The sequence below is a fragment of the Astatotilapia calliptera genome, chromosome 19, assembly GCF_964374335.1.
Source record: "Astatotilapia calliptera chromosome 19, fAstCal68.1, whole genome shotgun sequence".
In the NCBI taxonomy this organism is placed as follows: domain Eukaryota; kingdom Metazoa; phylum Chordata; class Actinopteri; order Cichliformes; family Cichlidae; genus Astatotilapia; species Astatotilapia calliptera.
Window position 1 is genome coordinate 8,866,159 of NC_137440.1, and position 113,690 is coordinate 8,979,848.

General features: G+C 41.8%; 1 protein-coding gene and 1 long non-coding RNA gene across 2 annotated transcripts; one reads left to right on the forward strand and one right to left on the reverse strand.

The window, feature by feature from the left end:
- Window positions 1-363: 363 nt before the first annotated feature.
- LOC145422385 (uncharacterized) lies at window positions 364-109,136 on the reverse strand. Its single transcript, XR_013903670.1, has 3 exons — window positions 107,786-109,136; window positions 104,896-105,022; window positions 364-3,109 (listed from the first exon to the last, which is right to left on the reverse strand). It is a non-coding gene; the product is annotated as an uncharacterized LOC145422385 (long non-coding RNA).
- On the forward strand, window positions 1,439-4,012 carry LOC113012281 (serine/threonine-protein kinase pim-2-like). Its single transcript, XM_026152384.2, has 9 exons — window positions 1,439-1,572; window positions 1,961-2,197; window positions 2,323-2,448; window positions 2,572-2,666; window positions 2,805-2,852; window positions 2,937-3,155; window positions 3,245-3,425; window positions 3,512-3,682; window positions 3,772-4,012. Exons 1-9 carry the CDS (start codon window positions 1,512-1,514, stop codon window positions 3,861-3,863), a joined length of 1,230 nt encoding a protein of 409 aa, XP_026008169.1. The 5' UTR covers window positions 1,439-1,511; the 3' UTR covers window positions 3,864-4,012.
- Window positions 109,137-113,690: the final 4,554 nt, after the last annotated feature.

Below are 113,690 nucleotides of genomic sequence, written 5' to 3' on the forward strand. Positions count from 1 at the left end.
TTTGAGAAAATTAAAGGATTTTAAGTGTGCCTTATAGTGTGGAAAATACGTTATACAGAAGAAAAGAATATATCGTGATGTATATCGTTACCGCACGTGCTTCAAATTATATCGGGATATGAATTTTAGGCCATATCGCCCAGCCCTACTTAACAGAAACCTTTACTGGGAGCTTGTGACAAAACATCATTTGTTGTCCTTTATAAAAACTTGTTATATTTGATAGTACACACACTCTGTTTTTATCCCTTTATCTTTCATTGGTCTGTCGTTTGATATAATAAGAAAGTTAATGTCATGGCTGCTCTGGCAGATGTGTGGAGTGAAGAGAGATAGGACCCAAATGCAGAGGCTGACGAGGACTTAAACTGAAAATATGCCTTTTATTGAGGCAGCACAAAACAACAAACAAAAATGCAGGAATACAAAGACTAAACTAACAAAGACTAAACAGGGAGGCAACTAGAAGCAAGTATAAAGAAACTAAAGATCTGAGACATGGAACACAACAAATGATAACCTGGAACATGGGAAATGTCATGGATGATACACAGACAACCCAACAGCAAACAGAGGAAGGCAATGGGCTTAAATACACAGAGGGATAAATGAGGGAATAAGACACAGGATGAGAGCACAGCTGCGAGAAATCACAAACAACAAGACCATGGGGAAGGAAAACTGAAAACACTAACATAGTCTAAGGAGCTTAGAAAGAGACTTCTTTCTTTCCAAACTCCTTAGACTACGATGACCTGGATGACTGAGAACCTTCACAGACATGAAAACACTAACATAGCACACAAGACTATCAAAGTAAAACAGCAAACAAGAGACTTTTACAAAGACACAGAGTTGACACAGAGACATGACTAACTGGGGAGAAATTGGGGAACATGGAAACAAGAATGACTAGACGTGACACGTGGGACACAGGGGTAAGGCAAAGTAACAGAAACCTAAAGCCTAAGAATATAACACAAGAAGAAAACAATAAAGAGAACCAAAAACATACATAAGAATAATCAATGAATATAAATTAACAAACACAAAACACTGGGTCACAGACTCCGTACCATGACAGTTAAATGTACAATAATAAATACTTTAAATCAGATGACAATGTAGCTGACACTGTGTTTATTAGTGTGTGGTCAACCACAAATCTTCATACTGTCATCCATACATGAGGTCTTTATACAAACGATGAAAGATAATGAAAGAAACTGTTTAATTGATATGAAATGATTGAATTATATGAAATATTATGGCTTTGTCTGCCAGAGTGTTTTTCTGTAAACTACTTTGAACTACTGGCAGTCAGTGAAGTCACTGAAAGGCAAGATTCTATGTTGTGTTGCTGTAGTTTCCAGAGTTTACTTATAAAGCTCACTTACAGAATTCAGTTAGAAAAGTCAAGCATTTGAAGGGCGCACATTTGAAGGAATATTAACTCAATATTAACTCACTACGGTTTACATTTTCAATTTTAAAAGTTCTCCGAAATTACAATGAAAAAGGAAACAAGAAAAATTACCACTCCAGCCGATAAGAAAGATTCAGGAGATCAAGGTAAGTAAAATAATAAAATAAAATCCTGGTAAAATACAAATCCTAGAAATGTTGACACTGTGTGAATCATTTTTAGAGCAATTGAATCATATGTTTGATTGAAAATAGCTTTAATACAAGATGTCTAATCAAAGAAAGGTTACCGGTCTTTTGGTAAAATAATGTAATAAGTTTACTCTTGGACTCAACAGTAAAAACAGACCAACAAGTGTCATCAAGATCTAAGACTTAGTAAACCTAGTATCAATTCGCACTGGTCAGTTTTTTTATCCCAAGAATAAACTTGTAATAATTTAAGCAAAAGCAATTTCAAATTCTTTGCCATCAAAATGCTTCCAGTCCTGATGTCGGGGACTCTTTTTCACCACTGTGTTGTTGTCGTTTATAGATTGTAAGAGCAGGACTGCTAAAAGAAAGGCCAGTCCTGAAAAGAAGACCCCAATAAAAAGGAGGAGGGTCGCTGAGCAGGCTGGTCCTTCCACCAGCTCAGATGTGGTCAAAGGAGTAAAGCGCAAGGTTGTGCAAGATGGAGAGGGCACAACAAAGAAAGCAAAGAGGGCTAAACTGCTTGATCATATGAGCGGTGACAAGGAGCAAGCATCCTCCTCGTTGGACTCTGGTAAAGGTAGGCTAATTAGTTGAATAAGGGGGTAGATTAAGTGTGGTTGCTAGGTTTAAGATATTGGTGTTTAGTGTTTGTGTCTATCATCCAGTGAGCTGATGTGCTTTTGGTGTTTTCCACATCTCCAGACTTGAACAACAAACAGGTGTGCGCAAAAAATGGCAAAAGAAAGGCCACGGGAGACAACAGAGAGTCACCCAAGAAAAAAAAAAGGAATGTGGACCAGGACAAAAAATCAGTGGCAGACCAAAAACGTAAGTAGCAAGCAGCTTGGGTTTTATATTCAGCGGAAGGGCAAAAGGAACATTTATGCTACAGAGGAGAGTAATTTGTGTCACAGCTGTAATAAAATAAGATTTGCTGTTTTGTCTGTTCAGGTGAATTCCAAGCCAGATATGTGGAGGAGCACCAGCTCGGAGAAGGAGGCTGCGGAGCAGTGTTTTCTGGCTACCGGATAGAAGATCGTTTTCCAGTAAGTGTTCAGATGATGGTAGTAAGACAGGCAGTAACGCAGATAATGGATAATATTGTAAACTGAGACGTCTGCTGTGTTTCCACCTTTCATTATGTCATACTGAGGAAATGCTCACCAATGCTCTGTGTCTTTTAGGTTGCCATCAAACACATTCCCAAAAATAAAGTCTACTGCAAAGTGGCGGTAAGCGTCCAACACTTGAATCAGTTTTACATTACTGGATTGAATGCGGCGTTCCTCATCATCCACTTTGTTGTAATATTTCAGGATGAAAGCGGGAAGAAGCTCTCAGTGGAAGTGGCCATTATGGTTAAACTTGCAGGTGAAGCAGAAGGGTCAGTGGGAATATCAGCACCTGTGTCCTTGCTGGAGTGGTTCGACCTTGGCAAAGAGCTGATCCTGGTGCTGGAGAGACCTGTCCCCGCTGTGGACCTGCAAAACTACAAAGCAGAAAATGGAAGAACTTTAACAGAAGACAAGGCCAAGGTAGGTTGACTGGGAGAACCTTAGACTGTACAGCATTCAATCAAGGCAGAAAAGCATTAACTCATTATTGTGTTTTTCATCTTTTTCAGGTCATTCTGAAGCAACTAGTTGATGCTGTAAAGGAACTTGAGGATAAACGCATCTTTCATCGGGACATCAAGGGAGAAAACATTCTGATTGAGACCGGCTCAGATGTGCCTCGTGTTCGCATCATTGACTTTGGACTGAGCTGCTTTCTTAAGCAGCGATCTCTGTATCGCATCTTCTATGGTAACATATTCTGCTCCTGCTTTTCACAGATGTAACAATTTGTGTCTTTTGTTTTAGAAGAAATTGTAATTGGGTCTGTTTGTTAGGCACACCTCTTCACACCCCTCCCGAGTGGTACAGGAGGAGCTGCTACAGGTGTGGACCCACCACGGTGTGGCAAATGGGAGTGGTGTTGTATGAAGCGCTTCATGCACGGGACTTTAATACAGAGAGGTTCCTCACAAAGAAACTGAGCATCAAAAAGCGTCTGTCCACAGGTAAGAAAACTTCACACTTCCAGATTCACTGATGCCTTGGATCACTAGAACTATCATCTTCATCTTTTTGATCTTTTCTTTCTTTCAAGAATGCCGCATTTTCTTGGACGCATGTTTAACTACAGTCCCGGAGAAGCGCCCAACACTGGAGGAGCTCCAGCTTCACCCTTGGCTAAGATAACACACACAAACGCACAATTCACACCTTATCATATATGTATGATACATTGTAGTAACTTCCTTTCTTTTTTCTGTTGGACAGGAATAGATAGAATGGCTCAATCTTAAAAAGTAAATAAAAATTTAGCTTGTTTTGGAGTTCCTGTAACCCCCCCCCCCCCCCCCCCCCCCCCCCCAGCCATCCCAGGAAAGGGGATCTCTCTTTGAATGGGCTTTCCCGAGGTTTCTTCCCATCGATCTGGCCCCCTGGGGAGTTTTTCCTCGTCTTCATAGAGAGCTTGGGCTGGGTCAGGAGCTCCATCAAAACTGTCTTTATTTGATGATTTTAATGTCATCAAATAAAGATGTGTTTTACTTAAAGTAAAATTTGATCAAAATAAAACTTGTTTAATTCATCTTTGCTGAGGATTCTCCTTCATTACTATTTCAAAGATTGTTTTGTTTTGGGGTTTTTTTTTTTACCCATGGTGCATTTTGACAAGTAAGAAAACTGAATCAGGTTAAAGTGTGCACAAAGACAGTCACAGAGGTTTTTTCCTTCAAGAAGGGAGTTTTTCCTTCCCACTGTTGTTTGCTCATAGTGGGCTGTCTGATTTTAAAATTAAAAAAATTAATGAGAGGCATTCATAGCAGAGTTATCACAAAGGGAACTATATAGCTTAAATAATTTCTACAGGACGAATTATAACTTCACTATGTATAAAAGCTCCTGTGGATAATTAGGGCCCGAGCACTGAGAGCGCGAAGGCCCTATTGTATCTGCTCCGTTTCTTATTATTAGGGCCCGAGCACTGAGAGTGCGAAGGCCCTATTGTATCTGCTCCGTTTCTTATTAGGGCCCGAGCACTGAGAGTGCGAAGGCCCTATTGTATCTGCTCCGTTTCTTATTATTATTATTATTATTATTATTATTATTATTCACCCCAAACAAGGGCCTTTTTGAGGGCCTAAACATGCTCAAAAACTCATGAAATTTTGCACACATGCCAGGTCTGGTGAAAAATTTTGTATTTTAATGGTTTTACATATGAGCACTGGGAAATGGCTCTACAGCGCCACCTATGCCTTGTAAAATGCAGCCCTACGACCACATCGTTTGGGCTACATGTATGAAATTTGGCACACATGTGTATCATGCCAAGACAAACAAAAAAGTCAGTGGGCCCATTGACGCAAACCCAACAGGAAGTCCGCCATTTGGACGTGAAGGTGACATTTTGGCCCTAATTTTGCCGTTTCCATGCCTCGAACTTTAACGAACTCCTCCTTGGGATTTGGTCCTATAAGCTTCAAATTTGGACAGTGTCAACTACACCCTTGTGCCATGTTAAATTGCGGAGCTTTTGAGTTTTCACAATAGTATGAGGCCGTGGCGCCATGGCGAATTTTGATGACTCGCCATGAAAATCTTATTGCCTCTCATTCTGTCATACATGTTCCGATCTGGACCAAAGAGCACACATATGATAAGGCTCCACCCCTGAACATATTTCAACTGCCATATTTGACATCAAGGACAGCGCCACCTAGTGGGAACAGGAAATGTCATGTTTTACACTTTGGGGTACAGTATTGTGATGGGTGACATCTGCAGCCTCAAATTTCTCCAGGAAAGCCTTAAGGAGTTGGTCTTGGGTTACAGTGAAAACTGTGACTTTTCACGAAAGGGTGTGACCCCAGCAGCATGGCGAACTTTGATGTCACGCCATGAAGAAACAAATTAGTATAACTCAATGAAATCCAGTCTGATCAGTACCAGACTTTACAGGCATGATGTCAGACCCGCCCTGAACAGATTGATATGCCCATTGTCAGAAATACGGACAGCGCCACCTAGTGGCAACAGGAAATGTCATGGCTTTAACTTTGTTGTACTGATTTTCACAGGTTGATCGTGGCCACCTCAAAAGCGGTGAATATCACCATCAGTCCCTCGTGATGCTTCAGTGCAAAAATTGTGACTTTAAACTGAACGGCGCACCCTGGTGGCAACGCGGTTCATCATGAAAGATGAAGTGGCTTTTGAGGGGCTTGGAAAGTTTATAGAGGCTTGAAATTTGGCACACACCTCCAAATGGATGAAGGCATTGTTGTTATGTAACCATTTTCCTTGAATAGCGCAAAATGGCTCCACAGCGCCCCCTACAATATTTCAAAACATCAGCCCCAGCTCTGTGTTTTATCTATGAGTCTGAAACTTGGTAAGCTCATGGAAGATATCAAGATGTACAAAAAAGTCTCTTGGAGCAATATCCCAAATCCAACAGGAAGTCAGCCATTTTAAAATTCATGTGTAATTTTTGTGACATTTTCCCCTCTTTTCAGGCTTCATACTTTGACGAACTCCTCCAAGGGATTTCATCATATTGAACCAATCTCCAGTGTGTGGAATCTAAAGACCTTTGTGATGTTAAATTGCGAAGGTTTTTACGTTGAGGGAAACGGGGTGGTCATGGCGGCACATGGAGTTTCAGTCACTCGCCAAAAAGCAGTAATCTGCTGTCACTCAAAATCAAAATGTCCAATATGTCCCAAAGGTCGCAGGCGTGATGAGACTCGAGCTCGGAAATGTTTGTTATGCCATTTGTCAGTAATGGTTAGAGCGCCACCTAGTGGGACGACTATAATGATGATTGAATGAGATGAAATGTTAGCTGGTGGTTGAATGCATGAATTTCATCAATGTGACATCAGATCGGAGGTGCTGGTTTTAGGTGTTGGGCGTAGCTCGACGCGATGGGGTGCGAGGGCCCTCATAACGCTGCTTGCAGCTTTAATTATTATTATTATTATTATTATTATTATTCACCCCAAACAAGGGCCTTTTTGAGGGCCTAAACATGCTCAAAAACTCATGAAATTTTGCACACATGCCAGGTCTGGTGAAAAATTTTGTATTTTAATGGTTTTACATATGAGCACTGGGAAATGGCTCTACAGCGCCACCTATGCCTTGTTAAATGCAGCCCTACGACCACATGGTTTGAGCTACATGTATGAAATTTGGCACACATGTGTATCATGCCAAGACGAACAAAAAAGTCTGTGGGCCCATTGACGCAAACCCAACAGGAAGTCCGCCATTTGGAAGAGAAGGTGACATTTTGGCTCTAATTTTGCCATTTCCATGCCTCGAACTTTTGCGAACTCCTCCTTGGGGTTTCATTTCATAACCTTCAAATTTGGACAGTGTCAACTACACCCTTGTGCCATGTTAAATTGCGGAGCTTTTGAGTTTTCACAATACTATGAGGCCGTGGCGCCATGGCGAATTTCGATGACTCGCCATGAAAATCTTATTGCCTCTCATTTTGTCATACATTTTCTGACCTTGACCAAAGTGAACACATATGATAAGGCTCCACCCCTGAACATATTTCAACTGCCATATTTGACACCAGGGACAGCGCCACCTAGTGGGAACAGGAAATGTCATGTTTTACACTTTGGGGTACAGTATTGTGATGGGTGACATCTGCAGCCTCAAATTTCTCCAGGAAAGCCTTAAGGAGTTGGTCTTGGGTTACAGTGAAAACTGTGACTTTTCACGAAAGGGTGTGACCCCAGCAGCATGGCGAACTTGGATGTCACGCCATGAAGAAACAAATTAGTATAACTCAATGAAATCCAGTCTGATCAGTACCAGACTTTACAGGCATGATGTCAGACCCGCCCTGAACAGATTGATGTGCCCATTGTCGGAAATACGGACAGCGCCACCTAGTGGCAACAGGAAATGTCATGGCTTTAATTTTGTTGTACTGATTTTCACAGGTTCATCGTGGCCACCTCAAAAGCGGTGAATATCAACATCAGTCCCTCGTGATGCTTCAGTGCAAAAATTGTGACTTTAAACTGAACGGCGCACCCTGGTGGCAACGCTGTTCAACATGAAAGATGAAGTGGCTTTTGAGGGTCTTGGCAAGTTTATAGAGGCTGGAAATTTGGCACACATCTCCAAATGGATGAAGGCTTTGTTGTTATGTGATCATTTTCATTGAATAGCGCGAAATGGCTCCACAGCGCCCCCTACGAAATTTCAAAACCACAGCCCCAGCTCTGTGTTTTATGTATGAGTCTGAAACCTGGTAAGCTTATAGGAGATATCAAGATGTACAAAAAAGTCTCTTGGAGCAATATCCCAAATCCAACAGGAAGTCAGCCATTTTAAAATTAATGTGTAATTTTGGCGACATTTTCCCCTCTTTTCAGGCTTCATACTTTGACGAACTCCTCCAAGGGATTTCATCATATTGAACCATTCTCCAGTGTGTGGAATCCAAAGACCTTTGTGATGTTAAATTGCGAAGCTTTTTACGTCCAGGGAAACGGGGTGGTTATGGCGGCACTTAGAGTTTGAATCACTCGCCAAAAAGCAGTAATCTGCTGTCACTCAAAAACACAATATCCAATCTCTCCCAAAGGTCGCAGGTGTGATGAGACTCGAGCTTGGAAGTGTTTGTTATGCCATTTGTCAGTAATGGTTATAGCGCCACCTAGTGGGACAACTATAATCATGATTGAATGAGATGAATTGTTAGCTGGTGGTTAAATGCATGAATTCCATCAATGTGACATCAGATCGGAGGTGCTGGTTTTAGGTGTTGGGCGTGGTTCGACGCGCCGGGGGTGCGAGGGCCCTCATAACGCTGCTTGCAGCTTTAATTATTATTATTATTATTATTATTATTATTATTCACCCCAAACAAGGGCCTTTTTGAGGGCCTAAACATGCTCAAAAACTCATGAAATTTTGCACACATGCCAGGTCTGGTGAAAAATTTTGTATTTTAATGGTTTTACATATGAGCACTGGGAAATGGCTCTAGAGCGCCACCTATGCCTTGTTAAATGCAGCCCTACGACCACATGGTTTGAGCTACATGTATGAAATTTGGCACACATGTGTATCATGCCAAGACGAACAAAAAAGTCTGTGGGCCCATTGACGCAAACCCAACAGGAAGTCCGCCATTTGGAAGAGAAGGTGACATTTTGGCTCTAATTTTGCCATTTCCATGCCTCGAACTTTTGCGAACTCCTCCTTGGGGTTTCATTTCATAACCTTCAAATTTGGACAGTGTCAACTACACCCTTGTGCCATGTTAAATTGCGGAGCTTTTGAGTTTTCACAATACTATGAGGCCGTGGCGCCATGGCGAATTTCGATGACTCGCCATGAAAATCTTATTGCCTCTCATTTTGTCATACATTTTCTGACCTTGACCAAAGTGAACACATATGATAAGGCTCCACCCCTAAACATATTTCAACTGCCATATTTGACATGAAGGACAGCGCCACCTAGTGGGAACAGGAAATGTCATGTTTTACACTTTGGGGTACAGTATAGTGATGGGTGACATCTGCAGCCTCAAATTTCTCCAGAAAAGCCTTAAGGAGTTGGTCTTGGGTTACAGTGAAAACTGTGACTTTTCGCAAAAGGGTGTGACCCCAGCAGCATGGCGAACTTTGATGTCACGCCATGAAGAAACAAATTAGTATAACTCCATGAAATCCAGTCTGATCAGTACCAGACTTTACAGGCATGAAGTCAGACCCGCCCTGAACAGATTGATGTGCCCATTGTCGGGAATACGGACAGCGCCACCTAGTGGGAACAGGAAATGTCATGGCTTTAATTTTGTTGTACTGATTTTCACAGGTTCATCGTGGCCACCTCAAAAGCGGTGAATATCACCATCAGTCCCTTGTGATGCTTCAGTGCAAAAATTGTGACTTTAAACTGAACGCCGCACCCTGGTGGCAACGCAGTTCACCATGAAAGATGAAGTGGCTTTTGAGGGGCTTGGAAAGTTTAAAAAGTCTTGAAATTTGGCGCACACCTCCAATGTGGTTAAGGCTTTGTTGTTATGTGATCATTTTCATTGAATATCCCAAAATGGCTCCACAGCGCCCCCTACAAAATTTCAAAATCACAGCCCCTGCTCTGTGTTTTATGTATGAGTCTGAAACCTGGTAAGCTTATAGGAGATATCAAGATGTACAAAAAAGTCTCTTGGAGCAATATCCCAAATCCAACAGGAAGTCAGCCATTTTAAAATTAATGTGCAATTTTGGCAACATTTTCCCCTCTTTTCAGGCATCGTTCTTTGACGAACTCCTCCAAGGGATTTCATCATATTGCACTATTCTTCAGTGTGTGGAATCCAAAGACCTTTGTGTTGTTAAATTGCGAAGCTTTTTACGTTCAGGGAAACGGGGTGGTTATGGCGGCACGTAGACTCTCAATCACTCGCCAAAACGCAGTAATCTGCTGTTACTCAAAAACACAATGTCCAATCTCACCCAAAGGTCGCAGGCATAATGAGACTCGAGTTCGGAAATGTTTGTTATGCCATTTGTACATAATGGTTAGAGTGCCACCTAGTGGAACGACTAGCTAATCATGAATGAATGAGTTGAAATGTTAGCTGGTGGTTAAATGCATGAATTCCATCAATGTGACATCGATCGGACGTGCTGGTTTTAGGTGTTGGGCGTGGCTCGACGCGCCGGGGGTGCGAGGGCCCTCATAACGCTGCTTGCAGCTTTAATTATTATTATTATTATTATTCACCCCAAACAAGGGCCTTTTTGAGGGCCTAAACATGCTCAAAAACTCATGAAATTTTGTACACATGCCAGGTCTGGTGAAAAATTTTGTATTTTAATGGTTTTACATATGAGCACTGGGAAATGGCTCTACAGCGCCACCTATGCCTTGTTAAATGCAGCCCTACGACCACATGGTTTGAGCTACATGTATGAAATTTGGCACACATGTGTATCATGCCAAGACGAACAAAAAAGTCTGTGGGCCCATTGACGCAAACCCAACAGGAAGTCCGCCATTTGGAAGAGAAGGTGACATTTTGGCTCTAATTTTGCCATTTCCATGCCTCGAACTTTTGCGAACTCCTCCTTGGGGTTTCATTTCATAACCTTCAAATTTGGACAGTGTCAACTACACCCTTGTGCCATGTTAAATTGCGGAGCTTTTGAGTTTTCACAATACTATGAGGCCGTGGCGCCAAGGCGAATTTCGATGACTCGCCATGAAAATCTTATTGCCTCTCATTTTGTCATACATGTTCCGATCTGGACCAAAGAGCACACATATGATAAGGCTCCACCCCTGAACATATTTCAACTGCCATATTTGACATCAAGGACAGCGCCACCTAGTGGAAACAGGAAATGTCATGTTTTACACTTTGGGGTACAGTATAGTGATGGGTGACATCTGCAGCCTCAAATTTCTCCAGGAAAGCCTTAAGGAGTTGGTCTTGGGTTACAGTGAAAACTGTGACTTTTTGCAAAAGGGTGTGACCCCAGCAGCATGGCGAACTTTGATGTCACGCCATGAAGAAACAAATTAGTATAACTCAATGAAATCCAGTCTGATCAGTACCAGACTTTACAGGCATGATGTCACACCCGCCCTGAACAGATTGATGTGCCCATTGTCGGAAATACGGACAGCGCCACCTAGTGGCAACAGGAAATGTCATGGCTTTAATTTTGTTGTACTGATTTTCACAGGTTCATCTTGGCCACCTCAAAAGCGGTGAATATCACCATCAGTCCCTCGTGATGCTTCAGTGCAAAAATTGTGAGTTTAAACTGAACGGCGCACCCTGGTGGCAACGCTGTTCACCATGAAAAATGAAGTGGCTTTTAAGGGGCTTGGAAAGTTTAAAAAGTCTTGAAATTTGGCGCACACCTCCAATGTGCATAAGGCTTTGTTGTTATGTGATCATTTTCATTGAATAGCGCGAAATGGCTCCACAGCGCCCCCTACAAAATTTCAAAACATCAGCCCCAGCTCTGTGTTTTATGTATGAGTCTGAAACCTGGTAAGCTTATAGGAGATATCAAGATGTACAAAAAAGTCTCTTGGAGCAATATCCCAAATCCAACAGGAAGTCAGCCATTTTAAAATTAATGTGCAATTTTGGCGACATTTTCCCCGCTTTCCAGGCATTGTTCTTTGACGAACTCCTCCAAGGGATTTCATCATATTGAACCAATCTCCAGTGTGTGGAATCTAAAGACCTTTGTGATGTTAAATTGCGAAGCTTTTTAAGTCCAGGGAAACAGGGTGGTTATGGCGGCACTTAGAGTTTGAATCACTCGCCAAAAAGCAGTAATCTGCTGTCACTCAAAAACACAATATCCAATCTCTCCCAAAGGTCTCAGGTGTGATGAGACTCGAGCTCGGAAGTGTTTGTTATGCCATTTGTACATAACGGTTAGAGCGCCACCTAGTGGAACGACTAACTAATCATGAATGAATGAGTTGAAATGTTAGCTGGTGGTTAAATGCATGAATTCCATCAATGTGACATCAGATCGGACGTGCTGGTTTTAGGTGTTGGGCGTGGCTCGACGCGCCGGGGGTGCGAGGGCCCTCATAACGCTGCTTGCAGCTTTAATTATTATTATTATTATTCACCCCAAACAAGGGCCTTTTTGAGGGCCTAAACATGCTCAAAAACTCATGAAATTTTGCACACATGCCAGGTTTGGTGAAAAATTTTGTATTTTAATGGTTTTACATATGAGCACTGGGAAATGGCTCTACAGCGCCACCTATGCCTTGTTAAATGCAGCCCTACGACCACATCGTTTGAGCTACATGTATGAAATTTGGCACACATGTGTATCATGCCAAGACAAACAAAAAAGTCTGGGCGCCCATTGACGCAAACCCAACAGGAAGTCCGCCATTTGGAAGAGAAGTTGACATTTTGGCTCTAATTTTGCCATTTCCATGCCTCGAACTTTAACGAACTCCTCCTTGGGATTTGGTCCTATAAGCTTCAAATTTGGACAGTGTCAACTACACCCTTGTGCCATGTTAAATTGCGGAGCTTTTGAGTTTTCACAATACCATGAGGCCGTGGCGCCATGGCGAATTTCGATGACTCGCCAAGAAAATCTTATTGCCTCTCATTTTGTCATACATTTTCTGACCTTGACCAAAGAGCACACATATGATAAGGCTCCACCCCTGAACATATTTCAAGTGCCATATTTGACATAAGGGCCAGCGCCACCTAGTGGGAACAGGAAATGTCATGTTTTACACTTTGGGGTACAGTATTGTGATGGGTGACATCTGCAGCCTCATATTTCTCCAGGAAAGCCTTAAGGAGTTGGTCTTGGGTTACAGTGAAAACTGTGAGTTTTCGCGAAAGGGTGTGACCCCAGCAGCATGGCGAACTTTGATGTCTCGCCATGAAGAAACAAATTAGTATAACTCAATGAAATCCAGTCTGATCAGTACCAGACTTTACAGGCATGATGTCAGACGCGCCCTGAACAGATTGATGTGCCCATTGTCGGAAATACGGACAGCGCCACCTAGTGGCAACAGGAAATGTCATGGCTTTAATTTTGTTGTACTGATTTTCACAGGTTCATCGTGGCCACCTCAAAAGCGGTGAATATCACCATCAGTCCCTCGTGATGCTTCAGTGCAAAAATTGTGACTTTAAACTGAACGGCGCACCCTGGTGGCAACGCTGTTCACCATGAAAGATGAAGTGGCTTTTGAGGGTCTTGGCAAGTTTATAGAGGCTTGAAATTTGGCACACACCTCCAATGTGACGAAGGCTTTGTTGTTATGTGATCATTTTCATTGAATATCCCAAAATGGCTCCACAGCGCCCCCTACAAAATTTCAAAACCACAGCCCCAGCTCTGTGTTTTATGTATGAATCTGAAACCTGGTAAGCTTATAGGAGATATCAAGATGTACAAAAAAGTCTCTTGGAGCAATATCCCAAATCCAACAGGAAGTCAGCCATTTTAAAATTAATGTGCAATTTTGGCGACATTTTCTCCTCTTTTCAGGCTTCATACTTTGACGAACTCCTCCAAGGGATTTCATCATATTGAACCATTCTCCAGTGTGTGGAATCTAAAGACCTTTGTGATGTTAAATTGCGAAGCTTTTTACGTCCAGGGAAACGGGGTGGTTATGGCGGCACTTGGAGTTTGAATCACTCGCCAAAAAGCAGTAATCTGCTGTCACTGAAAAACACAATGTCCAATCTCTCCCAAAGCTCATAGGCGTGATGAGACTTGAGCTCGGAAATGTTTGTTATGCCATTTGTACATAATGGTTAGAGCGCCACCTAGTGGAACGACTAACTAATCATGAATGAATGAGTTGAAATGTTAGCTGGTGGTTAAATGCATGAATTCCATCAATGTGACATCAGATCGGACGTGCTGGTTTCAGGTGTTGGGCGTGGCTCGACACGCCGGGGGTGCGAGGGCCCTCATAACGCTGCTTGCAGCTTTAATTATTATTATTATTATTATTATTAGGGCCCGAGCACCGAGAGTGCGAAGGCCCTATTGTATCTGCTCCGTTTCTTATTATTATTATTATTATTAGGGCCCGAGCACCGAGAGTGCGAAGGCCCTATTGTATCTGCTCCGTTTCTTATTATTATTATTATTATTATTATTATTATTATTAGGGCCCGAGCACTGAGAGTGCGAAGGCCCTATTGTATCTGCTCCGTTTCTTATTATTATTATTATTATTATTATTATTATTATTATTATTATTATTAGGGCCCGAGCACTGACAGTGCGAAGGCCCTATTGTAATTGCTCTGTTTATTATTATTATTATTATTATTATTATTATTCCGGCAAATGAATTGGCCGTTTGAGGGCCTAAACATGCTCGAAAACTCATGAAATTTTGCACACGCGTCAGGTCTGGTGAAAATTTACGTATTTTAATGTTCCCAGACATGGCCAGGGAAAATTAGCTCAGTAGCGCCACCTAGAAAAATTAAAAACGCGAGCCCCCGGTATGGGTATGACCTACACGTTTGAAAGTCGGTACACCTATATAACGTTCAGAGTCGAACAAAAAAGTCTGTTATGGCAATGTCCTAAACCCAACAGGAAGTCCGCCATTTTGGATTGAAGGTGACATTTTGGGTCTGATTTTACCGTTTCCATGCCTTGTACTTTAACGAACTCCTCCTTGGGATTTGGTCCTATAAACTTCAAATTTGGACAGTGTCAACTACACCCTTGTGCCATGTTAAATTGCGGAGCTTTTGAGTTTTCACAATACTATGAGGCCGTGGCGCCATGGCGAATTTCGATGACTCGCCATGAAAATCTTATTGCCTCTCATTCTGTCATACATGTTCCGATCTGGACCAAAGAGCACACATATGATAAGGCTCCACCCCTGAACATATTTCAACTGCCATATTTGACATCAAGGACAGCGCCACCTAGTGGAAACAGGAAATGTCATGTTTTACACTTTGGGGTACAGTATAGTGATGGGTGACATCTGCAGCCTCAAATTTCTCCAGGAAAGCCTTAAGGAGTTGGTCATGGGTTACAGTGAAAACTGTGACTTTTTGCAAAAGGGTGTGACCCCAGCAGCATGGCGAACTTTGATGTCACGCCATGAAGAAACAAATTAGTATAACTCAATGAAATCCAGTCTGATCAGTACCAGACTTTACAGGCATGATGTCACACCCGCCCTGAACAGATTGATGTGCCCATTGTCGGAAATACGGACAGCGCCACCTAGTGGCAACAGGAAATGTCATGGCTTTCATTTTGTTGTACTGATTTTCACAGGTTCATCTTGGCCACCTCAAAAGCGGTGAATATCACCATCAGTCCCTCGTGATGCTTCAGTGCAAAAATTGTGAGTTTAAACTGAACGGCGCACCCTGGTGGCAACGCTGTTCAACATGAAAGATGAAGTGGCTTTTGAGGGTCTTGGCAAGTTTATAGAGGCTTGAAATTTGGCACACACCTCCAAATGGATGAACGCTTTGTTGGCATGTGATCATTTTCATTGAATAGCGCGAAGTGGCTCCACAGCGCCCCCTACAAAATTTCAAAACCACAGCCCCTGCTCTGTGTTCTATGTATGATTCTGAAACCTGGTAAGCTTATAGGAGATATCAAGATGTACAAAAAAGTCTCTTGGTGCAATATCCCAAATCCAACAGGAAGTCAGCCATTTTAAAATTAATGTGTAATTTTGGCAACATTTTCCCCTCTTTCCAGGCACCGTTCTTTGACGAACTCCTCCAAGGGATTTCATCATATTGAACCAATCTCCAGTGTGTGGAATCTAAAGACCTTTGTGATGTTAAATTGCGAAGCTTTTTACGTTCAGTGAAACGGGGTGGTTATGGTGGCACTTAGAGTTTGAATCACTCGCCAAAAAGCAGTAATCTGCTGTCACTCAAAAACACAATGTCCAATCTCTCCCAAACGTCTCAGGTGTGATGAGACTCGAGCTCGGAAGTGATTGTTATGCCATTTGTACATAATGGTTAGAGCGCCACCTAGTGGAACGACTAACTAATCATGAATGAATGAGTTGAAATGTTAGCTGGTGGTTAAATGCATGAATTCCATCAATGTGACATCAGATCGGAGGTGCTGGTTTTAGGTGTTGGGCTTGGCTCGACGCGCCGGGGGTGCGAGGGCCCTCGTAACGCTGCTTGCAGCTTTAATTAGGGCCCGAGCACCGAGAGTGCGAAGGCCCTATTGTATCTGCTCCGTTTCTTATTATTATTATTATTATTATTATTATTATTATTCACCCCAAACAAGGGCCTTTTTGAGGGCCTAAACATGCTCAAAAACTCATGAAATTTTGCACACATGCCAGGTCTGGTGAAAAATTTTGTATTTTAATGGTTTTACATATGAGCACTGGGAAATGGCTCTACAGCGCCACCTATGCCTTGTTAAATGCAGCCCTACGACCACATCGTTTGAGCTACATGTATGAAATTTGGCACACATGTGTATCATGCCAAGACGAACAAAAAAGTCTGTGGGCCCATTGACGCAAACCCAACAGGAAGTCCGCCATTTGGAAGAGAAGGTGACATTTTGGCTCTAATTTTGCCATTTCCATGCCTCGAACTTTTGCGAACTCCTCCTTGGGGTTTCATTTCATAACCTTCAAATTTGGACAGTGTCAACTACACCCTTGTGCCATGTTAAATTGCGGAGCTTTTGAGTTTTCACAATACTATGAGGCCGTGGCGCCATGGCGAATTTCAATGACTCGCCATGAAAATCTTATTGCCTCTCATTTTGTCATACATTTTCTGACCTTGACCAAAGTGAACACATATGATAAGGCTCCACCCCTAAACATATTTCAACTGCCATATTTGACATCAAGGACAGCGCCACCTAGTGGGAACAGGAAATGTCATGTTTTACACTTTGGGGTACAGTATAGTGATGGGTGACATCTGCAGCCTCAAATTTCTCCAGAAAACCCTTAAGGAGTTGGTCTTGGGTTACAGTGAAAACTGTGACTTTTCGCAAAAGGGTGTGACCCCAGCAGCATGGCGAACTTTGATGTCACGCCATGAAGAAACAAATTAGTATAACTCAATGAAATCCAGTCTGATCAGTACCAGACTTTACAGGCATGATGTCAGACCCGCCCTGAACAGATTGATGTGCCCATTGTCGGGAATACGGACAGCGCCACCTAGTGGGAACAGGAAATGTCATGGCTTTAATTTTGTTGTACTGATTTTCACAGGTTCATCGTGGCCACCTCAAAAGCGGTGAATATCACCATCAGTCCCTTGTGATGCTTCAGTGCAAAAATTGTGACTTTAAACTGAACGCCGCACCCTGGTGGCAACGCGGTTCACCATGAAAGATGAAGTGGCTTTTGAGGGGCTTGGAAAGTTTAAAAAGTCTTGAAATTTGGCGCACACCTCCAATGTGGTTAAGGCTTTGTTGTTATGTGATCATTTTCATTGAATATCCCAAAATGGCTCCACAGCGCCCCCTACAAAATTTCAAAATCACAGCCCCTGCTCTGTGTTTTATGTATGAGTCTGAAACCTGGTAAGCTTATAGGAGATATCAAGATGTACAAAAAAGTCTCTTGGAGCAATATCCCAAATCCAACAGGAAGTCAGCCATTTTAAAATTAATGTGCAATTTTGGCAACATTTTCCCCTCTTTTCAGGCATCGTTCTTTGACGAACTCCTCCAAGGGATTTCATCATATTGCACTATTCTTCAGTGTGTGGAATCCAAAGACCTTTGTGTTGTTAAATTGCGAAGCTTTTTACGTTCAGGGAAACGGGGTGGTTATGGCGGCACGTAGACTCTCAATCACTCGCCAAAACGCAGTAATCTGCTGTTACTCAAAAACACAATGTCCAATCTCGCCCAAAGGTCGCAGGCATAATGAGACTCGAGTTCGGAAATGTTTGTTATGCCATTTGTACATAATGGTTAGAGTGCCACCTAGTGGAACGAATAGCTAATCATGAATGAATGAGTTGAAATGTTAGCTGGTGGTTAAATGCATGAATTCCATCAATGTGACATCGATCGGACGTGCTGGTTTTAGGTGTTGGGCGTGGCTCGACGCGCCGGGGGTGCGAGGGCCCTCATAACGCTGCTTGCAGCTTTAATTATTATTATTATTATTATTCACCCCAAACAAGGGCCTTTTTGAGGGCCTAAACATGCTCAAAAACTCATGAAATTTTGCACACATGCCAGGTCTGGTGAAAAATTTTGTATTTTAATGGTTTTACATATGAGCACTGGGAAATGGCTCTACAGCGCCACCTATGCCTTGTTAAATGCAGCCCTACGACCACATCGTTTGAGCTACATGTATGAAATTTGGCACACATGTGTATCATGCCAAGACGAACAAAAAAGTCTGTGGGCCCATTGACGCAAACCCAACAGGAAGTCCGCCATTTGGAAGAGAAGGTGACATTTTGGCTCTAATTTTGCCATTTCCATGCCTCGAACTTTTGCGAACTCCTCCTTGGGGTTTCATTTCATAACCTTCAAATTTGGACAGTGTCAACTACACCCTTGTGCCATGTTAAATTGCGGAGCTTTTGAGTTTTCACAATACTATGAGGCCGTGGCGCCATGGCGAATTTCGATGACTCGCCATGAAAATCTTATTGCCTCTCATTTTGTCATACATTTTCTGACCTTGACCAAAGTGAACACATATGATAAGGCTCCACCCCTGAACATATTTCAACTGCCATATTTGACACCAGGGACAGTGCCACCTAGTGGGAACAGGAAATGTCATGTTTTACACTTTGGGGTACAGTATAGTGATGGGTGACATCTGCAGCCTCAAATTTCTCCAGGAAAGCCTTAAGGAGTTGGTCTTGGGTTACAGTGAAAACTGTGACTTTTCACGCAAGGGTGTGACCCCAGCAGCATGACGAACTTTGATGTCACGCCATGAAGAAACAAATTAGTATAACTCAATGAAATCCAGTCTGATCAGTACCAGACTTTACAGGCATGATGTCAGACCCGCCCTGAACAGATTGATGTGCCCATTGTCGGAAATACGGACAGCGCCACCTAGTGGCAACAGGAAATGTCATGGCTTTAACTTTGTTGTACTGATTTTCACAGGTTGATCGTGGCCACCTCAAAAGCGGTGAATATCACCATCAGTCCCTCGTGATGCTTCAGTGCAAAAATTGTGACTTTAAACTGAACGGCGCACCCTGGTGGCAACGCGGTTCATCATGAAAGATGAAGTGGCTTTTGAGGGGCTTGGAAAGTTTATAGAGGCTTGAAATTTGGCACACACCTCCAAATGGATGAAGGCATTGTTGTCATGTAACCATTTTCCTTGAATAGCGCAAAATGGCTCCACAGCGCCCCCTACAATATTTCAAAACATCAGCCCCTGCTCTGTGTTTCATCTATGAGTCTGACACTTGGTAAGCTTGTGTAAGACATCAAGATGTACAAAAAAGTCTCTTGGAGCAATATCCCAAATCCAACAGGAAGTCAGCCATTTTAAAATTAATGTGCAATTTTGGCAACATTTTCCCCTCTTTTCAGGCATCGTTCTTTGACGAACTCCTCCAAGGGATTTCATCATATTGCACTATTCTTCAGTGTGTGGAATCCAAAGACCTTTGTGTTGTTAAATTGCGAAGCTTTTTACGTTCAGGGAAACGGGGTGGTTATGGTGGCACGTAGACTCTCAATCACTCGCCAAAACGCAGTAATCTGCTGTTACTCAAAAACACAATGTCCAATCTCGCCCAAAGGTCGCAGGCATAATGAGACTCGAGTTCGGAAATGTTTGTTATGCCATTTGTACATAATGGTTAGAGTGCCACCTAGTGGAACGACTAGCTAATCATGAATGAATGAGTTGAAATGTTAGCTGGTGGTTAAATGCATGAATTCCATCAATGTGACATCGATCGGACGTGCTGGTTTTAGGTGTTGGGCGTGGCTCGACGCGCCGGGGGTGCGAGGGCCCTCATAACGCTGCTTGCAGCTTTAATTAGGGCCCGAGCACTGACAGTGCGAAGGCCCTATTGTAATTGCTCCGTTTATTATTATTATTATTATTATTATTTCGGCAAATGAATCGGCCGTTTGAGGACCTAAACATGCTCGAAAACTCATGAAATTTTGCACACGCGTCAGGTCTGGTGAAAATTTACGTATTTTAATGTTCTCAGACATGGCCAGGGAAAATTAGCTCAGTAGCGCCACCTAGAAAAATGAAAAATGCGAGCCCCCGGTATGGGTATGACCTACACGTTTGAAAGTCGGTACACCTATATAACGTTCAGAGTCGAACAAAAAAGTCTATTATGGCAATGTCCTAAACCCAACAGGAAGTCCGCCATTTTGGATTGAATGTGACATTTTGGCTCTGATTTTACCGTTTCCATGCCTCGAACTTTAACGAACTCCTCCTTGGGGGTTGATTTCATAACCTTCATATTTGGTCAATGCCAACTACACCCTTATGCCATGTTAAATTGCGGAGCTTTTGAGTTTTCACAATACTATGAGGCCGTGGCGCCACGGCGAATTTCGATTACTCGCCATGAAAATCTTATTGCCTCTCATTCTGTCATACATTTTCTGACCTTGACCAAAGTGAACACATATGATAAGGCTCCAACCCTGAACATATTACAACTGCCATATTTTACATCAGGGACAGCGCCACCTAGTGGGAACAGGAAATGTCATGTTTTACACTTTGGGGTACAGTATAGTGATGGGTGACATCTGCAGCCTCAAATTTCTCCAGGAAAGCCTTAAGGAGTTGGTCTTGGGTTACAGTGAAAACTGTGAGTTTTCGCGAAAGGGTGTGACCCCAGCAGCATGGCGAACTTTGATGTCACGCCATGAAGAAAGAAATTAGTATAACTCAATGAAATCCAGTCTGATCAGTACCAGACTTTACATGCATGATGTCAGACCCACCCTGAACAGATTGATGTGCCCATTGTCGGAAATACGGACAGCGCCACCTAGTGGCAACAGGAAATGTCATGGCTTTAATTTTGTTGTACTGATTTTCACAGGTTCATCGTGGCCACCTCAAAAGCGGTGAATATCAACATCAGTCCCTCGTGATGCTTCAGTGCAAAAATTGTGACTTTAAACTGAACGGCGCACTCTGGTGGTAACGCGGTTCACCATGAAAGATGAAGTGGCTTTTGAGGGGCTTGGAAAGTTTATAGAGGCTTGGAATTTGGCACACACCTCCAAATGGATGAAGGCATTGTTGTCATGTGATCATTTTCATTGAATAGCGCGAAATTGCTCCACAGCGCCCCCTACAAAATTTCAAAACAACAGCCCCTGCTCTGTGTTTCATCTATGAGTCTGAAACCTGGTAAGCTTATGGAAAATAGCAAGATGTACAAAAAAGTCTCTTGGAGCAATATCCCAAATCCAACAGGAAGTCAGCCATTTTAAAATTAATGTGTAATTTTGGCAACATTTTCCCCTCTTTTCAGGCTTCATACTTTGACGAACTCCTCCAAGGGATTTCATCATATTGAACCATTCTCCAGTGTGTGGAATCTAAAGACCTTTGTGATGTTAAATTGCGAAGCTTTTTACGTTCAGGGAAACGGGGTGGTCATGGCGGCACGTAGAGTTTGAATCACTCGCCAAAAAGCAGTAATCTGCTGTCACTCAAAAACACAATGTCCAATCTCTCCCAAACGTCTCAGGTGTGATGAGACTCGAGCTCGGAAGTGATTGTTATGCCATTTGTACATAATGGTTAGAGCGCCACCTAGTGGAACGACTAACTAATCATGAATGAATGACTTGAAATGTTAGCTGGTGGTTAAATGCATGAATTCCATCAATGTGACATCAGATCGGAGGTGCTGGTTTTAGGTGTTGGGCTTGGCTCGACGCGCCGGGGGTGCGAGGGCCCTCGTAACGCTGCTTGCAGCTTTAATTATTATTATTATTATTATTCAGGCAAAACAAGGGCCTTTTTGAGGGCCTAAACATGCTCAAAAACTCATGAAATTTTGCACACATGCCAGGTCTGGTGAAAAATTTTGTATTTTAATGGTTTTACATATGAGCACTGGGAAATGGCTCTACAGCGCCACCTATGCCTTGTTAAATGCAGCCCTACGACCACATCGTTTCAGCTACATGTATGAAATTTGGCACACATGTGTATCATGCCAAGACGAACAAAAAAGTCAGTGGGCCCATTGACGCAAACCCAACAGGAAGTCCGCCATTTGGAAGAGAAGGTGACATTTTGGCTCTAATTTTGCCATTTCCATGCCTCGAACTTTTGCGAACTCCTCCTTGGGATTTGGTTGTATAACCTTCATATTTGGTCAGTGTCAACTACACCCTTGTGCCATGTTAAATTGCGGAGCTTTTGAGTTTTCACAATACTATGAGGCCGTGGCGCCATGGCGAATTTCGATGACTCGCCATGAAAATCTTATTGCCTCTCATTTTGTCATACATTTTCTGACCTTGACCAAAGTGAACACATATGATAAGGCTCCACCCCTAAACATATTTCACCTGCCATATTTGACATGAAGGACAGCGCCACCTAGTGGGAACAGGAAATGTCATGTTTTACACTTTGGGGTACAGTATAGTGATGGGTGACATCTGCAGCCTCAAATTTCTCCAGAAAACCCTTAAGGAGTTGGTCTTGGGTTACAGTGAAAACTGTGACTTTTCGCAAAAGGGTGTGACCCCAGCAGCATGGCGAACTTTGATGTCACGCCATGAAGAAACAAATTAGTATAACTCAATGAAATCCAGTCTGATCAGTACCAGACTTTACAGGCATGATGTCAGACCCGCCCTGAACAGATTGATATGCCCATTGTCGGAAATACGGACAGCGCCACCTAGTGGCAACAGGAAATGTCATGGCTTTAATTTTGTTGTACTGATTTTCACAGGTTCATCGTGGCCACCTCAAAAGCGGTGAATATCAACATCAGTCCCTCGTGATGCTTCAGTGCAAAAATTGTGACTTTAAACTGAACGGCGCACCCTGGTGGTAACGCGGTTCACCATGAAAGATGAAGTGGCTTTTGAGGGGCTTGGAAAGTTTATAGAGGCTTGAAATTTGGCACACACCTCCAAATGGATGAACGCTTTGTTGGCATGTGATCATTTTCATTGAATAGCGCGAAATGGCTCCACAGCGCCCCCTACAATATTTCAAAACATCAGCCCCTGCTCTGTGTTTCATCTATGAGTCTGACACTTGGTAAGCTTGTGTAAGATATCAAGATGTACAAAAAAGTCTCTTGGAGCAATATCCCAAATCCAACAGGAAGTCAGCCATTTTAAAATTAATGTGTAATTTTGATGACATTTTCCCCCCTTTTCAGGCCTCATACTTTGACGAACTCCTCCAAGGGATTTCATCATATTGAAGCATTCTTCAGTGTGTAGAATCTAAAGACCTTTGTGATGTTAAATTGCGAAGCTTTTTCCGTTCAGGGAAACGGGGTGGTCATGGCGGCACGTAGAGTTTCAATCACTCGCAAAAAGCAGTAATCTGCTGTCACTAAAAAAAACAATGTCCAATCTCTCCCAAAGGTCGCAGGTGTGATGAGACTCGAGCTTGGAAATGTTTGTTATGCTATTTGTCAATAATGGTTAGAGCGCCACCTAGTGGCATGACTATAATCCTGGTTGAATAAGATGAAATGTTAGCTGGTGATTAAAAGCATGAAATCCATCAATGTGACATCATATCGGACGTGCCGGTTTGAGGTGTTGGCAGTGGCTCGACGTGCCGGGGGTGCGAGGGCCCTCATAACGCTGCTTGCAGCTTTAATTAGGGCCCGAGCACTGAGAGTGCGAAGGCCCTATTGTATCTGCTCCGTTTCTTATTAGGGCCCGAGCACTGAGAGTGCGAAGGCCCTATTGTATCTGCTCCGTTTCTTATTATTATTATTATTATTATTATTCACCCCAAACAAGGGCCTTTTTGAGGGCCTAAACATGCTCAAAAACTCATGAAATTTTGCACACATGCCAGGTCTGGTGAAAAATTTTGTATTTTAATGGTTTTACTTATGAGCACTGGGAAATGGCTCTACAGCGCCACCTATGCCTTGTTAAATGCAGCCCTACGACCACATCGTTTCAGCTACATGTATGAAATTTGGCACACATGTGTATCATGCCAAGACGAACAAAAAAGTCTGTGGGCCCATTGACGCAAACCCAACAGGAAGTCCGCCATTTGGAAGAGAAGGTGACATTTTGGCTCTAATTTTGCCATTTCCATGCCTCGAACTTTAACGAACTCCTCCTTGGGATTTGGTCCTATAAACTTCAAATTTGGACAGTGTCAACTACACCCTTGTGCCATGTTAAATTGCGGAGCTTTTGAGTTTTCACAATACTATGAGGCCGTGGCGCCATGGCGAATTTCGATGACTCGCCATGAAAATCTTATTGCCTCTCATTTTGTCATACATGTTCTGATCTGGACCAAAGAGCACACATATGATAAGGCTCCACCCCTGAACATATTTCAACTGCCATATTTGACATCAAGGACAGCGCCACCTAGTGGGAACAGGAAATGTCATGTTTTACACTTTGGGGTACAGTATAGTGATGGGTGACATCTGCAGCCTCAAATTTCTCCAGGAAAGCCTTAAGGAGTTGGTCTTGGGTTACAGTGAAAACTGTGAGTTTTCGCGAAAGGGTGTGACCCCAGCAGCATGGCGAACTTTGATGTCACGCCATGAAGAAACAAATTAGTATAACTCAATGAAATCCAGTCTGATCAGTACCAGACTTTACAGGCATGATGTCAGACCCGCCCTGAACAGATTGATGTGCCCATTGTCGGAAATACGGACAGCGCCACCTAGTGGCAACAGGAAATGTCATGGCTTTAATTTTGTTGTACTGATTTTCACAGGTTCATCGTGGCCACCTCAAAAGCGGTGAATATCACCATCAGTCCCTCGTGATGCTTCAGTGCAAAAATTGTGACTTTAAACTGAACGGCGCACCCTGGTGGCAACGCGGTTCATCATGAAAGATGAAGTGGCTTTTGAGGGGCTTGGAAAGTATATAGAGGCTTGAAATTTGGCACACACCTCCAAATGGATGAAGGCTTTGTTGTCATGTGATCATTTTCATTGAATATCCCAAAATGGCTCCACAGCGCCCCCTACAAAATTTCAAAATCACAGCCCCAGCTCTGTGTTTCATCTATGAGTCTGAAACCTGGTAAGCTTATAGGAGATATAGAGATGTACAAAAAAGTCTCTTGGAGCAATATCCCAAATCCAACAGGAAGTCAGCCATTTTAAAATTAATGTGCAATTTTGGCAACATTTTCCCCTCTTTTCAGGCATCGTTCTTTGACGAACTCCTCCAAGGGATTTCATCAGATTGCACTATTCTTCAGTGTGTGGAATCCAAAGACCTTTGTGTTGTTAAATTGCGAAGCTTTTTACGTTCAGGGAAACGGGGTGGTTATGGCGGCACGTAGACTCTCAATCACTCGCCAAAACGCAGTAATCTGCTGTTACTCAAAAACACAATGTCCAATCTTACCCAAAGGTCGCAGGCATAATGAGAATCGAGTTCGGAAATGTTTGTTATGCCATTTGTACATAATGGTTAGAGCGCCACCTAGTGGAACGACTAACTAATCATGAATGAATGAGTTGAAATGTTAGCTGGTGGTTAAATGCATGAATTCCATCAATGTGACATCAGATCGGACGTGCTGGTTTCAGGTGTTGGGCATGGCTCGACACTGGGGGTGCGAGGGCCCTCATAACGCTGCTTGCAGCTTTAATTATTATTATTATTCAGGCGAAACAAGGGCCTTTTTGAGGGCCTAAACATGCTCAAAAACTCATGAAATTTTGCACACATGCCAGGTCTGGTGAAAAATTTTGTATTTTAATGGTTTTATATATGAGCACTGGGAAATGGCTCTAGAGCGCCACCTATGCCTTGTTAAATGCAGCCCTACGACCACATCGTTTGAGCTACATGTATGAAATTTGGCACACATATGTATCATGCCAAGACGAACAAAAAAGTCTGTGGGCCCATTGACGCAAACCCAACAGGAAGTCCGCCATTTGGAAGAGAAGGTGACATTTTGGCTCTAATTTTGCCATTTCCATGCCTCGAACTTTTGCGAACTCCTCCTTGGGGTTTGATTTCATAACCTTCATATTTGGTCAGTGTCAACTACACCCTTGTGCCATGTTAAATTGCGGAGCTTTTGAGTTTTCACAATACTATGAGGCCGTGGCGCCATGGCGAATTTCGATGACTCGCCATGAAAATCTTATTGCCTCTCATTTTGTCATACATTTTCTGACCTTGACCAAAGTGAACACATATGATAAGGCTCCACCCCTGAACATATTTCAACTGCCATATTTGACATCAGCGACAGCGCCACCCAGTGGGAACAGGAAATGTCATGTTTTACACTTTGGGGTACAGTATAGTGATGGGTGACATCTGCAGCCTCAAATTTCTCCAGGAAAGCCTTAAGGAGTTGGTCTTGGGTTACAGTGAAAACTGTGAGTTTTCGCGAAAGGGTGTGACCCCAGCAGCATGGCGAACTTTGATGTCACGCCATGAAGAAACAAATTAGTATAACTCAATGAAATCCAGTCTGTTCAGTACCAGACTTTACAGGCATGATGTCAGACCCGCCCTGAACAGATTGATGTGCCCATTGTCAGGAATATGAAGAGCGCCACCTAGTGGGAACAGGAAATGTCATGTCTTACACTTTGTTGTACTGATTTTCACAGGTTCATTGTGGACACCTCAAAAGCGGTGAATATCACCGTGAGTCCTTCATGATGCTGCAGTGCGAATATTGTGACTTTATACTGAACGGCGCACCCTGGTGGCAACGCTGTTCACCATGAAAAATGAAGTGGCTTTTGAGGGTCTTGGCAAGTATATAGAGGCCTTAAATTTAGCACACACCTCCAAACGGATGAAGGCTTTGTTGTCATGTGATCATTTTCATTGAATAGCGCGAAATGGCTCCACAGCGCCCCCTACAAAATTTCAAAACCACAGCCCCAGCTCTGTGTTTTATGTATGAGTCTGAAACCTGGTAAGCTTATAGGAGATACCAAGATGTACAAAAAAGTCTCTTGGAGCAATATCCCAAATCCAACAGGAAGTCAGCCATTTTAAAATTAATGTGTAATTTTGGCGACATTTTCCCCTCTTTCCAGGCACAGTTCTTTGACGAACTCCTCCAAGGGATCTCATCAGATTGGACCGATCTGAAGTTTGTGGAATCTAAAGACCTTTGTGATGTTAAATTGCGAAGCTTTTTACATTCAGGGAAACGGGGTGGTCATGGCGGAACGTAGAGTTTCAATCACTCGCCAAAAAGCAGTAATCTGCTGTCACTCCAAAACAAAATGTCCAATCTCTCCCAAACATCGCAGGCATGAGTCGAGAGTCAAGCTCAGAAATTTTTGATATGCCATTTATCAGTAATGTTAGAGCGCCACCTAGTGGGACAAAAATAATGATTGTTGAATGAGATTAAATGTTAGCTAGTTGTTTGGCCATGGTGCCACAGTGAGTTTTGATATATTGCCATAAAAATTATCTGATTTCCTATTTTATTCATGTTTTATGGTCAGTGTCATGGATCAATGCAAACATTTTTGCATGTTTTTGACTTTAAAATGTGATTCTTGCAGCATTCTGTTTCATATTTTAGGCCTTGTAATTTCCCTCATGTAACATCCTAACACATATACAAAATTGTGTTAGAAATGTGCCCTCAACCAGAATTTAGTGTTCCATTTGGAATTTTTTTGGTCATTATGACATATTTTTGCAATTTCCAGATTGTATACTTTTGTACTCATTGTAGAGGTCTGCGAGTCACATGGAGTTCCTTTCCCTTTCAGCTGTGGCTTCTACAAGAATTGGGTGAAAAACATAAAAACAAATAAAAAACAAATTAATTAATAGCCTTGAAACATAATATAATCTGTGCCACAGGTTCAATGTGGTAGAGAAGACAAGGACAACCTCTCTTTGTGTGGTGTTTGCACATTAGTGAGTGAGAGTTTGAAGTTAAAGTTTACAGAGAGTGACAAAAAGAAAAGTTACTGTAGAGTTTCTCAAGAGCCCGTTTTGGGTGAAATATTAGTGTTCAGCTGTATATTGTGTTCACTGCCTCCACAGGAATAAAGTTCTGCTGGTGCATTCTTACGTCATCCCTCTCCATCTGTCTGCTAAGGTTTCGCAATTCGATGATATGGGCGATTTATTTATTTGCCCATAAGTAAGTTTGCTAACAATGATGGAGCTAATAGAAGCAGTTAACAGGATAGAAATTACAGCACTGTTTGAACACCACCTTTTTTGCACTCTCCTCAGAGTGTGCCGAAGTGCAGCGATTCAATTACTGAAATTCAAAACAGACACAAAGAAAGGCACGAGCCTATGTTAGAAAAAATGTTTGGATGGTGGACACATACATGCTCATGCAAGTTAGTCGTGTTTGATTCCTTTGCTTGCATTATACATCTGCACAAGTAGCACACTGTTTTGGTAGTCAAATAAAATCCTAAATTGGTGACTTTATTTTTTATGGCAATTAGTTTGGACTTCTTTGTTGTAAACGTTCAAATCAGTCTGTGCATGATTACATTGCCCCGCCCATCAAAAAGTATGCACATGCATGTATATATATCTTATATTGTTGATTGTTGGACTTAAAATTGTTGGTTGGCAAATTTTTACATATCACTTAACCCTACTTTACACTTTGCTATTAGACTTTATTTGCCCAGACCAGAAAGCTAATTACAAGCTACAAACCAAACTCGAAGCACTAATCATCAATCAGAAGCACCCTCGATATAGATGTAACTGGATTGACATGGTTGTTTATTACTTTAATGTAAATGTAATGGTCAATAGCATGTATTAGTCCGTTATAGCCATAAGCAAGGACACCACAGGGAGTCGAACCCTATCCCAGTAAACCAGGAGTACCATTACCAGTGTCTTTTTGCTTTTTAAGGCTAAGTGGATAAAGCAAAACCTGCATTAACAACATGTGAGCATGACTACTCTGTTTGATAGCACAACTGTACTATGTGCTATTTAAAAGTGAATACTTACTGCTATCTTTAGCAAATTGTACATTTTATTTTTCTATGTGTGATGCATACATTGTATCTGAAAGATGAATGAAAAAACAGTTACAGTTATTTAGAAGTCTATGGACAGAATTTCCTCATGTGCACAAGAACCCAGTAAATTATTGTGAAATACCCAAAGATATCTACAAAAAACTTTAAAATATTGCGTTTATTAATTAATGGTAAAGTCACTTAATGCAGGAAAAAAAAACCACTGTAATAGCAATTGGCTGAGGTTAGTCATTAAGAATGAGTGTGCACAGAATTGGGCTGACTAACATATAAAGCATAGCTAGAAGTGAGGTGTAACCTTTCCACTTCCCTCCCTTACTCAGCCATTGTGATTCAGTTAAAGGACTAGATATTACAGTCCCTGATAATGCATTGCTTTAGGATAGGAGAGAGCAGAGAGGAGAGCTAGAAGGGGGGCTGCACCAAGACACCAGACGTTCAACCTCCCTCCTGTAGGCAGACTCGTCCCCGTCCGAGATGAGTCCAATAACGGTGGTGTCATCTGCAAACTTGATTAGCTTGACAGACTGGTGGGTGGAGGTGCAGCAGTTGGTGTACAGGGAGAAGAGCAGAGGAGAAAGAACACAGCCCTGAGGGGAGCCGGTGCTGATGGTCCGGGAGTCCGAGACATTCTTTCCCAGCCTCACATGCTGCTTCCTGTCCGTCAGGAAGTCAGTGATCCACCGGCAGATGGGATCAGGCACATTCATCTGGGAAAGCTTGTCTCGGAGATGGTCTGGAAGGATGGTGTTGAAGGCAGAGCTGAAGTCCACAAACAGGATCCTGGCGTAGGTTCCTGGGGAGTCCAGATGCTGCAGGATGAAGTGTAGGGCCATGTTGATGGCGTCGTCTACAGACCTGTTGGCTCTATATGCAAACTGCAGGGGGTCCAGGAGGGGGGCCGTGAGGGTCTTGAGATGGGAGAGAACTAGGCGCTCAAATGACTTCATGACCACAGATGTCAGAGCCACGGGTCTGTAGTCATTTAGTCCAGTGATCCTAGGTTTCTTGGGGACAGGGATTATGGTAGAGGACTTGAAGCAGGCAGGCACATGACATGCCTGCAGTGAGGAGTTGAAGATGCCATGAGTCCACAGAGGTGATGGGGGTGTCAGTCAGGATGATGGGTGGGAGTGGGGCTGTGTGCTTCCTGAAGTCCACAATAATCTCCACTGTCTTCTGGGCATTGAGCACCAGGTTGTTGTGGCTGCACCAAGACACCAGACGTTCAACCTCCCTCCTGTAGGCAGACTCGTCCCCGTCCGAGATGAGTCCAATAACGGTGGTGTCATCTGCAAACTTGATTAGCTTGACAGACTGGTGGGTGGTGGTGTCATCTGCAAACTTGATTAGCTTGACAGACTGGTGGGTGGAGGTGCAGCAGTTGGTGTACAGGGAGAAGAGCAGAGGAGAAAGAACACAGCCCTGAGGGGAGCCGGTGCTGATGGTCCGGGAGTCCGAGACATTCTTTCCCAGCCTCACATGCTGCTTCCTGTCCGTCAGGAAGTCAGTGATCCACCGGCAGATGGGATCAGGCACATTCATCTGGGAAAGCTTGTCTCGGAGATGGTCTGGAAGGATGGTGTTGAAGGCAGAGCTGAAGTCCACAAACAGGATCCTGGCGTAGGTTCCTGGGGAGTCCAGATGCTGCAGGATGAAGTGTAGGGCCATGTTGATGGCGTCGTCTACAGACCTGTTGGCTCTATATGCAAACTGCAGGGGGTCCAGGAGGGGGGCCGTGAGGGTCTTGAGATGGGAGAGAACTAGGCGCTCAAATGACTTCATGACCACAGATGTCAGAGCCACGGGTCTGTAGTCATTTAGTCCAGTGATCCTAGGTTTCTTGGGGACAGGGATTATGGTAGAGGACTTGAAGCAGGCAGGCACATGACATGCCTGCAGTGAGGAGTTGAAGATGCCATGAGTCCACAGAGGTGATGGGGGTGTCAGTCAGGATGATGGGGGGGAGTGGGGCTGTGTGCTTCCTGAAGTCCACAATAATCTCCACTGTCTTCTGGGCATTGAGCACCAGGTTGTTGTGGCTGCACCAAGACACCAGACGTTCAACCTCCCTCCTGTAGGCAGACTCGTCCCCGTCCGAGATGAGTCCAATAACGGTGGTGTCATCTGCAAACTTGATTAGCTTGACAGACTGGTGGGTGGTGGTGTCATCTGCAAACTTGATTAGCTTGACAGACTGGTGGGTGGAGGTGCAGCAGTTGGTGTACAGGGAGAAGAGCAGAGGAGAAAGAACACAGCCCTGAGGGGAGCCGGTGCTGATGGTCCGGGAGTCCGAGACATTCTTTCCCAGCCTCACATGCTGCTTCCTGTCCGTCAGGAAGTCAGTGATCCACCGGCAGATGGGATCAGGCACATTCATCTGGGAAAGCTTGTCTCGGAGATGGTCTGGAAGGATGGTGTTGAAGGCAGAGCTGAAGTCCACAAACAGGATCCTGGCGTAGGTTCCTGGGGAGTCCAGATGCTGCAGGATGAAGTGTAGGGCCATGTTGATGGCGTCGTCTACAGACCTGTTGGCTCTATATGCAAACTGCAGGGGGTCCAGGAGGGGGGCCGTGAGGGTCTTGAGATGGGAGAGAACTAGGCGCTCAAATGACTTCATGACCACAGATGTCAGAGCCACGGGTCTGTAGTCATTTAGTCCAGTGATCCTAGGTTTCTTGGGGACAGGGATTATGGTAGAGGACTTGAAGCAGGCAGGCACATGACATGCCTGCAGTGAGGAGTTGAAGATGCCAGAAAACACTGGGGCCAGCTCGTTTGCACAGTGTCTGAGGGTGGCAGGAGACACACCGTCTGGGCCGGGAGCTTTCCGAGCATTCAGACTCTTAAACTGCTTCCTCACATTTGCTTCATGATTTACGGAGGATAACTTCTTCAACGGGATAGAATAGGTGATAGAGAGAAGTAAGACAAAAGGGACAAGATAGGAGAGAGCAGAGAGGAGAGCTAGAAGGGGGGCGCCTGGTCTGGCTTCCCACACCTCCCCGCCGGTTTAGGCTGTACGCTCTACCTCCCCACTGCGTTCCAGAAAAGGGAAGAAGAGAAGAGAGGAGAAGAGCGGAATATTTCTTTTCTCTCATGGTTAGCTGTGCTTTTTGTACTTTTAGGTCATTATTTACATAAATTTACACACACACACACACACACTGCTGCTCACTGCCCTTTTGTCATGTAGGAGTCTTGGATTTAAACGTACAAAAAATCCCTTCATGGTCACTAAAATATGTTGGAAAGACTACAGCTTTTACATTATAATGTGTTGTTTTAACATACACATGATCAATTAATGTGCCCTTCTCTGTGGTGGGCTGTGTTACATGTTGAATGAATCCTTTGTCTGTGACAAACTTGCAAATACTTGAAGATTTTAGAACATTGTCATTAAAATCTCCCATTACTACTACTGTATTACTTTTTTTATCTAGCCAATCAAGTAACTTTCCTAGGTTTTGTTTAAACAGTGCCATGGTATAAGAAGGAGGCCGATAAATAACTGCTATTAAAATGTTCCATGTACAATAGTTGCAAAGTAAACATTCTAAATTGGCATCTGGTATAGCTATAATTTCAGATGTCAAACTGTCTGCAGTATACATGCCAACGCCACCATGCTGTTGGCTTTGTATTTCAATAAATGTTGGGTTACTTCTAGTGTAAGATGCACTTCGTGGATTATGCTGAAACCCATAACCGTCAATTTTTACAGTGTCTAATGAAGAATCGGCAGACATCCATGTCTCTGTAACAGCAATACAGTTAGGCTGCAAATGCTGTGTGCACAATACCAGATCAGCTACATGTAGAGTTAAATTCTGCACATTCATTAACACTACTGTGAAATCGTGTGTCTTAGTACATGCTGTATTTTCAGACAAAAATTGGGGCATTCTTTCGATTACATCCTTTACACCACCTTTAGAGTAAATAGCTTTTTCATTGAAATCTTGAATTATTAAACCTGACAAACTCCTAACACGACTTAAGGCAACATATGCCTGTCCTGGAGCAAACACATTTTTAAGAGACACTACTGCATCATCAACAGTAACTCCTTGTACCTTATGTACTGTACAAGCCCATGCAAGTTTCAGTGGAAACTGCCGCCGCAATCCACCTTTCTCAGTTACCTTTTCTTCTTCTGCTTCAATACCTGTAGAGCCTATTTCAAGTGCTGGGTAATACACACAGTTTTTCCTCCTTTGTGCACCTATATGATTGTCATCGAATTTTACGTAAATGGTTTTGGGAAGCTTCTTGTCCTCAGTAAGATAAACTATGTGTGTTACCGTACCACATACACCATTAACAAGACCATCCATTACATCTACATTTTTACACAACATTACGCGGGCACCTTTCCCCAAGAGAAGCTTTTCATTCAAACATGTGTTATATGTTTTGGCATGATGTCCAGTTTTTAACTCCAGTTTCCCTGTTTTCCTACTATTGACAAAATCCTGAGCAGGTATCTCAACATAATCAGGACACATCTTAAACAACTGCTGCATATTATGCTCATTTACTTGTTTGTTTGTTGGAAAAATGTGTAAAGCTGAGCTAACTTCACCAGTTTCACAATGCTTCAAGCTTTTAATGTCCTTTTCTAATAATGGAGCCCCTTTAATGTGAGTTCTTAACCTGTTTAATAATTCTGCAAACCCAACATCGCTCTGCCTTACTATTTTATTTAGTTCAACAACCCTAAATAGACTAGACCACAAGTTCATACCAACATCCTCAACATACAGGGGTTTTCCTTTTACTGGAGGCAACTGAAAAAAGTCTCCAACAGTAATAACACTAACATTTCCAAAAGGCGAAAAATCTCCAATTTGTTTAATCTGTCTTAATCTACCATGGATGTAAGCCATTAGTCTCTGATCAACCATGGAGATTTCATCAATTATCAGGATCTGCAGATCACAATATTTAGCACGTAGGCAATTTAACTTTTCCTCACCCAGAGGGGTGTAAGGTAAGCGGACATCTTTACCAATGCTAAATGTGTTGTGGATTGTTGTTGCATGTAAGTTATATGCAGCAATCCCAGTAGGCGCAGTTAATAAAACACAAACATTTTCAGGATGACGACACATTGGTGACAATAACCTTGCTGCTTCATAGTGAATTGCTTTAATCAAATGGCTTTTCCCTGTTCCTGCACCTCCAGTAATAAATACATGCAATGGATCTGGGTTTTTGCCTACTGTCTTATCCAAGCACCACTGCCTAATCTGATAAAAGACTGAAAGCTGTGTCTCATTTAGAGATCTAATTAAAGCCAAACCGTCTCTTCTGGGCATAATGTCATTTCTCTTTTCTAAATGTGAAACCTGTTGGCTGCACACAGCTAAATCTGGAATATTCTCATTGTCTTCTTCCCCTATTTGCTCTTTATCTTTCCATTCCTGCTCACACTCTAAACGCTCCAACTCCTGTTCTGGACAAAGCTCACACCAGGCATCTTCTGTTACACCATCCAAATCAATTGTATTTTGAACATTATCCAGTTTATCTGCGTTTATTTCAAACTTACGTCTATTTGCATCAACAACTGATTTCACTGAATGCAGAAATCCATCGCTAAACTTCACAACACCATTCTTGTAAAACTGTTCAAATGTTGTATAGTTTGAAGGCTTTAGTTCCTGATCTACACGATATGGCAAAAACAACTGCATAATACTCTGATAAAACAATTCAGTATTTTTAGTCTCTGAAAATCGTGCATAACGAACAACTGCAGGTTGTGACCGTGTTCTCTTAGTAACAAAACCACATCTATTGTTCAACTGTATTGGCTTAGTGGATTTTTCATTTTTACTCAAAACACGATATTCGGAGGCAAATGTGGCCATACACATATCATTAAAATCACTGCTTTTTGGTCTATTTGTATACCGGTCTACAATACTAGTCATCCACATGTCCTCTGCTGTTAAATCCTGTGATGTTGCTTTTTGTCTTAACACTTTTAAGGGCAAACTCATTTTAACTACATTGTCCCCTGTTGGCACAAACACAACTTTCCTAGAACATTCTTTTAGATGCATATTTGTTAGCCTATACACAGCCTCCTGAGCACTAACATCTCTGTTATGAAGGTATACGCTGCCTAATGACTTCAAAGCCTCCCTTGCACTAACATTTCCATCTTTATATGCTTCCTTCTGAGCATTACCTAACAACAAACCCATCTCTTTTTCAGATTTTGACATGTAAGAAATTATGTAAACACAGCAGGCATAAGCATCAATTACAAATTGAATATCCAAATTAGCATTGTAACATTTCAACAGTGGCTTACTGTATTGATTTATCCAAACCTCGTTTACCTGCCTTTTCAACACAACATGTGTATTTCGACTAAAGCATTTGTATGCCTCCTCAAAAGTTGCCTGATTCATACCTAAACTCTGAAACAAATGCTCCACACTTTCAAAACTCCTACTCTCATCTGAAAGAGCTTTCTTGATTGTTGTTAAGATATCACTTGCCTGCTTTCTTCTCATCTTAAAAGAGTCTTGCTGACGCTGACTTTCACAGGCACATTGTTGTAAATCATCTTCTCTCTTATCCACTTGACACTTGCATATTTGCTCGGAAATATCACTTTTCCTATGACATATAAATGTTCGACTGGATGGTGGCCTGGGAAAATTAAACCGGCAAACTGTGTTTTTTTTTTTGCAAGTTTTAGAATGCCGCTTTGAATGCTGTTGTACAGATGAGACAATGTCCAATAAAGTCTCATCTTGTGAAGGCAATTCACAAGTTACATATTCATCAATAAACTGAATCACCTCTTCATCTGTATTTTTATCAATCTGTGGAGCATTCTCAATCCAAAACAGACAGTGCACATGAGGTGAACCTCGCTGTTGAAATTCCACTCTGTAAAAGTAATCCTTAATTTTACCAATCGGATGCAATGGAGACATGAGTACCTCCTTCAAAAAACAATGCCACCGAAAGTCAAACATCCTTGCTGCAGTCACAGGATTTCGACGCAGCAGATCACACCTGTCTGCCCACTCTAACTGTTCAACTGTTTCTGTTCTACCTTGCTGTTTCAAAATACTATAAAGAAGATTTGTCCATCGCATGTCAGCTGACGAAAATGAACAAAACCAAGTGGGTATACCAAGCTGACGAACACAAGCTAAGAGGTCACGCTGTGCTGCCTGCCAAAAAGCTGGAGTACCTCTAATAGGTTTAAGAAAACGGTACCCATCATCAAACTCCAACAACTTCTTCAAAGACTCTTCATCTTTCAACAACTCATGGCTAACATTCTGATATGTACAATCACCTTTTCCTTTTCGCAATGCTATTGACACATTAGAGATAACCTGTTCAATCTCAGACATATACTGAGCAAAAAAGATATATTCAACATTTTGTGCAAACCTGCCATCAGCATGTAAAATCCGGTTATTAAAATAACGGGACAGTGTCAAACGCTTCTCTCTGTTTTCATGATATGTATTCACCCCCTTTGGAAATAACACTGGGAAACATTTGGCTTCATTTGCATGATCAGAAAGTAATTTTACAGGATTATTCCCTTCTGCTGGAGCTAGATTTAATATGTTAGTAAAATATTGATCTAGTGCTTCCTGACCAATATCAACAGGCATGAGACATGTGTCCTGAAACATACAGTGCTGCTGTCTGTCATGTAAAAGCTCGTCATCAACATTTGAAGATATAACACCGCTTACTGCATTTTTATCACTCTCCTCTTCCACAGCTTCCTCTTGATGCATACAAAACTGATTTTGCCAACTTTCATTGAATTCTACATCTTTATAATGCACATTTGACTCTTTTAAATATTGTAAAGCCTGTCTTATGTGGATAGTGTCAACAAACTGGTATTGATAGTGGCCTTTGTAAGTTAACTTGCGCTTTAGCTTTACTGGTAATAAAGATCCTTCCATGCTAGAACGGGGTAAGACATTGGTGGTTTCCACAATGTTTGCTGGTACACATGTCACTGGTCCATGTACTCCATTTTGTCCACCCTTAGGTAAGGCTAGCATTTTCATAAATGGTATATGTAAAGCTATTAAATGTTGTTCTAAGCTATTTAAACATGCCAATTCAGGTGGAATGGGATGAACTTCTAAATGGTTTTTTACAGACTCTGGAGGAACTTCATTTTTATTAATTTTATAATGGCATGTATAACAGATCCATAGTTTAGCTTTAACTGTCTCCAACCAGTGACATGGATTTGTACAATCTTTATTACATTTGTGTAAATAGTCTTCAGTTAAACATTTTTCTGCAATCAGTGCTGCAGTTTTAGTTTTGTTATAATAGTTTTTTTGACAATGTAACACCTGATGTCTAAATAACAACCTATGGCAGACACAGCAAACAAAATCTGGTCCATCTTTTATTTTATCTAAAAAATTTGTCATCACAAAATCAAACTGCTCTCCCTTTTCTTTCCTTTGCTGCCTTTTCAAGCTGACACCAGCAATAGCACGCCTTTTATATTCTAGATTTCCATGATACTTTTTAAAACTTACTGCTTTTAAATTTTGCCTATGCAACTCATTTAATTTGTATTTCCTTATACTGATTTCTTTAACCTTTTCTCTATGAGATACATTTTGCTTGTATTTCCTGATGCTCATTTCTTTAACCTTTTCTTTATGAGATACATTTTGCTTGTATTTCCTGATGCTCATTTCTTTAACCTTTTCTTTATGAGATACATTTTGCTTGTATTTCCAGGTGCTTATTTCTTTTACCTTTTGCCTATGCAACAAATCTTTTTGATATTTTTTTATGCTCCTTGCCTTCACCTTTTCCTTATGTAATGCATTTACTTGGTATGCAATTTGATTTTTAAAATACTTTTTCTTTTTTGAATGCTTAGAAACCATATGTTTAGTTGATGAACTACATATATTTAATGTATCCTTCATTGCTTCTTTTGTTTTTCCTCTACACATGTGCTGTGGTGTAGATAAATTAGTCGCTCTGCATAAACCAAAACAACCCTCCTTATTAAAATGTTGCACACAAATTACTGGCACAAAATGACTATTTTCACATTTCAAGTATATCCCTTCATTTGTGGTATCTGTACTTGTGCAGCTATACTTGTGCCATTTATCTCCATTAAACATAAATATGTCCAATCCAAAAGCATTTGCTGCAGCCTGAAATTCTGTGTCAGTAGCAGGATTCCCAACATACTTCATTTGTGACTTTGAAATATACTCAGATATTGAAACATAATCTTTTACCACGAACTTCATGTGCTCTTCACCATTGTTTTCCATATACTTCAAAACAGCAAGCCTTATTTTTCTATGACTTTTCTCAGAACCACTGATTACTTCAGATAAAGCCCTAAAGAAACTATTGCTGTCCTCTATAACCTTATTTGTTTTACAAACAACACCTAAATGACCATAAACAGTGTGAACTTTGTTATCCTGCTTCTGAAAGTCAACATTAAATTTATAGCATAAACTTTGTGCAACTCCATTGGAAATGGGACTGAAGCTAAACTGACTTGCGTCATTCAAAACCTCACCATCAGCATGTGTATCTAACACTACTTCATCTGCACAAAATGTGTGATCCTGTGTTTTGTCAAAAAAAAAACTATCCTTACTCTTTAACCTAGTGCTGTATCCTTTGATAACAGATGCACTGATTTTGCAGTAGCCATAACAGGTCTGCAGTTGAGGCTTATGAACACAGACCACCGTCTCATAATGATTCCCATGACGATTTTCTAAATAGATTCCCTTTTCTGACAAAAGCTTGCCATTACAGCCATATTTTAGCCAACGCTCATCATGAAATGTAAATACATCAACTCCTAAACAATTAGCAGTTGCTTGGATTTCAACTTCTGTAGCCCAGCTGTTAACATTTCTCATTTTAGATTTCTGAATGTAGTCTGCAACTGTTGAATACTCTGATCTTAAAATATTTCTATATATTGCAGCATTCCTCTCCAACTCTTTCACAATGGCAAGTCTTATCTTGCGATGGTGCTTTTGTGTGCCAGTCACAACCTGAGAAATAGCTCTGAAGAAACAGTTCCCATCAGCCACTATACTTTCATTTTTGCATGGAACACCTAACAAACCAACACATGTAGACGCTGGTACACTAATTTTTTCAAACTCCACATTTAACTGTGTGCACAAAGCCTGACAAACCCACTCAGAAATGGGACTAAACACCAGCTTGTTGTTTGTCACTTCACTAACAAATTCAACATCTGAATTCACCTGAGACACATCATACTGTTTTAACTTCTTAGCTTCACTGTGACCCACTGAAATCTTGCGCTTTCTTGTTGCATCATTACATAATAACCCCAAATTATACTCAGAACAACTCAAGGTCTTTCCAGACATTTTGCAACTCTCTGCCTCTATTAAAGACTCCACGATGATAACATCACTGATGTTTGGTTCATTCTGGATTGAATCACAACTTGATTCTGGTGTAAAGGTTTTGCACGTTTTTTCACAACTGTCTTTGGGTGTGGCACTATCAGACACCATAAGGTACCTAACACAAACACCAGCTACTTCAAAAGGCTTTTGCTTCTGACTCAGGCCCGTTGCCAGCTGGCAGATGTGTATGACCACATCTTCAAGTGACCTGAAGCACAAAACAACACTTCTTCCCTGCTCACTGACCAAACCCACAGCACTGCGTGCATGAGAATCAACTAGTGCATATTGTCCATTCTCAGAAATGACTGCACATGTACTGCCACACAATGTCAGAAGACATGTATTATACATGGCACAGATCTTTTGCAGCCCAGTCTGCAGGGTAGTGTAGACACCATTCTCAATGAGTTCCCCTTCAAGCACATCAACATCCCCACTGACAAAATCTCCATACTCAAACTCAAAGTTTTGCCCATCAATACAATACTTTTTAGGCAAATCAGGGACACACAACACACTGGATGAGTTGCTTATCATGTTGCCGTCTCTCAAATTGGTGTACAAAAGGTCACCTAAAACTACAACTCTGTCAAGAACTTTTGTCTCCCATGAAAAGACGCTATCAACTTTATGTTTTGCCAGGCTAACCAGACCTATAGCCATACACTGAACTCCTCCATATTTAAATCGATCATCAGCCTGGTGAAATGATCCTCTCACACTCTTTATAATGCAACAGCTATCCTCTGCTCCAACTCCCGTGACAGCATTAACAGTTTCAAGGTTGACAGAAGTGTTATCAACTTTAGCTGTAAGATTCGTGTCAACATCCCTGTCCACAAACACTGCACTGCTCTCCACGTCAACATCAACTTGACCTGCCTGCACAGAAATGCTGCTAACAGCATACCATTGTGCATCTAAAGACGTCTGTAAATTTCTGATGTGAAGCATCAGGTCGTCAAGGCATGTGTTAAAAACAGCCACAGCTGTGCCAATCTCAGATGCCAGCCCAGCTGCATTACGTGTGCCACAATCAACAACAACAAAATAATTCTTGTGATGAATGATGACACTAACTGCAGTGTGAAGATCCAACAGACACATGCCATCCCTCAACAGATGTTCCTGCAGCTTTTCATACAACACAGCTTCCCCTTCCGACAGCCCAAAATCTATGTAAACTGGCGGGCCAATATCAACTTTCCATCTTTGGCCAAACACAGTGTGCTGCCCAATCAGCCTGCAAACGCTATGCTTGCTGCCAATGTCCTGTCTTGCCTTAGCTATATACCTACCTAACTGGCACCCCTCTACACATATATCATCAACATCCTCTGGTTTCCATGTACACACTGGAGCTATCATATGCTTGATTGCAGCCACAACACTGCAGGCAATTAAGGCATTCACATCTGAAGTGGATGGTGCACATTGAACAGCAGTCCCAGCAACAATGGATGCTTGCAACTTCTCTGCACAAATGCAAACATTTGGGTTAGCATTGGACTTACCAGAGGTGATTCTTGGTGTGCGCCGCATGCGAAAACCCTTTTTTCTTGGCATCTACAATAAAAAGAGAAAAAATATATATTAAACAAACATCCACACTCCAGCTCACATGTTAGTTTGCTCCAAGCATTTACACAAAGGTCAGTGTTTTGTAGTAGCTAATATGTCATTCTTCATAACAGAATTGTTGATATAGGTTACAAGCAAGTCTGGCGCTGAACAGAAATTGTCGCGCTATGCGCCTGTGTTTATTGTGCATAAATACTGAATTGTCCTGACACAATATTGCGTTTCGTTTCTTTTATTACCATGGTACATTAACAAAAACATATACTTTTATTCACAGGATAAAACTTTTTTTTTGTATCACTAATTGCGCAGTACGATTACAGCATACAATATTATTGTCACTGCTACATTTCTGTAATGAACCAGAAAATATTTCCACTACTAATTAATTACCGTTGAGCTTAAAGGTCCTATTAATAAATGGTTAACGAATGTGTATTTATGAAGACGATTTGTGAGACTGGTAAACTTATGATAGGTACGATGGTCTTTCATTCTACACGGTGCATTTCAAGGTCCTGTACCCATCTGTCGGTAAACTAGACCTGGGCTTGTTAAAGTGACCTGAAGTTACTAAAAACTTCATGAGTGTATGCACTCACTCCAAGAACCGTATGATTATCAATTTGAGCGTGGTGAAAGTTGGGCTCTCGCTAACTCTTTTGTCCACTCTGTGTGCTCGTAAGGGTCTAACCCTTTCACTCTTTTGATTTTTTTCCTCGTATCTTTTCTTTGACTTTTCATCAAGTTTGTCTTTGTACGGAGCGGTATTGTTCTCCTTCGTTTTTGTACATACCTCTTTTGGGGGGCAAAGTAAAAGCAAGAAGGTATTAGAACCGGAGAATGAACGTTTTGCGGTGCTGCAAATGCTTGCATTTGATGCATTGCTTTAATTGTTTTGCCACTAGTGCCCGGCATGCAATGCATGAAAGTCATGTGGTCTGTCAATCTCTATTATGACTACGAACACTAAAGTAAGGGGGTGGAACATGACCTTCCAGTCATGTTCAAATCAAACCTGACCATTTTAAAACTTAAGACACTCATAAATATTGTCATTTACATTTGATTGCCTAAAGGCTTTATGAGATTCTCCACACTATTAACTTATACAAGTGATGTGGGGGGGGGGGGGTGAGTGCATTGAGATTAGAATCTCACCCCCCCTGCCATTGACTGAACAAACGACTGAATAGCCCACTGAACGACTACTTAACGACCCACTGAACAATACTGGAGAACATTTTTTAAACCTTCTCTTTCCACTTTTTGCTCTTAACAGGAAGCATCAAAAAACGTCAAAAAACCCTTGTTAAAACCTCAAGCATGTAAGGCTATAGTCAGCATTTTTAATAACTTACCTTGGTTCACACCAAATCCAGCTGTTCTGCTGAAAGTTCACAGCAAGCCTTCTGAAGTATCTGTACGTGATGTCCCTTAGGAAGTTTGATCTCCTAACACAAAAAAGATATTGTACAATTAAACATTATTGACATAAGATCAGAAAAAGGTCATTTTCAGACTGAAACAGAAATAAAGAAACCTTAACCCTAGCAATTAAAATTGTGACAAAGACAAAACCCCACCCATAAATGGCATGGTTTTTTGGATGACCAGTTATGCTCAGGTTAAAATCTATACCTGTGCACCTACCAAAAATAATTAAACATCAGATTCACAAGGCTAAAATAAATGTGAGACAATAACAAAATTTTCTCAATACCTGCATAATTAGCATGATGCAAATTTAACAACTCACAATGAACGCACAACAAATCACAGCTATGTGAAAAATTACAATTATCCTCTTACGCTCTATAGCCACCAGTACTGTGGCTCAAGAGTTATGCAAAAACCTCCATGTATCACACCTTTCATGCAAATATCACGTAGTATCCACAGAAGCCTTATAATTTTAGCTAAATGGTCATATAAACCATTTCTAAAACTACCAAAGACAGCAGAAACAAGCATGATTGAAATAGCAGTTACTAAACTGCTTAAAATCTGCTAAACACACATAAACCAGCCAAAAATGTTCCACACTTCATGTATTTCATTATATTCATGTTGTGCTTTACTTGTAATAAGAAATCAGTGGCTAATTACCCGGCCTAGCTTTCACAGATTTCAGTCTTTCAAAAAAAGACCACAAAATGGCTTAATGGCCCAAATTCACTAAAACAGAAAACCAAACCAAAGACTTTTCACCGGTAACCCTCCCACAAACAATAAAAAAATAACTTAAATACAAAGTAAATTCTGTTACTGAAATTTAAAATGTGGTTTTACACCAAAAATAAAATTCAATTTACAACAAATAAAACTTACCAAGAATTGCACAAGGGCAGGGTTTTTCAAAAATAATCTCTTGTGATGTTTGTTATAGTGGTCTAAAATAATGTCCTCGAATCCTCAGAATGTTAAAATCCAAAGCTCTCCTCTTCTCGTTTGCTAAAAGCAAAGTGGCTTACAAACCAGTGGCACAGGTATTTATTGAAATCATGAGGGACATTCAAAAAACTTCAAATGATCCAATCACAGAAGCCAACAGGGGAGGGACTGTCACAAAGTAACCAGTGAAGTTACAATGCAATAAACAGTACTCAACACCTTTTTTCCCTTGAGTAGTTAAAACCTTTATTCAGCAGTACACTAATTTTCATAGCTGTTGTCCACACCCTTGGCTTTGCCAAAAGACACAATTCAATCTTTTGTCTCAGTCTAACCTTTTCAACAGTGTCACTTGCCCCCCCCCCCCCCCCCCCCCCTTGCTTGCCCTTCACACATGAAAACAAAAGACATCAGTTGATAGTCTCTGCCACTAACTGTCTCACCACACCTAATTCTGAATTAACAATTACCCAAAGTGACCTATCACTTTGGGTCACTTTAGGTCACAGTCCCAGTGACTGACCGAATGGAGAATGTGTGGAGGGAGGGTGAAACTACATACACTGACATTAGACACAAACTTACAAAGTAAAACGGTAAACATGGAGATTAGGCATGACATGAACTAAACATAACCACGCAGACTTGACACATGAACTAGGGACACTGAGTACAGGGGGAGATGACACAAACAACTAAGAAACAGGACTAAACAGCAATCTAGAAATTAACTTGGTGAACTAAGCTAAGGCACAAATGAATACAAAAGATACAAAAAACTCAAACACTGGGTCACTCGACCCAGGACCATGACAGCATATAAAAGTAAGAAAGCTTAGCAAGTACCTGATGCTGTCAAATCATAAGAAATTAGCAGAAATATCGTAAAACCAAAACAGTCAAATGAAAAAGCTGCATAAGCCTAAGTTCCTTCAGAAGTACAGTATCAGAGAATGGTGAAAGTAAGGGGGTGGAACATGACCTTCCAGTCATGTTCAAATCAAACCTGACCATTTTAAAACTTAAGACACTCATAAATATTGTCATTTACATTTGATTGCCTAAAGGCTTTATGAGATTCTCCACACTATTAACTTATACAAGTGATGTGGGGGGGGTGAGTGCATTGAGATTAGAATCTCACCCCCCCTGCCATTGACTGAACAAACGACTGAATAGCCCACTGAACGACTACTTAACGACCCACTGAACAATACTGGAGAACATTTTTTAAACCTTCTCTTTCCACTTTTTGCTCTTAACAGGAAGCATCAAAAAACGTCAAAAAACCCTTGTTAAAACCTCAAGCATGTAAGGCTATAATCAGCATTTTTAATAACTTACCTTGGTTCACACCAAATCCAGCTGTTCTGCTGAAAGTTCACAGCAAGCCTTCTGAAGTATCTGTCCCTTAGGAAGTTTGATCTCCTAATACAAAAAAGATATTGTACAATTAAACATTATTGACATAAGATCAGAAAAAGGTCATTTTCAGACTGAAACAGAAATAAAGAAACCTTAACCCTAGCAATTAAAATTGTGACAAAGACAAAACCCCACCCATAAATGGCATGGTTTTTTTAATGACCAGTTATGCTCAGGTTAAAATCTATACCTGTGCACCTACCAAAAATAATTAAACATCAGATTCACAAGGCTAAAATAAATGTGAGACAATAACAAAATTTTCTCAATACCTGCATAATTAGCATGATGCAAATTTAACAACTCACAATGAACGCACAACAAATCACAGCTATGTGAAAAATTACAATTATCCTCTTACGCTCTATAGCCACCAGTACTGTGGCTCAAGAGTTATGCAAAAACCTCCATGTATCACACCTTTCATGCAAATATCACGTAGTATCCACAGAAGCCTTATAATTTTAGCTAAATGGTCATATAAACCATTTCTAAAACTACCAAAGACAGCAGAAACAAGCATGATTGAAATAGCAGTTACTAAACTGCTTAAAATCTGCTAAACACACATAAACCAGCCAAAAATGTTCCACACTTCATGTATTTCATTATATTCATGTTGTGCTTTACTTGTAATAAGAAATCAGTGGCTAATTACCCGGCCTAGCTTTCACAGATTTCAGTCTTTCAAAAAAGACCACAAAATGGCTTAATGGCCCAAATTCACTAAAACAGAAAACCAAACCAAAGACTTTTCACCGGTAACCCTCCCACAAACAATAAAAAAATAACTTAAATACAAAGTAAATTCTGTTACTGAAATTTAAAATGTGGTTTTACACCAAAAATAAAATTCAATTTACAACAAATAAAACTTACCAAGAATTGCACAAGGGCAGGGTTTTTCAAAAATAATCTCTTGTGATGTTTGTTATAGTGGTCTAAAATAATGTCCTCGAATCCTCAGAATGTTAAAATCCAAAGCTCTCCTCTTCTCGTTTGCTAAAAGCAAAGTGGCTTACAAACCAGTGGCACAGGTATTTATTGAAATCATGAGGGACATTCAAAAAACTTCAAATGATCCAATCACAGAAGCCAACAGGGGAGGGACTGTCACAAAGTAACCAGTGAAGTTACAATGCAATAAACAGTACTCAACACCTTTTTTCCCTTGAGTAGTTAAAACCTTTATTCAGCAGTACACTAATTTCCATAGCTGTTGTCACCTTGGTTTCACAGCCTTACAACTTATTCATTTCAACAGTGTGACCTCAAGTTTGCCCCCCCCCCCCCCCCCCCCCCCCCGCGCTTCCCCTTCACACATGAAAACAAAAGACAGGCATTGATAGTCTCTGCCACTAACTGTCTCACCACACCTATTTCTGAATTAAAAATTACCCAAAGTGACCTAAAACATGCCACTTTGGGTCAAATGTGAAAAAATATATTAATCTAAGAAAACTTAGCATTATTATAAAACATCTGTCACAAGTCTTCGTCTGTCTGAGTGGTGGCCTCTGTCACATCTGAACAAAACAAAAACAAATAATATTTTTTGACAGTTAGTATTTATAAACAACTTTAACAAATATACATGGGTAAAACAGACATTTGCATATATCTAATCCTTATAAAATCACAAATGAAGAAAACAAAACATGATACTAATCATGGATTTAATATTTTCTCCAAATGATTTATCATAAACTAAAATAAATAATTCGCATTCATGTTTATTTGTATGTAGACAGTCGTTCAATAGTAATTCATAGAGTATTTTTTCTAAGTCCCATTTCTTAAAATAAGACACTGAAGCCAACATTCACTGTTTATACCATCCAAACAATACATTAAGACTTACCATCACGTGCGAATGTAATCGAAGCTTGCAATGCATCCAGCTCCTGGGCAGTGTTATTCAGCATTTCTTTTTCAGCATCCAGCTGTTCTTTTAAAACAGAAATCTTTCTTTCGGCTGCACGCCTGAGCCGCACCTGCCGAACCAAGAGGTCCATTGCCTTGGCATGAAGTTGCAAGCACCTTGTATATAGATCCTCTCTGCTGACCCCTGGGTCCAAGCAGGCATACTGAAATTACAAAATATTTTGGATCATAACAAAATTAGAAAACAGTTATTCGCTTCAATCTATGCTGCCGCTACAATGTAATGTTTGTAGTGCCAGATCACAACAACAGCTGTATAAAAGTCTCAACTTAACCTTGTGCCATCCTTTAAAAAACTTACGTTGATCACCCTGGGGACCCAAAAAGGCCCCAGTATGGCACAAGGGTTAACAGTGACTTATATGAAAGAGCAAACAAACAAACAAACAAACACAAGAAACACTAAACACAGCATCCTGCCCAGCTCTGTAACAGGTAATGTAGCGTAAAAACAAATTTTTCTACACTATAAATAAAATTTAAGAAATATTTGTTACTTACAGTTGATAGTTGAAATTCTTGACGCAATGATTCAACTTCAGGATCATTAATCCCAGCAAACTTCGTTGGGGAAGCATATGCCATTCTCTATTTATGATAAAGTATGAGGTTAATTAGTTACATTTTACACAACATTCAAACAATATACAAACATGAGAGCATCAAAGAGACTTTACTTACACATAAACATGTAGTTAGTTCACAATAATGATCAGTAATGCAATTACATTCATTCAAAAAACACAAAACATATATATAAATGGTAAATGGCCTGTATTTCTATATCGCTTTACTAGTCCCTAAGGACCCCAAAGCGCTTTACACATCCAGAATGAAGGTGTAAATTAGTCAATGTATGACATTAAGATAATGCTCACCAACTCTTGCTGTCTGCTGCTCAAATTTGCTTAAAGAAAAGGATTGAACGCACAACAAATCACAGCTATGTGAAAAATTACAATTATCCTCTTACGCTCTATAGCCACCAGTACTGTGGCTCAAGAGTTATGCAAAAACCTCCATGCAAATATCACGTAGTATCCACAGAAGCCTTATAATTTTAGCTAAATGGTCATATAAACCATTTCTAAAACTACCAAAGACAGCAGAAACAAGCATGATTGAAATAGCAGTTACTAAACTGCTTAAAATCTGCTAAACACACATAAACCAGCCAAAAATGTTCCACACTTCATGTATTTCATTATATTCATGTTGTGCTTTACTTGTAATAAGAAATCAGTGGCTAATTACCCGGCCTAGCTTTCACAGATTTCAGTCTTTCAAAAAAGACCACAAAATGGCTTAATGGCCCAAATTCACTAAAACAGAAAACCAAACCAAAGACTTTTCACCGGTACCCCTCCCACAAACAATAAAAAAATAACTTAAATACAAAGTAAATTCTGTTACTGAAATTTAAAATGTGGTTTTACACCAAAAATAAAATTCAATTTACAACAAATAAAACTTACCAAGAATTGCACAAGGGCAGGGTTTTTCAAAAATAATCTCTTGTGATGTTTGTTATAGTGGTCTAAAATAATGTCCTCGAATCCTCAGAATGTTAAAATCCAAAGCTCTCCTCTTCTCGTTTGCTAAAAGCAAAGTGGCTTAAAAACCAGTGGCACAGGTATTTATTGAAATCATGAGGGACATTCAAAAAACTTCAAATGATCTTTTGTCTCAGTCTAACCTTTTCAACAGTGTCACTTGCCCCCCCCTTGCTTGCCCTTCACACATGAAAACAAAAGACAGCCATTGATAGTCTCTGCCACCAACTGTCTCACCACACCTAATTCTGAATTAACAATTACCCAAAGTGACCTAAAACATGCCACTTTTGGGTCACTTTAGGTCACAGTCCCAGTGGGTGACAGCATATAAAAGTAAGAAAGCTTAGCAAGTACCTGATGCTGTCAAATCATAAGAAATTAGCAGAAATATCGTAAAACCAAAACAGTCAAATGAAAAAGCAGCATAAGCCAAAGTTCCTTCAGAAGTACAGTATCAGAGAATGGTGAAAGACTGTTGGAATAATTGGCAGTGGATTTTATCGTGTGGTCTCTGTGTTTTTCTGTCAGTTAATCAGGCTGAATCTGCCAAACTGCGAGATCATTGAAAGGCCCACAACGAATAGACACAACGAAGGTTAAATCAATTTGGTAGCAAAAGACTGTTATTTAGCATCTTCATTGATGTCAATGACAAACAAAGAAGAATAGTTCATTCTGGTGAAAAACCAGCACGAGTTATCTACACAAATCTTCCATAGCTCTAAGGATTAACGGCAAGTCTTGTTCCTTACTGTTCATATTGAGCTTCTGTTTAATACATTGGCAGTGCAATAGCATAGTGTTTAGGTTTATATCAACAAAATACAGGAATCTTAATAGAACAACTAGAGAATGAGAAGAATACATAAATATGAAAAAATATATTTCAGCTTCTCCTCTCTGTTGTGTTGCAACATAGCCATTCGACATGGAAAATGAAGTAGCTTTCAAGAAAGAGAAAGCTTGAAAAACTTACAAACACTGACAATCAACTAGTGTACAGCTTTCAAGTGTAATTTATACATTTTAATAGTAATGTCTTTAAAACTATCAGTGACATTGAAAGGAGTTATTAGTTATTATCAAAACATCAAATTGTTCATAAAACATAAGTTCGCTTTTTTTTATTTTAAAGCCAAAATGACACCAGTGACACCACTAGTGTTTTATAAATCTTGATTCATAAACAATTATGTTAGAAACTTATTTCCTATTCACAATACTTGTTATTATTAAACATTTAATGTGAAAAAGTTTCATCCTCCTCTTAGTCTTCATACATCTCTTTTTTTAAACTTGTAGAGTTGTAGAATTTAAACTAATAACACATATACCATAAGGATGAATAAACAGTCAAAGAAAACCAAAATTTAAAACAGGAACATTTATTATAAAATATTTACACATCTGTCACAACTCTTTGTCTGTCTGACTGGAGTCCTCTGTCACATATGTACAAAACAGTCTAACCTTTTCAACAGTGTCACTTGCCCCCCCCCCCCCCCGTTCAGGGAAACGGGGTTGTCATGGTGGCACGTGGAGTTTCAATCACTCGCCAAAAAGCAGTAATCTGCTGTCACTCAAAATCAAAATGTCCAATATGTCCCAAAGGTCGCAGGCGTGATGAGACTCGAGCTCGGAAATGTTTGTTATGCCATTTGTCAGTAATGGTTAGAGCGCCACCTAGTGGAACGACTATAATCATGATTGAATGAGATGAAATGTTAGTTGGTGGTTAAATCCATGAATTCCATCAATGTGACATCAGATCGGAGGTGCTGGTTGTAGGTGTTGGGCGTAGCTCGACGCGATGGGGTGCGAGGGCCCTCATAACGCTGCTTGCAGCTTTAATTAGGGCCCGAGCACTGACAGTGCGAAGGCCCTATTGTAATTGCTCTGTTTATTATTATTAGGGCCCGAGCACTGAGAGTGCGAAGGCCCTATTGTATCTGCTCCGTTTCTTATTATTATTATTATTATTATTATTATTATTATTATTATTATTATTATTATTATTATTATTATTCACCCCAAACAAGGGCCTTTTTGAGGGCCTAAACATGCTCAAAAACTCATGAAATTTTGCACACATGCCAGGTCTGGTGAAAAATTTTGTATTTTAATGGTTTTACATATGAGCACTGGGAAATGGCTCTACAGCGCCACCTATGCCTTGTTAAATGCAGCCCTACGACCACATCGTTTCAGCTACATGTATGAAATTTGGCACACATGTGTATCATGCCAAGACGAACAAAAAAGTCAGTGGGCCCATTGACGCAAACCCAACAGGAAGTCCGCCATTTGGAAGAGAAGGTGACATTTTGGCTCTAATTTTGCCATTTCCATGCCTCGAACTTTTGCGAACTCCTCCTTGGGGTTTCATTTCATAACCTTCAAATTTGGACAGTGTCAACTACACCCTTGTGCCATGTTAAATTGCGGAGCTTTTGAGTTTTCACAATACTATGAGGCCGTGGCGCCATGGCGAATTTCGATGACTCGCCATGAAAATCTTATTGCCTCTCATTCTGTCATACATGTTCCGATCTGGACCAAAGTGAACACATATGATAAGGCTCCACCCCTGAACATATTTCAACTGCCATATTTGACATCAAGGACAGCGCCACCTAGTGGGAACAGGAAATGTCATGTTTTACACTTTGGGGTACAGTATAGTGATGGGTGACATCTGCAGCCTCAAATTTCTCCAGGAAAGCCTTAAGGAGTTGGTCTTGGGTTACAGTGAAAACTGTGACTTTTCGTGAAAGGGTGTGACCCCAGCAGCATGGCGAACTTTGATGTCACGCCATGAAGAAACAAATTAGTATAACTCAATGAAATCCAGTCTGATTAGTACCAGACTTTACAGGCATGATGTCACACCCGCCCTGAACAGATTGATGTGCCCATTGTCAGGAATATGAAGAGCGCCACCTAGTGGGAAGAGGAAATGTCATGTCTTACACTTTGTTGTACTGATTTTCACAGGTTCATAGTGGCCACCTCAAAAGCGGTGAATATCACCATCAGTCCTTGATGATGCTTTAGTGCAAAAATTGTGACTTTAAACTGAACGGCGCACCCTGGTGGCAACGCTGTTCACCATGAAAAATGAAGTGGCTTTTGAGGGGCTTGGAAAGTTTATAGAGGCTTGAAATTTGGCGCACTCCTCCATTGTGCTTAAGGCTTTGTTGTTATGTGATCATTTTCATTGAATAGCGCAAAATGGCTCCACAGCGCCCCCTACAAAATTTCAAAACCACAGCCCCAGCTCTGTGTTTTATGTATGAATCTGAAACCTGGTAGGCTTATAGGAGATATCAAGATGTACAAAAAAGTCTCTTGGAGCAATATCCCAAATCCAACAGGAAGTCAGCCATTTTAAAATTAATGTGCAATTTTGGCGACATTTTCTCTTCTTTTCAGGCTTCATACTTTGACGAACTCCTCCAAGGGATTTCATCATATTGAACCATTCTCCAGTGTGTGGAATCTAAAGACCTTTGTGATTTTAAATTGCGAAGCTTTTTACGTCCAGGGAAACGGGGTGGTTATGGCGGCACTTAGAGTTTGAATCACTCGCCAAAAAGCAGTAATCTGCTGTCACTCAAAAACACAATATCCAATCTCTCCCAAAGGTCGCAGGCGTGATGAGACTCGAGCTCGGAAATGTTTGTTATGCCATTTGTACATAATGGTTAGAGCGCCACCTAGTGGAACGACTAACTAATCATGAATGAATGAGTTGAAATGTTAGCTGGTGGTTAAATGCATGAATTCCATCAATGTGACATCAGATCGGAGGTGCTGGTTTTAGGTGTTGGGCTTGGCTCGACGTGCCGGGGGTGCGAGGGCCCTCATAACGCTGCTTGCAGCTTTAATTATTATTATTATTATTAGGGCCCGAGCACTGACAGTGCGAAGGCCCTATTGTAATTGCTCTGTTTATTATTATTAGGGCCCGAGCACTGATAGTGCGAAGGCCCTATTGTAATTGCTCCGTTTATTATTATTATTATTATTATTATTATTATTATTATTATTATTATTATTATTATTATTATTCACCCCAAACAAGGGCCTTTTTGAGGGCCTAAACATGCTCAAAAACTCATGAAATTTTGCACACATGCCAGGTCTGGTGAAAAATTTTGTATTTTAATGGTTTTACATATGAGCACTGGGAAATGGCTCTACAGCGCCACCTATGCCTTGTTAAATGCAGCCCTACGACCACATCGTTTCAGCTACATGTATGAAATTTGGCACACATGTGTATCATGCCAAGACGAACAAAAAAGTCAGTGGGCCCATTGACGCAAACCCAACAGGAAGTCCGCCATTTGGAAGAGAAGGTGACATTTTGGCTCTAATTTTGCCATTTCCATGCCTCGAACTTTTGCGAACTCCTCCTTGGGGTTTCATTTCATAACCTTCAAATTTGGACAGTGTCAACTACACCCTTGTGCCATGTTAAATTGCGGAGCTTTTGAGTTTTCACAATACTATGAGGCCGTGGCGCCATGGCGAATTTCGATGACTCGCCATGAAAATCTTATTGCCTCTCATTCTGTCATACATGTTCCGATCTGGACCAAAGTGAACACATATGATAAGGCTCCACCCCTGAACATATTTCAACTGCCATATTTGACATCAAGGACAGCGCCACCTAGTGGGAACAGGAAATGTCATGTTTTACACTTTGGGGTACAGTATAGTGATGGGTGACATCTGCAGCCTCAAATTTCTCCAGGAAAGCCTTAAGGAGTTGGTCTTGGGTTACAGTGAAAACTGTGACTTTTCGTGAAAGGGTGTGACCCCAGCAGCATGGCGAACTTTGATGTCACGCCATGAAGAAACAAATTAGTATAACTCAATGAAATCCAGTCTGATTAGTACCAGACTTTACAGGCATGATGTCACACCCGCCCTGAACAGATTGATGTGCCCATTGTCAGGAATATGAAGAGCGCCACCTAGTGGGAAGAGGAAATGTCATGTCTTACACTTTGTTGTACTGATTTTCACAGGTTCATAGTGGCCACCTCAAAAGCGGTGAATATCACCATCAGTCCTTGATGATGCTTTAGTGCAAAAATTGTGACTTTAAACTGAACGGCGCACCCTGGTGGCAACGCTGTTCACCATGAAAAATGAAGTGGCTTTTGAGGGGCTTGGAAAGTTTATAGAGGCTTGAAATTTGGCGCACTCCTCCATTGTGCTTAAGGCTTTGTTGTTATGTGATCATTTTCATTGAATAGCGCAAAATGGCTCCACAGCGCCCCCTACAAAATTTCAAAACCACAGCCCCAGCTCTGTGTTTTATGTATGAATCTGAAACCTGGTAGGCTTATAGGAGATATCAAGATGTACAAAAAAGTCTCTTGGAGCAATATCCCAAATCCAACAGGAAGTCAGCCATTTTAAAATTAATGTGCAATTTTGGCGACATTTTCTCTTCTTTTCAGGCTTCATACTTTGACGAACTCCTCCAAGGGATTTCATCATATTGAACCATTCTCCAGTGTGTGGAATCTAAAGACCTTTGTGATTTTAAATTGCGAAGCTTTTTACGTCCAGGGAAACGGGGTGGTTATGGCGGCACTTAGAGTTTGAATCACTCGCCAAAAAGCAGTAATCTGCTGTCACTCAAAAACACAATATCCAATCTCTCCCAAAGGTCGCAGGCGTGATGAGACTCGAGCTCGGAAATGTTTGTTATGCCATTTGTACATAATGGTTAGAGCGCCACCTAGTGGAACGACTAACTAATCATGAATGAATGAGTTGAAATGTTAGCTGGTGGTTAAATGCATGAATTCCATCAATGTGACATCAGATCGGAGGTGCTGGTTTTAGGTGTTGGGCTTGGCTCGACGTGCCGGGGGTGCGAGGGCCCTCATAACGCTGCTTGCAGCTTTAATTATTATTATTATTATTAGGGCCCGAGCACTGACAGTGCGAAGGCCCTATTGTAATTGCTCTGTTTATTATTATTAGGGCCCGAGCACTGATAGTGCGAAGGCCCTATTGTAATTGCTCCGTTTATTATTATTATTATTATTATTATTATTATTCCGGCAAATGAATCGGCCTTTTGAGGGCCTAAACATGCTCGAAAACTCATGAAATTTTGCACACGCGTCAGGTCTGGTGAAAATTTACGTATTTTAATGTTCTCAGACATGGCCAGGGAAAATTAGCTCAGTAGCGCCACCTAGAAAAATGAAAAACGCGAGCCCCCGGTATGGGTATGACCTACATGTTTGAAAGTCGGTACACCTATATAACGTTCAGAGTCGAACAAAAAAGTCTATTATGGCAATGTCCTAAACCCAACAGGAAGTCCGCCATTTTGGATTGAAGGTGACATTTTTGGCCTGATTTTACCGTTTCCATGCCTTGTACTTTAACGAACTCCTCCTTGGGATTTGGTCCTATAAACTTCAAATTTGGACAGTGTCAACTACACCCTTGTGCCATGTTAAATTGCGGAGCTTTTGAGTTTTCACAATACTATGAGGCCGTGGCGCCATGGCGAATTTCGATGACTCGCCATGAAAATCTTATTGCCTCTCATTTTGTCATACATTTTCTGACCTTGACCAAAGTGAACACATATGATAAGGCTCCACCCCTGAACATATTTCAACTGCCATATTTGACATCAAGGACAGCGCCACCTAGTGGGAACAGGAAATGTCATGTTTTACACTTTGGGGTACAGTATAGTGATGGGTGACATCTGCAGCCTCAAATTTCTCCAGGAAAGCCTTAAGGAGTTGGTCTTGGGTTACAGTGAAAACTGTGAGTTTTCGCGAAAGGGTGTGACCCCAGCAGCATGGCGAACTTTGATGTCACGCCATGAAGAAACAAATTAGTATAACTCAATGAAATCCAGTCTGATCAGTACCAGACTTTACAGGCATGATGTCAGACCCGCCCTGAACAGATTGATGTGCCCATTGTCGGAAATACGGACAGCGCCACCTAGTGGCAACAGGAAATGTCATGGCTTTAACTTTGTTGTACTGATTTTCACAGGTTGATCGTGGCCACCTCAAAAGCGGTGAATATCACCATCAGTCCCTCGTGATGCTTCAGTGCAAAAATTGTGACTTTAAACTGAACGGCGCACCCTGGTGGCAACGCGGTTCATCATGAAAGATGAAGTGGCTTTTGAGGGGCTTGGAAAGTTTATAGAGGCTTGAAATTTGGCACACACCTCCAAATGGATGAAGGCATTGTTGTTATGTAACCATTTTCCTTGAATAGCGCAAAATGGCTCCACAGCGCCCCCTACAATATTTCAAAACATCAGCCCCTGCTCTGTGTTTCATCTATGAGTCTGACACTTGGTAAGCTTGTGTAAGATATCAAGATGTACAAAAAAGTCTCTTGGAGCAATATCCCAAATCCAACAGGAAGTCAGCCATTTTAAAATGAATGTGTAATTTTGATGACATTTTCCCCCCTTTTCAGGCCTCATACTTTGACGAACTCCTCCAAGGGATTTCATCATATTGAAGCATTCTTCAGTGTGTAGAATCTAAAGACCTTTGTGATGTTAAATTGCGAAGCTTTTTCCGTTCAGGGAAACGGGGTGGTCATTGCGGCACGTAGAGTTTCAATCACTCGCAAAAAGCAGTAATCTGCTGTCACTAAAAAACACAATGTCCAATCTCTCCCAAAGGTCGCAGGTGTGATGAGACTCGAGCTTGGAAATGTTTGTTATGCTATTTGTCAATAATGGTTAGAGCGCCACCTAGTGGCATGACTATAATCCTGGTTGAATAAGATGAAATGTTAGCTGGTGATTAAAAGCATGAAATCCATCAATGTGACATCACATCGGACGTGCCGGTTTGAGGTGTTGGCAGTGGCTCGACGTGCCGGGGGTGCGAGGGCCCTCATAACGCTGCTTGCAGCTTTAATTAGGGCCCGAGCACTGACAGTGCGAAGGCCCTATTGTAATTGCTCTGTTTATTATTATTATTATTATTATTATTATTATTATTATTATTATTATTATTATTATTATTATTCCGGCAAATGAATCGGCCTTTTGAGGGCCTAAACATGCTCGAAAACTCATGAAATTTTGCACACGCGTCAGGTCTGGTGAAAATTTACGTATTTTAATGTTCTCAGACATGGCCAGGGAAAATTAGCTCAGTAGCGCCACCTAGAAAAATGAAAAACGCGAGCCCCCGGTATGGGTATGACCTACATGTTTGAAAGTCGGTACACCTATATAACGTTCAGAGTCGAACAAAAAAGTCTATTATGGCAATGTCCTAAACCCAACAGGAAGTCCGCCATTTTGGATTGAAGGTGACATTTTGGCTCTGATTTTACCGTTTCCATGCCTTGTACTTTAACGAACTCCTCCTTGGGATTTGGTCGTATAAGCTTCAAATTTGGACAGTGTCAACTACACCCTTGTGCCATGTTAAATTGCGGAGCTTTTGAGTTTTCACAATACTATGAGGCCGTGGCGCCATGGCGAATTTCGATGACTCGCCATGAAAATCTTATTGCCTCTCATTCTGTCATACATGTTCCGATCTGGACCAAAGAGCACACATATGATAAGGCTCCACCCCTGAACATATTTCAACTGCCATATTTGACATCAAGGACAGCGCCACCTAGTGGGAACAGGAAATGTCATGTTTTACACTTTGGGGTACAGTATAGTGAAGGGTGACATCTGCAGCCTCAAATTTCTCCAGGAAAGCCTTAAGGAGTTGGTCTTGGGTTACAGTGAAAACTGTGACTTTTCGCCAAAGGGTGTGACCCCAGTGGCGTGGCGAACTTTGATGTCACGCCATGAAGAAACAAATTAGTATAACTCAATGAAATCCAGTCTGATCAGTACCAGACTTTACAGGCATGATGTCAGACCCGCCCTGAACAGATTGATGTGCCCATTGTCGGAAATACGGACAGCGCCACCTAGTGGCAACAGGAAATGTCATGGCTTTAATTTTGTTGTACTGATTTTCACAGGTTCATCGTGGCCACCTCAAAAGCGGTGACTATCACCATCAGTCCCTCATGATGCTTCAGTGCAGAAATTGTGACTTTAAACTGAACGGCGCACCCTGGTGGCAACGCGGTCCACCATGAAAGATGAAGTGGCTTTTGAGGGGCTTGGAAAGTTTATAGAGGCTTGAAATTTGGCGCACACCTCCAATGTGGTTAACGCTTTTTTGTTATGTGATCATTTTCATTGAATATCCCAAAATGGCTCCACAGCGCCCCCTACAAAATTTCAAAATCACAGCCCCTGCTCTGTGTTTTATGTATGAGTCTGAAACCTGGTAAGCTTATAGGAGATATCAAGATGTACAAAAAAGTCTCTTGGAGCAATATCCAAAATCCAACAGGAAGTCAGCCATTTTAAAATTAATGTGCAATTTTGGCAACATTTTCCCCTCTTTTCAGGCATCGTTCTTTGACGAACTCCTCCAAGGGATTTCATCAGATTGCACTATTCTTCAGTGTGTGGAATCCAAAGACCTTTATGTTGTTAAATTGCGAAGCTTTTTACGTTCAGGGAAACGGGGTGGTTATGGCGGCACGTAGACTCTCAATCACTCACCAAAACGCAGTAATCTGCTGTTACTCAAAAACACAATGTCCAATCTCACCCAAAGGTCGCAGGCATAATGAGACTCGAGTTTGGAAATGTTTGTTATGCCATTTGTACATAATGGTTAGAGTGCCACCTAGTGGAACGACTAGCTAATCATGAATGAATGACTTGAAATGTTAGCTGGTGGTTAAATGCATGAATTCCATCAATGTGACATCACATCGGACGTGCTGGTTTTAGGTGTTGGGCGTGGCTCGACACGCCGGGGTGCGAGGGCCCTCATAACGCTGCTTGCAGCTTTAATTATTATTATTATTCCGGCAAATGAATTGGCCGTTTGAGGGCCTAAACATGCTCGAAAACTCATGAAATTTTGCACACGCGTCAGGTCTGGTGAAAATTTACGTATTTTAATGTTCCCAGACATGGCCAGGGAAAATTAGCTCAGTAGCGCCACCTAGAAAAATTAAAAACGCGAGCCCCCGGTATGGGTATGACCTACACGTTTGAAAGTCGGTACACCTATATAACGTTCAGAGTCGAACAAAAAAGTCTGTTATGGCAATGTCCTAAACCCAACAGGAAGTCCGCCATTTTGGATTGAAGGTGACATTTTGGGTCTGATTTTACCGTTTCCATGCCTTGTACTTTAACGAACTCCTCCTTGGGATTTGGTCCTATAAACTTCAAATTTGGACAGTGTCAACTACACCCTTGTGCCATGTTAAATTGCGGAGCTTTTGAGTTTTCACAATACTATGAGGCCGTGGCGCCATGGCGAATTTCGATGACTCGCCATGAAAATCTTATTGCCTCTCATTCTGTCATACATGTTCCGATCTGGACCAAAGAGCACACATATGATAAGGCTCCACCCCTGAACATATTTCAACTGCCATATTTGACATCAAGGACAGCGCCACCTAGTGGAAACAGGAAATGTCATGTTTTACACTTTGGGGTACAGTATAGTGATGGGTGACATCTGCAGCCTCAAATTTCTCCAGGAAAGCCTTAAGGAGTTGGTCTTGGGTTACAGTGAAAACTGTGACTTTTTGCAAAAGGGTGTGACCCCAGCAGCATGGCGAACTTTGATGTCACGCCATGAAGAAACAAATTAGTATAACTCAATGAAATCCAGTCTGATCAGTACCAGACTTTACAGGCATGATGTCACACCCGCCCTGAACAGATTGATGTGCCCATTGTCGGAAATACGGACAGCGCCACCTAGTGGCAACAGGAAATGTCATGGCTTTAATTTTGTTGTACTGATTTTCACAGGTTCATCTTGGCCACCTCAAAAGCGGTGAATATCACCATCAGTCCCTCGTGATGCTGCAGTGCAAAAATTGTGACTTTAAACTGAACGGCGCACCCTGGTGGCAACGCTGTTCACCATGAAAAATGAAGTGGCTTTTAAGGGGCTTGGAAAGTTTAAAAAGTCTTGAAATTTGGCGCACACCTCCAATGTGCATAAGGCTTTGTTGTTATGTGATCATTTTCATTGAATAGCGCGAAATGGCTCCACAGCGCCCCCTACAAAATTTCAAAACCACAGCCCCTGCTCTGTGTTCTATGTATGATTCTGAAACCTGGTAAGCTTATAGGAGATATCAAGATGTACAAAAAAGTCTCTTGGTGCAATATCCCAAATCCAACAGGAAGTCAGCCATTTTAAAATTAATGTGCAATTTTGGCAACATTTTCCCCTCTTTCCAGGCACCGTTCTTTGACGAACTCCTCCAAGGGATTTCATCATATTGAACCAATCTCCAGTGTGTGGAATCTAAAGACCTTTGTGATGTTAAATTGCGAAGCTTTTTACGTTCAGTGAAACGGGGTGGTTATGGCGGCACTTAGAGTTTGAATCACTCGCCAAAAAGCAGTAATCTGCTGTCACTCAAAAACACAATGTCCAATCTCTCCCAAACGTCTCAGGTGTGATAAGACTCGAGCTCGGAAGTGTTTGTTATGCCATTTGTACATAATGGTTAGAGCGCCACCTAGTGGAACGACTAACTAATCATGAATGAATGAGTTGAAATGTTAGCTGGTGGTTAAATGCATGAATTCCATCAATGTGACATCAGATCGGAGGTGCTGGTTTTAGGTGTTGGGCGTGGCTCGACGCGCCGGGGGTGCGAGGGCCCTCGTAACGCTGCTTGCAGCTTTAATTATTATTATTATTATGATTATTATTATTATTATTATTATTCCGGCAAATGAATTGGCCGTTTGAGGGCCTAAACATGCTCGAAAACTCATGAAATTTTGCACACGCGTCAGGTCTGGTGAAAATTTACGTATTTTAATGTTCCCAGACATGGCCAGGGAAAATTAGCTCAGTAGCGCCACCTAGAAAAATGAAAAACGCGAGCCCCCGGTATGGGTATGACCTACACATTTGAAAGTCGGTACACCTATATAACGTTCAGAGTCGAACAAAAAAGTCTATTATGGCAATGTCCTAAACCCAACAGGAAGTCCGCCATTTTGGATTGAAGGTGACATTTTGGGTCTGATTTTACCATTTCCATGCCTTGTACTTTAACGAACTCCTCCTTGGGATTTGGTCCTATAAACTTCAAATTTGGACAGTGTCAACTACACCCTTGTGCCATGTTAAATTGCGGAGCTTTTGAGTTTTCACAATACTATGAGGCCGTGGCGCCATGGCGAATTTCGATGACTCGCCATGAAAATCTTATTGCCTCTCATTCTGTCATACATGTTCCGATCTGGACCAAAGAGCACACATATGATAAGGCTCCACCCCTGAACATATTTCAACTGCCATATTTGACATCAAGGACAGCGCCACCTAGTGGGAACAGGAAATGTCATGTTTTACACTTTGGGGTACAGTATAGTGATGGGTGACATCTGTAGCCTCAAATTTCTCCAGGAAAGCCTTAAGGAGTTGGTCTTGGGTTACAGTGAAAACTGTGACTTTTCGTGAAAGGGTGTGACCCCAGCAGCATGGTGAACTTTGATGTCACGCCATGAAGAAACAAATTAGTATAACTCAATGAAATCCAGTCTGATCAGTACCAGACTTTACAGGCATGATGTCAGACCCGCCCTGAACAGATTGATGTGCCCATTGTCGGAAATACGGACAGCGCCACCTAGTGGGAACAGGAAATGTCATGGCTTTAATTTTGTTGTACTGATTTTCACAGGTTCATCGTGGCCACCTCAAAAGCGGTGAATATCACCATCAGTCCCTCGTGATGCTTCAGTGCAAAAATTGTGAGTTTAAACTGAACGGCGCACCCTGGTGGCAACGCTGTTCAACATGAAAGATGAAGTGGCTTTTGAGGGTCTTGGCAAGTTTATAGAGGCTTGAAATTTGGCACACACCTCCAAATGGATGAACGCTTTGTTGGCATGTGATCATTTTCATTGAATAGCGCGAAGTGGCTCCACAGCGCCCCCTACAAAATTTCAAAACCACAGCCCCTGCTCTGTGTTCTATGTATGATTCTGAAACCTGGTAAGCTTATAGGAGATATCAAGATGTACAAAAAAGTCTCTTGGTGCAATATCCCAAATCCAACAGGAAGTCAGCCATTTTAAAATTAATGTGCAATTTTGGCAACATTTTCCCCTCTTTCCAAGCACCGTTCTTTGACGAACTCCTCCAAGGGATTTCATCATATTGAACCAATCTCCAGTGTGTGGAATCTAAAGACCTTTGTGATGTTAAATTGCGAAGCTTTTTACGTTCAGTGAAACGGGGTTGTTATGGTGGCACTTAGAGTTTGAATCACTCGCCAAAAAGCAGTAATCTGCTGTCACTCAAAAACACAATGTCCAATCTCTCCCAAACGTCTCAGGTGTGATGAGACTCGAGCTCGGAAGTGATTGTTATGCCATTTGTACATAATGGTTAGAGCGCCACCGAATGGAACGACTAACTAATCATGAATGAATGACTTGAAATGTTAGCTGGTGGTTAAATGCATGAATTCCATCAATGTGACATCAGATCGGAGGTGCTGGTTTTAGGTGTTGGGCTTGGCTCGACGCGCTTGGGGTGCGAGGGCCCTCGTAACGCTGCTTGCAGCTTTAATTATTATTATTATTATTATTTCGGCAAATGAATCGGCCTTTTGAGGACCTAAACATGCTCGAAAACTCATGAAATTTTTCACACGCGTCAGGTCTGGTGAAAATTTACGTATTTTAATGTTCTCAGACATGGCCAGGGAAAATTAGCTCAGTAGCGCCACCTAGAAAAATGAAAAATGCGAGCCCCCGGTATGGGTATCACCTACATGTTTGAAAGTCGGTACACCTATATAACGTTCAGAGTCGAACAAAAAAGTCTATTATTGCAATGTCCTAAACCCAACAGGAAGTCCGCCATTTTGGATTGAATGTGACATTTTGGCTCTGATTTTACCGTTTCCATGCCTCGAACTTTAACGAACTCCTCCTTGGGGTTTGATTTCATAACCTTCATATTTGGTCAGTGCCAACTACACCCTTATGCCATGTTAAATTGCGGAGCTTTTGAGTTTTCACAATACCATGAGGCCGTGGCGCCACGGCGAATTTCGATGACTCGCCATGAAAATCTTATTGCCTCTCATTCTGTCATACATTTTCTGACATTGACCAAAGTGAACACATATGATAAGGCTCCACCCCTGAACATATTTCAACTGCCATATTTTACATCAAGGACAGCGCCACCTAGTGGGAACAGGAAATGTCATGTTTTACACTCTGGGGTACAGTATTGTGATGGGTGACATCTGCAGCCTCAAATTTCTCCAGGAAAGCCTTAAGGAGTTGGTCTTGGGTTACAGTGAAAACTGTGACTTTTCGCGAAAGGGTGTGACCCCAGCAGCATGGCGAACTTTGATGTCACGCCATGAAGAAAGAAATTAGTATAACTCAATGAAATCCAGTCTGATCAGTACCAGACTTTACAGGCATGATGTCAGACCCACCCTGAACAGATTGATGTGCCCATTGTCGGAAATACGGACAGCGCCACCTAGTGGCAACAGGAAATGTCATGGCTTTAATTTTGTTGTACTGATTTTCACAGGTTCATCGTGGCCACCTCAAAAGCGGTGAATATCAACATCAGTCCCTCATGATGCTTCAGTGCAAAAATTGTGACTTTAAAGTGAACGGCGCACCCTGGTGGTAACGCGGTTCACCATGAAAGATGAAGTGGCTTTTGAGGGGCTTGGAAAGTTTATAGAGGCTTGAAATTTGGCACACACCTCCAAATGTATGAAGGCTTTGTTGTCATGTGATCATTTTCATTGAATAGCGCGAAATTGCTCCACAGCGCCCCCTACAATATTTCAAAACATCAGCCCCTGCTCTGTGTTTCATCTATGAGTCTGACACTTGGTAAGCTTGTGTAAGATATCAAGATGTACAAAAAAGTCTCTTGGAGCAATATCCCAAATCCAACAGGAAGTCAGCCATTTTAAAATTAATGTGTAATTTTGATGACATTTTCCCCCCTTTTCAGGCCTCATACTTTGACGAACTCCTCCAAGGGATTTCATCATATTGAAGCATTCTTCAGGGTGTAGAATCTAAAGACCTTTGTGATGTTAAATTGCGAAGCTTTTTCCGTTCAGGGAAACGGGGTGGTCATGGCGGCACGTAGAGTTTCAATCACTCGCAAAAAGCAGTAATCTGCTGTCACTAAAAAACACAATGTCCAATCTCTCCCAAAGGTCGCAGGTGTGATGAGACTCGAGCTTGGAAATGTTTGTTATGCTATTTGTCAATAATGGTTAGAGCGCCACCTAGTGGCATGACTATAATCCTGGTTGAATAAGATGAAATGTTAGCTGGTGATTAAAAGCATGAAATCCATCAATGTGACATCACATCGGACGTGCCGGTTTGAGGTGTTGGCAGTGGCTCGACGTGCCGGGGGTGCGAGGGCCCTCATAACGCTGCTTGCAGCTTTAATTAGGGCCCGAGCACTGAGAGTGCGAAGGCCCTATTGTATCTGCTCCGTTTCTTATTATTATTATTATTATTATTATTAGGGCCCGAGCACCGAGAGTGCGAAGGCCCTATTGTATCTGCTCCGTTTCTTATTATTATTATTATTATTATTATTATTATTATTCAGGCGAAACAAGGGCCTTTTTGAGGGCCTAAACATGCTCAAAAACTCATGAAATTTTGCACACATGCCAGGTCTGGTGAAAAATTTTGTATTTTAATGGTTTTACATATGAGCACTGGGAAATGGCTCTACAGCGCCACCTATGCCTTGTTAAATGCAGCCCTACGACCACATCGTTTGAGCTACATGTATGAAATTTGGCACACATGTGTATCATGCCAAGACGAACAAAAAAGTCTGTGGGCCCATTGACGCAAACCCAACAGGAAGTCCGCCATTTGGAAGAGAAGGTGACATTTTGGCTCTAATTTTGCCATTTCCATGCCTCGAACTTTTGCGAACTCCTCCTTGGGGTTTCATTTCATAACCTTCAAATTTGGACAGTGTCAATTACACCCTTGTGCCATGTTAAATTGCGGAGCTTTTGAGTTTTCACAATACTATGAGGCCGTGGCGCCATGGCGAATTTCGATGACTCGCCATGAAAATCTTATTGCCTCTCATTTTGTCATACATTTTCTGACCTTGACCAAAGTGAACACATATGATAAGGCTCCACCCCTGAACATATTTCAACTGCCATATTTGACATCAAGGACAGCGCCACCTAGTGGGAACAGGAAATGTCATGTTTTACACTTTGGGGTACAGTATAGTGATGGGTGACATCTGCAGCCTCAAATTTCTCCAGGAAAGCCTTAAGGAGTTGGTCTTGGGTTACAGTGAAAACTGTGAGTTTTCGCAAAAGGGTGTGACCCCAGCGGCATGGCGAACTTTGATGTCACGCCATGAAGAAACAAATTAGTATAACTCAATGAAATCCAGTCTGATCAGTACCAGACTTTACAGGCATGATCTCAGACCCGCCCTGAACAGATTGATGTGCCCATTGTCGGAAATACGGACAGCGCCACCTAGTGGCAACAGGAAATGTCATGGCTTTAACTTTGTTGTACTGATTTTCACAGGTTGATCGTGGCCACCTCAAAAGCGGTGAATATCACCATCAGTCCCTCGTGATGCTTCAGTGCAAAAATTGTGACTTTAAACTGAACGGCGCACCCTGGTGGCAACGCGGTTCATCATGAAAGATGAAGTGGCTTTTGAGGGGCTTGGAAAGTGTATAGAGGCTTGAAATTTGGCACACACCTCCAAATGGATGAAGGCATTGTTGTTATGTAACCATTTTCCTTGAATAGCGCAAAATGGCTCCACAGCGCCCCCTACAATATTTCAAAACATCAGCCCCTGCTCTGTGTTTCATCTATGAGTCTGACACTTGGTAAGCTTGTGTAAGATATCAAGATGTACAAAAAAGTCTCTTGGAGCAATATCCCAAATCCAACAGGAAGTCAGCCATTTTAAAATTAATGTGCAATTTTGATGACATTTTCTCCTCTTTTCAGGCCTCATACTTTGACGAACTCCTCCAAGGGATTTCATCATATTGAAGCATTCTTCAGTGTGTGGAATCCAAAGACCTTTGTGTTGTTAAATTGCGAAGCTTTTTACGTCCAGGGAAACGGGGTGGTTATGGCGGCACTTAGAGTTTGAATCACTCGCCAAAAAGCAGTAATCTGCTGTCACTCAAAAACACAATGTCCAATCTCTCCCAAACGTCTCAGGTGTGATGAGACTCGAGCTTGGAAGTGTTTGTTATGCCATTTGTACATAATGGTTAGAGCGCCACCTAGTGGAACGACTAACTAATCATGAATGAATGAGTTGAAATGTTAGCTGGTGGTTAAATGCATGAATTCCATCAATGTGACATCAGATCGGACGTGCTGGTTTTAGGTGTTGGGCGTGGCTCGACGTGCCGGGGGTGCGAGGGCCCTCATAACGCTGCTTGCAGCTTTAATTATTATTATTATTATTATTATTATTCACCCCAAACAAGGGCCTTTTTGAGGGCCTAAACATGCTCAAAAACTCATGAAATTTTGCACACATGCCAGGTCTGGTGAAAAATTTTGTATTTTAATGGTTTTACATATGAGCACTGGGAAATGGCTCTACAGCGCCACCTATGCCTTGTTAAATGCAGCCCTACGACCACATCGTTTCAGCTACATGTATGAAATTTGGCACACATGTGTATCATGCCAAGACGAACAAAAAAGTCAGTGGGCCCATTGACGCAAACCCAACAGGAAGTCCGCCATTTGGAAGAGAAGGTGACATTTTGGCTCTAATTTTGCCATTTCCATGCCTCGAACTTTTGCGAACTCCTCCTTGGGGTTTCATTTCATAACCTTCAAATTTGGACAGTGTCAACTACACCCTTGTGCCATGTTAAATTGCGGAGCTTTTGAGTTTTCACAATACTATGAGGCCGTGGCGCCATGGCGAATTTCGATGACTCGCCATGAAAATCTTATTGCCTCTCATTCTGTCATACATGTTCCGATCTGGACCAAAGTGAACACATATGATAAGGCTCCACCCCTGAACATATTTCAACTGCCATATTTGACATCAAGGACAGCGCCACCTAGTGGGAACAGGAAATGTCATGTTTTACACTTTGGGGTACAGTATAGTGATGGGTGACATCTGCAGCCTCAAATTTCTCCAGGAAAGCCTTAAGGAGTTGGTCTTGGGTTACAGTGAAAACTGTGACTTTTCGTGAAAGGGTGTGACCCCAGCAGCATGGCGAACTTTGATGTCACGCCATGAAGAAACAAATTAGTATAACTCAATGAAATCCAGTCTGATTAGTACCAGACTTTACAGGCATGATGTCACACCCGCCCTGAACAGATTGATGTGCCCATTGTCAGGAATATGAAGAGCGCCACCTAGTGGGAAGAGGAAATGTCATGTCTTACACTTTGTTGTACTGATTTTCACAGGTTCATAGTGGCCACCTCAAAAGCGGTGAATATCACCATCAGTCCTTGATGATGCTTTAGTGCAAAAATTGTGACTTTAAACTGAACGGCGCACCCTGGTGGCAACGCTGTTCACCATGAAAAATGAAGTGGCTTTTGAGGGGCTTGGAAAGTTTATAGAGGCTTGAAATTTGGCGCACTCCTCCATTGTGCTTAAGGCTTTGTTGTTATGTGATCATTTTCATTGAATAGCGCAAAATGGCTCCACAGCGCCCCCTACAAAATTTCAAAACCACAGCCCCAGCTCTGTGTTTTATGTATGAATCTGAAACCTGGTAGGCTTATAGGAGATATCAAGATGTACAAAAAAGTCTCTTGGAGCAATATCCCAAATCCAACAGGAAGTCAGCCATTTTAAAATTAATGTGCAATTTTGGCGACATTTTCTCTTCTTTTCAGGCTTCATACTTTGACGAACTCCTCCAAGGGATTTCATCATATTGAACCATTCTCCAGTGTGTGGAATCTAAAGACCTTTGTGATTTTAAATTGCGAAGCTTTTTACGTCCAGGGAAACGGGGTGGTTATGGCGGCACTTAGAGTTTGAATCACTCGCCAAAAAGCAGTAATCTGCTGTCACTCAAAAACACAATATCCAATCTCTCCCAAAGGTCGCAGGCGTGATGAGACTCGAGCTCGGAAATGTTTGTTATGCCATTTGTACATAATGGTTAGAGCGCCACCTAGTGGAACGACTAACTAATCATGAATGAATGAGTTGAAATGTTAGCTGGTGGTTAAATGCATGAATTCCATCAATGTGACATCAGATCGGAGGTGCTGGTTTTAGGTGTTGGGCTTGGCTCGACGTGCCGGGGGTGCGAGGGCCCTCATAACGCTGCTTGCAGCTTTAATTATTATTATTATTATTATTATTATTATTATTATTATTATTCACCCCAAACAAGGGCCTTTTTGAGGGCCTAAACATGCTCAAAAACTCATGAAATTTTGCACACATGCCAGGTCTGGTGAAAAATTTTGTATTTTAATGGTTTTACATATGAGCACTGGGAAATGGCTCTACAGCGCCACCTATGCCTTGTTAAATGCAGCCCTACGACCACATCGTTTGAGCTACATGTATGAAATTTGGCACACATGTGTATCATGCCAAGACGAACAAAAAAGTCTGTGGGCCCATTGACGCAAACCCAACAGGAAGTCCGCCATTTGGAAGAGAAGGTGACATTTTGGCTCTAATTTTGCCATTTCCATGCCTCGAACTTTTGCGAACTCCTCCTTGGGGTTTCATTTCATAACCTTCAAATTTGGACAGTGTCAACTACACCCTTGTGCCATGTTAAATTGCGGAGCTTTTGAGTTTTCACAATACTATGAGGCCGTGGCGCCATGGCGAATTTCGATGACTCGCCATGAAAATCTTATTGCCTCTCATTTTGTCATACATTTTCTGACCTTGACCAAAGTGAACACATATGATAAGGCTCCACCCCTGAACATATTTCAACTGCCATATTTGACACCAGGGACAGTGCCACCTAGTGGGAACAGGAAATGTCATGTTTTACACTTTGGGGTACAGTATAGTGATGGGTGACATCTGCAGCCTCAAATTTCTCCAGGAAAGCCTTAAGGAGTTGGTCTTGGGTTACAGTGAAAACTGTGACTTTTCACGCAAGGGTGTGACCCCAGCAGCATGACGAACTTTGATGTCACGCCATGAAGAAACAAATTAGTATAACTCAATGAAATCCAGTCTGATCAGTACCAGACTTTACAGGCATGATGTCAGACCCGCCCTGAACAGATTGATGTGCCCATTGTCGGAAATACGGACAGCGCCACCTAGTGGCAACAGGAAATGTCATGGCTTTAACTTTGTTGTACTGATTTTCACAGGTTGATCGTGGCCACCTCAAAAGCGGTGAATATCACCATCAGTCCCTCGTGATGCTTCAGTGCAAAAATTGTGACTTTAAACTGAACGGCGCACCCTGGTGGCAACGCGGTTCATCATGAAAGATGAAGTGGCTTTTGAGGGGCTTGGAAAGTTTATAGAGGCTTGAAATTTGGCACACACCTCCAAATGGATGAAGGCATTGTTGTCATGTAACCATTTTCCTTGAATAGCGCAAAATGGCTCCACAGCGCCCCCTACAATATTTCAAAACATCAGCCCCTGCTCTGTGTTTCATCTATGAGTCTGACACTTGGTAAGCTTGTGTAAGACATCAAGATGTACAAAAAAGTCTCTTGGAGCAATATCCCAAATCCAACAGGAAGTCAGCCATTTTAAAATTAATGTGCAATTTTGGCAACATTTTCCCCTCTTTTCAGGCATCGTTCTTTGACGAACTCCTCCAAGGGATTTCATCATATTGCACTATTCTTCAGTGTGTGGAATCCAAAGACCTTTGTGTTGTTAAATTGCGAAGCTTTTTACGTTCAGGGAAACGGGGTGGTTATGGCGGCACGTAGACTCTCAATCACTCGCCAAAACGCAGTAATCTGCTGTTACTCAAAAACACAATGTCCAATCTCGCCCAAAGGTCGCAGGCATAATGAGACTCGAGTTCGGAAATGTTTGTTATGCCATTTGTACATAATGGTTAGAGTGCCACCTAGTGGAACGACTAGCTAATCATGAATGAATGAGTTGAAATGTTAGCTGGTGGTTAAATGCATGAATTCCATCAATGTGACATCGATCGGACGTGCTGGTTTTAGGTGTTGGGCGTGGCTCGACGCGCCGGGGGTGCGAGGGCCCTCATAACGCTGCTTGCAGCTTTAATTATTATTATTATTATTAGGGCCCGAGCACCGAGAGTGCGAAGGCCCTATTGTATCTGCTCCGTTTCTTATTAGGGCCCGAGCACTGACTGTGCGAAGGCCCTATTGTATCTGCTCTGTTTCTTATTAGGGCCCGAGCACTGACAGTGCGAAGGCCCTATTGTAATTGCTCTGTTTATTATTATTATTATTATTATTATTATTATTATTATTATTATTATTATTATTATTCCGGCAAATGAATTGGCCGTTTGAGGGCCTAAACATGCTCGAAAACTCATGAAATTTTGCACACGCGTCAGGTCTGGTGAAAATTTACGTATTTTAATGTTCCCAGACATGGCCAGGGAAAATTAGCTCAGTAGCGCCATCTAGAAAAATGAAAAACGCGAGCCCCCGGTATGGGTATGACCTACACGTTTGAAAGTCGGTACACCTATATAACGTTCAGAGTCGAACAAAAAAGTCTATTATGGCAATGTCCTAAACCCAACAGGAAGTCCGCCATTTTGGATTGAAGGTGACATTTTGGGTCTGATTTTACCGTTTCCATGCCTTGTACTTTAACGAACTCCTCCTTGGGATTTGGTCCTATAAACTTCAAATTTGGACAGTGTCAACTACACCCTTGTGCCATGTTAAATTGCGGAGCTTTTGAGTTTTCACAATACTATGAGGCCGTGGCGCCATGGCGAATTTCGATGACTCGCCATGAAAATCTTATTGCCTCTCATTTTGTCATACATTTTCTGACCTTGACCAAAGAGCACACATATGATAAGGCTCCACCCCTGAACATATTTCAACTGCCATATGTGACATAAGGGACAGCGCCACCTAGTGGGAACAGGAAATGTCATGTTTTACACTTTGGGGTACAGTATAGTGATGGGTGACATCTGTAGCCTCAAATTTCTCCAGGAAAGCCTTAAGGAGTTGGTCTTGGGTTACAGTGAAAGCTGTGAGTTTTCGCGAAAGGGTGTGACCCCAGCAGCATGGCGAACTTTGATGTCACGCCATGAAGAAACAAATTAGTATAACTCAATGAAATCCAGTCTGATCAGTACCAGACTTTACAGGCATGATGTCAGACCCGCCCTGAACAGATTGATGTGCCCATTGTCGGAAATACGGACAGCGCCACCTAGTGGCAACAGGAAATGTCATGGCTTTAACTTTGTTGTACTGATTTTCACAGGTTGATCGTGGCCACCTCAAAAGCGGTGAATATCACCATCAGTCCCTCGTGATGCTTCAGTGCAAAAATTGTGACTTTAAACTGAACGGCGCACCCTGGTGGCAACGCGGTTCATCATGAAAGATGAAGTGGCTTTTGAGGGGCTTGGAAAGTTTATAGAGGCTTGAAATTTGGCACACACCTCCAAATGGATGAAGGCATTGTTGTTATGTAACCATGTTCCTTGAATAGCGCAAAATGGCTCCACAGCGCCCCCTACAATATTTCAAAACATCAGCCCCTGCTCTGTGTTTCATCTATGAGTCTGACACTTGGTAAGCTCATGGAAGATATTAAGATGTACAAAAAAGTCTCTTGGTGCAATATCCCAAATCCAACAGGAAGTCAGCCATTTTAAAATTAATGTGTAATTTTGATGACATTTTCCCCCCTTTTCAGGCCTCATACTTTGACGAACTCCTCCAAGGGATTTCATCATATTGAAGCATTCTTCAGGGTGTAGAATCTAAAGACCTTTGTGATGTTAAATTGCGAAGCTTTTTCCGTTCAGGGAAACGGGGTGGTCATGGCGGCACGTAGAGTTTCAATCACTCGCAAAAAGCACTAATCTGCTGTCACTAAAAAACACAATGTCCAATCTCTCCCAAAGGTCGCAGGTGTGATGAGACTCGAGCTTGGAAATGTTTGTTATGCTATTTGTCAATAATGGTTAGAGCGCCACCTAGTGGCATGACTATAATCCTGGTTGAATAAGATGAAATGTTAGCTGGTGATTAAAAGCATGAAATCCATCAATGTGACATCACATCGGACGTGCCGGTTTGAGGTGTTGGCAGTGGCTCGACGTGCCGGGGGTGCGAGGGCCCTCATAACGCTGCTTGCAGCTTTAATTATTATTATTATTCAGGCAAAACAAGGGCCTTTTTGAGGGCCTAAACATGCTCAAAAACTCATGAAATTTTGCACACATGCCAGGTCTGGTGAAAAATTTTGTATTTTAATGGTTTTACATATGAGCACTGGGAAATGGCTCTAGAGCGCCACCTATGCCTTGTTAAATGCAGCCCTACGACCACATCGTTTGAGCTACATGTATGAAATTTGGCACACATATGTATCATGCCAAGACGAACAAAAAAGTCTGTGGGCCCATTGACGCAAACCCAACAGGAAGTCCGCCATTTGGAAGAGAAGGTGACATTTTGGCTCAAATTTTGCCATTTCCATGCCTCGAACTTTTGCGAACTCCTCCTTGGGGTTTGATTTCATAACCTTCATATTTGGTCAGTGTCAACTACACCCTTGTGCCATGTTAAATTGCGGAGCTTTTGAGTTTTCACAATACTATGAGGCCGTGGCGCCATGGCGAATTTCGATGACTCGCCATGAAAATCTTATTGCCTCTCATTTTGTCATACATTTTCTGACCTTGACCAAAGTGAACACATATGATAAGGCTCCACCCCTGAACATATTTCAACTGCCATATTTGACACCAGGTACAGCGCCACCTAGTGGGAACAGGAAATGTCATGTTTTACACTTTGGGGTACAGTATTGTGATGGGTGACATCTGCAGCCTCAAATTTCTCCAGGAAAGCCTTAAGGAGTTGGTCTTGGGTTACAGTGAAAACTGTGACTTTTCACGAAAGGGTGTGACCCCAGCAGCATGGCGAACTTTGATGTCACGCCATGAAGAAACAAATTAGTATAACTCAATGAAATCCAGTCTGATCAGTACCAGACTTTACAGGCATGATGTCAGACCCGCCCTGAACAGATTGATGTGCCCATTGTCGGAAATACGGACAGCGCCACCTAGTGGCAACAGGAAATGTCATGGCTTTAATTTTGTTGTACTGATTTTCACAGGTTCATCGTGGCCACCTCAAAAGCGGTGAATATCAACATCAGTCCCTCGTGATGCTTCAGTGCAAAAATTGTGACTTTAAACTGAACGGCGCACCCTGGTGGTAACGCGGTTCACCATGAAAGATGAAGTGGCTTTTGAGGGGCTTGGAAAGTTTATAGAGGCTTGAAATTTGGCACACACCTCCAAATGGATGAACGCTTTGTTGGCATGTGATCATTTTCATTGAATAGCGCGAAATGGCTCCACAGCGCCCCCTACAATATTTCAAAACATCAGCCCCTGCTCTGTGTTTCATCTATGAGTCTGACACTTGGTAAGCTTGTGTAAGATATCAAGATGTACAAAAAAGTCTCTTGGAGCAATATCCCAAATCCAACAGGAAGTCAGCCATTTTAAAATTAATGTGTAATTTTGATGACATTTTCCCCCCTTTTCAGGCCTCATACTTTGACGAACTCCTCCAAGGGATTTCATCATATTGAAGCATTCTTCAGGGTGTAGAATCTAAAGACCTTTGTGATGTTAAATTGCGAAGCTTTTTCAGTTCAGGGAAACGGGGTGGTCATGGCGGCACGTAGAGTTTCAATCACTCGCAAAAAGCAGTAATCTGCTGTCACTAAAAAACACAATGTCCAATCTCTCCCAAAGGTCGCAGGTGTGATGAGACTCGAGCTTGGAAATGTTTGTTATGCTATTTGTCAATAATGGTTAGAGCGCCACCTAGTGGCATGACTATAATCCTGGTTGAATAAGATGAAATGTTAGCTGGTGATTAAAAGCATGAAATCCATCAATGTGACATCACATCGGACGTGCCGGTTTGAGGTGTTGGCAGTGGCTCGACGTGCCGGGGGTGCGAGGGCCCTCATAACGCTGCTTGCAGCTTTAATTATTATTAGGGCCCGAGCACTGACAGTGCGAAGGCCCTATTGTAATTGCTCTGTTTATTATTATTATTATTATTATTATTATTATTCCGGCAAATGAATTGGCCTTTTGAGGGCCTAAACATGTTCGAAAACTCATGAAATTTTGCACACGCGTCAGGTCTGGTGAAAATTTACGTATTTTAATGTTCCCAGACATGGCCAGGGAAAATTAGCTCTAGAGCGCCACCTAGAAAAATGAAAAACGCGAGCCCCCGGTATGGGTATGACCTACACGTTTGAAAGTCGGTACACCTATATAACGTTCAGAGTCGAACAAAAAAGTCTATTATGGCAATGTCCTAAACCCAACAGGAAGTCCGCCATTTTGGATTGAAGGTGACATTTTGGCTCTGATTTTACCGTTTCCATGCCTCGAACTTTAACGAACTCCTCCTTGGGGTTTGATTTCATAACCTTCAAATTTGGTCAGTGTCAACTACACCCTTGTGCCATGTTAAATTGCGGAGCTTTTGAGTTTTCACAATACTATGAGGCCGTGGCGCCATGGCGAATTTCGATGACTCGCCATGAAAATCTTATTGCCTCTCATTCTGTCATACATGTTCCGATCTGGACCAAAGAGCACACATATGATAAGGCTCCACCCCTGAACATATTTCAACTGCCATATTTGACATCAAGAACAGCGCCACCTAGTGGGAACAGGAAATGTCATGTTTTACACTTTGGGGTACAGTATAGTGATGGGTGACATCTGCAGCCTCAAATTTCTCCAGGAAAGCCTTAAGGAGTTGGTCTTGGGTTACAGTGAAAACTGTGACTTTTCGTGAAAGGGTGTGACCCCAGCAGCATGGCGAACTTTGATGTCACGCCATGAAGAAACAAATTAGTATAACTCAATGAAATCCAGTCTGATCAGTACCAGACTTTACAGGCATGATGTCAGACCCGCCCTGAACAGATTGATGTGCCCATTGTCGGAAATACGGACAGCGCCACCTAGTGGCAACAGGAAATGTCATGGCTTTAATTTTGTTGTACTGATTTTCACAGGTTCATCTTGGCCACCTCAAAAGCAGTGAATATCACCATCAGTCCCTCGTGATGCTTCAGTGCAAAAATTGTGACTTTAAACTGAACGGCGCACCCTGGTGGCAACGCTGTTCAACATGAAAGATGAAGTGGCTTTTGAGGGTCTTGGCAAGTTTATAGAGGCTTGAAATTTGGCACACACCTCCAAATGGATGAACGCTTTGTTGGCATTTGATCATTTTCATTGAATAGCGCGAAGTGGCTCCACAGCGCCCCCTACAAAATTTCAAAACCACAGCCCCTGCTCTGTGTTTTATCTATGAGTCTGAAACTTGGTAAGCTTATGGAAGATCTTAAGATGTACAAAAAAGTCTCATGGAGCAATATCCCAAATCCAACAGGAAGTCAGCCATTTTAAAGTTAATGTGTAATTTTTGTGACATTTTCCCATCTTTTCAGGCACCGTACTTTGACGAACTCCTCCAAGGGATTTCATCAGATTGGACCGATCTGCAGTTTGTGGAATCTAAAGACCTTTGTGATGTTAAATTGCGAAGCTTTTTACGTCCAGGGAAACGGGGTGGTTATGGCGGCACTTAGAGTTTGAATCACTCGCCAAAAAGCAGTAATCTGCTGTCAGTCAAAAACACAATGTCCAATCTCTCCCAAACGTCTCAGGTGTGATGAGACTCGAGCTTGGAAGTGTTTGTTATGCCATTTGTACATAATGGTTAGAGCGCCACCTAGTGGAACGACTAACTAATCATAAATGAATGAGTTGAAATGTTAGCTGGTGGTTAAATGCATGAATTCCATCAATGTGACATCACATCGGACGTGCTGGTTTTAGGTGTTGGGCGTGGCTCGACGCGCCGGGGGTGCGAGGGCCCTCATAACGCTGCTTGCAGCTTTAATTATTATTATTATTCAGGCAAAACAAGGGCCTTTTTGAGGGCCTAAACATGCTCAAAAACTCATGAAATTTTGCACACATGCCAGGTCTGGTGAAAAATTTTGTATTTTAATGGTTTTACATATGAGCACTGGGAAATGGCTCTACAGCGCCACCTATGCCTTGTTAAATGCAGCCCTACGACCACATCGTTTCAGCTACATGTATGAAATTTGGCACACATGTGTATCATGCCGAGTCGAACAAAAAAGTCTATAGGCCCATTGATGCAAACCCAACAGGAAGTCCGCCATTTGGAAGAGAAGGTGACATTTTGGCTCTAATTTTGCCATTTCCATGCCTCGAACTTTTGCGAACTCCTCCTTGGGATTTGGTTGTATAAGCTTCATCTTTGGTCAGTGTCAACTACACACCTGGGCCATGTTAAATTGCGGAGCTTTTGAGTTTTCACAATACTATGAGGCCGTGGCGCCATGGCGAATTTCGATGACTCGCCATGAAAATCTTATTGCCTCTCATTTTGTCATACATTTTCTGACCTTGACCAAAGTGAACACATATGATAAGGCTCCACCCCTGAACATATTTCAACTGCCATATTTGACACCAGGGACAGCGCCACCTAGTGGGAACAGGAAATGTCATGTTTTACACTTTGGGGTACAGTATAGTGATGGGTGACACCTGCAGCTTCAAATTTCTCCAGGAAAGCCTTAAGGAGTTGGTCTTGGGTTACAGTGAAAACTGTGACTTTTCGCAAAAGGGTGTGACCCCAGCAGCATGGCGAACTTTGATGTCACGCCATGAAGAAACAAATTAGTATAACTCAATGAAATCCAGTCTGTTCAGTACCAGACTTTACAGGCATGATGTCAGACCCGCCCTGAACAGATTGATGTGCCCATTGTCGGGAATACGTACAGCGCCACCTAGTGGCAACAGGAAATGTCATGGCTTTAATTTTGTTGTACTGATTTTCACAGGTTCATCGTGGCCACCTCAAAAGCGGTGAATATCAACATCAGTCCCTTGTGATGCTTCAGTGCAAAAATTGTGACTTTAAACTGAACGGCGCACCCTGGTGGCAACGCTGTTCAACATGAAAGATGAAGTGGCTTTTGAGGGGCTTGCAAGTTTATAGAGGCTTGAAATTTGGCCCACACCTCCAAATGGATGAAGGCTTTGTTGTCATGTGATCATTTTCATTGAATAGCGCGAAATTGCTCCACAGCGCCCCCTACAAAATTTCAAAACAACAGCCCCTGCTCTGTGTTTCATCTATGAGTCTGAAACCTGGTAAGCTTATGGAAAATATCAAGATGTACAAAAAAGTCTCTTGGAGCAATATCCCAAATCCAACAGGAAGTCAGCCATTTTAAAATTAATGTGCAATTTTGGCGACATTTTCCCCTCTTTTCAGGCTTCATACTTTGACGAACTCCTCCAAGGGATTTCATCATATTGAACCATTCTCCAGTGTGTGGAATCTAAAGACCTTTGTGATGTTAAATTGCGAAGCTTTTTACGTTCAAGGAAACGGGGTGGTCATGGCGGCACGTGGAGTTTCAATCATTGGCCAAAAAGCAGTAATATGCTGTCACTCAAAGACACAAAGTCCAATCTCTCCCAAAGGTCGCAGGCGTGATGAGACTCGAGCTCGGAAATGTTTGTTATGCCCTTTGTCTATAATGGTTAGAGCGCCACCTAGTGGAACGACTAACAAATCATGAATGAATGAGTTGAAATGTTAGCTGATGGTTAAATGCATGAATTCCATCAATGTGACATGAGATCGGAGGTGCTGGTTTTAGGTGTTGGGCATGGCTCGACGCGCCGGGGGTGCGAGGGCCCTCATAACGCTGCTTGCAGCTTTAATTAGGGCCCGAGCACCGAGAGTGCGAAGGCCCTATTGTATCTGCTCCGTTTCTTATTATTATTATTATTATTATTATTATTATTATTATTCAGGCGAAACAAGGGCCTTTTTGAGGGCCTAAACATGCTCAAAAACTCATGAAATTTTGCACACATGCCAGGTCTGGTGAAAAATTTTGTATTTTAATGGTTTTACATATGAGCACTGGGAAATGGCTCTAGAGCGCCACCTATGCCTTGTTAAATGCAGCCCTACGACCACATCGTTTGAGCTACATGTATGAAATTTGGCACACATATGTATCATGCCAAGACGAACAAAAAAGTCTGTGGGCCCATTGACGCAAACCCAACAGGAAGTCCGCCATTTGGAAGAGAAGGTGACATTTTGGCTCTAATTTTGCCATTTCCATGCCTCGAACTTTTGCGAACTCCTCCTTGGGGTTTGATTTCATAACCTTCAAATTTGGACAGTGTCAACTACACCCTTGTGCCATGTTAAATTGCGGAGCTTTTGAGTTTTCACAATACGGTGAGGCCGTGGCGCCATGGCGAATTTCGATGACTCGCCATGAAAATCTTATTGCCTCTCATTTTGTCATACATTTTCTGACCTTGACCAAAGTGAACACATATGATAAGGCTCCACCCCTGAACATATTTCAACTGCCATATTTGACACCAGGTACAGCGCCACCTAGTGGGAACAGGAAATGTCATGTTTTACACTTTGGGGTACAGTATTGTGATGGGTGACATCTGCAGCCTCAAATTTCTCCAGGAAAGCCTTAAGGAGTTGGTCTTGGGTTACAGTGAAAACTGTGAGTTTTCACGAAAGGGTGTGACCCCAGCAGCATGGCGAACTTTGATGTCACGCCATGAAGAAACAAATTAGTATAACTCAATGAAATCCAGTCTGATCAGTACCAGACTTTACAGGCATGATGTCAGACCCGCCCTGAACAGATTGATGTGCCCATTGTCGGAAATACGGACAGCGCCACCTAGTGGCAACAGGAAATGTCATGGCTTTAACTTTGTTGTACTGATTTTCACAGGTTGATCGTGGCCACCTCAAAAGCGGTGAATATCACCATCAGTCCCTCGTGATGCTTCAGTGCAAAAATTGTGACTTTAAACTGAACGGCGCACCCTGGTGGCAACGCAGTTCATCATGAAAGATGAAGTGGCTTTTGAGGGGCTTGGAAAGTTTATAGAGGCTTGAAATTTGGCACACACCTCCAAATGGATGAAAGCATTGTTGTTATGTAACCATTTTCCTTGAATAGCGCAAAATGGCTCCACAGCGCCCCCTACAATATTTCAAAACATCAGCCCCTGCTCTGTGTTTCATCTATGAGTCTGACACTTGGTAAGCTTGTGTAAGATGTCAAGATGTACAAAAAAGTCTCTTGGAGCAATATCCCAAATCCAACAGGAAGTCAGCCATTTTAAAATTAATGTGTAATTTTGATGACATTTTCCCCTCTTTTCAGGCTTCATACTTTGACGAACTCCTCCAAGGGATTTCATCATATTGAAGCATTCTTCAGTGTGTAGAATCTAAAGACCTTTGTGATGTTAAATTGCGAAGCTTTTTCCGTTCAGGGAAACGGGGTGGTCATGGCGGCACTTAGAGTTTCAATCACTCGCAAAAAGCAGTAATCTGCTGTCACTAAAAAACACAATGTCCAATCTCTCCCAAAGGTCGCAGGTGTGATGAGACTCGAGCTTGGAAATGTTTGTTATGCTATTTGTCAATAATGGTTAGAGCGCCACCTAGTGGCATGACTATAATCCTGGTTGAATAAGATGAAATGTTAGCTGGTGATTAAAAGCATGAAATCCATCAATGTGACATCACATCGGACGTGCCGGTTTGAGGTGTTGGCAGTGGCTCGACGTGCCGGGGGTGCGAGGGCCCTCATAACGCTGCTTGCAGCTTTAATTATTATTATTATTATTATTCAGGCGAAACAAGGGCCTTTTTGAGGGCCTAAACATGCTCAAAAACTCATGAAATTTTGCACACATGCCAGGTCTGGTGAAAAATTTTGTATTTTAATGGTTTTACATATGAGCACTGGGAAATGGCTCTACAGCGCCACCTATGCCTTGTTAAATGCAGCCCTACGACCACATCGTTTGAGCTACATGTATGAAATTTGGCACACATGTGTATCATGCCAAGACGAACAAAAAAGTCAGTGGGCCCATTGACGCAAACCCAACAGGAAGTCCGCCATTTGGAAGAGAAGGTGACATTTTGGCTCTAATTTTGCCATTTCCATGCCTCGAACTTTAACGAACTCCTCCTTGGGATTTGGTCGTATAAGCTTCAAATTTGGTCAGTGTCAACTACACCCTTGTGCCATGTTAAATTGCGGAGCTTTTGAGTTTTCACAATACGGTGAGGCCGTGGCGCCATGGCGAATTTCGATGACTCGCCATGAAAATCTTATTGCCTCTCATTTTGTCATACATTTTCTGACCTTGACCAAAGTGAACACATATGATAAGGCTCCACCCCTGAACATATTTCAACTGCCATATTTGACACCAGGGACAGCGCCACCTAGTGGGAACAGGAAATGTCATGTTTTACACTTTGGGGTACAGTATTGTGATGGGTGACATCTGCAGCCTCAAATTTCTCCAGGAAAGCCTTAAGGAGTTGGTCTTGGGTTACAGTGAAAACTGTGACTTTTCACGAAAGGGTGTGACCCCAGCAGCATGGCGAACTTTGATGTCACGCCATGAAGAAACAAATTAGTATAACTCAATGAAATCCAGTCTGATCAGTACCAGACTTTACAGGCATGATGTCAGACCCGCCGTGAACAAATTGATGTGCCCATTGTCGGAAATACGGACAGCGCCACCTAGTGGCAACAGGAAATGTCATGGCTTTAACTTTGTTGTACTGATTTTCACAGGTTGATCGTGGCCACCTCAAAAGCGGTGAATATCACCATCAGTCCCTCGTGATGCTTCAGTGCAAAAATTGTGACTTTAAACTGAACGGCGCACCCTGGTGGCAACGCTGTTCAACATGAAAGATGAAGTGGCTTTTGAGGGGCTTGGAAAGTTTATAGAGGCTTGAAATTTGGCACACACCTCCAAATGGATGAAAGCATTGTTGTTATGTAACCATTTTCCTTGAATAGCGCAAAATGGCTCCACAGCGCCCCCTACAATATTTCAAAACATCAGCCCCTGCTCTGTGTTTCATCTATGAGTCTGACACTTGGTAAGCTTGTGTAAGATATCAAGATGTACAAAAAAGTCTCTTGGAGCAATATCCCAAATCCAACAGGAAGTCAGCCATTTTAAAATTAATGTGTAATTTTGATGACATTTTCCCCTCTTTTCAGGCTTCATACTTTGACGAACTCCTCCAAGGGATTTCATCATATTGAAGCATTCTTCAGTGTGTAGAATCTAAAGACCTTTGTGATGTTAAATTGCGAAGCTTTTTCCGTTCAGGGAAACGGGGTGGTCATGGCGGCACGTAGAGTTTCAATCACTCGCAAAAAGCAGTAATCTGCTGTCACTAAAAAACACAATGTCCAATCTCTCCCAAAGGTCGCAGGTGTGATGAGACTCGAGCTTGGAAATGTTTGTTATGCTATTTGTCAATAATGGTTAGAGCGCCACCTAGTGGCATGACTATAATCCTGGTTGAATAAGATGAAATGTTAGCTGGTGATTAAAAGCATGAAATCCATCAATGTGACATCACATCGGACGTGCCGGTTTGAGGTGTTGGCAGTGGCTCGACGTGCCGGGGGTGCGAGGGCCCTCATAACGCTGCTTGCAGCTTTAATTATTATTAGGGCCCGAGCACCGAGAGTGCGAAGGCCCTATTGTATCTGCTCCGTTTCTTATTATTATTATTATTAGGGCCCGAGCACCGAGAGTGCGAAGGCCCTATTGTATCTGCTCCGTTTCTTATTATTATTATTATTAGGGCCCGAGCACTGATAGTGCGAAGGCCCTATTGTAATTGCTCTGTTTATTATTATTATTATTATTATTATTATTATTATTATTATTATTATTCCGGCAAATGAATTGGCCGTTTGAGGGCCTAAACATGCTCGAAAACTCATGAAATTTTGCACACGCGTCAGGTCTGGTGAAAATTTACGTATTTTAGTGTTCCCAGACATGGCCAGGGAAAATTAGCTCAGTAGCGCCACCTAGAAAAATGAAAAACGCGAGCCCCCGGTATGGGTATGACCTACACGTTTGAAAGTCGGTACACCTATATAACGTTCAGAGTCGAACAAAAAAGTCTATTATGGCAATGTCCTTAACCCAACAGGAAGTCCGCCATTTTGGATTGAAGGTGACATTTTGGGTCTGATTTTACCGTTTCCATGCCTTGTACTTTAACGAACTCCTCCTTGGGATTTGGTCCTATAAACTTCAAATTTGGACAGTGTCAACTACACCCTTGTGCCATGTTAAATTGCGGAGCTTTTGAGTTTTCACAATACTATGAGGCCGTGGCGCCATGGCGAATTTCGATGACTCGCCATGAAAATCTTATTGCCTCTCATTCTGTCATACATGTTCCGATCTGGACCAAAGAGCACACATATGATAAGGCTCCACCCCTGAACATATTTCAACTGCCATATTTGACATCAAGGACAGCGCCACCTAGTGGGAACAGGAAATGTCATGTTTTACACTTTGGGGTACAGTATAGTGATGGGTGACATCTGCAGCCTCAAATTTCTCCAGGAAAGCCTTAAGGAGTTGGTCTTGGGTTACAGTGAAAACTGTGACTTTTCGCAAAAGGGTGTGACCCCAGCAGCATGGCGAACTTTGATGTCACGCCATGAAGAAACAAATTAGTATAACTCAATGAAATCCAGTCTGATCAGTACCAGACTTTACAGGCATGATCTCAGACCCGCCCTGAACAGATTGATGTGCCCATTGTCGGAAATACGGACAGCGCCACCTAGTGGCAACAGGAAATGTCATGGCTTTAATTTTGTTGTATTGATTTTCACAGGTTCATCTTGGCCACCTCAAAAGCGGTGAATATCACCATCAGTCCCTCGTGATGCTTCAGTGCAAAAATTGTGAGTTTAAACTGAACGGCGCACCCTGGTGGCAACGCTGTTCAACATGAAAGATGAAGTGGCTTTTGAGGGTCTTGGCAAGTTTATAGAGGCTTGAAATTTGGCACACACCTCCAAATGGATGAACGCTTTGTTGGCATGTGATCATTTTCATTGAATAGCGCGAAGTGGCTCCACAGCGCCCCCTACAAAATTTCAAAACCACAGCCCCTGCTCTGTGTTCTATGTATGATTCTGAAACCTGGTAAGCTTATAGGAGATATCAAGATGTACAAAAAAGTCTCTTGGTGCAATATCCCAAATCCAACAGGAAGTCAGCCATTTTAAAATTAATGTGCAATTTTGGCAACATTTTCCCCTCTTTCCAGGCACCGTTCTTTGACGAACTCCTCCAAGGGATTTCATCATATTGAACCAATCTCCAGTGTGTGGAATCTAAAGACCTTTGTGATGTTAAATTGCGAAGCTTTTTACGTTCAGTGAAACGGGGTGGTTATGGCGGCACTTAGAGTTTGAATCACTCGCCAAAAAGCAGTAATCTGCTGTCACTCAAAAACACAATGTCCAATCTCTCCCAAACGTCTCAGGTGTGATGAGACTCGAGCTCGGAAGTGATTGTTATGCCATTTGTACATAATGGTTAGAGCGCCACCTAGTGGAACGACTAACTAATCATGAATGAATGAGTTGAAATGTTAGCTGGTGGTTAAATGCATGAATTCCATCAATGTGACATCAGATCGGAGGTGCTGGTTTTAGGTGTTGGGCTTGGCTCGACGCGCCGGGGGTGCGAGGGCCCTCGTAACGCTGCTTGCAGCTTTAATTATTAGGGCCCGAGCACTGACTGTGCGAAGGCCCTATTGTAATTGCTCTGTTTATTATTATTATTATTATTATTATTATTATTAGGGCCCGAGCACTGACAGTGCGAAGGCCCTATTGTAATTGCTCTGTTTATTATTATTATTATTATTATTATTTCGGCAAATGAATTGGCCGTTTGAGGGCCTAAACATGCTCGAAAACTCATGAAATTTTGCACACGCGTCAGGTCTGGTGAAAATTTACGTATTTTAATGTTCTCAGACATGGCCAGGGAAAATTAGCTCAGTAGCGCCACCTAGAAAATTGAAAAACGCGAGCCCCCGGTATGGGTATGGCCTACAAGTTTGAAAGTCGGTACTCCGTTATAACGTTCAGAGTCGAACAAAAAAGTCTATTATGGCAATGTCCTAAACCCAACAGGAAGTCCGCCATTTTGGATTGAAGGTGACATTTTGGCTCTGATTTTACCGTTTCCATGCCTTGTACTTTAACGAACTCCTCCTTGGGATTTGGTCCTATAAACTTCAAATTTGGACAGTGTCAACTACACCCTTGTGCCATGTTAAATTGCGGAGCTTTTGAGTTTTTACAATACCATGAGGCCGTGGCGCCACGGCGAATTTCGATGACTCGCCATGAAAATCTTATTGCCTCTCATTCTGTCATAGATTTTCTGACCTTGACCAAAGTGAACACATATGATAAGGCTCCAGCCCTGAACATATTACAACTGCCATATTTTACATCAGGGACAGCGCCACCTAGTGGGAACAGGAAATGTCATGTTTTACACTTTGGGGTACAGTATTGTGATGGGTGACATCTGCAGCCTCAAATTTCTCCAGGAAAGCCTTAAGGAGTTGGTCTTGGGTTACAGTGAAAACTGTGACTTTTCGCAAAAGGGTGTGACCCCAGCGGCATGGCGAACTTTGATGTCACGCCATGAAGAAATAAATTAGTATAACTCAATGAAATCCAGTCTGATCAGTACCAGACTTTACAGGCATGATGTCAGACCCGCCCTGAACAGATTGATGTGCCCATTGTCGGAAATACGGACAGCGCCACCTAGTGGCAACAGGAAATGTCATGGCTTTAATTTTGTTGTACTGATTTTCACAGGTTCATCTTGGCCACCTCAAAAGTGGTGAATATCACCATCAGTCCCTCGTGATGCTTCAGTGCAAAAATTGTGACTTTAAACTGAACGGCGCACCCTGGTGGCAACGCGGTCCACCATGAAAGATGAAGTGGCTTTTGAGGGGCTTGGAAAGTTTATAGAGGCTTTAAATTTAGCACACACCTCCAAATGGATCAAGGCTTTGTTGTCATGTGACCATTTTCCTTGAATAGCGCAAAATGGCTCCACAGCGCCCCCTACAATACTCCAAAATATCAGCCCCTGCTCTGTGTTTTATCTATGAGTCTGAAACTTGGTAAGCTTATAGGAGATATCAAGATGTACAAAAAAGTCTCTTGGAGCAATATCCCAAATCGAACAGGAAGTCAGCCATTTTAAAATTAATGTGCAAATTTGGCGACATTTTCCCCTCTTTTCAGGCTTCATACTTTGACGAACTCCTCCAAGGGATTTCATCATATTGAACCATTCTCCAGTGTGTGGAATCTAAAGACCTTTGTGATGTTAAATTGCGAAGCTTTTTACGTTCAGGGAAACGGGAGGGTCATGGCGCCACGTGGAGTTTGAATCACTCGCCAAAAAGCAGTAATCTGCTGTCACTCAAAAACACAATGTCCAATCTCTCCCAAAGGTCGCAGGCATGATGAGACTCAAGCTCGGAAATGTTTGTTATGCCATTTGTCATTAATGGTTAGAGCGCCACCTAGTGGGACGACTATAATCATGATTGAATGAGATGAAAGGTTAGCTGTTGGTTAAATGCATGAATTCCATCAATGTGACATCAGATCGGAGGTGCTGGTTTTAGGTGTTGGGTGTGGCTCGACACGCCGGGGTGCGAGGGCCCTCATAACGCTGCTTGCAGCTTTAATTATTATTATTAGGGCCCGAGCACTGAGAGTGCGAAGGCCCTATTGTATCTGCTCCGTTTCTTATTATTATTATTATTATTATTATTATTATTATTATTATTATTATTATTATTATTATTATTATTATTATTATTATTCACCCCAAACAAGGGCCTTTTTGAGGGCCTACACATGCTCAAAAACTCATGAAATTTTGCACACATGCCAGGTCTGGTGAAAAATTTTGTATTTTAATGGTTTTACATATGAGCACTGGGAAATGGCTCTACAGCGCCACCTATGCCTTGTTAAATGCAGCCCTACGACCACATCGTTTGAGCTACATGTATGAAATTTGGCACACATGTGTATCATGCCAAGACGAACAAAAAAGTCTGTGGGCCCATTGACGCAAACCCAACAGGAACTCCGCCATTTGGAAGAGAAGGTGACATTTTGGCTCTAATTTTGCCATTTCCATGCCTCGAACTTTAACGAACTCCTCCTTGGGGTTTCATTTCATAAGCTTCAAATTTGGACAGTGTCAACTACACCCTTGTGCCATGTTAAATTGCGGAGCTTTTGAGTTTTCACAATACTATGAGGCCGTGGCGCCATGGCGAATTTCGATGACTCGCCATGAAAATCTTATTGCCTCTCATTTTGTCATACATTTTCTGACCTTGACCAAAGTGAACACATATGATAAGGCTCCACCCCTAAACATATTTCAACTGCCATATTTGACATGAAGGACAGCGCCACCTAGTGGGAACAGGAAATGTCATGTTTTACACTTTGGGGTACAGTATAGTGATGGGTGACATCTGCAGCCTCAAATTTCTCCAGAAAACCCTTAAGGAGTTGGTCTTGGGTTACAGTGAAAACTGTGAGTTTTCGCGAAAGGGTGTGACCCCAGCAGCATGGCGAACTTTGATGTCACGCCATGAAGAAACAAATTAGTATAACTCAATGAAATCCAGTCTGATCAGTACCAGACTTTACAGGCATGATGTCAGACCCGCCCTGAACAGATTGATGTGCCCATTGTCGGAAATACGGACAGCGCCACCTAGTGGCAACAGGAAATGTCATGGCTTTAATTTTGTTGTACTGATTTTCACAGGTTCATCGTGGCCACCTCAAAAGCGGTGAATATCACCATCAGTCCCTCGTGATGCTTCAGTGCAAAAATTGTGACTTTAAACTGAATGGCGCACCCTGGTGGCAACGCGGTTCATCATGAAAGATGAAGTGGCTTTTGAGGGGCTTGGAAAGTTTATAGAGGCTTGAAATTTGGCACACACCTCCAAATGGATGAAGGCTTTGTTGTCATGTAACCATTTTCATTGAATAGCGCAAAATGGCTCCACAGCGCCCCCTACAATATTTCAAAACATCAGCCCCTGCTCTGTGTTTTATCTATGAGTCTGACACTTGGTAAGCTTGTGTAAGATATCAAGATGTACAAAAAAGTCTCTTGGAGCAATATCCCAAATCCAACAGGAAGTCAGCCATTTTAAAATTAATGTGTAATTTTGATGACATTTTCCCCCCTTTTCAGGCCTCATACTTTGACGAACTCCTCCAAGGGATTTCATCATATTGAAGCATTCTTCAGTGTGTAGAATCTAAAGACCTTTGTAATGTTAAATTGCGAAGCTTTTTCCGTTCAGGGAAACGGGGTGGTCATGGCGGCACGTAGAGTTTCAATCACTCGCAAAAAGCAGTAATCTGCTGTCACTAAAAAACACAATGTCCAATCTCTCCCAAAGGTCGCAGGTGTGATGAGACTCGAGCTTGGAAATGTTTGTTATGCTATTTGTCAATAATGGTTAGAGCGCCACCTAGTGGCATGACTATAATCCTGGTTGAATAAGATGAAATGTTAGCTGGTGATTAAAAGCATGAAATCCATCAATGTGACATCACATCGGACGTGCCGGTTTGAGGTGTTGGCAGTGGCTCGACGTGCCGGGGGTGCGAGGGCCCTCATAACGCTGCTTGCAGCTTTAATTATTATTATTTCGGCAAATGAATTGGCCGTTTGAGGGCCTAAACATGCTCGAAAACTCATGAAATTTTGCACACGCGTCAGGTCTGGTGAAAATTTACGCATTTTAATGTTCTCAGACATGGCCGGGGAAAATTAGCTCAGTAGCGCCACCTAGAAAAATGAAAAACGCGAGCCCCCGGTATGGGTATGGCCTACAAGTTTGAAAGTCGGTACACCTATATAACGTTCAGAGTCGAACAAAAAAGTCTATTATGGCAATGACCTAAACCCAACAGGAAGTCCGCCATTTTGGATTGAAGGTGACATTTTGGCTCTGATTTTACCGTTTCCATGCCTTGTACTTTAACGAACTCCTCCTTGGGATTTGGTCCTATAAACTTCAAATTTGGACAGTGTCAACTACACCCTTGTGCCATGTTAAATTGCGGAGCTTTTGAGTTTTCACAATACTATGAGGCCGTGGCGCCATGGCGAATTTCGATGACTCGCCATGAAAATCTTATTGCCTCTCATTTTGTCATACATTTTCTGACCTTGACCAAAGTGAACACATATGATAAGGCTCCACCCCTGAACATATTTCAACTGCCATATTTGACATGAAGGACAGCGCCACCTAGTGGGAACAGGAAATGTCATGTTTTACACTTTGGGGTACAGTATAGTGATGGGTGACATCTGCAGCCTCAAATTTCTCCAGAAAACCCTTAAGGAGTTGGTCTTGGGTTACAGTGAAAACTGTGACTTTTCGCAAAAGGGTGTGACCCCAGCAGCATGGCAAACTTTGATGTCACGCCATGAAGAAACAAATTAGTATAACTCAATGAAATCCAGTCTGATCAGTACCAGACTTTACACGCATGATGTCAGACCCGCCCTGAACAGATTGATGTGCCCATTGTCGGAAATACGGACAGCGCCACCTAGTGGCAACAGGAAATTTCATGGCTTTAATTTTGTTGTACTGGTTTTCACAGGTTCATCGTGGCCACCTCAAAAGCGGTGAATATCACCATCAGTCCCTCGTGATGCTTCAGTGCAAAAATTGTGACTTTAAACTGAACGGCGCACCCTGGTGGCAACCCTGTTCACCATGAAAAATGAAGTGGCTTTTGAGGGGCTTGGAAAGTTTATAGAGGCTTGAAATTTGGCGCACACCTCCATTGTGCTTAAGGCTTTGTTGTTATGTGATCATTTTCATTGAATAGGGCAAAATGGCTCCACAGCGCCCCCTACAAAATTTCAAAACATCAGCCCCAGCTCTGTGTTTTATGTATGAGTCTGAAACCTGGTAAGCTTATAGGAGATATCAAGATGTACAAAAAAGTCTCTTGGAGCAATATCCCAAATCTAACAGGAAGTCAGCCATTTTAAAATTAATGTGTAATTTTTGTGACATTTTCCCCTCTTTCCAGGTACCGTTCTTTGACGAACTCCTCCAAGGGATTTCATCATATTGAACCAATCTCCAGTATGTGGAATCTAAAGACCTTTGTGATGTTAAATTGCGAAGGTTTTTACGTTCAGGGAAACGGGGTGGTCATGGCGGCATGTGGAGTTTCAGTCACTCGCCAAAAAGCAGTAATCTGCTGTCACTCAAAATCAAAATGTCCAATATGTCCTAAAGGTCGCAGGCGTGATGAGACTCGAGCTCGGAAATGTTTGTTATGCCATTTGTCAGTAATGGTTAGAGCGCCACCTAGTGGGACGACTATAATCATGATTGAATGAGATGAAATGTTAGCTGGTGGTTGAATGCATGAATTTCATCAATGTGACATCAGATCGGAGGTGCTGGTTGTAGGTGTTGGGCGTAGCTCGACGCGATGGGGTGCGAGGGCCCTCATAACGCTGCTTGCAGCTTTAATTATTAGGGCCCGAGCACCGAGAGTGCGAAGGCCCTATTGTATCTGCTCGGTTTCTTATTATTATTATTATTAGGGCCCGAGCACTGAGAGTGCGAAGGCCCTATTGTATCTGCTCCGTTTCTTATTAGGGCCCGAGCACTGACAGTGCGAAGGCCCTATTGTAATTGCTCCGTTTATTATTATTAGGGCCCGAGCACTGACAGTGCGAAGGCCCTATTGTAATTGCTCCGTTTATTATTATTATTATTATTATTATTATTATTCCGGCAAATGAATCGGCTTTTTGAGGGCCTAAACATGCTCGAAAACTCATGAAATTTTGCACACGCGTCAGGTCTGGTGAAAATTTACGTATTTTAATGTTCTCAGACATGGCCAGGGAAAATTAGCTCAGTAGCGCCACCTAGAAAAATGAAAAACGCGAGCCCCCGGTATGGGTATGGCCTACAAGTTTGAAAGTCGGTACACCTATATAACGTTCAGAGTCGAACAAAAAAGTCTATTATGGCAATGTCCTAAACCCAACAGGAAGTCCGCCATTTTGGATTGAAGGTGACATTTTGGCTCTGATTTTACTGTTTCCATGCCTTGTACTTTAACGAACTCCTCCTTGGGATTTGGTCCCATAAACTTCAAATTTGGTCAGTGTCAACTACACCCTTGTGCCATGTTAAATTGCGGAGCTTTTGAGTTTTCACAATACTATGAGGCCGTGGCGCCATGGCGAATTTCGATGACTCGCCATGAAAATCTTATTGCCTCTCATTTTGTCATACATTTTCTGACCTTGACCAAAGTGAACACATATGATAAGGCTCCGCCCCTGAACATATTTCAACTGCCATATTTGACACGAAGGACAGCGCCACCTAGTGGGAACAGGAAATGTCATGTTTTACACTTTGGGGTACAGTATAGTGATGGGTGACATCTGCAGCCTCAAATTTCTCCAGGAAAGCCTTAAGGAGTTGGTCTTGGGTTACAGTGAAAACTGTGAGTTTTCGCGAAAGGGTGTGACCCCAGCAGCATGGCGAACTTTGATGTCACGCCATGAAGAAACAAATTAGTATAACTCAATGAAATCCAGTCTGATCAGTACCAGACTTTACAGGCATGATGTCAGACCCGCCCTGAACAGATTGATGTGCCCATTGTCGGAAATACGGACAGCGCCACCTAGTGGCAACAGGAAATGTCATGGCTTTAATTTTGTTGTACTGATTTTCACAGGTTCATCGTGGCCACCTCAAAAGCGGTGAATATCCCCATCAGTCCCTCGTGATGCTTCAGTGCAAAAATTGTGAGTTTAAACTGAACGGCGCACCCTGGTGACAACGCTGTTCAACATGAAAGATGAAGTGGCTTTTGAGGGTCTTGGCAAGTTTATAGAGGCTTGAAATTTGGCACACACCTCCAAATGGATGAAGGCTTTGTTGGCATGTGATCATTTTCCTTGAATAGCGCAAAATGGCTCCACAGCGCCCCCTACAATATTTCAAAACATCAGCCCCTGCTCTGTGTTTCATCTATGAGTCTGACACTTGGTAAGCTTGTGTAAGATATCAAGATGTACAAAAAAGTCTCTTGGAGCAATATCCCAAATCCAACAGGAAGTCAGCCATTTTAAAATTAATGTGTAATTTTGATGACATTTTCCCCCCTTTTCAGGCCTCATACTTTGACGAACTCCTCCAAGGGATTTCATCATATTGAAGCATTCTTCAGTGTGTAGAATCTAAAGACCTTTGTGATGTTAAATTGCGAAGCTTTTTCCGTTCAGGGAAACGGGGTGGTCATGGCGGCACGTAGAGTTTCAATCACTCGCAAAAAGCAGTAATCTGCTGTCACTAAAAAACACAATGTCCAATCTCTCCCAAAGGTCGCAGGTGTGATGAGACTCGAGCTTGGAAATGTTTGTTATGCTATTTGTCAATAATGGTTAGAGCGCCACCTAGTGGGACGACTATAATCCTGGTTGAATAAGATGAAATGTTAGCTGGTGATTAAAAGCATGAAATCCATCAATGTGACATCACATCGGACGTGCCGGTTTGAGGTGTTGGCAGTGGCTCGACGTGCCGGGGGTGCGAGGGCCCTCATAACGCTGCTTGCAGCTTTAATTATTATTATTATTATTATTATTCCGGCAAATGAATCGGCCTTTTGAGGACCTAAACATGCTCGAAAACTCATGAAATTTTGCACACGCGTCAGGTCTGGTGAAAATTTACGTATTTTAATGTTCTCAGACATGGCCAGGGAAAATTAGCTCAGTAGCGCCACCTAGAAAAATGAAAAATGCGAGCCCCCGGTATGGGTATCACCTACATGTTTGAAAGTCGGTAGACCTATATAACGTTCAGAGTCGAACAAAAAAGTCTATTATGGCAATGTCCTAAACCCAACAGGAAGTCCGCCATTTTGGATTGAATGTGACATTTTGGCTCTGATTTTACCGTTTCCATGCCTCGAACTTTAACGAACTCCTCCTTGGGGTTTGATTTCATAACCTTCATATTTGGTCAGTGCCAACTACACCCTTATGCCATGTTAAATTGCGGAGCTTTTGAGTTTTCACAATACCATGAGGCCGTGGCGCCACGGCGAATTTCGATGACTCGCCATGAAAATCTTATTGCCTCTCATTCTGTCATACATTTTCTGACCTTGACCAAAGTGAACACATATGATAAGGCTCCACCCCTGAACATATTACAACTGCCATATTTTACATCAGGGACAGCGCCACCTAGTGGGAACAGGAAATGTCATGTTTTACACTTTGGGGTACAGTATTGTGATGGGTGACATCTGCAGCCTCAAATTTCTCCAGGAAAGCCTTAAGGAGTTGGTCTTGGGTTACAGTGAAAACTGTGACTTTTCGCGAAAGGGTGTGACCCCAGCAGCATGGCGAACTTTGATGTCACGCCATGAAGAAAGAAATTAGTATAACTCAATGAAATCCAGTCTGATCAGTACCAGACTTTACAGGCATGATGTCAGACCCACCCTGAACAGATTGATGTGCCCATTGTCGGAAATACGGACAGCGCCACCTAGTGGCAACAGGAAATGTCATGGCTTTAATTTTGTTGTACTGATTTTCACAGGTTCATCGTGGCCACCTCAAAAGCGGTGAATATCAAAATCAGTCCCTCGTGATGCTTCAGTGCAAAAATTGTGACTTTAAAGTGAACGGCGCACCCTGGTGGTAACGCGGTTCACCATGAAAGATGAAGTGGCTTTTGAGGGGCTTGGAAAGTTTATAGAGGCTTGAAATTTGGCACACACCTCCAAATGGATGTAGGCTTTGTTGTCATGTGATCATTTTCATTGAATAGCGCGAAATTGCTCCACAGCGCCCCCTACAAAATTTCAAAACAACAGCCCCTGCTCTGTGTTTCATCTATGAGTCTGAAACCTGGTAAACTTATGGAAAATATCAAGATGTACAAAAAAGTCTCTTGGAGCAATATCCCAAATCCAACAGGAAGTCAGCCATTTTAAAATTAATGTGCAATTTTGGCAACATTTTCCCCTCTTTCCAGGCACCGTTCTTTGACGAACTCCTCCAAGGGATTTCATCACATTGATGCGATCTCCTGTGTGTGGAATCTAAAGACCTTTGTGATGTTAAATTGTGAAGCTTTTTACATTCAGGGAAACGGGGTGGTCATGGCGGCACATAGAGTTTCAATCACTCGCCAAAAAGCAGTAATCTGCTGTCACTCAAAAACAAAATGTCCAATCTCTCCCAAAGCTCATAGGCGTGATGAGACTCGAGCTCGGAAATGTTTGTTATGCCATTTGTGCATAATGGTTAGAGCGCCACCTAGTGGAACGACTAACTAATCATAAATGAATGAGTTGAAATGTTAGCTGGTGGTTAAATGCATGAATTCCATCAATGTGACATCAGATCGGAGGTGCTGGTTTTAGGTGTTGGGCGTGGCTCGACGCGCCGGGGGTGCGAGGGCCCTCATAACGCTGCTTGCAGCTTTAATTATTATTATTATTATTATTATTCACCCCAAACAAGGGCCTTTTTGAGGGCCTAAACATGCTCAAAAACTCATGAAATTTTGCACACATGCCAGGTCTGGTGAAAAATTTTGTATTTTAATGGTTTTACTTATGAGCACTGGGAAATGGCTCTACAGCGCCACCTATGCCTTGTTAAATGCAGCCCTACGACCACATCGTTTCAGCTACATGTATGAAATTTGGCACACATGTGTATCATGCCAAGACGAACAAAAAAGTCTGTGGGCCCATTGACGCAAACCCAACAGGAAGTCCGCCATTTGGAAGAGAAGGTGACATTTTGGCTCTAATTTTGCCATTTCCATGCCTCGAACTTTAACGAACTCCTCCTTGGGATTTGGTCCTATAAACTTCAAATTTGGACAGTGTCAACTACACCCTTGTGCCATGTTAAATTGCGGAGCTTTTGAGTTTTCACAATACTATGAGGCCGTGGCGCCATGGCGAATTTCGATGACTCGCCATGAAAATCTTATTGCCTCTCATTTTGTCATACATGTTCTGATCTGGACCAAAGAGCACACATATGATAAGGCTCCACCCCTGAACATATTTCAACTGCCATATTTGACATCAAGGACAGCGCCACCTAGTGGGAACAGGAAATGTCATGTTTTACACTTTGGGGTACAGTATAGTGATGGGTGACATCTGCAGCCTCAAATTTCTCCAGGAAAGCCTTAAGGAGTTGGTCTTGGGTTACAGTGAAAACTGTGAGTTTTCGCGAAAGGGTGTGACCCCAGCAGCATGGCGAACTTTGATGTCACGCCATGAAGAAACAAATTAGTATAACTCAATGAAATCCAGTCTGATCAGTACCAGACTTTACAGGCATGATGTCAGACCCGCCCTGAACAGATTGATGTGCCCATTGTCGGAAATACGGACAGCGCCACCTAGTGGCAACAGGAAATGTCATGGCTTTAATTTTGTTGTACTGATTTTCACAGGTTCATCGTGGCCACCTCAAAAGCGGTGAATATCACCATCAGTCCCTCGTGATGCTTCAGTGCAAAAATTGTGACTTTAAACTGAACGGCGCACCCTGGTGGCAACGCGGTTCATCATGAAAGATGAAGTGGCTTTTGAGGGGCTTGGAAAGTATATAGAGGCTTGAAATTTGGCACACACCTCCAAATGGATGAAGGCTTTGTTGTCATGTGATCATTTTCATTGAATATCCCAAAATGGCTCCACAGCGCCCCCTACAAAATTTCAAAATCACAGCCCCAGCTCTGTGTTTCATCTATGAGTCTGAAACCTGGTAAGCTTATAGGAGATATAGAGATGTACAAAAAAGTCTCTTGGAGCAATATCCCAAATCCAACAGGAAGTCAGCCATTTTAAAATTAATGTGCAATTTTGGCAACATTTTCCCCTCTTTTCAGGCATCGTTCTTTGACGAACTCCTCCAAGGGATTTCATCAGATTGCACTATTCTTCAGTGTGTGGAATCCAAAGACCTTTGTGTTGTTAAATTGCGAAGCTTTTTACGTTCAGGGAAACGGGGTGGTTATGGCGGCACGTAGACTCTCAATCACTCGCCAAAACGCAGTAATCTGCTGTTACTCAAAAACACAATGTCCAATCTTACCCAAAGGTCGCAGGCATAATGAGAATCGAGTTCGGAAATGTTTGTTATGCCATTTGTACATAATGGTTAGAGCGCCACCTAGTGGAACGACTAACTAATCATGAATGAATGAGTTGAAATGTTAGCTGGTGGTTAAATGCATGAATTCCATCAATGTGACATCAGATCGGACGTGCTGGTTTCAGGTGTTGGGCATGGCTCGACACTGGGGGTGCGAGGGCCCTCATAACGCTGCTTGCAGCTTTAATTAGGGCCCGAGCACTGATAGTGCGAAGGCCCTATTGTATCTGCTCCGTTTCTTATTATTATTATTATTATTATTATTATTATTATTATTATTATTATTATTATTCAGGCGAAACAAGGGCCTTTTTGAGGGCCTAAACATGCTCAAAAACTCATGAAATTTTGCACACATGCCAGGTCTGGTGAAAAATTTTGTATTTTAATGGTTTTACATATGAGCACTGGGAAATGGCTCTAGAGCGCCACCTATGCCTTGTTAAATGCAGCCCTACGACCACATCGTTTGAGCTACATGTATGAAATTTGGCACACATGTGTATCATGCCAAGACGAACAAAAAAGTCAGTGGGCCCATTGATGCAAACCCAACAGGAAGTCCGCCATTTGGAAGAGAAGGTGACATTTTGGCTCTAATTTTGCCATTTCCATGCCTCGAACTTTAACGAACTCCTCCTTGGGATTTGGTTGTATAAGCTTCAAATTTGGACAGTGTCAACTACACCCTTGTGCCATGTTAAATTGCGGAGCTTTTGAGTTTTCACAATAGTATGAGGCCGTGGCGCCATGGCGAATTTTGATGACTCGCCATGAAAATCTTATTGCCTCTCATTCTGTCATACATGTTCCGATCTGGACCAAAGAGCACACATATGATAAGGCTCCACCCCTGAACATATTTCAACTGCCATATTTGACATCAAGGACAGCGCCACCTAGTGGGAACAGGAAATGTCATGTTTTACACTTTGGGGTACAGTATTGTGATGGGTGACATCTGCAGCCTCAAATTTCTCCAGGAAAGCCTTAAGGAGTTGGTCTTGGGTTACAGTGAAAACTGTGACTTTTCACGAAAGGGTGTGACCCCAGCAGCATGGCGAACTTTGATGTCACGCCATGAAGAAACAAATTAGTATAACTCAATGAAATCCAGTCTGATCAGTACCAGACTTTACAGGCATGATATCAGCCCCGCCCTGAAAAGATTGATATGCCCATTGTCGGAAATACGGACAGCGCCACCTAGTGGCAACAGGAAATGTCATGGCTTTAACTTTGTTGTACTGATTTTCACAGGTTGATCGTGGCCACCTCAAAAGCGGTGAATATCACCATCAGTCCCTCGTGATGCTTCAGTGCAAAAATTGTGACTTTAAACTGAACGGCGCACCCTGGTGGCAACGCGGTTCATCATGAAAGATGAAGTGGCTTTTGAGGGGCTTGGAAAGTTTATAGAGGCTTGAAATTTGGCACACACCTCCAAATGGATGAAGGCATTGTTGTTATGTAACCATTTTCCTTGAATAGCGCAAAATGGCTCCACAGCGCCCCCTACAATATTTCAAAACATCAGCCCCTGCTCTGTGTTTCATCTATGAGTCTGACACTTGGTAAGCTTGTGTAAGATATCAAGATGTACAAAAAAGTCTCTTGGAGCAATATCCCAAATCCAACAGGAAGTCAGCCATTTTAAAATTAATGTGTAATTTTGATGACATTTTCCCCCCTTTTCAGGCCTCATACTTTGACGAACTCCTCCAAGGGATTTCATCATATTGAAGCATTCTTCAGTGTGTAGAATCCAAAGACCTTTGTGATGTTAAATTGCGAAGCTTTTTCCGTTCAGGGAAACGGGGTGGTCATGGCGGCACGTAGAGTTTCAATCACTCGCAAAAAGCAGTAATCTGCTGTCACTAAAAAACACAATGTCCAATCTCTCCCAAAGGTCGCAGGTGTGATGAGACTCGAGCTTGGAAATGTTTGTTATGGTATTTGTCAATAATGGTTAGAGCGCCACCTAGTGGCATGACTATAATCCTGGTTGAATAAGATGAAATGTTAGCTGGTGATTAAAAGCATGAAATCCATCAATGTGACATCACATCGGACGTTCCGGTTTGAGGTGTTGGGCGTGGCTCGACGTGCCGGGGGTGCGAGGGCCCTCATAACGCTGCTTGCAGCTTTAATTAGGGCCCGAGCACTGAGAGTGCGAAGGCCCTATTGTATCTGCTCCGTTTCTTATTATTATTATTATTATTATTATTATTATTATTCAGGCGAAACAAGGGCCTTTTTGAGGGCCTAAACATGCTCAAAAACTCATGAAATTTTGCACACATGCCAGGTCTGGTGAAAAATTTTGTATTTTAATGGTTTTACATATGAGCACTGGGAAATGGCTCTACAGCGCCACCTATGCCTTGTTAAATGCAGCCCTACGACCACATCGTTTGAGCTACATGTATGAAATTTGGCACACATGTGTATCATGCCAAGACGAACAAAAAAGTCTGTGGGCCCATTGACGCAAACCCAACAGGAAGTCCGCCATTTGGAAGAGAAGGTGACATTTTGGCTCTAATTTTGCCATTTCCATGCCTCGAACTTTTGCGAACTCCTCCTTGGGGTTTCATTTCATAACCTTCAAATTTGGACAGTGTCAACTACACCCTTGTGCCATGTTAAATTGCGGAGCTTTTGAGTTTTCACAATACTATGAGGCCGTGGCGCCATGGCGAATTTCGATGACTCGCCATGAAAATCTTATTGCCTCTCATTTTGTCATAGAAGTTCTGACCTTGACCAAAGTGAACACATATGATAAGGCTCCACCCCTGAACATATTTCAACTGCCATATTTGACACCAGGGACAGCGCCACCTAGTGGGAACAGGAAATGTCATGTTTTACACTTTGGGGTACAGTATAGTGATGGGTGACATCTGCAGCCTCAAATTTCTCCAGGAAAGCCTTAAGGAGTTGGTCTTGGGTTACAGTGAAAACTGTGAGTTTTCGCGAAAGGGTGTGACCCCAGCAGCATGGCGAACTTTGATGTCACGCCATGAAGAAACAAATTAGTATAACTCAATGAAATCCAGTCTGATCAGTACCAGACTTTACAGGCATGATGTCAGACCCGCCCTGAACAGATTGATGTGCCCATTGTCGGAAATACGGACAGCGCCACCTAGTGGCAACAGGAAATGTCATGGCTTTAACTTTGTTGTACTGATTTTCACAGGTTGATCGTGGCCACCTCAAAAGCGGTGAATATCACCATCAGTCCCTCGTGATGCTTCAGTGCAAAAATTGTGAGTTTAAACTGAACGGCGCACCCTGGTGGCAACGCGGTTCATCATGAAAGATGAAGTGGCTTTTGAGGGGCTTGGAAAGTTTATAGAGGCTTGAAATTTGGCACACACCTCTAAATGGATGAAGGCATTGTTGTTATGTAACCATTTTCCTTGAATAGCGCAAAATGGCTCCACAGCGCCCCCTACAATATTTCAAAACATCAGCCCCTGCTCTGTGTTTCATCTATGAGTCTGACACTTGGTAAGCTTGTGTAAGATATCAAGATGTACAAAAAAGTCTCTTGGAGCAATATCCCAAATCCAACAGGAAGTCAGCCATTTTAAAATTTATGTGCAATTTTGATGACATTTTCCCCTCTTTTCAGGCCTCATACTTTGACGAACTCCTCCAAGGGATTTCATCATATTGAAGCATTCTTCAGTGTGTGGAATCCAAAGACCTTTGTGTTGTTAAATTGCGAAGCTTTTTACGTCCAGGGAAACGGGGTGGTTATGGCGGCACTTAGAGTTTGAATCACTCGCCAAAAAGCAGTAATCTGCTGTCACTCAAAAACACAATGTCCAATCTCTCCCAAACGTCTCAGGTGTGATGAGACTCGAGCTTGGAAGTGTTTGTTATGCCATTTGTACATAATGGTTAGAGCGCCACCTAGTGGAACGACTAACTAATCATGAATGAATGAGTTGAAATGTTAGCTGGTGGTTAAATGCATGAATTCCATCAATGTGACATCAGATCGGAGGTGCTGGTTTTAGGTGTTGGGCGTGGCTCGACGTGCCGGGGGTGCGAGGGCCCTCATAACGCTGCTTGCAGCTTTAATTAGGGCCCGAGCACCGAGAGTGCGAAGGCCCTATTGTATCTGCTCCGTTTCTTATTATTATTATTATTATTATTATTATTATTATTATTATTCAGGCGAAACAAGGGCCTTTTTGAGGGCCTAAACATGCTCAAAAACTCATGAAATTTTGCACACATGCCAGGTCTGGTGAAAAATTTTGTATTTTAATGGTTTTACATATGAGCACTGGGAAATGGCTCTACAGCGCCACCTATGCCTTGTTAAATGCAGCCCTACGACCACATCGTTTCAGCTACATGTATGAAATTTGGCACACATGTGTATCATGCCGAGTCGAACAAAAAAGTCTGTGGGCCCATTGATGCAAACCCAACAGGAAGTCCGCCATTTGGAAGAGAAGGTGACATTTTGGCTCTAATTTTGCCATTTCCATGCCTCGAACTTTTGCGAACTCCTCCTTGGGATTTGGTTGTATAAGCTTCATCTTTGGTCAGTGTCAACTACACACCTGGGCCATGTTAAATTGCGGAGCTTTTGAGTTTTCACAATACTATGAGGCCGTGGCGCCATGGCGAATTTCGATGACTCGCCATGAAAATCTTATTGCCTCTCATTTTGTCATACATTTTCTGACCTTGACCAAAGTGAACACATATGATAAGGCTCCACCCCTGAACATATTTCAACTGCCATATTTGACACCAGGGACAGCGCCACCTAGTGGGAACAGGAAATGTCATGTTTTACACTTTGGGGTACAGTATAGTGATGGGTGACACCTGCAGCCTCAAATTTCTCCAGGAAAGCCTTAAGGAGTTGGTCTTGGGTTACAGTGAAAACTGTGACTTTTCGCAAAAGGGTGTGACCCCAGCAGCATGGCGAACTTTGATGTCACGCCATGAAGAAACAAATTAGTATAACTCAATGAAATCCAGTCTGATCAGTACCAGACTTTACAGGCATGATGTCAGACCCGCCCTGAACAGATTGATGTGCCCATTGTCGGAAATACGGACAGCGCCACCTAGTGGCAACAGGAAATGTCATGGCTTTAATTTTGTTGTACTGATTTTCACAGGTTCATCCTGGCCACCTCAAAAGCGGTGAATATCACCATCAGTCCCTCGTGATGCTTCAGTGCAAAAATTGTGACTTTAAACTGAACGGCGCACCCTGGTGGCAACGCTGTTCACGATGAAAGATGAAGTGGCTTTTGAGGGTCTTGGCAAGTTTATAGAGGCTTGAAATTTGGCACACACCTCCAATGTGACGAAGGCTTTGTTGTTATGTGATCATTTTCATTGAATATCCCAAAATGGCTCCACAGCGCCCCCTACAATATTTCAAAACCACAGCCCCAGCTCTGTGTTTTATATATGAATCTGAAACCTGGTAGGCTTATAGGAGATATCAAGATGTACAAAAAAGTCTCTTGGAGCAATATCCCAAATCCAACAGGAACTCAGCCATTTTAAAATTAATGTGCAATTTTGGCGACATTTTCTCCTCTTTTCAGGCTTCATACTTTGACGAACTCCTCCAAGGGATTTCATCATATTGAAGCATTCTCCAGTGTGTGGAATCTAAAGACCTTTGTGATGTTAAATTGCGAAGCTTTTTACGTCCAGGGAAACGGGGTGGTTATGGCGGCACTTAGAGTTTGAATCACTCGCCAAAAAGCAGTAATCTGCTGTCACTCAAAAACACAATGTCCAATCTCTCCCAAACGTCTCGGGTGTGATGAGACTCGAGCTTGGAAGTGTTTGTTATGCCATTTGTCAGTAATGGTTAGAGCGCCACCTAGTGGGAGGACTATAATGATGATTGAATGAGATGAAATGTTAGCTGGTGGTTAAATGCATGAATTCCATCAATGTGACATCAGATCGGAGGTGCTGGTTGTAGGTGTTGGGCGTGGCTCGACGCGATGGGGTGCGAGGGCCCTCATAACGCTGCTTGCAGCTTTAATTATTATTATTATTATTCACCCCAAACAAGGGCCTTTTTGAGGGCCTAAACATGCTCAAAAACTCATGAAATTTTGCACACATGCCAGGTCTGGTGAAAAATTTTGTATTTTAATGGTTTTACATATGAGCACTGGGAAATGGCTCTAGAGCGCCACCTATGCCTTGTTAAATGCAGCCCTACGACCACATGGTTTGAGCTACATGTATGAAATTTGGCACACATGTGTATCATGCCAAGACGAACAAAAAAGTCTGTGGGCCCATTGACGCAAACCCAACAGGAAGTCCGCCATTTGGAAGAGAAGGTGACATTTTGGCTCTAATTTTGCCATTTCCATGCCTCGAACTTTTGCGAACTCCTCCTTGGGGTTTCATTTCATAACCTTCAAATTTGGACAGTGTCAACTACACCCTTGTGCCATGTTAAATTGCGGAGCTTTTGAGTTTTCACAATACTATGAGGCCGTGGCGCCATGGCGAATTTCGATGACTCGCCATGAAAATCTTATTGCCTCTCATTTTGTCATACATTTTCTGACCTTGACCAAAGTGAACACATATGATAAGGCTCCACCCCTAAACATATTTCAACTGCCATATTTGACATCAAGGACAGCGCCACCTAGTGGGAACAGGAAATGTCATGTTTTACACTTTGGGGTACAGTATAGTGATGGGTGACATCTGCAGCCTCAAATTTCTCCAGAAAAGCCTTAAGGAGTTGGTCTTGGGTTACAGTGAAAACTGTGACTTTTCGCAAAAGGGTGTGACCCCAGCAGCATGGCGAACTTTGATGTCACGCCATGAAGAAACAAATTAGTATAACTCAATGAAATCCAGTCTGATCAGTACCAGACTTTACAGGCATGATGTCAGACCCGCCCTGAACAGATTGATGTGCCCATTGTCGGGAATACGGACAGCGCCACCTAGTGGCAACAGGAAATGTCATGGCTTTAATTTTGTTGTACTGATTTTCACAGGTTCATCGTGGCCACCTCAAAAGCGGTGAATATCACCATCAGTCCCTTGTGATGCTTCAGTGCAAAAATTGTGACTTTAAACTGAACGGCGCACCCTGGTGGCAACGCGGTTCACCATGAAAGATGAAGTGGCTTTTGAGGGGCTTGGAAAGTTTAAAAAGTCTTGAAATTTGGCGCACACCTCCAATGTGGTTAAGGCTTTGTTGTTATGTGATCATTTTCATTGAATATCCCAAAATGGCTCCACAGCGCCCCCTACAAAATTTCAAAACCACAGCCCATGCTCTGTGTTCTATGTATGATTCTGAAACCTGGTAAGCTTATAGGAGATATCAAGATGTACAAAAAAGTCTCTTGGTGCAATATCCCAAATCCAACAGGAAGTCAGCCATTTTAAAATTAATGTGTAATTTTGGCAACATTTTCCCCTCTTTCCAGGCACCGTTCTTTGACGAACTCCTCCAAGGGATTTCATCATATTGAACCAATCTCCAGTGTGTGGAATCTAAAGACCTTTGTGATGTTAAATTGCGAAGCTTTTTACGTTCAGTGAAACGGGGTGGTTATGGCGGCACTTAGAGTTTGAATCACTCGCCAAAAAGCAGTAATCTGCTGTCACTCAAAAACACAATGTCCAATCTCTCCCAAAGCTCATAGGCGTGATGAGACTCGAGCTCGGAAATGTTTGTTATGCCATTTGTACATAATGGTTAGAGCGCCACCTAGTGGAACAACTAACCAATCATGAATGAATGAGTTGAAATGTTAGTTGGTGGTTAAATGCATGAATTCCATCAATGTGACATCAGATCGGACGTGCTGGTTTCAGGTGTTGGGCATGGCTCGACACGCCGGGGGTGCGAGGGCCCTCATAACGCTGCTTGCAGCTTTAATTCTATTTGTAACTTTACACAAGAGAAAGTTTGCTGTCACACTGTTTATAACAGGTTGGGTTTTGTCCTCTGAGTTGAGCCTTTGGTTGCAGTTTATTGAAGAATTTCCTCTGAAGTAGCTGTTGATGTAGATTTAAAGTCCTGTTTATATACAACACGTTCTCACTCCCAAAGCGTAACATTTTACGCTAGGTGACAAATCGTCACCATATTACGTTTTCGGCTACCCACCACGTTCCTAAATGACGACCTCGGAAAAAAGAGGAAATATGAGAACCGTCTGGACTGAATCTACACGTTTGCTCTTTTTCTTCAAATCGCTTAGTAGCACACTATTTAACATTATTAAAGTCCTGGTTAAGGTCAGGAATAAGGTTATGGTCAGGGCTAGGGATAAGGTTAGGTTTAGGGCTGGAATACAGGGCTGGAACGTCTATTACCGCGGGAGCGTCATTGCACTGGATTCCAGCCATAACCCGCCGCGTACCATAAGAACGCCGAAGGTCTCCTTTCGCGTTCCTCAGGAACGCCGCGGGACGTGACAAAACGTCGACATGTTACGCCTCGGGAGTGAGAACGGGCTGTTATATATAGAAATGTGCTTTAGTTCACGTTTTTTTACATGTCTGCCTCAGTGGATCAATAGAAGGTCTGGCACAGGAAACTGGATGTTGAAAGAAGGGTAGGAGTGTATATACACTACCAGTCAAAAGTTATGGTAGTCATGCTAGTTCAGTGTGATTCAATTTTGCATAAATCTCCAACAGTGTCATCAGCAAAGAACTTGACACCATCACACCTCCTCCATGCTTCACAGTGGGTACCATGCATGTAGAGACCATCCGTTCACCTTTTCTGTGTCACACAAATACGTTGCAGGTGGACCCAAAGATCTCAAGTTTGGACTCATCAGACCAAAGCACAGATTTCCACTGGTCTAATGTTCATTCCTTGTGTTTCGTGACCCAAACAAATCTCTTCTGTTTGTTGCTTTTCCTTAGTGCTGTTTTCCAGAGGTGGGTTGAGTATCCAAAAATTGTACTCAAGGAAGAGTAGAATTACTTTACAATATTATTACTCAAGTAAAAGTGAAAAGTAGTCATTCAAAAAATTACTCACGTAAGAGTAAAAAAGTAGTTGGTGAAAAGACTACTCAAGTACTGAGTAACTGGTTGTAAGGTCTGATATATTTTTTACTTTTTAAAAATAAAAGCTATTATAAAAACAAAAATAAGTAAATATACAAATTTTAGTATTTTCAAACAGAATATATCTAAACACATTAAAAAATTAAGGCACAGGAGTCTCGCACAGTCTTTCACAAGCTCCAGATGCAGGAAGAGCTGTATTGATTTTGATTGACAGCTTCCTGATGTGAGGAAAGCTATGCAATAGATCAGGGGTCGGCAACCCTAAAATAGCTGATCTGCACTTTGCCAACATAAAGCTCCATAAAGTTGTTCTATATAGTCTGTAACTGTTGATATAGAGCATTAATAAATTTATTATTAATGCAATGGTTCATGTGGCACATTGACTTCTGAGGAAATTTTACCTCTCCAACTCCCCAGCTTCTGACTTTCCTGATCCCATGGACCCAAAGAAGTCATCTTCGTCCGATAGGCCGCTATTTGTGCTGGCCTCATCCAGCTCTGTGTCTAGGTGATATATGAAGTTGAGACCTGTGGAAAGATATACGGTTTTCAAAAGAATCATGTCTGGGCATTATAGTCCTGTATAAACTGCCAAGCTGTCTATACAGCAGATGATTGCCGTGAAAGTTTTATTCACACTGGACATGGTTTTTTTACTAAATCTGTTGAAAAACGACATCTTGTCATTTATATCCCGCACAAACACTATGCAATGAATTCCAGATTAAGTTCAGAATAAGAACGTATGCAAGGCAAGAGAACGCAAACAGCTCGGTCTGCGTGGCTGAAAAAAGAGGAAACGTGCCCCTTCCAACCCCAGGAGAGGGAGACGCAAGAAGCTAGCCGCCTAGGCTGTTTAAACTAAACAAGCTACTATTTCACATAATAAACCCCGTCAACCGCAGTATTGCCTTCTGATTTAACAGTTAAAGCAGCAGAGACGAGCTGTGTTTACATGTGCGTGGAACTCTAGCTTCATTAACCAGGTTAGCTGTTAGCTTATGGCTCACGCTAGCTAACCAGCGAGAGGTTAAAAGGATAACCGAAGCTGCGGACACAACATCCACAAACTTATCTCACTACTGTGTAGCGCCGAAAATATGATGTGATTCTGGTTTAATCAAACTGAGGGCAGGAGGAAAACCGCTCCAATCCTCAAGGCCAGGGGCGGAGCGGGGGGGTGGCTTACGGGGCTTAAGCCCGGGTTGTTTTGTCAGAAGCCCGGGGTATTTTGGAGTGTAATTTTTTCATAGTTAGATGCCTGGCTGACAACTGTATAAAACAAAAAGTACACACAATATTCGAAGCACATAGTGCACACTGTGGGAATTTACGACTGTGCGTGAATCCCCCCCTGATATTGGTATGATCCAAGCTCAGGCACTAAGCGACTGAGCGAGGGGGCGGGGCAGCTGCTGCCCGTGAGTGCGCTGTTGGAGAGACGGAGCCAGCCATACTAAGGAGAGCTTAAGTTTGACCAGGTACCAAAGCAAATCATTCGTACCGTACAAATAATGTAAATATGACGGTGCATCACGAAAGATTGATATCAAACTGATCACTTGACCAATATTACGTTACTCGCTCTTCAAGTGAATCAACAAATGGCAAAATGAAAAGCCGAACAAATGCTATTTTTTTTTAGAGAGTCTTAGCTTACGTGTGTTTATTTCATATTTTCAGTTCTTACCCTCCCCGACTAAATCGGTTTCAGTTATGTACTGAAACATAAGAATGGACATTCGAGGGTTCTTTCAAAGAAAAAACTCAGGTAAATGTTATTTTATATATTATGCTTTGTATGTTGTTCAGTATATTTCTATGCAAATCAAGAGGGATTTCAGTACACAGCAGGATATTCACATTTGTAACCAGATATTTACATACACTTTAGGGAGAAAACATAAAACATTTTTACTGTACAACATCAATTTAGAGTAAATTTTTGTTTTAGATAAATATTGAAATATATTTTGAATTAGTTAAATTTCAGAATAAAGAGAGACAGAGCTATTTTTATCACTTTCATCAAATTTAGGAGTACATGTACACTAAATTTATTGTTAATTAATAAGAAAACTCCAGACGATTCCATTCTGAGCTGAAGAAGCTTCTGATAGGTTAGTAGAGTCCATGTGAGTAAACTGGTGGCACAGCTGTGGATGCATATAAGGCAAAACACAGAGCCTGTTTCTGTGACATGGGAAAATCAAGAGATATCAACCAAAACACCAGGAAAAGAACTGTGGAGCTCCATAAATGTGGCTCAAGTTTGAATACAATTTGGTGCCATTTGCAATTAAGAAATACAGATAGTTTCTCTCTTTACTCTTAAAGTTAACAAATATGTTTTTATATTTATCAATCTAAAAAAATAAACATTTAGTCTGATTTGATGTTACAATTAAAAAAGTGTTTTTATCTGAAGAGTAAATATCTGGTTTCAACTGTATATTTGATGATTGTCAGCACAAAGAGGGAGAGAGAGGAGAACGAGGACAGAACAGATGAACAAGAGCAGGTGAGACACACATGTTAGTCAAATGGTTGTTTACCAAAAGTATCACCGTATCATAGGTCCTCATGTATCTCGTACCTAGTGTTTCTTTTTAGGTTTGTTATTTTTCAAATTCTGTATTCATTAAGTTCTGCAGGCTTGTTTGCACAACAAGGCTAAATAATTATATAAACTTTTCTCAATCTAAATAGTGGACTTTGGTAGAATTAAAAAATAAGTGTAGTGCAGGTCTATGATGATTTTTAGTGCTATCATCTAGTTCTGATTCTGGTTCTGTCTTGGTTAAGTCCTCAGTAGTCCTGATTTTGAACTGTTGTAGTCCTGTTTTAATTCTGGATCAGTTCTGGGTCTGGTTGAATTGGGGTTTAGTCCTCGTGTCTTGATACAGCCCTGACCTTGTTCTGCCTTGCTGCTTAATTAAAAAACTAGTTTAAGGTGTCCTGCACATGTGATATATATTTTTCCCTATATGAAGTCATTCTTTTTTGAACAGAGCCTATTAATCTTTCAGTCATTTCTACACCCCCCCCCCCCCCCCCAAAAAAAAAAAAAAAAAAAAAATCCCACATGCATACTATTTGGGCTAAGCCCCGGGTGTTTCAAATGTCTGGCTCCGCCTCTGCTCAAGGCCCAATGTTCTAAAACTATTAAACATTAGTGATGTGTCGGTCGCGAACGAAACAGCTCTAAGAGCCGGGTCTTTGAAGTGAACGACACGAGCCGGCTCCTTATCGCTAGCCGTGTTCTTTTTCTTTTCCTTTTCTTTCTCTCACCCTTTCTCTCGCACTTTTTCCGCTTCACTCTGCATGCGAGCCTTGTGCTTTGCGCTGGGCAGAGGGGGGAGGGGCAGTAGTTACACTCACAGTAGCACAGGAACAGAGCTGGAGGGAGAGAGAGAGAAAGAGAGTCAGGGACAACAACGTCACATTAGAAAGGTCTAGTAATCATCCACAACTATTTTTAGTTGAGGATGATAAAGGATTCAGAAAGTTTATTCATGCAGGCTCATATGACAGAGAATGTACATCTTTTTGTTTTCATATTTTAATTTATATTTAATTGTGTTGTGGTTTGCAGTGTTTTGTGTTGTTTCACTTTAAATTTGTTTAAAAGGAAAAATTTAAATAGTTAAAAGTTGAAATGTGAATATTTGTTTTTTGTATTATATGATTTATTTATTAAATTTCACGTGGAGTGAATAAATAAAAGTATATTTACGTTACCCCTAGAGACAAAGCACGTACAAACTCCAAAAAAGCGTACAAACTCCAAAACACGTAAAAACTCTGAAGCACGTACAAACTCCAAAACACGTACAAACTCCAAAACACGTAAAAACTCTGAAGCACGTACAAACTCCAAAACACGTACAAACTCCAAAACACGTAAAAACTCCAAAACACGTAAAAACATCAAAACACGTAAAAACTCAGAAGCACGTAAAAACTCCAAAACACGTACAAAAGACGACAGAAGTGCTCCAGGATGCTAGGGGCAGTGTTGAGTAGGGCTGGGTATTGTCACTGATTTCTAGAATCGATTCAATTCACAAGGTCCCGAATCGATTCGATTCAATTTAATTCGATTTGAATCTGGGAAATTTTGACAGTCAGAAATATTATAATTCAGATCAGTACATTTACATATTTTTGTATCTGTAAAAAGGAAGCTGACACACGCAAGACTTTATCAAAGGTGTAAGTGTCAAGTGACTCGATCAATTTAAAAAGAGCCAATTTAAAATCCAATTAGTTTTCTAGGATTCAAGCAAACTACATTCAACCCGGAGGGAGCTCTAGCTGCAGTTTGGTAAAGATATTTTATTTATTTATTTATTTTTTATAGAAAGAGGGGCAATACATATTAATGAACATTTTAACAAATGTAAATATGCCAGATTATAGCCTTGGGCTAATTTCCATCTGCAGACCCTCTGGCAGGTTGGTGTTAAACACAAGTTAGTAAAAACATACAGAGACACTATTTACAGGTCATGTGACAAGGACAAAAACAGTGATCACATTATACTAGAACAAACAATGACAAGGAGAGTGGACACAGAGGACAGTATAGATAACAATAACGGAAACACATCAATTATATTGCACAAACCCCAGTATTGTACATGCCCTGACCATCGTGAGATTGCGTTCACCCATTGCACTAACAGTTGTTTCCCTTTTTGTAATACACTAACTCTTTTTCCCGTCCAATATAAAACATGATTATTAAACATGATTACATGTTTGTGTGTAGTAAGTAAGTAAGTAAGTAAGTAAAATTTATTTATATAGCACTTTTTAAGACAAAAACGCTGTTACAAAGTGCTTCACATAAAAACATGTCAAACGAACAATATTAGAAGAAATATAAAAGCATATCAAACAAGCAATAGTACAATATAAATATAAAATAAGACAACATATTACCCAAATGCCTGTCTAAACAGATGAGTTTTAAGCTGTTTTTTAAAAGAGGCCACCGTGTCGATGGTCCGTAGTGAGGAGGGTAAACCGTTCCACAGTATTGGAGCCAGGGTTTGAAAAGCGTGATCCCCCTTTGTTTTCAGACGAGTCCGTGGAATAGATAGACGACCACTATCAGTGGATCTAAGAGTTTGCTTTGGAGAATAGGGTTTGAGAAGCTCCGAGATATAGATGGGGGCCTCACCTTGTAGAGACATAAACGTAAAGGTGAGGATTTTAAACTTATATCTAAGTGTCCCTCAGGCTGTGTGTCCCTCAGCCGCCCTTTTAAGTGACTCTTAAAGATGGGTAGACTTGTACTTTCCCTCACTGACAGTGGAAGACTATTCCAGAAGCTCACTCCCTGATATGACAGAGCATTCTGTGAAAAGGTGGTCCGTCTGAATGCCAGTTCACAATCACCTCTAACAGTGGCTCGAGTCAGTCGAGACCCGGCAACACTGCTAGACTTTTGTTTAATAAAATCACTCATTGGTGGAGGCGCCAGACCATGTATAACTTTGTATATTAGACAGGCAGATTTAAATAATTTGAAATTAGTAAAATTTAAAAACTTGTATTTTTCTAAAATTTGACAATGGTGATATGAAAAAGGTTTTTTATCTAATATTTTCAATGCTCTTTTGTAGCATACTTCAATTGGCCCAATAGCAGCAGAGCTCATATAGGACCAACTTGTAATACAATATTCAATATGAGCCAGTATCATAGAATGCAGGAATGTAATCGCTGCTGTGTCTGTTAATGATGTGCGGATATGTCTAAAGTTCTGTATATTAACATTTACAGTTTTCACTACTTTTTTAATGTGTTTTTTAAAGGATAATTTAGAGTCTAGTAGCACTCCCAAATACTTAAATTCCTCAACATTAATTAATTCTTGTGCACCCAAGCAGACTTTTACTGCAGCCACGGTTGTTTTAGGTTTACTAAAAAACATTGATACGGTCTTTTTAAAATTAAGGCACAAGCATGAGTCATTCAGCCATATTAACTTGAATATTCCGGGCAGTATTTTTATTCCCGACATTAATGGTATTAGTGCCACCAAAGGAATTGTTTACTATGCTCACAACCGCATTTTGCTGTGAAATGGCAGGTTGCCCTTGGTTTGAATCTTCTGTGTCTGAGTCATCTGGGCTCCCCATACAGCACTCACACAAGCACACAAACAGATTTTTGCAATTTTGATTGTTTGGCCTAGATTCAGGTTCAGGAGCTGGGTCCTGTTGTTGGTGATGGTGTGTCTGTGACAGTTGATGGTTTATTGGCCATCAACTGGCCATCAACTTTGCATTTTTGATTATTGAATCTAGATTCCAGTTCAGGTGGTGTCTCCTGTGTTGGGTTGGTGACAGTTGATGGTTTATTGGCCATTGCGTTTTAATATCTATTTGCAGATAATTTGTTTTCTCTTGCTTGTAAAAATATACATAGCACAATGTAAACAGAACAAGTAGGATAAATAATAAATAAACAAGAGCAATAAAAAACATAACTACATGTCAAATATTCATTAAAGTTTTTTAATATGAAAAAAATGAAGTGACTTGTAAAGCAATAGTGAAGTTTCTGTTCTGACCTCCATGAACTGTTCCATGACAGAAAAAAACACTTTGGTCTCACCTGTCCAAATGATAGTGTTCCAGAAGTTTTGTAGTTTGTTCCCATTAAACCTTACAAAGCTTTGTTTGTTTTTTAGAACAGAAATAAAACAAATCTGGAACACAAATGATGACATTTAGAGAAATATTACAGATAAAGTAAATAGCAGTTTTTATTATTATTTTGCCTTAGTAAAATGTTGAAAAAGTATTAATTTAACAAGCTCCTCCTGCTAGGCATGACTGCAAAATGTAATTACTTATTTAATTATATTTTACATAATTACTTATTTTCTTGAAAAAAAAAAAACATATTAGAGATGACATTTCCTGTTACACCAGTTTAAAACTTTTTGATATGAAATTTTTCTTAACAAAGTTACAAAGTGCTTGAAAAAATAGAAATACTACAAATGTAAACAGAGTAGAATAAAAACTAATAAATAAACGAGAGCAATAAAAACCATAACTACATGTCAAACATTCATAAAAACCCTTTAAGAGTATTCAGAAGCGACTTGTGAGACAATAAAAAGTTTCTATTCTGACCTCAAGAGCTGTTCCATGGAGTGACAGAAAAGAAAAAAGAACACACTGAAATTGTTGTGCGGAAACATAGTACAGTGCTTATTAGCAGTATCATTATAAAACACTACACTTGATTATTAGTAAGTAGAAGTAAAATGACTGGTCTTTGGTTAAAAATGCAGCTACTGAAAATTTTAGCTTATGCATCTTTGTCTCCCCCTGCTGACAAGAGGAAGAATCTTTTTGGCCTGTGACCTCTAAGCATACTGCAGCGTTTTGTGTGTACTGCTGCCACATTACTCCTGAAGTGAAGAAGAGAGTTGCTTAAAATACTAGTTTTAAGATTTGCATCTAATTTCTTTCTCACTTCTCCTCCAGACTGCACCTGGTCTGCATCTGGTAAAAACATAGCAACAGCCAAACCAGTTGGGTTTTCGGACTCCTTTTATGGTAAAGTTCCTTGGAGGGAAGTTACCAAGTGTTATGAAGGAGCAGGAGTGTGGTATGAGTTTGAAGAATCTGTTGATTTTAAACATTTACAGTTGTGTGGGGATTTTCTAAATATATGTATATTAATGTTCCCATTGTTTAACTATTATATTATAATTAGAAATTTAAATGGCAGATTTAACACTACTATAAACAACCTATGTTTACTCTTAATTTGATATTTCATTGTTGTTTCAGACAGTGGGAGGAGCCTCTCACTATATAATCAGGAGCTGCATCTCCTCTCCAGAGCTAGCCTGGGCCAGGTTATGATTGTGAACAGACTATAGTGGCCAGTGTTGGTCAAGTTACTTGAAAAAAGTAATCAGTAACTAATTACCGATTACTTCTTCCAAAAAGTAATCCCGTTACTTTACTGATTACTTATTTTCAAAATTAATTAATTACTTAGTTACTTTTTAAAAACGATTTACAACCTGAATAGGTGATAAAGCGATAGATCTTTCAGCCCAATTCTACTTTTTCTGCATAATCCATCATACAAAATGTAATCAAATGGAAAAGTCTCTTTTTAAAACTTGTTTTATTAGTTTTAATGTTTTAGCTTTATGCATCAAGCAAAAATTTAATTATATGCAACATTCTCTGACTGGAAGAAATTAATTTAATATTTAAACCTATTTTCTGCACATTCCAGCACATAAAATAAAATATTTTTTGTGTTTACACTCAGTCTTTCAAATAGATGCAAGTAAAACACAGCAGAAAATAAATGACATCAAAGACTAGTGGTCCTGTTGCTCTATTTTCACCTGTAAAGCAGGAGTGGGGTAGGCGGAGGTTTACCCTGGTGCAGGTGTGCCGCAGCGGTCAGTGGAAGAATCCGCGAGTTTCTCTGTGAATTTCCCATTACGTGGTAGTGCACTCTGTGCTTGCTTGGAAGTTTAGGGGGTTTTTAGGGGGTTTTTTAAAAAGAAGTTTTCTTCCCACGCACAACGGACGCTAATGTTTTTGTTACTTTTTATGGAAGTAAGGTCAGTACTTCCATGCTTTAAACGCTGCACGCTCATACTCTCTCCACACTCGATATATGATCCATTGTTGATCTGCAGACAGCTGTTGTCACCAACATTGCACTCGCTTACGTTCACTGTCATGAGACATTCTCGCAAAAAAATCACGGTTTTAGTAACGCAGTAACGCAGCGTTCCTACGGGAAAGTAACGGTAATCTAATTACCGTTTTTGCAATAGTAATCCCTTACTTTACTCGTTACCTGAAAAAAGTAATCCGATTACAGTAACGCATTACTGCCCATCTCTGATAGTGGCTTTATTGTCAGGGGCCCCATTAAAGGGGGTTTCACCCAGTGCAAAACTGTTTTTTGAGTAGTTCAGTTTAGTTCAGGATTGTCTTGAAGTTGCAGATGTGTTTTCCGCGTTTTGTTTCCTTGTAAAGCTTTTCTAGTTTCATTTTTCATTAGTTGGCTCAACCACAGTTGTGAAGAAAGGAATAAATCAATGGGCTGTCAACCAACATTTTTTTTCTGCCTCTGACTCAGACAACCTTCACAGCCTCTAATTTATTTTCTCCATGGTAGGTCAGAGGTC

Excerpts from the sequence above, each read along its gene's own strand:
- LOC113012281 (XM_026152384.2), top strand. The coding sequence starts at position 1,512 with ATGAAAAAGGAAACAAGAAAAATTACCACTCCAGCCGATAAGAAAGAT. Across the intron at positions 2,198-2,322 it reads CTCGTTGGACTCTGGTAAAG|ACTTGAACAACAAACAGGTG; the intron begins GTAGGCTAATTA and ends CCACATCTCCAG. Across the intron at positions 3,683-3,771 it reads CAAAAAGCGTCTGTCCACAG|AATGCCGCATTTTCTTGGAC; the intron begins GTAAGAAAACTT and ends CTTTCTTTCAAG.